Below are 144,179 nucleotides of genomic sequence, written 5' to 3'. Positions count from 1 at the left end.
TACTTACTTTAAAAACATTATTGTAGTAATTATCTTTTTTCAACGATGTGTCATTCGAATAAAGCTGGGATGGAGCACTGTGTGAAGAAGATTAGCGACAGGTCAGTGCTCAGAAAATTAGGAAGAAAAGATCACGCTGTGCCCTTTCCAAAGTCGTGTGCTGGAACACTAAATCCCCTAAGTCACGTGTATCCCATCTGCACCTTGCGATGTGTTTTGTGTTACTTTTCCCAACAAACCAGAGCCCTTGCTCAATGGCATCATACATTATCATGCAGAAACGTGACAGGCTTGGGAATACACTCTTCCCTCTAATCCCGCCCCTTGGGTAATGTTTGATTATTTAATATATTTAACATATTAATTGTGTTGAATATCAATGATAATATGTAGTTATTGAGTTATAAATGCCAGTGCTTCATATTTTCATAAATAAAACCATTCAATATATAATAATGAATGGTATGCATAATGCAATACCATCTAATTTCTATAAGGTAAAAAAAGGATTTTTTTCTTTCTTTTTCTATTGAACTATAGAAGAATCACATTATTATAATAATTGCTGGTGTATAGCATAGTGATTCAGTATTTTTACAGATTATACTCCATTAAAAATTCTTACAAGATAATGGCTACAATTCCCTGTGCTGTACAATATATCCTTGTTGTTTATCTATTTTATATATGGTAGTGTGTATCCGTTCATCCCATACTCCTAATTTATCCCACCCTCCCCCTTTCCCTTTTGGTTACCATTAGTTTGTTTTCTATGTCTGTAAGTCTGTTTCTGTTTTGTAAATAAGTTCATTTGTATCATATTTTAGATTCCACATATAAGTGATATCATGTTGTCTTCCTCTTTCTGACTTACTTCACTTAGTATGATAATCTCTAGGTCCATCCACATTGCTGGAAATCGCAGAATTTCTTTTTTTTTTTTATGTTTGAGTGATATTCCATTGTATATATATTCCATGTCTTCTTTACCTGTCCTCTGTTGATGGACACTTGGGTGGTTACCATATCTTGGCTATTTTAAGTAGTGCTGCTATGAACATTGGGGTTCATGTATCTTTTTGAATTAGTGTTTTCGTTTTTTCTAGATATATACCTATGAGTGGAATTGCTGGAATTTCATTAAAAAACAGAAAAGTAATTTTTAAAATAAATTTATTTTATTTATTTATTTTTGGCTGCATTGGGTCTTCGTTGCTGCACGTGGGCCTTCTCTAGTTGCAGTGAGTGGTGCGTGGGCTCCTCATTGCGGTGGCTTCTCTGTTGTGGAGCACGGGCTCTAGGTGCACGGGCTTCAGTAGTTGTGGTGCGTGGGCTCAGTTGTTGTGGCTCACGGGCTCTAGAGCACAGGCTCAGTAGTTGTGGTGCACAGGCTTAGTTGCCCCGTGGCATGTGGGATCTTCCCGGACTAGGGCTTGAACCCGTGTTCCCTGCATTGGCAGGGGGATTCTTAACCACTGCGCCACCAGGGAAGTCCCAAGAGTAAAATAATCTTAATGTATTGTCCTGATCATAGTCTAATTGATTTTTTCCTTCTCTTGGTGTGAAATCAGGAGAGATACCCTTGAATTAGGCAATATGAAACACATTTTAAGAATAAAAATGTTGAACAGATAATACAGCCAAAGTTCTGCATGTGAAATTTGGATTCAAATTATAAGTTCAGGAATATTTATTTTTGGAGTTATTTGGAATTTGTAATTGAGTCGGAAGTGATAAGTACAATCATTAATAATATAATTATTACAGTATTAGTAAGTACAAACTTTTTAGATCTTTTTATACATTTTAGTATATTTTAACATTCAATAGAGTTTATAAATTTGGCATTTAAATTAATAAGTACACCAGTGTTCATTTTCAGAGTTGTTTAGACATAGAAATTTGAAAGAAATTTTGATTAAAAATTATAACATTATTTTGAATATGGCCATACAAACACACCCATATCTATTAATAGAGTTATATATATTTTCTAATGTAAATGGGTCTATTAACCATAAGTATGTCAGTGTTATGGCTATTGAGACTAGTAAATGCCCTAGTGCTTATCTGGAGATATTTTGATATTTGAATTTGAACAAATAAATACACAGGTGTTATTTGAGCTAAATGCAGCAGAGCTTGTCATACGAGTAGTATTCTACTTGAATTGATATTGGAAAGAAATACATTTGTGTTTGTTGGAAATTAATCAAAGAAGAGCATGGGTATTATTTGGAAAAGTAAATGTGCATTTTAATTTCAATCAGTAAGTAAATCATTGTAATCTGGCATTCCAGCTATTAAGTTTACCAATACTTGTATATTTATTAAATTTTGAGATATTTAGTTTTAAAATTTTGAACAAATAAAAATAATTAGATAGAATTTCAAATAATAAGTTTACCAGTATTTGCTATCAAAGTTATTTGGGTTTTGGAAGGTGAATTATAATTTGAATTAATATGTAAGTCAGTGTTATTTAGGATTAGAATTGAAAGGTAAAATATTGCTATTTGAAAATTTGAGGAAGTTTATCAGTGTTATTTGGGATTCAAATTAATAAGTGCAGTAGAACTTTTTATCAGAGATATTTGTATAGGGGAACTTGATTTGAAGTATAAGCTAATAAGCCAACCAGTGTTTGGGATTGGAATTAATACATGTACTGATCTTTGTTATGGTCTTATCTGAATTTTTGAATTTTAATTAGGAATTCAGTGAATGAATGTACTAGTGTTATTTAGAAATGTGAATTTACATTTGATTTGGACTGAATTTAAATCACTAAGTGTACCAGTGTTATTTAGAATTTGAGCCAGTAAATGCCAAGTATGTGCTATCAGATTTATTTGGATTATGGAATTTGAATTTAAATTTGAGCTAATAATTCACCAGTGTTATTTGCATTTAGAAATAATTAGTGGACTGGTACATGTTAATGGTACGACTTGGATTTTAAAATTTCAACTGAAAATTTCAATTGGAAGTTTCAGACTCTTAAATTTAAAATTGACATTATAATTGAATCAACAAATATGCCAGTGTTATTTATAAATAATGTGAAAAAGTATACCTTAGGTTATAGGTCTTTGGGATATCAGTTGCAATTTCAAGGAAGTTTGTGCCAGTGTTAATTAGAATTTGAAATAATAGGTGCAACAGCCAGTGATTGTTGTCAAATTTTTTTAGATTTTAAAATTGTGTGTGGAATTGGAACCAATAAGTAAAACAGAGTTATTTGGAATTTGAGCTAATAAGTGCATTGGTGTTTTTTATTTTAATTACTTTTAATTTTTGGTTTGTGGAATTTGATTTAGAATTTGAAATAAAGCATAGTCATTTTTAATTTTAGCTAATTAATGCAGTAGTACATTTATCAAAATTAATAAGTAAACCACTGTCGTTTTGAATTTGATCTAACAAGTAAACTAATGTTATCTGAAATTTGAATATTTATGCACTAATGTTATTTGGAATTTGAAGAGATAAGTGGAATAATGCTTCTTACTGGAGAAATTTGTATATTGGAATTTTACTTGAAATGTGAACTGATAATTATAACAGTGTTACTTGCTATTGGACCTCAAAAGTGTGTCTCTTCTTGTCATGGGTATTATTTGAATTTGGGAATTTAAATTGGAATTTGATTTGATAAGACAAATGATGTTATGAGGAATTTTAAACTACTAAGCATATTAGTGATTATTGTCTGAGATTTCTGAAATTTGGAATTCTAAATGAAAATTAAACCAAAAGTTAAAATTTATATTAGGTACACCAGTGTTAATCAGAATATTAGCTAAAAGTCCACCAGTACTTGTTATCTATTTATTTGGGAATTTGAATTGGAATTTGGACTGATACCAGGGTTATTTGGAATTAGAACAAATCAGTTTACCAATAATTGTTACCACTGTGACCTGGGTTTGGGATAGTGAATTGGAATTTGAATTTATAAGACCTCTCATGTTATTTACCATTTGAGCCAATAATTATGCCTTTGCTTGGCATTAGAGATATTTGGATACTCCAACTGGAATATGAATTAATAAGCACACCAGTGTTAATTGAAATTTGAACCTGATCAGTGCACCTATGCTTGTGGTCAGATTTCTTAACCCTTTGGAGTTGAAACGGCATTTCTGTTTAAAGCGGACCTCAGGTTGTTATGGAAATGGCATTTCTGTTAAAAGTGAACCTCAGGTTATTATGTAAGTTACCTGCAGATGGACATAGGGCTGAATAAATACATCAGCGTTATTTGAAATTTGAAGAGATAAGCCCATTGAAGCTTGTTATCAGTTTTATTTGCATTTTAGAATTGGAGTTGAGATATGAATAAATAAGTAAATCGGCCTCATTTGGAATTTGAACTTAGAAGTAAACTTTTGTAATTTGGAATTTAAATATGTTAGCACATGTTGTTTGAAATTTGTATGAATTACAAGACCACCGTGTTACTAGTTATTTGAAATAATATGTGTACCAGTGATTGTTATAGGAGATATTGAAATACTAGAAATAGAGATGAAAGGTCACATAGTCATTTATCAGTGTTATTTTGAATTTGAGCTAATAAGTACAATGGTATGTGTTATGAGGTATTAGACTCTGGATTTTAATTGAAATAAGAAGTAATAATTATACCACTATTATTTAAAATTGGAACTAATAATAGTTGCAGTGCTTGATACCAGTACAATTTATATTTCAGAACTTGAATTGGAACTTGACTTAATAAGACCTGAAATACTATTTGCAATTCATGCTAATAAATGCATTAGTGTTTGTTATGGATAAATTAAGATAGAAATAGAAATTAGAATCAGAATATAAGTTAATAAGTACACCAGTGCTATTTGGAATTGAAAATAATAACTGTACCCATATTTATTCTCAGTGTTATTTGGATTTTGAAATTTGAATTGGAAATTGAAATAAACACACTAGTATTATTTGGAATATTTAATTAGCATTATTATTTAATCCAGTAAGTACACTGGTGTTATTTAGAATTGGGGTGAATAAGTGTATCACTGCTTGATTACTGGGTTACTCAGATTTTGAAATTTGAATTGAAATTTGAAATAAGTGTCCCACTTTTACTTGGAATTGGAACTAATAAGTCCACAAAAGCTGGGTTTTAGATATATCTGTCATTCGGACTTTGATTTGGAATTGTAATTACTTGTATATAGTGTTATTGGGAATTTGAATGAAAAGTATGCTTTTACATGTTATGTGAGATTTCTCATTTTGTGCAATAATTCCCTAGTGTACTGGCTGCTGAGAAATATGTTTTCCTACTGAAATTAATCATAATTTCTTTATTACATCAACTCAGACCATCCGTTTAACTGTTTCTATCAAGTGGCTTCTAAACATCGATATCATATTACAAATCAATCTCAAGCCTTGCCAAAGAAGTAGAATTCTATTAAGACGTTAAAAATGATACTAGATAATTATTTGAATCCTGTGCAAAATCATCAAAAAATGAGAAGTCTGGCAGTTCTCTTGACCAATTAATGATAGGAACTAGGAATGTGATCTAATGTTGGAAATTCAAATCGAAAGAATGAATCTCAAAGCGTTAAGAGAGATGCTGGGAAGACCATTAGAAAACCATTTTCATTTTGTGTTTCCACCAAACAGATTCTCCTGTTGCTTTGCAAATTCAAGCATAAACTGCAGCGTGTTTCACCATTCTAAATGACGTTTACATCAGGGAAAACTGCCAACCATGCAATCTCTCAGGTAAGCGTGTACACACAGTTAACGTGACTTAAATGATGTCAGTTATGAGGATAAACACATTTGTTTTCATCCATCCTTTTATTTTTTTTGGTTTAAATTTTTATTGCAATGTAGTTGATCTAAATTTTTATTGGAGTGTAGTTGATCTACAAATTTTTATTGGAGTGTAGTTGATCTACAATGTTGGGCTAGTTTCTACTGTACAGCAAAATGTATCAGTTATACATATACATATATCCACTCTTTTTTAGATTCTTTTCCCATATAGGTCATTACAGAGTATTGAGTAGAGTTCCCTGTGCTCTACAGTACGTTCTTATTAGTTATATATATAGATAGATAGATATAGATATAGATGTCAATCCTAATCTCCTAATTTATCCCCCCACACCAGGTAACCATAAGTTTGTTTTTTATTTTTGCAGGGAAATTCTCCATTTTTAAAAACATTTTACTTGTAGTTAGTAGGCTAACATTCTCAAAGGGTGCGGATTGAGTGGTCTTTGATTGTTACCAATTATACTAAGATAATGAGGAACAACTTGTACTAAATTCTTTCAGTCTTTTCCAGGTAACATTATCTATAAAAGGATAATTAGTGGAGAATAGATAGGGAGTAGCTTACCTAAGAATGATCACCCATGAGTGAATATCCAATTCTGTATATTACATGAGAAATGTGAAAATAAAGGACATCTGAAGAATCTCTCATTCTGCCTATTTCACAGGATATATATGGATGTGAAGAGCAATGAAACATTTCATGAACATTAGATTGCCACGGGCATATATAAATATACTAAATGCACACTGTGAATGCCATCTGGCAAAAACAGTATTCAAGATATTGTTCTGGACAGAATTATCCAGAGTTGTTTCTGGAGGATATTTGTGTACAAGACTAATAATACATGTCACCGAATTTCTAGTGAACAGCTCAGTCCAGGATGAAGTATCACTGAGAAAACAAAACATTGTTCACAGTATAAATAGACTGTTCACATTTATCTGGACTAAATTTCTTTTCTTTAAAAAAAATTTTTATTTATTTATTTTTGGCTGTGTTGGGTCTTTTGCTGAGCACAGGCTTTCTCTAGTTGTGGCGAGCGGCGGCTGCTCTTCATTGCGGTGCGCGGGCTTCTCGTTGCAGTGGCTTCTCTTGTTGCTAAGCACAGGCTCTAGGTGCGCCGGCTTCAGTAGTTGTGGCACATGGGCTCAGTAGTTGTGGCTCACGGGCTGTAGAGCTCAGGCTCAGTAGTTGTGGCGCACAGGCTTAGTTGCTCTGCGGCATGTGGGATCTTCCCGGACCACAGATCGAACCCGTGTCCCCTGCATTGGCAGGTGGATTCTTAACCACTGCACCACCAGGGAAGTCCCTGGACTAAATTTCAAAAGCTGGAAATGCATTCAGATAAGCATCTGGACAGTTTCTTGTATCACCAAGCTCGAAATTTATTTCCCTTTATGACATATTTCTGGATTTCTCAAATCTATGTACAGCACAGTTCCAGTTCCTTTAAAAATAGATTTTGAAAGGACAGGAGTAGTTTTGTTTACACATTCTCTCCCTCTGAAAAGAAGTCATTTCTGAATAGATTCAGTTATTTAATATGTTTTAAGAAAACCAACGAGACACAATGGGTCACGCCATAAAAAGCAAGTCACGCATTTGACCACCATGTTAATGACTGTTGCCACCTAAAATATTATCAACCTTGAACTTTTTTCTCAGGCTAAGAATCCATATTGCTTCAGAGAAGGAAAATATAATGAACAAAATGAAACACATTGTATAATTTTCTGTAGCAAACATCTTGATGTTAGAATACAAAAATATTAAATGAGACCAAAAGGATCTATAGCCACATTTATTTTTATCTTTATTTAAAAATTTTTAACTTAATTATCCTATTTTTTAAATTGAAGTATAGTTGATTTACACTGTTTCAGGTGTAGAACAAAGTGATTCAGTTTATATGTACATATATATGTGTATATATATATATATATTCTTTTACTGATTCTTTTCCATTATAGGTGAGTACAAGATATTGAATATACTTCCCTGTGCTATTCAGTAGGACCTTATTGTTTATCTGTTTTGTATCTAGTAGTGTGGGATCTCTTAATCCCAAATTCCTAATTTAGCCCTCTCCCCATTTCCCCTTTGGTAACCATAAGTTCGTTTTCTATGTCTCTGAGTCTGTTTCTGTTTTGTAAATAAGTTCATTTGAGTCGTATTTTAGATCCCACATATAACTGATATCATATGATGTTTGTCTTTCTCTTTCTGACGTATTTCACTTAGTATGATCATCTCTAGGTCTATCCATGTTGCTGCAAATGGCATTATTTCATTCCTTTTTATGGCTGAGTAGTTAGTATTCCATTGTATATATGTACCACATCTTTATCCATTCATCTGTCGATGGATGTTTAATCTTCTGTAGCAAACATCATGATGGTAGAACATAAAAAAATATTAAATGAGACCTAAAGGGCCTATAGCCACATGTAAATATAGATTACTTTCTATTTCCTCATTGGGCTCTATTCCTGTGGTTTATATGATCATAATTGATTATTTACTTAGTACACACTTGTTGGGTGTTCTAATAGGTGCCAGGTACTCAGCTAAACAAGAGGAAACCAAGATAGATAAGACATGCTACTTGCCATGAGTGAAGTTATAATCTACTAGGACAAAAAAGCATGGCAACCTGTAATCCCCATGGAACCATTCCTCTACCTTGGTATGTGTATGAAAACATTGTGTAGAATCTCTGAGGATGGGCTAAATGTATCTGAGGTTGGCACCTGGAATCAAGAAGAGACAAGATTATGACAGTACACAGTCACTTTTCTCTTTCAGGTGGCTGCAATTATTTGTGAAATTACATTGAGTCACTTGTCTGTGCAACTCAGCCATCAGAGATGGGTCCATACTCTTCCTTTTCTGAAGGGATGGAATAACATCCCTATGTAGATTTTTTAAGGAACCTCCATATTGTTCTCCATAGTGGCTGTACCTATTTACATTCCCACCAACAGTGCAAGAGGGTTCCCTTTTCTCCACACCCTCTCCATCATTTATTATTTATAGATTTTTTGACGACGGCCATTCTGATACCTCATTGTAAGTTTTGATTTGCATTTCTCTAATTATTAGTGACGTTGAGCATCTTTTCATGTGCCTCTTGGCCATCTGTATGTCTTCTTTGGAGAAATGTCTATTTAGGTCTTCCACCCATTTTTTGATTGGGTTGTTTGTTTTTTTTGATATTGAAGTTACCATATGACCCAGCAACCCCACTACACATTCTCCAGGATAGATCGTATCTTGGGTCACAAATCAAGCCTTGGTAAATTTAAGAAAATTGAAATTGTATCAAGTATCTTTCCGACTACAGCGCTATGAGACTAGATAGAAATTACAGGAAAAAACCTGTAAAAAATACCCAAAAAATGGAGACCAAACAATACACTACTAAATAACCAAGAGATCACTGAAGAAATCAAAGAGGAAATCAAAATATACCTAGAGACAAATGACAGTGAAAATACAAAAACCCACAACCTATGGGATGCAGCAAAAGTAGTTCTAAGAGGGAAGTTTATAGCAATACAATTCTACCTCAAGAAACAAGAAAAATATCAAATAAATAATCTAACCTCACACCTAAAGGAACTAGAGAAAGAACAAATAAAACCCAAAGTTAGTAGACGGAAAGAAATCATAAAGATCAGAGCAGAAATAAATGAAATAAATAGAGACAAAGAAAGTAGTAGAAAAGACCAATGAAACTAAAAGCTCGTTCTTTGAAAAGATAAACAAAATTGATAAACCATTAGCCAGACTCATCAAGAAAAAAAGGGAAAAGACTCAAATCAACAGAATTAGAAATGAAAAAGAAGTAACAACTGACACTGCCAAAATACAAAAGATCATGAGAGATTACTACAAGCAACTACATGCCAATAGAATGGGCAAAGTGGAAGAAATGGACAAATTCTTAGAAAAGCACAACGTTCCATGACTGAACGAGGAAGAAATAGAAAATGTAAAGAGACCAAATCACAAGCACTGAAATTGAAACTGTGATTAAAAATCTTCCAACAAACAAAAGCCCAGGACCAGATGGTTTCACAGGCGAATTCTATCAAACATTTAGAGAACAGCTAACACCCATCCTTCTCAAACTCTTCCAAAATATAGCAGAGGGAGGAACACTCCCAAACTCATTCTATGAGGCCACCATCACCTTGATACCAAAACCAGGCAGGGATGTCACAAAGAAAGAAAACTACAGGCCAGTATCACTGATGAACATAGATGCAAAAATCCTCCACAAAATACTAGCAAACAGAATCCAAGAGCACATTAAAAGGATCATACACCATGATCAAGTGGGGTTTATCCCAGGAATGCAAGGATTCTTCAATATATGCAAATCAATTAATGTGATACACCATATTAACAAATTGAAGGAGAAAAACCATATGATCATCTCAATAGATGCAGAAAAAGCTTTGGACAAAATTCAACACCCATTTATGTTAAAAAACCCTCCAGAAAGTAGGCATAGAGGGAACCTACCTCAACATAATAAAGACCATATATGACAAAACCACAGCCAACATCGTTCCCAATGGTGAAAAACTGAAACCATTTACACTAAGATCAGGAACGAGACAAAGTTGCCCATTCTCACCACTCTTATTCAACATAGTTTTGTAAGTTTGAGCCATGGCAATCAGAGAAGAAAAAGAAATAAAAGGAATACAAATCAGAAAAGAAGAAGTAAAACTGTCACTGTTTGCAGTTTGCAAACTGAAGAGAGGGGAGCTCCACGCAGGTCCTGGTTCTCTGCTGAGAGACCTGGGCTCCTTCCAGATGGTGGGAAGGCTCGGGCCCCGGTGACGGGAGCACAGGAGATGCGGATGCATCCTGCTCGCCGGAGAGCAGTCCTGGTCCTGGAGCTCAGCACCCTCCCCAAAGCCCGTGCTCTGCACTTGCGCTAAGGCTTGCCAGGTCAAGTGCTGGGCCTTGAACCCAGAAGAGCTGATGGACTGGGAAAGGGTCACAAAGCTGGAACCCCCAAAGCCCTAACCTGGTTTCACCCAAGCACATCTGATCACCTGGAAAAGACCCCTAAGTGGGACATACTCAGTATCTCTCCGCCGCATGAACCGAGTTGTTTTGTTTTGTGTTTGTTTTAATTCTCCAGGTGATTCTAAGGCTGAGTTTGGACTCTGTTGATTTCAAGTTTTCATAACTTCCACCACAGGCCATGCAGCTGCACACCTGGAGTGGGTGACGGGTCCCCTTTCCAGGGATTTCCACCAACCAGGATTTCTCCATTAGTCTTTTAATGTAAAACGGCTCATTTCATAAAGGGTATGGTGGTTATTCCCGCCAAATGTGTCCTTCTCAAGAAGCTTGGGGTGTTTTCTTGTTGTTGTTGTTGATTTTTCTTTTTGTTTTTTTGTAACAGAAAGTAATTGAGTGAGCACCTAGCAATAGATACTAGGGCTCCTCATGTTTCATTTCATTTGTCCCTCTGGGCACCAGATAGGATTGTATCAATATTTACCCATGAAAAAATTTTTTTCACCTTTATTTTTTTATTTTATTTTTTTACAACTTTATTGGAGTATAATTGCTTCACAGTGGTGTGTTAGTTTCTGCTTTATAACAAAGTGAATCAGTTATACATATACATCTGTTCCCATATCCCTTCCCTCTTGGGTCTCCCTCCCTCCCACCCTCCCTATCCCACCCCTCCAGGCGGTCACAAAGCACCGAGCTGATCTCCCTGTGCTCTGCGGCTGCTTCCCACTAGCTATCTACCTTACGTTTGGTAGTGTATATATGTCCATGCCTCTCTTTTGCTTTGTCACAGCTTACCATTCCCCCTCCCCATATCCTCAAGTCCATTCTCTAGTAGGTCTGAGTCTTTATTCCCGTCTTACCCCTAGGTTCTTCATGACATTTTTTTTCTTAAATTCCATATATATGTGTTAGCCTACGGTATTTGTCTTTCTCTTTCTGACTTACTTCACTCTGTATGACAGACTCTAGGTCATCCACCTCATTACAAATAGCTCAGTTTTGTTTCTTTTTATGGCTGAGTAATATTCCATTGTATATATGTGCCACATCTTCTTTATCCATTCATCCAGTGAAATTTTTTTTTAATTAACGGGCTTTATTTTTTTAGAGTCGTTTTAGATTCACAGCAAAATTGAGAGGAAGGTGCATAGATTTCCCATGCACACCCTGCTCCCACATATGGACAGCCTCTCCCGTGATCCATATCCCCGCCAGATGGTGCATCTGCCACAATCGATGAACCTACACTGGCACGTCATTATCACCCAAAGCCACAGTTTACATTAGGGTTCACTCTTGGTGTTGTACATTCCGTGGGTTTGGACAAGTGTATAGTGACCTGTGTCCATCATTATGACATCATACAGAGTCGTTTCACTGCCCTATAAATCCTCTTGTGTTCTGCCTGCTCATCCCTCCCTCCCCCAGTCCTTGGCATCCTTTTACTGTCTCCATAGTTTTATCTTTTCCAGAATGTCATAGAATTGGAATCACACAGGATGCAGCCTTTTTAGGTTGGCTTCTTTCCCTTACTAATACTCAGTTAAGGTTCCTCCGTATCTTTTCCTGGCTTGATACCGTGTTTCTTTTTAGTGCTGGATAATTTTCCATTGTTTGGATGGACCACCATCCATTTATTCATCACCTTCTGAAAGATGTCTTGGTTGCTTCCAAAGTTTGGCAATTATGAATAAAGCTGCTGTCCACACCCATGTGCAGGTTTTTGGTGAGGACATTACGTTTTCAACTCCCTTGCCTACCTACGAAGCAGTGCAACTGCTTGGCTTTATGGTAAGAATAGGTTTAGTCTGGTAAGAAACTGGTTAACTGTCTTCCAAAGTGGCTGCACCATTTTGGATCCCCAGCAGCAATAAGCGAGGGTTCCTGTTGTTTCATATCCTCAACCAGAGTTTGGTGCTGATTTCCGTACTTTTCACAGCAGACAAAAATCTCAGGTGGGTGCAATGTAAGAGGAATGGGAAACATTCAAGGTATGGTTAAGCTGACTCCTCTTTGTGGTCAGAAACCAACGTGGAAAAAGCCAGAGCGATGGAACACCTGCTTTAGAGAGCCACTTCTCAGCCTGCCCTGCGAGCCCATTTCAGAATCCGAGTCATTAAATCAAAGACCAACGGCTCTCCATCCTGACCCACAGAATCTTAGAGCCTCTGTGTTACAGCAGAGCATTCTTTATGGAAATTCTGAAAAGGACCCCAAACAGTGGAGGTGGGTGACAGGGGATTGAATCTACAAATTCATGCTGTGAACTTAATTTCTTCAGAGGAAGCTTATATTAAAATGACTTCTCAGGGTATATAGTTAATTACCTTTCCTGCTCATCTCCACTGGCCCCTGGAATAGTCATCTTGGAGTCAATGAAATGGTTTAAATGTTTGCTCTTGTTTTATTGGTCATTTCTGTTTAGAATAAGGGTGATAGAAGGAGCACAGTCATCAAGCACAGCCATTTACATAATTGCCACTTGCTAAGGTGAGCATTAAAATGCAAACCCAATATCCCTTAAAACTAAATAGCAAAATGTTGCTAAATAGAAAGAAGTCATTTGCTATTCCCTTGAATACAGTCCTTGCCAACTTGGTAACTAAACATTTCATCTCTTTTAGGGGCAAAGGGCCATGTGTTTGATTTAGCAGTGACCATTAGAACACTAGAGTTATTATCTTTGCAGTTATAATGTGGACATTACTTAATCTGTTTACACATTCTTCGAAATGTCGAATGAATGTCTCATGTGGTCTATTTCAAATGAGAGTGGCAGTCTTCAAATAGCTCTATTAATATTCTAATGATTAAAGAAAATACAATTTTTGAAAGATCGTGTTTTTCATCTCCTGTCCCATGTGGGTATCCTTTAAGAATGTGAGGCTACCTATATCCAATTATAATAAAATTAATTGGAAGTAATTTTATTAAATGATGTAATTTATGAAATAGACATGCTGATCTCCACTTGTTTAAATTACTATTACCCTTTAGCTATTCATATGTTTCGATTTTTTCCTTTTAATCACTGCTTGATCTAAATCTGTATATATTGTACATTCAGAGTTAAATGGTAATTATTTTGTCTTTCCCCCTCGGTTTACCCCCTTGAAGCTCTGGGAGAAAATGTGTTTGAATTTGTTAGTTCTCACCATTATTGTATTATTGGTCAATGCTAATTAAATGACATGGAAGTTAGATAATTTTTCTGTAAGATATTATTTCTTTGTTGGCTAACCTAGAGGTAGATTTTATTGAAAGGATATGTTTCTTTACAAAGAATATGTGTGCAGTTTCAATCTTAGTAAGTTTGTATGTGTGCACGTGTTTTACATACTTACCTATAAAACATAGACAACTTAATATCCTAACATAAAGGAATAATATACAGCTATCTGCATATACTACTATAATTTTATCTGTGTAAGAATAGAATGTCTGAGTCATAGGATATGCTTATTTTCAACTTTGTTGATACTGCTAAAAGAGTTTTAGGTGACTCTTCCAATTGCAATGTAAAGCATCAGCATGGGAGAGATTCCATTTATTCCATATCATTATTGCCAGTACTTGAGACGGTCAGTCTTTTTAATTTCAGTTACTCTGGGAGATGAAGCCTGTATATGGTTTTCATGTATATTACACAGATGACTAAGAATGGCATTTTAATATTTTACTAAGTGAAGTGCCTATTTTATTTTATTTTTTTTTTTGGCGGTACACAGGCCTCTCCCGTTGCAGAGCACAGGCTCTGGATGTGCAGGCTCAGCGGCCGTGGCTCACGGGCCCAGCCGCTCCGCGGCATGTGGGATCCTCCCGGACCGGGGCACAAACCCATGTCCTCTGCATCGGCAGGCGGACTCTCAACAACTGCGCCACCAGGGAAGCCCTTTATTTTTTATTAAGTAATCTGTCTTTTTATAATTTATACAAAACAATGTTTTACAAATGCTAGATATGAGCACTTTGTTGGGAATATCTGATATTAAATATTATTGCAAATATCTCTTTTTAGTAGCTGGTACTTTCATGATTTAATGGTGTGGATTGAAAACCAAACATTTTTTTCCTTTTTTTTTTATTGTAATATACATGATTTACAATGTTGTGTTTGTGGTGTACAGCAAAGTGATTCAGTTATATATATATATATTTGTATATATATATATTCATTGTATATATATTTTTCAGATTCTTCCCATTATGGTTTATTACAGGATATTGAATATAGTTCCATGTGTTATACAGTAGGTCCTTGTTGTTTACCTGTTTTATACATAACACTTTTTATCTGCTTATTCCAAAGTGCTAATTTATCCCTCCCCCATTCCCCTTTGGTAACAATAAGTTTGTTTTCTGTGCCTGTGAGTCTGTTTCTGTTTTGTAAATAAGTTCATTTGTATAATTTTTTTGATTCCACTTATAAGTGTTATCATATGATATTTGTCTTTCTCTGTCTGACTTCACTTAGTATGATCATCTCCAGGTCCATCCATGTGGCTGCAAATGGCATTATTTTCTTTCTTTTTTAAGTCTGAGTAATATTCCATTGTATATATGTACCACATCTTCCTTATCCATTCATCAGTCGATGGACGTTTAGGTTCCTTCCATGTCTTTTCTATTGTAAATAGTGCTGCTTGGAACACAGGGATGCGTGTATCTTTTCAAATTAGAGGAAACTCAAATATTTAAATGTTGAAAGTAGTGGTTCAGTTTATCACTCTTTTCCTTTTCTGTAAAAAAATAATAAAAAATAAAACAAAAAACATGAGATCTACCCTCTTCACAAAATTTTAAGTTCAGTATTCTTAACTACAAGCACCATGTTATATAGCAGATGTCTATAACTTTTTTTTCATCTCGCCCGATGAACTTACTCATCTGAATAGCAAAAAACTTTCTTGAGTGGGTTCCTTAAAAAAAAAAAAACAACTTTAATCCTTTTTCAAGAAAATATCATCCACGTTCAAGAATATATCATCCAAGTAATCATTGTTAAGCTTTCCTTTGTACATCTAAAATTCAGATCACTAGTGTTTAAAATTGATAACCCACAAGGACCTACTGTAGAGCACAGAGAACTCTGCTTAATATTCTATAATAACCTAAATGGGATAAGAATTTGAAAAAGAATAGATACTTGTCTATGTACCACTGAATCACTTTGCTGTATGCCTGAAACTGACATTGTAAATCAACTATACTCCAATATAGAATAAAAATTTTTTAAAAAAGAAAAGACATTACAACTGAACATAAAAGTTATAAAATGTTAAAAGAAATTCAGATCAATTACTTTTTTGGTGTGAGATGAAGTGGTTGGTTTTTGTTTGTTTCTGTGGAGGTACCCAAATCTCCTCTACTATTTATGCCATCATATGCTTTCCTTAGGATCTGTGGTCCAAATTCCATCATGTGTTCCTTATCTATAGATATTTTTCATTTTCTTCTTCCTATCTCTGAGTCAAAAATTCACAGTCTTATGGATAAATTAATGTAAGTCATTATTTTCTTTTAAAGGTGTCATTTGTTACTGCGATATCTTTTAGGTGTTCTTTGTCTTTTTTTTAAACCTGTTTTTTATTGTGTGTTTTTTTTATTTGTATTGAACTTTCCTGGGGTTCATATGGCTTCCTGGACTTGGACTTAATTCCGACTTAATTCCAGGGAATAGTGTGGAAAAATTCTTAGAGATTATCTTTTCAAATATTGATTCTCCCATCTTCTTTTTCTTCCATCCTAGACCTCCAGTTGCATGTGTGTGGCATCACTTTTCTGTGTCTTGTATGTCATTCTTTTTCCCTCGTTTCCTTTCTTTTGTCTTTCAGTGATTCTTTCCACTAATTAATTTTGTCTTCTACTCTAACTGATGTCCTGTCAATTTTATTCATTAGTTTTGTTTTCAGTTCTAGAATTTCTAACCCATATTTTATGTTTTCCTTTGCTCTGTTGATATTACTAACCATCTGAGTTTTTTTTTTTTTTTTTTTTGCTGTACGCGGGCCTCTCACTGTTGTGGCCTCTCCCGTTGCGGAGCACAGGCTCCGGACGCACAGGCTCAGCGGCCATGGCTCACGGGCCCAGCCGCTCCGTGGCATATGGGATCCTCCCAGACCGGGGCACGAACCCGCATCCCCTGCATCGGCAGGCGGACTCTCAACCACTGCGCCACCAGGGAGGCCCACCATCTGAGTTTTTGAACATACTAATCACAGATTTTTTTTTGATATACACTGTCATACTTACTTTTTTGACCAAGGTGTTAGGCTTTTTTTTTTTTAAGAAGATTTTGGGGTTAGGAGTTTAGTAATTTATTTATTTTTGCTGCGTTGGGTCTTCGTTTCTGTGCAAGGGCTTTCTCTAGTTGTGGCAAGCGGAGGCCACTCTTCATCGCGGTGTATGGGCCTCTCACGATCGCAGCCTCTCTTGTTGCGGAGCACAGGCTCCAGATGCGCAGGCTCAATGGTTGTGGCTCACGGGCCTAGTTGCTCCGCGGCATGTGGGATCCTCCCAGACCAGGGCTCGAACCCGTGTCCCCTGCATTAGCAGGCAGATTCTCAACCACTGTGCCACCAGGGAAGCCCTAGGCTTTTTATTTTAAAATTTTCAGTTATAAACCAATTTTAGCTTTACAGAAATACAAAAAAGAAAAGCTACAAAATATAGAGTTTCCATCTCTCTCTCATCCCACTTCCCTTAATTTGTTATGTAACTTTAGTACAATTATCAAGAACAAGAAATTAACCTTGTACAACACTATTAACTAAATTGCAAAATGTATTTGTATTTCACCAGTTTTTCCACTCATGTCCTTTTTCTATTCCAGACTCCTAACCAAGATCCCAAAATGCATTTAATTTTTATTTCTTTTCAGTCTCCTACAGTCTGTAATAATCTTCAGTCTTTCCTTGTTTTTTATGACCTTAACCATTTTTAGTAATATCGATCAGTTATTTTGTCAAATCTCCCTCAATTTTGGTTTGTCTGATATTCTCTTATGATTGTACAGACTGCAGGTATGCATTTTGGGCAAAAATACTCCAGAAATTATGTGGGATTCATCATGTTGATATGTATTATTATTGGTGATATTGACCTTAGTGAAGGCGGTAATGACAGGTGTTTAAAACTCCTATTCTGATGTGTATAATACCTGGATTGGTTGCAGTTTTTCATTTTTTTTTGTTTTTGTTTTTTGTCTCTCCACATTTATCTTGGTTTTCAGCCATTTGTTAGTGTTTCCTTGTATCTCTGGTACATTGTTTTAATGTTGGCATTGTTTAAAATAATTTTCAGAAACAAAATTTGCCTTGGGATGGTGTGATCTTCCTTCAAAGAGGGTTGATTTTTGCTTGATCTAATTGCATCGTATGGACAGATTTAAGGCTAGTTTTCATTCCTTACCAAGACCTGTTTTTTAATCTATTTCTGGTTCATCACTAGTCTTATGATACAGCTCATCAGGGTCCCAGAATGAAGCTTGGGATTTTTTTTTTTTTTTTTTTTTTTTTACCAGACCCCTGCTCCAAGGCAGGCTCTCCTGTCCAGTTTTTGTCCTCCAGCTTCACAGTAAATGTCACTGGCTATCCTCTGGTCCTCAGACTCAGGCAATGCTTATTTCAATGCCACTGATGCGTCATTAATACCTTGAGGGTTGCATTTTGTGTCAGAGGATGAGTTAACCTCTACGGGTCACTCAAATCCTCACCGTCTTGGGTCCTCTCAGATACTTTCAAACAGACGTCTTTGAAAATGTCTGTCTTCTTATGGTTGGTCAATAGAGAAAATTCTCACACCTCAAGGCTTAATGTAAAATAACAATGCTAATAACAAATAAGAATTTAAAAATCCCCATGCTCATGGGACAGGTTGCCTATACTCACTCTGCATGTACAGGTGAGGTCTCAGCTTCTACCTGTTAACACCTAATAATTGTCCATTTCTTCCATGGGTCTCTTGGCTTTAGCACACTGTTACAGGTCTGTCTTGGAGTTGTCAGAATGTCTAACAACTAAGGAATTTCCTTCCTTGATATTGAGTTCATGGCCTATATATTTTGTTATATTTTTTTCAGTATTTGTTTGTGTTTGAAATGAGAACAGAATACTCCCTATCATCTCAATCCATTATGCTGATCAGAAGTTACCGACATGATTATATTCAATTTTTTGGACTCAGGTGTATTTTCTTTCTTGTTTTAAAAAAAATTATTTATTTATTTATTTTGGCTGCACTGGGTCTTAGTTGCAGCATGTGGGATCTTTAGTTGCAGCATATGGTCTTCTTAGTTGCGGCATGCAGGCTCTTAATTGCAGCATGCCTGCAGGATCTAGTTCCCTGACCAGGGATCGAACCCGGGCCCTCTGCATTGGGAATGCAGAGTCTTATCCACCAGACCACCAGAGAAGTCCCCTCAACTGTATTTTCAATTCATTTAAATTTTGAACATAAATACTTTAAGCTTACTTCTCCACTGGAAAATTCAGTAATTAAGTTACACATTTTGAATCCTGAGCTAATTGGATTCGATACAGAAAAAGATATTGTGCACAAATGTTCTCAGCTGTAAACATCCCCATGGATTTCTAACAACTTTTATTTCATCACTCATTTCTCTTTAATTCTCTCTCTCCCTCTCAGACATACATGTACCTTTGTGTTTACAACTGGGTGAATCTATTTACAGAAAAGTTGGTCACAGAGGGAAGGCAAAGAATGCCACGAACAAAAATCTAGAAACAACAAAATATTTGAGGAATCACTAATTTATGTGAAAGTGACTTAAAAGTGTACCCAGCCATAGGCTAGTCTATGGACTTGTTCCTGTAGGTTGGATAGAATATCAATGTATTTCATGACCATGTTACAGAAGATAGCCGTGGTAGGACAGATTAGATGCAGATATCTTTGCTTTCAACATCAGAATGAATTACAATGTGTTCTCTATATTTGAATAGTTTTGTGAATTATTTCACTTCCTTTATCAAAGCTTATAAAAGATTAAAAAAGATTAATGGTTGGCATTATGCAATATAAAATGTACATCATTATTGTGTTTATTACTGTTTAGCCAACCTTCAATTTTTTGACTTGTTTGTTTTGGTTTCATGCCATAAAGTTTCTACAACTTGAAATGTTAAATGTTTGAATGTTCCTGCTTATGTGAGGATTTGAAACCACAGTTTAGATGATATATGTTTGCAGACATGCTCCTGCATATGGTTTTTTATCCCACTTCCACCGTCTTTATTTTTAACCAGCAAGTAAGAGATTTTTCTCAGTCACTTGAAAATTTAAAAACAAACAAATAGGAAAAATTAGATGCAGCATATGTACTCTCAGCGTAAGAGAGAACTTGAAATTTTTAGTTATATTATCTGTATGATAATAACAAAGCTACTGGACATGGCATGAATTTCTTTTCTTCCAGTTTTATTGAGATATAACTGACATACAGTACTGTACAAGTTTAAGGTGTACAGTGTAATGATACACATATTGTGAAAAAATTACTGCAATAAGTTTCGTTAACATCCATTATCTCCCAGAGATATAAGAAAAAGAAAAAAGTGGTTTTTTTCCTTGTGATGAGAACTTTTAGGATTTACTCTTAGCAACTCTCAAATAGGCCATACAGCTTTGTTATAGTCATCATGTTGTACATAATTTCTCCATTGCTTATTTATCTTATAACTGAAAATTTGTATCTTTTCACCACCTTTCTCCAATTCGCCAGCCACCCATCCTGTCTCTGCTAACCACAAATCTGATTTCTTTTTCCATGAGTTTGTTTGTTTGCTTTTTGATTGCATGTGTAAGTGCGACCCTACAGTATTTGTCTCTCTCTAACTTATGTCACTTTAGTATAAGACCCTCAGGATAAATCCATGTTGTCACGAATGGCAAGATTCACTTAGTTTCAATGGTTGAATAATATTCCAATTTTTTCTTTATCCATTCATCTGTAGGTGGAAACGTTGGTTGTTTCCACGTCTTGGCTATTGTGGGGAACAGTGCTGCGGTGAACATAGGGATGCAGATATCTCTTGGACATGATAATTTTGTTTTCTTCAGATAAATACCCAGAAGTAAACTGCTGTGCTATTTGGTAGCTGTTTCTTTTATATTTATTTATTTTTCCCTTTTTCCTTTTTTGGCGGTGTCAGGTCTTAGTTGTGGCACACAGGCTCTTTGTTGAGACATGTGGGATCTTTTCATTATGGCATGTGGTCTGCTCAGGTTTCTCTCTAGTTCCGGCATTCAGGCTTCTCTCTAGCTGTGGCACGTGGGCTCTGTACTTTGCAGCTTGCAGGCTCTCTCGTTGAGGTGCGTGAGCTCAATAGCTGTGGTGCACGGGCTTAGTTGCCCTGTGGCATGTAGGATTTTAGTTCCCTGACCAGGGATTGAACCTGCATCCTCTGCATTGGAAGATGGATTCTTTACCACTGGGCCACTAGGGAAGTCCCAGTAGTTCTATTTTTAATTTTTTTGAGGAGCCTCCATACTGTTTTCCAATGAGGAATTATACAGTGGGTGATGGAGGTGTGGACAATATAAAAGATCCTCATCCAAAAGAATGAATAAATCATGAGAAGGTGAAAGGGGAGTGGGGGCCAAACATTTGAATCTCTGAGAAGAAAAGGAAGGAGAGGGAAATATTTGAAGTTAAGAGGACTCTCATCTTGACCTAAAGAACAACATGGAGCCCAGGACTTTGTGTTCAGGAAACAAAACAGAGTTACTAGCTTTCAAGTTGGTGTCATTGACACAAGTTAACAAAAGACATTTTCACATTTCCTCCTTTTGTAAACTTTAAAGTCACTGCGTCCAAACAATTGCAACTTGCTGAGAATCTTGAACATTTCAATAGCCTTATTCTTAGAGGTGAGCACCTCTCTAGAGCAGAAAGTGAAGCCAGGCAAGCACATCCTCAAGGTTTCTAGAAAATGTAAGGAAAAAAATAAACTCAAAACCTTCAGTGGAAGTGATACTTCTGCTTTGGGGTTGCTCCAGAGATGAGCTTAAATATCTCTCTCTTTGGTGATCCAAGCTGTTTAATATTGTGTGTGTGTGTGTGTGTGTGTGTGTGTGTCTTCCCTGCACTTCAGTGAAAAACTCCTCATTTTGATTCCCTTCTTTTGTCCATAAGGGAAACAAAATTAATGCACGTATACTAGAAAAATTTACTGGGGCTTGGAGCTTGAAAATGTTTTTTAATTAATTTTTGGCTGCATTGGGTCTTTGTTGCTCTGCATGGCCTTTGTCTAGTTGCGGCGAGCGGGGGCTACTCTTCGTTGCGGCGTGCGGGCTTCTCATTGAGGTGGCTTCTCTTGTTGCAGAGCATGGACTCTAGGTGCGCGGGCTTCAGTAGCTGTGGCTCATGGGCTCTAGAGTGCAGACTCAGTAGTTGTGGTGCACAGGCTTAGTTGCTGTGCAGCATGTGAGATCTTCCCGGAGGAGGGCTTGAACCCGTGTCCTCTGCATTGGCAGGTGGATTCTTAACCACTGTGCCACCAGGGAAGTCACATGGTTTTCTTTTTTCACTATCTCCAAAATGATCTTCTCTGCTGAAAAAAAAAAACAACTGCAACTAATTTTTTAAAATTCCAAAGGATCTTTGAGCAATATTGTCTATTGGAGAATCCAGTTTGGATTCATGTGTAGTCTGATCATATTTTCTGCATGTCTTGAATATGCTACTTTCAGAGAGTCACAAAAGGTAAGGCTGTTATTACAATTCACTCCTCCTGGGCCTTTCATCCCACTAGAGCCAGCTGTTTATTTACTTGTCATGAATGCAAACCTGGAGACTTTATACTTTGAGAGATTAGGGATCCTGGAATTCTTTTCAGTGTGTGGAGCATTAATTAAAGTGAGTAGCATTCAGGTTGACAGTTGTAATGAAAAGAAATAGAGGGAGTTCATGAACTTAAAGGTAGTTATGGAAGATTGAAAAGCACATTTCCTTAAAAGCAAAAATAAACAAATGGGACCTAATCAAAACTTATAAGCTTTTGCATAGCAAAGGAAACTGTAAACAAAATAAAGACAACTTATGTACTGGGAGAAAATATTTGCAAATGATGTGACCAACAAGGGATTAATTTCCAAAATATAGAAACAACTCAGTAACCAAAAAACAAACAACTCAGTCCAAAAAATGGGCAGAAGACTTAAATAGACATTTCTCCAAAGAAGCCACACAGATGGCCAACAGGCACATGAAAAGATGCTCAGCATCGGGCCTCCCTGGTGGCGCAGTGGTTGAGAGTCCGCCTGCCGATGCAGGGGATACGGGTTTGTGCCCCGGTCTGGGAGGATCCCATATGCCGCGGAGCGGCTGGGCCCGTGAGCCATGGCCGCTGAGCCTGTGCGTCCGGAGCCTGTGCTCCGCAACGGGAGAGGCCACAACAGTGAGAGGCCCGCGTACAGCAAAAAAAAAAAAAAAAAGATGCTCAGCATCACTATAGAGAAATGCAAATCAAAACTACAGTGAGGTACCACCTCACACTAGTCAGGATGGCCATCATTAAAAAGTCTACAAAAAGGACTTCCCTGGTGGCACAGTGGTTGAGAGTCCACCTGCCGATGCAGGGGCGCGGGTTCGTGCCCCGGTCCGGGGGGATCCCCCATGCCATGGAGCGGCTGGGCCCATGAGCCGTGGCCGCTGGACCTGTGCGTCCGGAGTCTGTGCTCCGCAGCAGTAGAGGCCAAAACAGTGAGAGGCCCACATACTGCAAAAAAAAAAAAAAAAGTCTACAAAAAATAAATGCTGGAGAGGGTGTGGAGAAAAGGGAACACTCCTACACTGTTGGAGGGAATGTAAGTTGGTGCAGCCACTGTGGAAAACAGTATGGAGATTCCTTAAGAAACTAAAAATAGAGCTACCATATGATCTAGCAATCCTGTTCCTGGGCATATATCCAGAGAAAACCATGATTCAAAAAGATACATTTACCCCCAGTGTTCATTATAGCACTATTTACAATAGCCAGGACACAGAAGCAACCTAAATGTCCGTCGACAGATGAATGGATAAAGAAGATGTGGTCCATATATACAATGGAATATTACGCAGCCATAAAAAAGAATGAAGCAATGCCATTTACAGCAACATGGATGGTGCTAGAGATTGTCATACTAAGTGAAGTAAGCCAAACAGAGAAAGAAAAATATAATGTGATATCTCTTCTATGTGGAATCTGAAAAAAAAAATAATGCAAATGAACTTATTTACAAAACAGAAACAGACTCACAGGCATAAAAACAAACTTATGGTTACCAAAGGGGATGATGGGGGAGGGATAAATTAGGAGTTTGGGGTTAGCAGATACACACTCCTATATATAAAATAGATAAGCAACAAGGACCTACTGTAGGGCACAGGGAACTATTTTCAATATCTTGTAATAACCTATAATGGAAAAGAATCTGAAAAAGAATATATATGTGTATATATAACGGAATCACTTTGCTGTACACCTGAAACATTATAAATCAATTATACCTTACTTAATAAAAAAATAATAAAACAGGCATCTTCATACTAAAAACAAAACAAATGAAGAAAACAAAACCATGCCGTTATTCATCACCATTTCTGTCACACATTTCGTCCTGTGTTCAAGCAAGTGCTCCCTTCTTTTCTCTTCCTAGGACCACACACCTATTTCTCTTTTTTATCCTAATGACCCCATTTTTACCATTTATTCACTCATCATATGTCTCAGTAGATGGCACCACGTCTGACCCATGAGGTCACAGAGTCACTCAGTTTCCTCTTTAGGGACCCAGCCTTTCAGACAAGGTCTAGTCCAAGACTGAGAACAAGGACCAATGAGATAGATGTTGACATCGGTGAGCACTTTTATCCACGACGACCTCCAGCTTCTCGTTGTTGATCGTAAAATTTAACTCAGAGCCACCAAAATTTTGAAAACTCTTATGCTTATGGAGGGAATTCAATAACAGTAACTGGAAGCATTGTGTACAACCGTAACCATTTAGAAACACTGACACCCCCCCCCCGCCTTTGAATCCCTGTTGTGTATTTAATTCCAAGCAAGACACTTCTCTGCAGTGAGGACGCTGAGCAACAACATGCTTGGGTGTCTTCACAGCATAGAGTCCCTAGAACTACTATTGCTCACAGGGTGCAGTGCTTTCAGACATCAGGGGTACATTAGTGCAGTCAGCAAGGGTGAAATGTGCAGACTGAAAAAACCCACCTCTGCATTCACACTCATGCACCAACGTAAGTTTCTCTAACCCTAAAAGCCTCAGAGCCTGCTGCTCCCCTGCAAACCTTCGTTTTCATGTTTACGCATTGTGGTTTTAATTGTTACCAATGTCTACAAAATGGAATGATCTTCATTTGCAATCAATCCAGAAGAACATTTAGGCCCTAAAAAACTGTTCCTACACATGGCGGGGGGTCCTTAGAACAGAAGAAAAACTAAATCGAACATTCAGTGAATGATCTTTTTATTGTTGTTGTTTTGTTTTCAGTCCAACACCACCGAGCTGTTATTTTTATTTATTTATTTTAATTGAAGTATAGTTGCTGTATGGTATTATATAAGTTACATGTATATAGTATAGTGTTTCACAATCTTTAAAGGTTATACTTCACTTATAGTTATTATAAAATACTGGCTATATTCCCTGGGTTGTACAGTATATCCTTGTAGCTTATTTTATACCTAATGGTCTGTACCTCTTAATCCCCTACCCCTATATTACCCCTCCCCCTCCCCTCTCCCCTCTGGTAACCATTAGGTTGTTCTCTGTATGTATGAATCTGCTTCTTTTTTGTTATATTAATTAGTTTGTTGTGATTTTTAGATTCCACGGATAAGTGCTATCATACAGTATTTGTCTTTCTCTGCCTGACTTATTTCACTAAGCATAATGCCCTCCAAGTCTGTCCATGGTGCTGCAAATGGCATTATTTCATTCTTTTTCATGGCTGAGTAATATTCCATGGTATATATGTACCACATCTTCTTTATCCATTCACCTGTTGATGGGCACTTAGGTTGCTTCCATTTCTTGGCTATTGTAAATAGTGCTGCTATGAACATAGGGGTATATGTATCTTTTCAAAATTGTGTTTTTGGTTTTTTTGGATATATACCCAGGATTGGAATGTTCTTTGACAAGGACAGTGAGTAATGTAAACAATTCAATAATTATAAATGAAGATCATGCCAAGACTTTTGAAATGAGGCCAAAGAAATCAGAGAAGAGAAACACATGTCTTTAGAAATTACATACAATTACAATTTTCAAATTACAGTTTTCAAAATAGGGGTCTCTAATAGCCAATTAAACCAATATTTATAATTCCTCAAATCTTAAGTTCATTAAGCCCTTTATAGAAACTCATGAAAATAAATGCCATTATTATAATGGTGAAGAGAATGACATGGCAACTTTAGAAAGTAATCACAAAGGAACTTTTATTGGTGCTGAATTATGTGTATTTGTTTCTTTAACTGATTAACCTTTCTAATAGATACATGTTGTTTTATGAAAATGAGTTATCCTAGCTTTCTTTGGAATTTGATAGAAAGTTTTCCACTTTACTACCTTGAAATATTTTTTGAGAAAAAGAATGCTATACTTTGAATAATTTAGAAGGTAACTAATGAATTAGATTATAGGCTTCCTTAAAATTTAATTGAGCACCTATTCTGATTGGCTTAAAGAGATTAATAAAGCCTTATATATATGTAAACAAGAAGCATTTAGATTTCTAGAAGAGACATTTTATTCCTTACACTTTAAGTGTTTTGGCTTTTTAACAAATGTGTATGCATATATATACACATACTGTGTTATTTCATTCTTTGTTTTCTGAGTGAACCTGTAAGTCACAAAGAAAAATGATTCAAATATTAGTTTGTTTAATGGCCTTGGCTAGTAGTATATAAGAAGCAACTGAAAATTGTAGTTCAATATTTTTCTCTTTTTAAAAATACTTAGTGTGAATTATTATAGAAGTAAAAGCTTACATAATATATTTACCCAGATACTTTTTTTAAAAATTAGTTATATGTAATGATTCTGTTTTATAAATTGTTATTGACCATATTTTGATCTTATCATAATCTCATTTAAGCAAGTCTTCAGTTTATTTTTTCTGAAAACCTAAATAATTTGAGTTATCTATATATTGGTATATCTTGGAAATACACTAATATCACAGTCAGTAAAAGTTACAATTATAAAATAATAGAAGTCCTTCCTAAAACTAAATTATTATAGGCCATAGCTATATAGTAAGGGATTTATTTATCTCCAAAGAAAAATAACATAATGTAAAAAAAATAAGCAGACTTATGTGAAAAGTGTTTAAAATGAGACTTTCCAATAACAAAAGTTAATTTCTTTATTCTTCATAAGAAGTAGGAAAGAGATGTTATTTTATTTTTCATTTCAACAAATTGAGTACAATTTTGAATCTATAAACTAAGTAACTACTAAGTGAGCTGAAAGAGACTCAACCTGATAATTTAAAAAGCAAATAAAATTAAACGAAGAAAACAGAAAAGAGGAAAAAAGAGACAGATAAATAGCATAAGGATATAACGTAGGAGCACAAACCCTACTGTGACCTGCCCAAGCGAGGGATCTAGGTTGCGCGCTCCCAAGGAGAATCTAATGCCTGGGGATCTGAGGTGGAGCTGAGGCAGTGATGCTGGCGCTGGGGAGCGGCTGCAAATACAGATTCTCATTAGCAGAGAGGTTTGACTGCACAGAGACCATCATAAGTCAATGGCTTGCAGACTCACCTCAAAACCCTATCAGTGAGTGGCACGTGAAAACAAGCTCAGGGCTCCCAGTGATTCTGCATTATGGCGACTTGTAGAGTTATTTCATTATCTATTACTATGTAATAATAATAGAAATAAAGTGAACAATAAATGTAATGCACTTGAATCATCCTGAAACCATCCCCCCTCACCAGTCCATGGAAAAATTGTCTTCCACAAAACCGGTCCCTGGTGCCAAAAAGGATGGGGACCACTGATCTAAAGGGAAGGAGGGATAGAAGACGGAAAAGAGTTTAGTACTCGCAACTCAGAAGAAGAAAAATACGTCATTAAAACAAAGACAAACCCTTGAAAGCAAAAAAAATGTGGCGAAACCAATCTAACATACCACTTATAACAATAAATATCCATGGGGTAGAATCACTTATTAAGAGAGACATTGTCAGACCAGCTTTTTGCTGTCTCTGCAAGATGCAGATCTATGAAGTATTCTGGATAATAGATTTAAGGAGAGAGTTATGTGTCTGGTGTGTAGCACATAAGATTTCCAGAAAGGAAGGTTGTCCATTTTTAGATGATACTTGAAAGGATTGAATGGAACTGCCCAGTGAGACTGGGTTTAAAGAAACCAGTTCTAGGAAAAAAATGAAAGTTTAAGATCTGGCAAAGGGGGCATCCTACAGTGGGGTCCAAGAAGGACTATCCAGAAATGTCAGATAAAATCCAAAATTGTGTTACCTTGCGAAATCCAGTGTTTTAGCATATGGAGTACATCACTCATATTTTAAGAGTATTAGGTCATCTGAAATAGCGCCTTTTTTTCTTGGAACCAAGGTAGTCTAACTCAGTCCTGAAGACCATCTTCTCTCTCTCTGTCAAGTTCTTGTAAATCATCAGCAGAGCAGTTCTGCCTGATACATGTCATATAATCCCCAGGATTTTCATGACTTAAGTTTTCTTTTTTTCCTTACATTTTTGAGGAATGGCCAGAGTTGGGAAATCATTTCAGCAGTACCTACCAACACCTGTTACATTTGCTTTTTTCCAAACTGATTCATTTCTTCTGAATGAGCTTTCTGGGTTCTCCCCTCAGAATACTTCATGTTCCAGATTTCTCTCTTCTTTGCATGCTCATCAGGGCTCATCTGTGAAATTTTGGATGGAACAAGGTTAGATGCCAAGTTTTCTTGCTCCATAGAGGTGACTAAGATTTGATGTGCTCACAAATATTTTGCAAACTCATGAGGGACATAAAACCTATAGGCAAATATATTGCAAACGACTTTAATGCTATTCATGTGTAAACCATAAGGCGTGTGACAGAGACGTGTATACGAAACACAATCCTCTAAATTTATGTTGCGATTATTTTTTTTAAGATAGTGTTAAATACCACTCTGGAGTTGCAGAACCAAAACGAATTCCTCAACACTTAAACATTTAAAATAGAACTCTCGGGCTTCCCTGGTGGCGCAGTGGTTGGGAGTCCACCTGCCAATGCAGGGGACACGGGTTCGTGCCCTGGTCCGGGAAGATCCCACATGCCACAGAGTGGCTGGGCCCGTGAGCCATGGCCGCTGAGCCTGAGCGTCCGGAGCCTGTGCTCCTCAACGGGAGAGGCCACAACAGTGAGAGGCCTGCGTACCGCAAAAAAAAAAAAAAAAAAAAAAAAAAAAAATAGAACTCTCTGACAATGACGCCAATTACGTGTATTCAAAATACACGTTTTGGAAGAATTCATGGAATTCATGTGTAAAAACTAAACAATGCGACTTCCCCGTTGTGGTCTAGGGTTTTTTACTGGTGTTGAATTTTAGAAAAGACATATGTACAAGGCAGTGAGATAAGCTCCGTGACATAAAATCAGCATGGCTGACATCTACAGAGAGAAAACAAAGTGAGAGGGAGGGAGTTGGGAGCATCCCTTGAATATCTGTGAAGCTCTAAAGAGAAAGATGTGATTACTTTTCTCACTGACAAACAAGTAGCAACGTTCATGCAGATAGGACTTGGCATCCTGAAATTCTCCTCTGTTTTGTATATTGGCATAAATTCCTTAAGGATATTAACTCATATTTGTTGGGAAATTGACTTTCATTATCTAATCAAACTTCAGTTCTTAAGATAGGAGTTTAATCCATCTTTCAAATGACGCATTAACTAGAAAATTAGAACGTTTTAAAAAATTATTTAATATTTGGTAATACAGTAGCCCTCATGTTAAAAGGTCACCTAAATAAAATTTGTAGTTCTTAAACTGCCAGGAATACACATTTTTTAATGAAAACGGATGGCTTTTAAGTTACTGTAATTTTTTCGTTTGGTTGCGTGGACACTTGAATCTAGGGAGAAAGGGTTCTAGACATACAGATGTTATAAGTTTGCGATACTAACGTTGCTCGTTATTTACACAAAAGCATCTACTGTCTCTGGGAAATTACTAAACTGACAGGTCATTGATCTGGACAAATGGTTATCATGGGTAAGAGGTGAAGAATCTCAGAATACCATGGGTCCTTTTCATTATATGCCTAATTAATTCCAGGGCTAATAGGAATTTCTGCCAGTGGCTGAGCAACTCTGTAAAGTTACGTGAATTAAAATAGCGATTCAGAGTGCAGAGTATGTCATTCATGACCCAGTCAGAAAAACAGGAGCTACACCAGCTAGCTGAAGAGGAGAATTACATGTTGGAAGCTGTTTGCCAATGTATTGAGAGAGCTGGAAGGCTGCGCTGGGGATGGAGAGAGCCTTTCCAGGCTTGAGCCGCCTGAGGGAGTCTGGGTACTGGACCTAAGTGTCAGGCGCTGGGACTGTGCAGGGGCCAGAGCTGCAGATGGCATAGCTTCTTTTTTTTTTCTTTTTATAAATTTATTTATTTTATTTATTTATTTTTGGCTGCGTTGGGTCTTCGTTGCGGGGAGTGGGCTTCTCATTGCGGTGGCTTCTCCTGTTGCAGAGCACGGGCTCTAGGCAAGTAGGCTTCAGCAGTTGTGTCATGCGGGCTCAGTAGTTGTGGCTCACTGGCTCTAGAGCACAGGCTCAGTAATTGTGGCTCACGGGCTCAGTTGCTCCGTGGCATGTGGGACCCTCCCGGACCAGGGATCGAACCCATGTCCCCTGCATTGGCAGGCGGACTCTGAACCACTGCGCCACCAGGGAAGCCCTGGCATAGCTTCTTGAAAAGCAGATGCAAAGCAGTATCTGGGTTCTCACCTCCTTTCTCCTTCCCGTGCCCTATCTCAGCCTCCTGTTGGTGACAATAAGATGCCAGCTGGCAGGAGAGCCTGGCGCCTGCAGACAGAGCAAGCTGAGGGTGAGGATGGCTCTGAGCAAAGGGGCAAATGACCAGCGTGTGTGCGTACATACACACTCACACTGATTACACGTTTTAAATTCTATCCAGCCTCAAAAAAGAAGGAACTTCTGCCATATGTGACAACATGAATGATGCTGGAAGACATGATGCCCAGTGAAATAAGCTGATAAGAGAAGCACACGTACCGCACGATCTCCTTTATACATGGACTCTAAAAGGGTCACCCACAGAAGCAGAGAGTCCAGTAGTGGTTGCCCATGTCTGGGGGCTGCGGGCATGAGGAGTGGTCGGTCAAAGGGTGCAAAGCTTCAGTTACGCTGGATGAATACGTCCCACAGATCTTGGGTACAGCACACACCTCTAGTTCACAAGATGGTGGTGTGCACATCAGCATTTCTTACAAATGTACATCTCATGGGGAGTGTTCTTACCACAAAACTAAACCAAAGGGACACAAGGAAACTTGGCGATGTGTTGGTTGTGTCTGTTACCTGGATGGTGGCGATAGTATCACAGGCGTCTATATACAAACTCATTGAATTGTACACATTACATGTGTGCAGTTCTTTGTATAGCAATGATACCTCAATAATGCTGTTACAAAGGGTTACATTTAGAAGGTGGTAGAATAAACGGCAATTGTTTCAGTGCAATTAGATTATGGGTCAAATCTTAATTTCGTTCTGTTGACTTTTAAAGATTGACTTGATTAGAATCTTTGGTGCTTGATACACCAACCTGATGAAAACAAACACAGATGGTAGAATGAATAACAAATTCTCAACTCACAGGTGCAAAGAGAAAAAAACCATGCTAAATATTTTAAAGTAGAAACACAAGAATTAAGCATTCCATTCGCGTTCAACTAAAGTGCAGTACCCAGATCTGGAGAACTGAGGTTTTTTCATCTGTTGAAAGATCAAGGGAGAGATGATGAAATCCCAAGCTTAGTCAATGAAGAGTTTCCAATACAGAAGTCCCATACACTTGAGATTATAAAGGGTTTCACTGTGTGGGGAGGGTGAATTGGAAATGTATCATCTCCCCAAAGATAGCAAAGTAAGTTGTTTATCTATAATCTCGGCCCCAAATAGTGGAGAAGATGATGTACCCTAGAAAACTCTGAATCACCAGGCAGTGCATGGTTAGCCAGAATAGATACTTGCACTGTGATTCTAGAACTTTGAGATATAAATTACTGTAAAGCGATCCCCCAGTTGGTGTGTTCCCCCATACCTGGCAGGTACAAACGCATGTCTTCTCTGGTAGAATCTCCATTCATGACTGACATCGACACAATCCCACAAAAACAATTGCAAGACAGATGGTTGACACACTTGCCCAAAGTCATAAAGCACTTGCAGAGAAGAAAGCACCATGAACAAGAGCCTGTAGGCACAGGGGTCCAGTGCACAAGCCTCCAGGGATTGGAATTATCTTACACCGGTTTTTGAAATACCTGTACTGTGCAAAGACAAGAATCGCATTGATTTTTGGATTCACTCCTCATCTCCCCATGTGATTAATCAGTACTTAATCCCTGTTTCCTTACCATAGTTTTTATTACTAGAACCTTTTATGACACCTGGCACACAGTAGGGCAACTTCTGATCTCGTTCCTCCTCAGAAGGTAGTTTTCTGTTCTTGGCCTGTTAGTCTTCTATAGAAGCTTCAGGAGCCACCTCAACTAGTAAAGGAAGAAACATGTAGATTTGGGCATTTTTAATAACACAAAGACATGTACACAGTGTCTAGGAAGGAGCCAGTGTTCACTGTCTGAGACACATTTCCCTTTGAGCTTCACAAAGAAAACAGTGGGGAATTTGATTGCACCCATGTGGAGCTTATAAAGATGTTAATGACAGAGGGTCTTCTTATACATGCCAATTGTGTATTTATTGGCATATTTAATTTTTTCAATATTGTACAGTACAATGTCTTATTTTTCTTAAGTTATTTTGTCATGTGTTAGCTATGTATTATACACATATATAAAATATATATGCATATGTTCATATATACACATGCACATACGGGTATACCCACACATATACACTGTGTGTGAAGTTATGTATATTGATTCATAAGTATATATCATATATAAGGTCTATATTTGATACTAAAGTATGTCCTTTGAAAAATTAATACAAACTGTCTTTTTAAAATTACATATTGTAATTCTTTGTTGCTACTATAGAAGCTCTTTATTTTGTAAGATTCATTGCTTCTAACGGAATAAAAACTGTGTTGGCAAATAAAAACCTACCTCCAAAATCCCTGGAAAATTGACGAGAAATCAGGGGGCAGGGAAGTTGGCCATAGGCGTCTAAAAAAATACTTTGCCCTGATGTGGGCAATGAATACAAAATGAAATGCTTGGTCACAGTGTTGCCAGGAAATTAATAGTTGGATTGTAGTCATTTAAGTGGAAAAGGAAAAGTGAAGACAGAATTGAGTTCTGTGAAAAAGCATGAAGGTTGAGCTTGGAAGCCATCCAGAAATATTTTGCTTTCCCAGTAAACTTGTATTACATTCTAAGTTCATCTTTAGCTGGGCCACACGTGATTGAATACAATGCCACCAAAAACTAAGTTCATTTTTTATTCCCACTTAATTCAGTAATTTAGATTAGCAGAGTTAAAACTGTGTTATTCTGAGGACTGTTTTTATTAATGTCCTAAAGATCACTTAATTGGCTTATTTCTTGTCGTGAGTACATAACCGACAAATAGAAACCATGACATTACAGTGCGGTGGAAAAAGTGAATCTTTGGTTGGGAATGAAAATAAAAATATAAGCATTTTAATTTCACGGATATTAGTTCTGTAAGGGCAAATACTCCTGTGCAGCATGTGGAATCCACATTCTGAGTAGCTAATTTGGAAAATCACTTAGTCCTGTATTTCATGGAAAAAGATATATATATTCATATATATATGAATATATAGATATGAAACAGTTGGCCATTCGCTGTCATTCTGTTTGTGTAGAATTTAGCTGAGACTCTATCTATTTCTAAGGAAGAAGTATTTTGTTTTATTCTTACCTTTCCTAAATCATCTATAGGAGCTTTCTTTTTTTTTTTTTTTTTTTTTGCGGTACGCGGGCCTCTCCCATTGTGGAGCACAGGCTCTGGACGCTCAGGCTCAGTGGTCATGGCTCACCAGGGAAGCCCAGAGCTTTCTCTTTAGTTCAATAGTTAGGTTCCTAATTCTTGACTTGGAAATATTTTCTTTTTAAAAACATACAGTGATATACACATTTTGAAATAATTTTATGTTATTAATATCCTGATGCTGACATCCTTCATTTCTTCAACTGACCTTGAAACATCTAAACACTTGTCGTATTTTGGCTAATTTGCACTGGAACTGTGTCTCAGGCTGAAAACTATGTTTTTTCTTTCCATCCTTCCTAGGTGATGGGTTAAAAGATATATAACCAGAAATATTTTCTAATAAAGGTAACATTGACAACTTATTACCATAAGCTATTTTTTAAATTAATTAATTAATTTATTTATTTATGGCTGCGTTGGGTCTTCGTTGCTGCGTGGGCTTTCTCTAATTGCGGCGAGCGGGGGCTACTCTTCATTGCAGTGCGTGGGCTTCTCGTTGCAGTGGCTTCTCTTGTTTCAGAGCATGGGCTCTAGGCGCGCGAACTTCAGTACTTATGGCGCGTGGGCTCAGTAGCTGTGGCTCGTGGGCTCTAGAGCACAGGCTCAGTAGTTGTGGCGCACGGGCTTAGTTGCTCTGCAGCATGTGGGATCTTTCCATCCCAGGGCTCGAACCCATGTCCCCTGCATTGGCAGGTGGATTCTTAACCACTGCACCACCAGGGAAGTCCCACCATAAACTATTTTACATTAAGAGTATAGGATTTCGATAGTAAACACGAAACTTTATTTTTTCTGTAATGTTTTCACTTAATAGTTATTCAAACTGATTAACTTAATGTAATTTACCAAATTATTATTTGTGTTTTTAAATTTTAAGAGTACATTCTCCTATGTTACCTGACTTCTTCAACACGACTGTCTCTGAGAAACATTTTCTCCCAGAAACCAATAAGATAAGAGCATCCTTAGATTTGTAAAAACCTGTCAATTCTAAAGCAAGAAAAGAGAAGAAGAAATGCTGTCATTGATAAATAACGTTCCCTTATATTCTGTCAATGTTTCCTTCAAAATCTTACCTGGAATCTTTCTAAGTTCTTAGGTGTGCCTGCAGAGCGTTAGAACTGCCTAATGGTTTGGCAATTAATTAGCGTTTCTTGTATAAGCTTGAGATTTCCGCCTTTGCCGTGATGTATGACCTTTCCACAAAGAGGCAATTCTTACTCCTGTTGATTTAATTACAGAGATGAACTTTAATTGCTGAAGGGTATTTCTCCAGCCACGGGGTGCAAACATAGTTCCCTCTCTTATCCTTTATAATAAAAGGTCCTCTTAAGCGTCAAGCCTGGCAGAATGCACTTGAGTTCCTGCTGTTCTCCCTGATACTGTGCTAGAACTTTCTCCTCCTTTCCCTCCTTCTTCTTTCTTCCTACTATGGCTTTAGTTGTTATTTTATTTAGAATGACATGCTTGTTAGATTTAGACTTACCACTTTAGGTTTTGTAGAGCTATTTAAATCTATTTGAAAAGATGAAAACCATAACAGGCAGTGGACTTGTGTTTTTTTCTTTAATTATAATTTGTATATTTTATTGCCTCTAATGTAATCATTAATTTTAATGACCAAACCTATTTTACAAACAACTGAACAACTAAACCATGAGACAATCTCTTTTATCACATATTATTTGAGGTCTGCAAGACCTTTTTTCAACTTAATTAAATATGTAGTTACCATATAAGACTCTTGCATATACTTTAAAAAGGCAATATAAGCAAATTAAGTTGGTTAAGGTTTTCCTAAACCTCTGACCTTCAAAGGACCAATTTCTGAAAATCTTTTTAACTGATGGGCTTCATGTCCATACTTTTAAACAGTGTCATCCTGAATGCCATCTAGACCACTGTGATAAAGCATTTCTTTCTTCCTTTTTTTTTTTAACATCTTTTTTGGAGTATAATTGCTTTACAATGGTGTGTTAGTTTCTGCTGTATAACAAAGTGAATCAGCTGTACATATACATATATCCCCATATCCCCTCCCTCTTGCATCTCCCTCCCACCCTCCCTATCCCACCCCTCTAGGTGGTCACAAAGCACCGAGCTGATCTCCCTCTGCTATGTGGCTGCTTCCCACTAGCTATCTATCTATTTTACATTTGGTAATGTATATATGTCCATGCCACTCTCTCACTTCGTCCCAGCTTACCCTTCCACCTCTCCGAGTCCTCACAGGCAGTGGACTTTGATCTATGTAATATGAAATGCAAAATGTACTTCAGTGTTTTTGCCCTTTTGATTAACACTTGCTTTGTCTCTTGGAGCCAATTAAGCTATTTTTGTGTCATTTAAATTATCTTCCTATCAAAGAGAAAACACATCTAGAAAAAAGAGGGCAGATAATGGCTATCCTGAAAGATAAATCAGAAATAGTCAGCTTTCAACAAATCAGTCCTTTAATACTGTTGATCTTACTGGTGGCCTTTGGACATTTTGAATACATATAGTTGAGTCACTGTGACTTCAGAATGAGTGTAGGTATTTAAAATGCATGTGTTTACAGTTGGAGCATCATAACCAATGTTCTAGCATGAGATTCACAGCCCTCACTCATGTGTAGTGATAATATAAGAGACCACAGAATTTACAGAACAGCAATAGTTATTATTATTATTATTTTGGGCCATGCTGCACGGCATGTGGGATCTTAGTTCCCCGACTAGGGATCGCATCCACAACCCCTGCAGTGTAAGCACAGAGCCTTAACCACTGGACCGCCAGGGAAGTCTCAGAACAGCAATATTGTTTTGAATGTCACCCTCAGGGACTAAGGAATGCCTCTACCCTGAACTTGGACGTCACCCTCTTCAGTCTGCCAACCTCACTCTTGAGGACATTTGACTTCAACGAAACGAAGCATTCTATCCAGTGTAGAAAGAAGGGGATAAGGAAATACCGTGCCTCCCATCCAGGGGCAGCCGGCTCTTCTCTCTTGATTTTGGAAATGTGTTTCATTCTAAATCCTCATTATATGAAAGTCAGATAAGAGCTTGGTTCCATGTTCCTGGGAGTTTCTCTTTTCAGGTCTGTTCTGTACAATCATGGCACTTCTGCACGCTGTTTAGTCAATTGGGGGATTATTTGTGTGTGTGTGTGTGTGTGTGTGTGTGTGTGTGAAAGAGAGAGGTTGCAGAGGAGGGAAGGTAGACCAAGCCTTAATAGTCTGTTGAATTTATTGCCCAAATCATGTATTTTCACATTCAACAGAACTTCACCATTATTCACGTCACCACTTGAGACATCATCTGTGTGTGAAGGATTCTTGGCAATACACTCAGAAAATACAGAGAAGAGAGGAGTTGAAAGATCCTGCATACATTTGACTCTTAGATGCAAAAGTGCTCGGTTGTCTGTATGTCAAAGCTGTAGAGAGATTTTTGCAAAGACAATATTTCTAAAAATGGGGAGTCGTTGCTAGGCAGGCCCTGTTCGAGACGGGCAGGAACCAAGTAATACATATTCGGACAAAGCTTTCCAATAATAAGCTGAAGTGTAGACTCGATATGCTTACCTCTTGGTGCTCAGGCTGTTGGATAACTTTATAAGTAGAGTAAGATTTTAATTATAAATCATGGGGGAGATGTTACCCCAAACTGGCATATTGGACCCAAGATATGATGGATATCTGTAAGGGACAGAGAAAGGATTCACAAGAGGTGGATTGGAGCATAGGGGTAGACACACATTAAGTTCAAGATTCAGGGTAAGTCTCCTGCTGTTTATTTCATTCCTTAGCCCTTAAGAAGTTTACCAAGAAAATATCAGGTACTTGAGCTAAAGACACATTAATGAGCTCTTGTAGTGAAGAATAATTTCATAACATAATTACATCTTCCGTACTCAATTTCATTGTCTAATATGTGCCTTCTTTCTTTTTGTAAAGTCAGTTTTAGATTATGTTTAACCTGTACTCTGCTGCTTGGAAATAATGAAAAGCGAGGTTCCCAGGGAGAATTTCCTTGAGTCAGCTGCCCAGTTTACAAATCACATCCAGCCATATGCAAAAAGAACACAACATCATGACTAAGTGCCTTGTGTCCAGAAACGTCAGGTGGGTTTAACACATGAAAATGAATCCATCCATGTTTGTGTCTGTAATTCCGTTACCAGAATGAAGATGAGAAACCATATAATCAACTTAGGAGATGCAGAAAACGTATTGGAAAAAAAAAAAACTCAACAAAACTCACCAGGAGAATGAATAAGCAAATTGCAGTGTATTCATACCATGGGATATTATGCACTGGGAAAAAAAAGAAAAGAAAAATCAAATACTGATGTGTGAATAGTATGGGTGGCTCTTATTGACATTAGGTTGACTGAAAGAAATCAGATACAGATCAGTGCACATTTGTGTGTTGAACTTAGGTTTGTATGAAGTTCAACACCAAGCAGAAAAAACAAACCGTGGTAATACAGCACAGAGCCATGGCCTTCAATCCTGGAAGGAACGTGGGAGAATTTTTTCTAGTGATAAAAATACTCTCCATCTTAAGGTGGCCAATTCATGGAATTATCAAAATATCTAAGCACGTTTCCCATCTGTGCATTTCACAGTGTGCATTTTTTTTTTTTTTCGGTACGCGGGCCTCCCACTGTTGTGGCCTCTCCCATTGCGGAGCACAGGCTCCGGACGCGCAGGCTCAGCGGCCATGGCTCACGGGCCCAGCTGCTTCGCGGCATGTGGGATCTTCCCGGACCGGGGCACGAACCTGCGTCCCCTGCATCGGCAGGCGGACTCTCAACCACTGCGCCACTAGGGAAGCCCCACAGTGTGCAATTTGTATCTCAATAAATTGTGACACAAGCAAATGCAACTCACAATTATGGGCACAGTAGACATTAGGGGTATAAATGGAAGGAAAACCAGTAGCTATATCCCGAAGCTGCGCTCCTTAAGCAAAGCTCTTTGACATCCTATCTTTGTGCCTGTAAACTATCAACGCCCACACAGGGTGCTTCATCAATGCCAGTGGGAACCATTTAATTAGTTGGCCCTGTCGGATACACATCCTTTAGCAAATGAATCCCCTGTGGGACCAAAAGTTCTGTGCACTGGAGTTAGTTGTCACACAGACTTCTCATGCATCATGAGAAGCAGTATTGGAAAGGCCCAGGAGGACTCAGGATACTATCCTACTTCATGGTGACAACTCCCAGTTGATGGGGAAGGTCACCTCTTCTGAATAAAGCTGTGACATTGGAATGACGCCACCAAGCCCAACCTTCTGGGTGTCTTTTCTCCCTGCGTTGCCACAATCAAGTATTCACAGCTCCCTTGTTCGAATAGTCATTCCCACATCAGCATATAAAAAAGACTGGCAGAGATGAGACAGTTCCTCTCATGGATGTTTGGCTGTCCATTTGAGTGAATGCTTCGATGTATAATCTCCACTACAGAATATAATAATATGCTCAAAAATGTCATTTATGCTGCCACTTGGATGGACAGGGAAAATGACATTTATTTAGTCTGGAATCATCTGTGCTTTCTTCAAATCCCAACCTGCTAGTTAATAGAAAAAAAAAATCTACCTCTTTGACACAGTTTAACATCTTAGTTCCACTATATAATTTGAATAGTTTTTCTTATTATTAGCTAGAATGTCTTGGAGAGAAATCTCAAGACTCTCAGCCTTCTAGCCTCTGCTTCTCCCCCAAAGATGTGGAGGGAGGGACATCTTTGGAATCCTGGATGCAGGGGAGAGAGGGTCCGCTGGGCGCCATGTTGGGCCCTTCTGGTCATTGGCATTACCCTTCGTCCATCTGGGAATGACTTGCTCTGCTACCCTCCTTAATTTGTGATTCTAGCTGGTGCTGTTTATTGTCTTTTCTGTCTGGTGCACCTTGGCCATGGGTACCATTATGGTGGCCAACTCCAAGGGTCTCTCTTCCATTCATCTGATCTAGCAGCCCTCCTTTGCCTCTGTTCTGGAGTCCCGTGACCCTGCTTGGTCCTAGTGTGCTGGAAGATTCCTGGGCACCCCAGATGTTACAGGAGATAGCCTGAGGGCAGGGCTGCCTGTCTGTTGAGGACTTTCTTCTTTCAGCCAGGAGTGCCTGGTTGAAATCTATAGCTTTCCCCTGTTTGCTCATCTCTCCACACCCTGCTGTAGAGTTAGAACACAGATGCTTGTTTTCCAGTTCACACGCAAGTTCTTCAGAACGGCTGGGTCTTCCTCAAAAGGATGGTGTGTGATCATTAAGGGATGATGAGACCACAGTCAGAAGGAAACCTTTCCCACCCTTCAGTTTCCCTCCAGGACTCATATCAATAAGCCCCTTCCAGGCAACTTGTATTTAGCTGAATAGGTACGGATGGCCCTGATTTACGTAACAAGGGAAGGAAAGGAAGAAAGGAGGGTGTTGATGGGGTTCACGTTAGTTTAGGACTATTTGGAAATATATATAAATAAGCCCAACTGATAAAAATGAGTGTTACTCCTATTGCCCTGTGGAGTCTACTTTTTCTACATTGCTTAAAGAGTCTGGGTTGTTTATGAAATGCAGAAAGGTGGATACAATATATTGCATCTGAGCATTCACTAAGCTCTGTCGTGAATTTTGCTTAATTTTTGACTTTCTGTGAGCCTTGACTGGGTTACACGCAGCTACCATCGTCCTGGGTAAAGGACATGTGTTAGAAAACCTCTTAAGTTCTGTTCGAGTCCCTAAGGTTTTAACTCATCTCAACGTTTCATCTCCTCTAAGAATAATGAGTGGGGGGAAATGAGTATTATTTAGGGACTGCCATTGATTTCAAGTAAAGTTGAGGTTAGTTTACCTTTTTCTTTTTCTTTTGATTTTAGGCACATATTTTGCAACCACGATTTAATTTATTTTTGTTTTTCATATATTTTCCATAACATCTTAATGGAAAAACCCAAATGAGCTTTTTTGGCCAACCCAATAAAATGGGCACCTAAAAAGGTGGTTGTCTTATTTTTTTTGTATTTTGACTGTTATGCTCTACCTGAACACACACATTCATAGTAATGTATTTTGAGACTTTTTTTTTAATGTCTTTTACTTACTTATTTTTGGCTGTGCTGGGTCTCTGTTGCTGCATGCAGGCTTTCTCTAGTTGCGGTGAGCGGGGGCTACTCTTCATTTTGGTGCACGGGCTTCTCATTGCGGTGGCTTCTCTTGTTGCAGAGCACGGGCTCTAGGCGCGTGGGCTTCAGTAGTTGTGGCTCGTGGGCTTCAGTAGTTGTGGCACACGAGCTCAGTAGTTGTGGCTCGCTGGCTCTAGAGCACAGGCTCAGTAGTTGTGGTGCATGGGCTTAGTTGCTCCGTGGCATGTGGGATCTTCCTGGACCAGGGCTCAAACCCGTGTCCCCAGCATTGGCAGGTGGATCCTTAACCACTGCGCCACCAGGGAAGTCTGAGACATTTCTGAAAAATATTTGTTTTCTGTTTTTTACAATCATAACCTGTTGACAGGCTTTCAGTTTTGGAAGCAGATCTTAAAGTTTTTGTGAACAGAATACAGATGAATTTTCAGGGATTCCCAAGGACATACCTTGCTAGTGTATATTTTTTCTTTAAGGGGGAAAAAAGAAAAAGACAAAACAAGTCAGCATTAATCAGACTACATTTTCAGAACTTTGACTAGTTCCAATATACATGTCTCTTTTATTTTTCTTTTAAAATGTAATCAAAAAATGATCTCTATTAAAATATGTTAATTTGATTTTGGTTAACTTTTAGAATAAATTTTCTTTTCCTTGCTTTGCTTGACATATATTATTGACCTTGATGAAGCCTAAACTAGAAAGTTATTTTCAAAGATCAAAACATGAAATAATTTTTTAAAACCTGTATTTTTAGATTAGAAATTGTGACTTCAAATAAGATAACAAGAATATTTCAATCAAAATTATAACTTAACTAAATATTGGTGAAGATCAGTAGTTTTGCTCCAAGTAGAGATATTTATTCTATTTAGGAAAAATATTTTTGTTAGAATATTACAAAAAGAAATAGATTACTGTGTTCTTAATTACATTGATATTTACCCTATATATTCCAAGTTTTCCACAGTAACAGTATCATTTAATTAATCAGAAAAGAAATACAGCTTGTATGCTTCTTTGTTTTGAGAAAATGATAAAACTGTTACATATATTCATATGTATACAAATATATGTACACACAGGTATTTTTTAATAATTTGGCTTCATCTATCTGTAAGTAGAAGTGGCAACATTTATAGCATTGTAATTATAAAGTGATTATTACATCTTTCCTTTATTACATGCTTATATGAAATTATTCTTAGCAATTTTTGCAGTTGCTATGGAATTCTGTTTGTTATAAAGAATATGTGTCCATATCCCTTTAAAGGAAAGACACAAGTCCATAGAAAAATAGCCATTCCTTTACATCAATTTCTTTTTTAAAAAATTATTTATTTATTTATTTATTTATTTTGGCTGCATTGTGTCTTCATTGCTGTGTGCAGGCTTTCTCTAATTGCGGAGAGTGGGGGCTACTCTTTGTTGCAGTGCACAGGCTTCTCATTGCGGTGGCTTCTCTTGTTGTGGAGCACGGGCTCTAGGCATGCGGGCTTCAGTAGTTGTGGCACGTGGGCTCAGTAGTTGTGGCTCACAGGCTCTAAAGCACAGGGTCAGTAGTTGTGGTGCAAGGGCTTAGTTGCTCCACAGCACGTGGGATTTTCCTGGACCAGGGCTCGAACCCGTGTCCCCTGCATTGGCAGGCAGATTCTTAACCACTACGCCACCAGGGAAGTCCCCTAAATTTTTTAATAGATTAAAAAAAATAGTAATTCTACACAAATTGTCTCATAAGCTGAAAGAAAAAGGAGCATTTAAAATCTCATTCTGTAAGGCTAAACATACCCTAATACCAAAAACAGACCAACGTAGTATAATTAGGGTAAAAAAAAAACCTACAGAAAAATATCTCTCCTAATCATAATTGCAAAATTCTTTAAAAAATATTGTCCAAATGAACCCATACTGTATATATGCAAACACTGTGTATTATATGTATGTAGTACTATATGTTTGTAACATAATACTTCAGCACGATGAAGGGTATCTAAGGACCTGAAGTTAGGATCGTATTTCATTGTAAAGACTAAATTTTCCCTGATACGGTAGGGCCATAAAGTTGTTTTTTTTGTTTTTTTTTAGTGTTTCTTTATTTTGCTTTTAACATCTGCAGTAATTGTAGTGATAGGTGCCATTCTGTTTCTCAGATCAGCGTAGTGAGTCTTCTGTCGTAATTACTGTTGCCAGAAGTTTACCAATTTTACTGTTATTTTCAGAGAACCAGCTTTTGGTTTCATTTGTTTTGTGTATTGTTTCTGTTTTCTATTTCATTGACTTCCACTTTGATCTTTATTATTTTTCCCCTGCTTACGTTGTTCCTTTATTTCATCTTTTCATGTTGGAAGCTGAGGGCACTGATTTGAGATTTTTCTTCTTTTCAAATCCAGGAATTTGGTGCTTCCCTCTAGTAACTCCTGTCTGTGCATCTCACGCGTTTGTGTATGGTGTGCTTTTAAAGGCACTCAGTTCAAAACAAATATCTATTTCCGTTTTGATTTTTTTCTTTGACTCATAGGAGTGTGTTATTCATTTTCAAGTGGTTTGGGATTTTCCAGATGGCTTTCTGTTCATGGTTTCAAAATTGATTCTACTGTTCCGAGAATGTCCTATTTATGACTTAAATACTTTGGGCCCAGGATACAGTCAACGTTGGCAAATGCTGAGTTCCCCAGAATAAACTGTACATCCTGCTCTTGTTGGGTGACTCTTCTCTAAAGGTAGATTAGGTCTGGGCCTCCCTGGTGGCGCAGTGGTTGAGAGTCCGCCTGCCGATGCAGGGGATACGGGTTCGTGCCCCGGTCTGGGAGGATCCCATATGCCGCGGAGCGGCTGGGCCCGTGAGCCATGGCCGCTGAGCCTGTGCGTCCGGAGCCTGTGCTCCGCAACGGGAGAGGCCACAACAGTGAGAGGCCCGCGTACAGCAAAAAAAAAAAAAAAAAAAAAAAAGGTAGATTAGGTCTATTTGGTGGAGTCTGTGCTTTCTGCCCTTTTGTTTGTCCACTGTGTTTATGGATTTGTCTACCTCTCCCTGTAGTTCTTTAAGCTTTTCCTTCAAGTATTGTAAAGCCCTCTAATTAAGTGTATACATTTTGAGGATTGTTATACGCTATTGAGGAAAGGACCTGTATGTCATTACGAAATGACCTTCTTTATTCAGGATAATTTTCTTTGGCATACAACTTACTTTAATATTGATTTATCCATTATATATTTCTTTTGTTAACAGGATCAGGGCTTATGTATTTCCTTCGACTTTTAACCTATTAATGCTTTCATACTTCACATGGGTTTCTTTAGGAAGTATGTAATTGAATCTTAATTTTTTATGCAATATGACAATATCTGCCCTTTAGTTGGAAGCCTTGAGCTTATACACATTCAGTGTGGTCATTTATAGGGTTGAATGTAAACCTTCCTTCTTGAAGCGATGTGCACCACTTACATGTACTAGAAAAGATCACACACACTATCACGGCATTTCTGTCCTTCCGGCCTTCGCTTATTGTTACCGTAAATTTTGCTTCTGCACGTTATAAATACCACAATGCATTGCTGTTATCATTGCTTTTAAACGTTCTAAGAAAGAATCTTTATTTCTACACAGTTGTCACTGTCACTGCTCTCTCTTCCTTTGTAGAGACTGAAATTCCATAGTCTGTCGTCTCCCTTGACTTGAGCAATGTCTTCAGGTTTTCTTCTCTAACTTAAAGTCCGATGCTGATGATTGTCGTCAGCTTTTGTTAAGTCTGATAAAGCCTTTAGTTCACCCTCCCTTCTTCTATTTCAACTATAGTATTTTTCATTTCTGTAATTTACATCTGGTTCTTTTAAAATACCTTCTGATTTTTGCTTAGATTATATATATATATATATTTTTTTTTAATTTGTTGGTAGAATATAATTGCTTGCTGAAGACTTTTTATGTTTGGTGCTTTAAAATTCTTGTCTGATGATTCCCTCTCAGTGTTGGTGTCTGATGATCGTCTTTCTCTCCTTCCAGCTGTGGTTTCCAGGTTATTGCTGTAGCAAGCGACTGTTACATTGCCTCCTGGACATTTTGGTGTCGTGGTAGAAGATTTAAATGGGATTCAGAGGCTCCTGTTTTCACAGGTAATCATTGCTGCTTACACCTTAGCGTACAGATCCTGGCTTACTTTCCTGATCTGTAAATCTGGCCTTTGTTTGTGCTGCTACCCAATGGTTTCCCTGAAAAACTCTGGATAGTATGTCACACCGTCACCTGGTTCCCCATCATGCTTTATTTAAAACCAATACCAGTGTCCTGCTTGTAACACGTTTAAACCAGAAAAGTAAAAGTCCTCCTTCTATCTCAGCTTCATAATCTGCTCTCATCTCTTCCCACTGTACCTGTTGCCCTGCAACTTACTTTCCCCTTAACACAGTACCTTGGAGGACATTTCCCATCTGCACCTGTATGTTTCTGCGCGTTGTCTAAGCAGCAGGCATAGGCCAGGCAGCTCTTTGACCATCCATGACACTTCAGCACTTGGGGTGGCGGGGGGGGGCATCCCCTCATGTTTGTAACTGAAACTCTGCGATGATTTTCTACTTTACAGCTCATTCTCAGCATAAGAAATTGAAGTGTGTGTAGAGATAGATTTACACATGTGGCCCACTTGGCCACTGGCCTTAAGACGCTACCCATTGTGTGAAGAGATGTCGTAACTAATAGTAGAAGAACTATCACACCTGATCATACAAAATGCGGCTGCATTGGTCAAAGCTCGACTTAGAGCACTGCATAACTGAGTAGGGAGCACTTCACTCGCCCCAGTGATCGATCCCTCCCTCCCTCCCTCCCCCCCCCCTCTCTCTGTTTTCATGAACTTCCCGAGCTTCACCTTAGTTCTTCCACTGTGTTCCCTCTTGCAGACACCCCCTACCCACTCTCTTAGGTTGCTTCCATGTCCTGGCTATTGTAAATAGAGCTGCAATGAACATTGTGGTATATGACTCTTTTTGAATTATGGTTTTCTCAGGGTATATGCCCAGTAGTGGGATTGCTGGGTCATATGGTAGTTCTATTTGTAGTTTTTTAAGGAACCTCCATACTGTTCTCCACAGTGGCTGTACCAATTTACATTCCCGCCAACAGTGCAAGAGGGTTCCCTTTTCTCCACACCCTCTCCAGCATTTATTGTTTCTAGATTTTTTGATGATGGCCATTCTGACTGGTGTGAGATGATATCTCATTGTAGTTTTGATTTGCATTTCTCTAAAGATTAATGATGTTGAGCATCCTTTCATGTGTTTGCTGGCAATCTGTGTATCTTCTTTGGAGAAATGTCTATTTAGATCTTCTGCCCATTTTTGGATTGGGTTGTTTGTTTTTTTGTTATTGAGCTGCATGAGCTGCTTGTAAATCTTGGAGATTAATCCTTTGTCAGTTGCTTCATTTGCAAATATTTTCTCCCATTCTGAGGGTTGTCTTTTGGTCTTTTTTATGGTTTCCTTTGCTGTGCAAAAGCTTTGAAGTTTCATTAGGTCCCATTTGTTTTTTTTTGTTATTTCCATTTCTCTAGGAGGTGGGTCAAAAAAGAACTATACTTTTTGAATGAAAACTTTGGAGAAAACATCTCATACATGGGTTGAGACAGGTACAGAATATGGGGAGTTTATGGATTATCATAAGAAATCTTCGTCAGCGTTGACACTAGTTATATCGTAGAACTCCTACAAGACAAATTAACTGGCTGACTCTTTTTCGAGGTCTGCTCTGTATCACCCACGGAACCCTTGCCTTGGTAGAATTATCACACGTGAAGGAAAGATTGTTGACCAGATTCTCCAAACCATAACATTCCTACTTCCTTACTTACAAACCATTACATTCCTTACTTACATCCCTCTCTCACTACATAAAATTTCAGGCAGTACGTAGGTATCAACATCTTGGTCAGATCTCACTTCAGCTGGATAGAGAAAGAGCAACTTTTTACAGATATATCCTTGCTGTAGCTGGAAATAGGGGTTTATCACTTCTCACAATGCTACAAAAACTGCCATCAACAATTTTTTTTGATAATCTGAGTCTAATTATTTCCACTAGTCTGATAAATCCATTTTTCTTTCATATATGATAAAAATGTCAAAGGGAAAGCAAAGTAGGGTGAAAGCATGTGTATGATATTCAAATCATGTCACTGCAACATTGTTGAAGTTTTTCCCTTTAGAAGTAATTACTTTGCAAAGAATGCCTCAAGGGCCCTGTATTTTTCCATCATAAAACAAAACACAGGGCTTCTCTGGTGGCACAGTGGTTGAGAGTCTGCCTGCCGATGCAGGGGACGCGGGTTCGTGCCCTGGTCTGGGAAGATCCCACATGCCGCGGAGCGGCTGTGCCCGTGAGCCAGGGCCGCTGAGCCTGGGCGTCCGGAGCCTGTGCTCCGCAACAGGAGAGGCCACAACAGTGAGAGGCCCGCGTACCCCCCCCAAAAAAAAAAAAAAGCAAAACACAGATTTAATAAAAGGAGCCGGAAGACAGGCTTTTGGCACCATAATTAACTTTCAAATGGGTTGTTTGAATTTTTTGACTCATTAAACCCTATTTTGGATTCAATCTATTCTGTAATCAACACTTCACAGTTTTCTTTTTCGTGTGTGACATGTATTGAAACAGGGTTGTTGTTGTTTTTTTAATTCACACAGCATAAATAACACCATGATGTGTATTACAAATGTCGAGAATCTGGAAACTTCAGAATATGTCAGAGTGTAGAACTGACTCAAAGTGGATTGATGATTTCTTAGATGTGAAGAGGAAATAAGTAAAAGAAATACTGTTAATTTTGTTGGGGGGGAAATAACCAAAAACCAGCAAGCTCATTCCAAGAGAGAGCCATGCCTGTGTTTTCTTTTTCTTTTTTTTTATTGGAGTATAATTGCTTTACAATGGTGTGTTAGTTTCTGCTTTATAACAAAGTGAATCAGTTATACATATACATATGTTCCCATATCTCTTCCCTCGTGTGTCTCCCTTCCTCCCACCCTCTTTATCCCACCCCTCTAGGTGGTCACAAAGCACCGAGCTGATCTCCCTGTGCTATGCGGCTGCTTCCCACTAGCTATTTTCATGCCTGTGTTTTTACCCAAGACAAAAAACTGGACTTAGTAGATCTTATTCTATGATAAAACACTGCAGTTACTGAAGTTGAATTTTAACAGTTGCCCAGCATATATTTTTAGCATCTATTTTTCAACTTTTTTGTCTTACTGACTATGGTAATTGTCATTCTGTTTTATAAAATCACGGTTATAATGAAATGATTTGTATACCTGGCTAACTTGCCAATAATTATAACAGGTACCTTTATATGCACTTCATGCAGTCAGAATCCACACTGTTCCCAGCCCGCAATCCATGGTTCCTACCTCCTGAATTTCATGTCTTTCTGTCACCTCCTCACCTGGTGTGTGGACTGAAACTAGGGCCCTGATTCCAACCAGAAGAAGAAAGGAAAGGCAGGTAGGGGAAACGTAGATAGGGTAGCTCGCACATGATTGCAGGTAACTGAGTAGGAGAGTTTTTCAAGCGTCAGATTTGCATGTTTGTTTTTCTGGAGTCTCATTGTTTTTTTTGCCACCTTTGTAGAGGCAAGCTGCTATAACCCCGCATGTCAGGGAACTATGGAAGTGAGGGTGCATTTTCTTATGCAGTTTTCTCTCACGCAGTCTATGAATTGAACCATCTCATGTTGAAGGACCTTAAAATAGATGACACAGGAATGGGCAAAATTAATATGAAGACCTGGAAAAATTAAAGTCATAGTTTTAGGTTTAGCACACCTCTTTTTGTCATTTCAAATCAATAATTTAAAAAAGGAGTAAAGACATCAATTTAGGCTTTGAAAGAAACAACGTGTTTGATTTAATGGGTATATATATATTGGGTTGGCCCAAAAGTTCGTTCGGGTTTTCTGTAACATCTTACGGAAAAACCCAAACGGTCTTTTTGGCCAACCCAGTAGAAACCTATGCCTATCAATTAGAAGATACACATCATTTCAAGTACACATAAAACAAATATTAGAGTGTAGAGGATATACTTGATTAGGACTTTCTGGGCAAGTTTACTGGAACTTGTGTTCTGGGAGAAGATTTGGAAGTGAAGAGATGACGCATATACAGTGACCAGCAGGGAGAGATGTCCCTGCCTCAAGATATGTGTTCATATTTCAAAGGGGAGTTGTGGCAGGGGTCTCCAAGACCACCCCTTGGTTGGATGATGCGCTAGGAAGATTCAGCATAGATAGTCTAACTCATAGCTATGATTTATCACAGCAAAAGGATACGAAGCAAAATCAGCAAAGGGAGAAGACATTCCTGAAGTCCAGAGAACACCAGGTGCAAGTTTCCTAGAGTCCACTCCCATTGCCCATGCTTCATTCCACCAGTATCAAATTTTGAGAGCACACACATGACTTTGTCCAACAGGGAAGCTCATTAGAAATCAGTGCCTGAGGTTTTTGTTGGGGGCTGGTCACGTAAGCACCCTCTGCTTAGTATGTACCAAAATAGCAGACTCCCAGAAGGAAAGCTGGCTTTGAGCCCATGTTGTTGTACAAAGGATTTAGGCAAAGTGAGCCACCTTTATCAGTTAAGGGATGGAGGGAACCCACCTGAAACTCAAGTTCCCAGGTAGCAGCCAAAGACCAGCCTTGCCTGTAGAACTTTCTAAGGCCGGCAGTCTCAGAATTGCCCTGTTTAACTCTTGTCTACACAGAGATAGAACATTGGGTTGTAAAAATTATCTCCAATCTCACTCAATGAGGTGTCTATTTATATTCTAATAGGTAAGAAACCGGGCACTTCTCCTTCTTTTCTAAAAGGTTTTTGTTTTTTGTTTTCTGTTTTTAATATACATTAAGGAGATTAGGTTCTTTCCCTCCCTGCTTCCTGCAATGATAAAACAATATACATAATAAGGGAAGGATGTAGAAGGTAGCCCGTGTCATGAAGTGCTCAGAGCTTCTTCATGGGGTTGAAAGAAGTCTTCCCATAGGGCTTGGTTATAGAATTATATCATTTATCCATCATTAACTCACCCATTCAGCAAAGACACCAAATCATCAGTAAGGAACAGAACACAGCACAGAACAGTGGGTACTGAATGCTGGATGTAAAGAAGACACTTTTTAAAGTTTTCGAATCCTGAAATTCCTAAGCACCTTCTTTTTTTCTTCTTTCTTAACATATGTATGTATTTAAAAATATTCACCACTGCATTTTGACTCACTCAAATCATTAAACATAATATTTGTTGGTAGTATTTTTTTTTTGGAATTAAAATAAATTGTTTTCATTGGGGTATAGTTGCTAAGCACCTTTTGGAAAATTTTATATGGAAATGGTTTATACTGGGATTATGTGATTACATAAGATTATATATTCTTATGAATGCATGGTTACATATTCTTATGAATATGACTATATATTCTTATGAATATATGACTGAAATATTTTATATGGGATGTTTTATACTGAGATTATATGATTATATAAGATTATATAGGGACTTCCCTGTTGGCACACTGGTTAAGAATCTGCCCGCCGATGCAGGGGACACAGGTTTGAGCCCTGGTCTGGGAAGATCCCACATGCCGCGGAGCAACGAAGCCCGTGCGCCACAACTACTGAACCTGTGCTCTAGAGCCCATGAGCCACAACTGCTGAGCCCGTGCACCACAACAAGAGAAGCCACCACAATGAGAAGCCCGCGCACCACAACAAAGAGTAGCCCCTGCTCACCGCAACTTGAGAAAGCCCGCGCGCAGCAACGAAGACCCAACACAGCCAAAAATAAATAAATGAATACAATTTTTTAAAAGATTATATATTCTTAGGAGTATATGATTACACATTCTTATGAACATATGACTTACGATTATATAAGAACAGATTATATGACTAATATCAGGAATTCATGAATATTCATTAGAACTTCAGGACGATGGTATCCCATGGTAGTTGCCAGTGTTTATTGCATACTTACTACCGTCCACCCACCATTCTGAGCCCTTCACTGGTAGAGGCTGTAATTCTCAAAAAGGATGTGCGCACAGAGCGTGAAAGCAGATTTCCAAGACGGGCAAGTGATTCCACATCTGAGTGACGTAAATGAACCAGGGATGGTTGCATTCAGCCAGACATGGTGTCTTGATGTGTTTGCTTGGAATAATGCGTGTGCTGAGGTCCTGATGCCCAGATATCAAGAATGGCTCTTCTGTCAGGGCTACGGATCTCATAAACTGGTCTAGAAACACGCCCAGGAGGAGGGTGGGACATCCAGACTCCTGGCCAGCATGTTGCTGGGGTCAGCACCCATGTATTCATACCTGTGATGAGTTAAATTTAGTTATAGTGTGATGCTCAATTCCAGTTGTATAAAACTTTCACACATTGTAGGCGTTCCCTACCACGTGTAAATCCAAGGCACGTTTTCAAAGGGACTTGTCAAATCTCATCCAAACCTCCATAACAGCAGCACCCATAGACCTCGAAACAAAATCAAGTTCAACAACAACAAAAAAGCAAGACGTGTCAAACCCAGTGCGGAATTCAGCACTTCAATGAACTCATCCTTCAGGATGCTGTAATATTGAAAGATTGGCTCAGGGTGAGGCCAAAAAATGCCGTTTCTCTTTGACATCCATGTTTCCCCCAAACATAGTCTGTTGATAAAACAGGATGAGGGTGAATGGGTATTAACCCCAGAACTTTGGATCCAGCTCTGAAGGAAAATGAATTCCATCTTGGCAGGGAGGATCGCTTTCCATGGCCTTAGGTGCTGCCAGCTTTATCCATCAGTACTGTGCCCTCCTCCACCCCGTCCCCTCTCCCTTCAGACACTGGGAAAAAGCAAAAGTTTCACACTCAGAGGCTCAGACAAAGGCAGACTGTAAGAATGAAAAGGTGCGTGGCCCGTGTGGAATAGTTATCATCGCATTTCTATATTAATTACAGCTCCAATCAGGATAGCCATGGGAGTCCCATACATTCCTCCTTGAACTTGTGGCCCCCAGAGCACCCTAAACGATCTTGTGCCGAAGAGAAATGACTCTCCTTTGGTGTGGCAATCAATCAAGTGAATGGGACTTAGTCATTTCTATTAGTTATTTGGGGGAGGACTTCCATCTTGAAGTATGGAAATGAAGAAACCTGAAAACTGAATTAACTCAAAATGCTCACCCAAGGTGATCTTTTAACATAGCCCCTTTGAAAATCATCTCCTCAAGAGACTAAATAAAAATGTTGGAGCCTGAGAACTGCCACGTTGAGATTATTTCAAGTGTGAATCATCAGGTCATGTAAAGGAGAGTTTGATTCTTTTCCAGGTTTATCACATCTTATTGATACGGCTCATTCAGAATGTGATGGCTTGTCTTTGCATCATGATTTTCACAACATTCTAATGTACACGAACATGCACCATGAGATATTGAAATACATATTTACTCCTTAAAGTATTGTGAATTCACACACCAAATTCCTTACTCTAGTTTGTAATATGTATTTTACTCTTTGGAGTGTCATCCAATGATTTTAAGATGCCGAACTGGAAAATGTGACTATATTTGCAGTGGACGCATAGTTAAAGTATAGTGCAGTTGAATATTTTGAAATTTTGATTCATAATTTAGGATAATATTTAACCATACATTTCATTAATGCCTAGTTTTTATTAATATTTTGTTTAATATCTATGCTGTCTTCCATAATTGGTATCAAGCACTCTTTTGGATTTGAAGTAAAATATAGAATTCTTTACCAATGTTAGCTGTCAGTTCCTTAATGTTTCATACCAGAAGTAAGTGTAGGGTGTACTAAATACCTTTATAACTAGGATTTGAGAGAGGAAAAAAAATGTACTGTTTAGTGAATCCAGTGGGTTTGTTATTAGCATTGTGAAATACCAAGAATGTGGTATCAATTATAGCAATGATATTTCCCATGAAATCAATATTTTTCGATTTAACCCTGTGTTGAAGTATCTTTCAGGGAAACATCCTTTTTTGTTGTTGTTGTTTTTTAAGCATCCCCATTTTTCTGTTGAACCCAATATTGAAAGACAAATATTTCACATTTGTATATTGCATAGACTTTAGTTTTATAACACTGAATCATTTGAGTTGTAACATTTTGCTTTTAGACTTGGTGCTTTAGGATGGCTAATTGGCAAACAAGCAGTTGTAATAAAATTATAGATGTGTTACAAACACACTTTTTTTTTTTTTTTGTGGTATGCGGGCCTCTCACTGCTGTGGCCTCTCCCGTTGCGGAGCATAGGCTCCGGACGCGCAGGCTCAGCGGCCATGGCTCACGGGCCCAGCCACTCCGTGGCATGTGGGATCTTCCCAGACCGGGGCACGAACCCGTGTCCCCTGCATCGGCAGGCGGACTCTCAACCACTGCGCCACCAGGGAAGCCCTACAAACACACTTTTGATATGTGTGTTACAAAGTCTAGTTGCAATTACGACAAGACCCTGACCCTTACACATACCCTAAATAATGTATTTTTTTAGGGCTCTTTTAGCAAAAGCTCTGGTTGCCTTAAGCTTCAGTATGTATGGCAGTTAGAGCCCCGTAACATAGACTCTTTCTTGCATTGATTTGGTAACAGAAAGTCACAGATTTGCCTCTACTCATTAATTCAGGAACAAGTACAGCAATTTTGTGGTACCTTTGGTGTCCCTTGAAATAGATACAAGGGACAAAAACACTGAAAAGCTATGGTGATGTTCTTGGATACAGATAACCTTAAAAATTAAAATTAATCATTAGTTCCCCTTATTAATAAAAACAAACATGCAAGTAGTTACACATGGGGTTGTATACACACACACACACACACACACACACACAACATTAGGTATATAAACATCAAGGGTGAGGTATAGCCAACATTTTGTTATAAGAAGGGGTGTTGGGCTTCCCTGGTGGCGCAGTGGTTGAGAGTCCGCCTGCCGATGCAGGGGATACGGGTTCGTGCCCCGGTCTGGGAAGATCCCACATGCCGCAGAGCGGCTGGGCCCGTGAGCCGTGGCCGCTGAGCCTGCGCGTCCGGAGCCTGTGCTCCGCAACGGGAGAGGCCACAGCAGTGAGAGGCCCACGTACCGCAAAAAAAAAAAAAAAAAAAAAAAAAAAAAAAGGGGGCGTTTAAGTAGAATTGATCCAAATCTATTCATTGTAGTAGACTTAAAGAAGTCCTTTTATACCAGTCTTTGCGTGAATGTTGCTCAGAACTGAAATCCTCCTAACTTTAGGTAGATTCTTTTTAGTTGAGGAAGCTAATACCCTTTATTTTTCCACATTTGTATTTCTGATTTCCACAGCATCCTAGCTTGCGCATCTTTTGTATAGGTGAACATCACTACTTGAGTTGATTTGTCACCATTTTGTTGTATCTGTAAAAATACTCAAGATAATACCTCTTTTTGTATCACTGTAAGTCTAGTTCCACTCTGTCACTACACAAAGATATTATGTAAGTATTGGCTGTATTCCCCACACTGTGCATTTCATGTCACGGTGATGCATTTATTTTGCAACTGGAAGTCTGTACTTTGTTCCTGATTTCTTTTTGCCCGTGCTACTCACAAGCTTTAAGAGTAAAAGCAACAACATCCTAATTAATCTGTCACAGGAGCTAAAGAGAAAAAAGAAAGAGATCGCAAACAAGTAGGAAAGATCAAGGAAAACAACAGTCATCAGGCGTGTGTGTCATGATTTTGATTCTTGGATTTTCTAGCATCTATATCATGTTGTTTACTTGGTTTCTTGGTAAATAACCTGACTACAGTCCACAGAAATTCAGAAACCCCTGAGGACGTAAACTTGTAAAGCAACACTAAACCCTGTGTGATTTGTTTTGCTCCAATTACCTTAAATTGACGCTAAGACCATACTTTAGAGTTTGTCTGCATTGGAGAAATCTTTAAGCGCTGATATTTGCAAAGTGTTTAACATACAAATGAATGTACACTTTCAAATGGAGATTTGCATTTTCATCACGACACGCAGTTCTTATCATCCCCTGATTATGCAGTCTGACTTCACAACATAGCCTTTGCAGAAGCTGTTCCATTTCTGGAAACATTCTTCCTCTTCTGCTTTTTTTTTTTTTAATTGAAGTATAGTTGATTTACAGTGTTTCCCTGATTTCTTCTGTACAGCAAAGTGACTCATTTATACACATATATGCATTCTTTTTTATATTCTTTTCCATTACGGTTTATCCCAGGAGACGGGATATAGTTCCCTGTGCTCTACAGTAGGACCTTGTTGTTTATCCATTCTAAATGTAATCGTTTGCACCTACTAACCCCAAACTCCCAGTCCATCCCTCTCCCCTCCCCCTTGGCAACCACAAGTCTGTTCTCTATGTCTGTGAGTCTGTTTCTGTGTCACAGATAGATCATTTGTGCCATATTTTAGATGCCACATATAAGGGACATCATATGATATTTGTCTTTCTCTGAGTGACTTCACATAGTATGATTATCTCTAGGTCCATCCATGTGGCTGCAAATGGCATTAGTTCATTCTTTTTTAGGGCTGAGTAGTATCCCATTGTGTATATGTACCACATCTTCTTTCTCCATTTGTCTGTCGATGGACACCTAGGTTGCTTCCACGTCCTGGCTATTCTTCCTCTTCTCAACTAAGTTAATTTCAACTTCGCCCTGTGGGATCCAGCCTGTGTCTTTCTCTTCCTTAATGATGCTGTTCCAAGTCCCTTGGTCAACCGACTCCTTCTTCCAAGCACATAGCAAAGTGCACATTTGGAAACGGGACAGGTGGTGTTCAGTTTTGGAGGTGGGGGACATAGGTGCCCTCCTCAAGGCTTGATGATCTTCTAAATCACAATTGTGTCTTACTCATGTCCCTGTGTCTTCTTTTAACCCAAACACTGGTGCAAAGCTTACCTTGTTAATCACTTTTGACTTGTGTGTTCATGTTCTATTGATACGAGATGATCCCCTCATGTTCTTACTATTCCAGTAAGGAAGGAGTGTCATCTAATGAGATTAAAGAAAATTAGGACCATCTCCTTCCCAGTGTGTCCAATTCTGTATAGAAACTTAAATATAAAGTAATGTTTCCCTACCCAAATCATCCTCAATGTGTGAGCACTGCTTGGCTGTAATTTGAACCAAGTTTAAGAAATAGGCATGCATTGTTTCCAAGAGCCTTTTTTTTTTTTTTCTGTCGTTGATTTGATTATCCGGACCCATTTATTTTTGGTGTATTCCTTGGAAAGCAGACCACAAAAAGAAGAACACAAAAATGAAGGAGGGGCCTAAATTGCAAACAAATAAAAACAATGGCAGCTTCCATCATGCCAAGTCAGGAGCCCTGTTCATGGAAAAAGTCAGTTGAGTTCCTCTCTGTAGACCTGAAGCATCATAGACCAAATCTCAGCATATATTTAATTATGTTCACTTGGAAAAAAAATAATAAAGTAGGAAATTAAAGAAAAAAAACTATTATTCTCAAGTTAGACATATCAACATATGTAAACATTATTTTATCAGGAAAAAAAAAATCCCCCTGTTGCAACAACTGCTTGTCAGGGACCTGGGGCAAATGCTTCCTTGGTGTTGATTCCAAGGAACAGAGACAAGCCAGAGGATCATATCTACCTGAAGAGGTGCGGGGACTGGAAATCGAGACCGCTGCCATTCTCAGCTGCCTTGAAAAGGTCAGACAAACAAAACAAAATGAAATGAAGACAAACAGGCAAAATGGAAACTCTGGGCCACCTCCACACATGCTGGGAGGTTTAATCCTGTTTGGACACAGGAAAAAGGAGGAAATCTCACAAGCTAAGGGCAGACAGTGGTGTGGCAATATTGACACAGCAAAAATGTAGCACAGTTGGACGCAGGAAAGAGAGAAGCAACCATATGTTTGATGGACAAGTGGACTTACTCATGTTTCCTTCGGGTCCTGAAAGTTCTGCCTTACTTGCAAAGTTTTAAATGAACAAAAGTGCGTTTAAGCAACCAGATCCGGGAGGTGCCTCTCACACTCACAGGTGGTGTCTCATACAATCTGGTTCTTTTTCAGAATGAGTTTTATTGAGCTGAGTGTAGGGAGGAGAGACAAATAGAAATATTTTAAAACCAGCCTTATACCACGCAGCCTCAAGATTTTTATGTTTATGTTTGTTCTCTATGAAACATATTTAGCACATTCATTACTGGAAACTAAGTATTCGTTTATACCTAGAAACTCAGTATCATGTCTCATTGACATCTTGTTTAAATAGCTACAGCAATAACAAAAATCAGCTCACGCTATAGAAACATGATACATTCATTCCTAGTAACTAACTATTCTGTCTCATTGACACTTTGCAGAAATGAAAACAGCTATATACTGCAAGAAGCAGTGATGATAGTATTTGGATCAAGCCTGATGTCTCAAATGTGCTTTAAATATACACGTTAAGCCTCACATCACCAAAGAAGATGGGTCAGCTTTCACCAAAAATGTGTTATTACTCCAGGGTTTCCCGGTATTGACCCTGTTGACACTTGGGACCAGATCATTCTCTGTGGAGGGCTGTTCTTTGCACTGTAGGATGGCAAGCAGCATCCTTGGCCTCCACCCATTACATGCTGGGGCAGTCCCCCCATCCCCCCGTGGTGACGGTGAAAAACGTTCCCAGGCGTTGCCAGACTACCTGGGTAGACAAGCAAGAGTGCAGTGCCCCCAGCTGAGAACCCACCCCGTTCATCCAAGCACTCTTGGGTTTTAACATAGGGCATTTTCAAAATCCATTTTTCACGTTTGGGCAGAATAGATTGAGTCAGAGTCCTTCTTTTCTCTTTGCCCCGGATGTATGTATTTCTCTCTTCAATCTTACCTCCCTTCTTTTATCCCTCTCTCCACGCCCCACTTCCTTCTTTCAACAAATATTTTTATGCCTCCTGCAAAGCAAAATCTGTACCATTTCTGGGGTAAAGCAGTGCCCAGAATACAGACTAGAATCTTAAGTCTTCAGGAGAAAGTTCTGAAGATATTAATAATAAGCTACTGAACAAAATGTTTGCTTCAGGATCTACCAAAATAGGAACTTTTCCCTGTTCTCCTGGACGCACTTTCATTTTTAGTAGCATCCAGTTTGAAACAGCACTTCAGTTAGCCTATGAAATGCATCGACGATATCCACCAGATCTTGGCACTTCTCCACTCGATGGCTAAAGAAGGGTATTCTCAACTTTCAAAGCACTCCAGACCCCAGACCTCAAGTGTCTGATATTTCATGAAAGTAGACAAAAGAAAATTGTCCTTCATGTGTGCCAACTAATTTAATATACCACAGGAGAGGTGTTCTTAGGCGTTATACCGCTGTTCTCTGGGAGGTCCTCGTGGGACCATGCTGGCATCTGACCGTAATTATCTTACTGCCTTTGAGACACTGAGGGGCAGGTTTGTACCTGCCCTGTAGCAGACATGTAAACAAAAACAAAGATGCTTTTCAGGTGAGGTTTGTATACCTTACATGTTCTCCCTTCTGCACATACACTGTCTATCACCTTGCTTGGAGAATGACAGTCACAGAGTCTCATCAGCTGTATATAGCATGAAAATGGCTCAGGTGGTGCTCTCAGGAGCCTTGAGACCGTTATTAGGAATTTTCCTCAGGATTTCCCCCGGTAAGAAACATTCCCCGAAATGGGAACCCAAGAGGACTCTAAAGGATGACCACAGAGGAGTGATCACAAGGGAGGGAACTTGCAAAACTTGACACCTTGAGTGGGATCTGACGAATGAACCAGAATGAATAAACATCATTGTAAGGTGTGTGTGTAGCCAGGAAGGGTCATGGTAAAGAGAAAACAGATGTGAGCACTTCTGAGGTGGGGAGAAAGTAGTCAGTTGTCAGGGGTTTGCTTTTACTGGAGTAAAGACCATGATGTGTACCAGACAGAAACAACCCCTCAAGATGTCCACATCCTCATCTCTAGAACCATGGTTATGCCATGTCACAGGGCAAAGGAGAAACACGGTTGCAGGTGGAATTAGGGTTGATGATCAGCTGACTTGAGATGGAAAGATTGCAGGATGCATTCACTTCCCGAGGATTTAGGAGGTAATCTTTTTTCATTGTTCCCTAAGTGGGGACTCATTAAAGGTGACACATTACCTGTGGAAGAAGAAAAGTTGAATGCAGACACATGGACGGATTCGGAGCTGACTTTGGTTTATCAGATGGTGATGGATGTCTGTTGGGCAGGTGGGCCCATAGATCGAAATTTTAAAAAGAAAGGTGTCTTGGAGACCCAGGTAGGGCTGAACTTCAGCATGGAAATGCCCATGGAAACCATGGAGGGAAAGAACTTTCCCTAGAGAAACGTAAACCTGATACATAAGATAGAGCAGTGGAAGGTTGAGCGTCAGCATCTACTGATGTTGTGGGCAGAGGAGAATGGTGACATAAGGACACAGAATTCTGAAGAATCGAGAAGGGCGGACAGGAGGATATGATAGTGATCGCTGCAGGGGCATCACGGTGATGCAAGAATCCAGAGATTGTCAAAGGTAGAACATGCTATAGAAACCTCGAGAAATGAAATGATTGAATGTTTCTCTGTAGATGGTAAAATGGATAAGTCGTCCGTGACCCATTTTAGAAGAGATTCGCTGGTGTGCTTTCAGAGCAGTCAGCATCGTAGCCGAGGGAAAACACAGTGTTGGAGCCGCACAGCAGCCCTGCTCAGTCATCTTGGTCTTGACCCTTGGTTTGCGTAGCATAGTAGCAATGAATACACATCACCTAGACTGAAAACACTTTCTCAGAACAACTAGAAACTGTGCAAGTAAAAATGCTCTCTTGTATGCTAAGTAATCAGAAGAGTGCCACCTCAAAGGACATTCCTCAAGATAATGTTTATATAGGTGTCAACTTTTTATGGACTGTCGACAATTGACTGTAGTTCCATTTGAGAATATCTATTGTGCTTGATTACTTCACCTGCAAATCTCCTGGTGATGATTAATCATGGAATGATTAGGCACTCAGCTCCAAGCATATACAATACAAAATAAATCATCCTGCATCTATTAGTGAAGTGATTTACATACTTCTGGTGTCTAACTTTATTAGGGCTCAGACGCTCAAAAGATTCCAATATGCTGTATCTAATCATTTGATCACTTGTTCTGGTATGAACCTAATTTCCTAACAGAGGACTCTATTTCCCACTGGGAAATTGTGGAATTTGTTATGTTCTTTTGCAAAAAAAAAAAAAAAAAAAAGCCACAAATGTTGTATCTAATGTGTTTGTTGTTTTCTCAAGACTATGAGGAAAGTTTCCCTCCTGATGTGTCTTCTTCACTCTCATCCTGTGTGTGTATATATGTGTGTCTTCCTCTGTCACCAAGGAAATTTATGTATATATATATGTAAACTGCTTTTTTGGCAGATTTTATTGAGGTATAATTGACAGTATGTTAGTTTCAGGTGTACAACGCAATGAGTCTATAGTTTTCAAAATGATCTCACCACAGTAAGTCGAGGTAACATCCATCCGCATACATAGTACACATTTTTTTTCTTGGGATAAGGACTTTCAAGAATTCCTCTCTTAGCAGCTTTCAGATATGCTAACAGTATTATTAACTATGGTTGCCATGCTGTACATTACATCCCCATGACTTATTTATTTTATAACTAGAAATTTGGACCTTTTGATCCCCTTCAACCAATTCATCCCCCCGCCCCAGACTCCACCTCTGGAACCACTAATCTGTTCTCTGTATCTATGAAGTGTTTTTTTTTACCTTTATCATTAGTTTTTAATTTAGTTTTTATTTTATATTGGAGTACAGTTAATTTACAATGTTGTGTTAGTTTCAGTTGTACAGCAAAGGGATTCCGTTATACATATACATATATCTATTCTTTTTCAGATCCTTTTCCCATATAGGTTACTACAGAATATTGAGGAGAGTTCCCTGTGCTCTACAGGAGGTCCTTGTTGATTATCTATTTTGTATATAGTAGTGTGTATCTGTTAACCCCAAACTCCTAATTTATCCCTCCCACCTTTCCCCTTTGGTAACAAGTTTGTTTTCTATGTCTGTGAGTCTATTTCTCTTTTGTAAATAAGTTCATTTGTATCATTTTTTTAGATTACACCTATAAGTGATATCATATGATATTTGTCTTTCTCTGTCTGACTTACTTTACTTAGTATGATGATCTCTAGGTCCATCCATGTGGCTGCAAATGACATCATTTCATTCTTTTTTCCATTGTATGTATGTACCACATCTTCTGTATCCATTCATCTGTTGATGGATATTTCCGTTGCTTCCACACTTTGGCTATTGTAAATAGTGCTGCAGTGAACAGTGGGGTGCATGTGTCTTTTTTTTTTTTTTTTTTTTTTTCTTTTTGCGGTATGCGGGCCTCTCACCGTTGTGGCCTCCCCCGCTGCGGAGCACAGGCTCCGGACGCGCAGGCCCAGCGGCCATGGCTCACGGGCCCAGCCGCTCCGCGGCACATGGGATCCTCCCAGACCGGGGCACGAACCCGCATCCCCTGCATCGGCAGGCGGACCCCCAACCACTTGCGCCACCAGGGAGGCCCCATGTGTCTTTTTGAATTAGCTTTTTCTCTAGATATATGCCCAGGAGTGGGATTGCTGGGTCATATGGTAGCTCTCTTTTCAGTTTTTGAAGGAACTTCCATACTGTTCTCCATAGTGGCTGCACCAGTGTACCTTCCCACCAACAGTGTAGGAGGGTTTCCTTTTCTCTGCACCCTCTTCAGCATTTATTGTTTGTAGACTTGATGATGATGGCCATTCTGACAGGTATGCGGTGTTATCTAATTGTGGTTTGATTTACATTTCCCTTATGATTAGTGATGTTGAATATCTTTTCATGTACCTGTAGGCCATCTGTATATCTTCTTAGGAAAAAGGTCCATTCAGATCCTCTGACCATTTTTTAACTGGATTGTTTGGGTTTTGCTATTGAGTTGTATGAGTTCTTTATATGTTTTGGATATTAACCCATTATGAAATGTTTGATTTGCATATATTTTCTGCCATTCAGTAGGTTACCCTTTCATTTTGTTGACTGTGCCCTTTACTGTGCAGAAAATTTTTAGTTTGATGTAGTCCCAATTATTTATTTTTTGCTTTTGTTTCCTTTGCTTTTGGAGTCAGATCCAGAAGAATTGTCACCAAGTCTGATGTCAAGGAGCTTCCCATGTATGTTTTCCTCTCGGAGTTTTATGGTTTCAGGTCCTTAATCCATTTGAGTTAATGTTTGTGTATGGTGTAAGATAGGGGTCCAGTTTCATTCTTCTGCATGTGGCTGACCAGTTTTCTCAACACTGATTATGGAATAGAGGGTCCCTTCCTTATTGTATGTTCTTGACCTGTTTGTCATAAATTAATTGACCATACACAGGTGGATTTAAAGCACTTTATATGCATAAAAGATATTCCTTCTTTTAAAATTTAATTTTCATTGATTTTTATATCTGTATACCTCTGCACTAAACACACTTGCAAGATGGCATATTTATCTCTGAAAAGGAGCACCACTACATTTTTAAATGTGCAATAAAAATTTATACCACATGTAAATCCACACTTCTAAGAACTGTATTCCACAATTCCAAATAGGTCCATTCTGCAGTTTCTACTTTGAAAACCCAGCATAGTGGAATTCACCTAAAATGGTACTAAATTATTGATGTGGGTTGTTTTTTTTTTTTTTGGCATGCTTGTCTTAAGTGGCTCAGAATAGATCAAAAACTTCTCTGAGGGCAGTTTGGCCCCTGATCTCAGACCCCTTCAGCATAGCACACACTGGAAGGCTCTGGACCAGTGCAGCGTGCTGACAGTAATTGACTGCCTAATGGAAAAGCATTGACCCTCTGGAGTTCCTCTTTTCTGCAAACGCATCTTTCTCTCTTCTGCCAAGATATTTGTCTTCATCCACTTTTCTCCTAGAGTCAACAGAGCCAGCATGAGCAGAATATCAATGCACACTCATTACAGAAAGAACTCTCTGTTCATAACAAGCAAAGTAGACACCATTTTCTTTAGCTGAGAGCTGGACCGAATCTCCAGACATCCATTGGTCTTGTGTTACAGTGAAAAAAGGTAGAAGTAGATGGCTTCAGATTTGACCTTCCACTCTGGAATCACCCCTATTTATGTTCATCACACAGGTATCTGCAGGGCAACCACTGTGTGCTGGCTACATGTTCAGACCAAAGTGACACAGGTGGAAGGACATGGTCTGCATGCATATATTCTGATACTTTAATTTCTGGCAACAGAACGATTCCAAATGCACAAGAGCCTTGGCAGCCCAAATTCACTCTCTCTGCCTTGTTCAAATATGTGCTAGCATTTAGGTTAAAACAGTTAAGTCCTTAGCTATTATTATCGTCAGATTCCTGGGGTGCTAGCTGGTGTCCGTAATCCACTTTTATCATGAATTTCATATGGATCATATGCAAAATATAATTATGCTCAGTATATTTAAAGAAATGAAAGAATGAGGACATGAAAATATTTGGGTATTTCAAAAGTTACCCTGGTTATGACAAAGGATGGAAAACTAGAAAGTGAGGTTACAGAATATGGAGACTAGAATGAAAAGATCTAAGATATACCTTACCTATTCAAGGAGATAAAGTGAGAAACAAGGGGGAGGGGGAGGAACCTATCTTTGTAAAGATGTCACCTAAGAATTTTGCCAGATTGATTAAGGACACCACTTTTTAGTTTAAAAAACTGAACAAATGCAACCATGGTAAGTACAAACTAACTGAGATCTAGAAACTACAGATTTTAAATTCAGAATACCAAGGCAAAGAAAAGATCTAAAAAGTAGGAAAAGATTAAGAAAAAAAATGCACATAGGAATAACGATTAGTGTGACATCAGATTTCTGAGCAGTCATGTCAACCTAGATTTCTAAATTTGGAAAATATATCCTTCAATAGCAAGGGCAAAATAAAGATATCTTAAGTCAAAGAGATAGCCTTAGAATTTACGTTAACGATGACAGCAAGGTCTCAATGAGGCTTTTAATGTTATTTTAATAACAGTGGCAAATCTCAAGAGGAAGGAACATAATCTTAGATAAGGGCTGAGACACAAGCAGAAATGAAGACTTGGAAGTGGTAAAATGTGGAGCTACATTGAAACAAACGCTGTCTTTATGAGTTGAAAATAAGAATGTCTTACGGAAATGAAAGTACAAGATCTACCTAAATGTATATGAGAGCACCAGCTTATACATTGGAAAGAGGATGTCTGTACTTTACAATTCTAAGATCCTTGTGATGTCTAGCAAAAGGGGAAGTCTGTTGTTTACATTCAGACCTCAATGAAAGCATGTTTGGCCAAAAAAAAAAAAAAAAGCTATAGGATCATCTGTGATACAGAACAGATAACAGAGAGGAAAAATGGGAAAAGAAAAACTAATCCAAAAATCAAACAGCAAAATAGACCACATGGAAAGAACAGAAATACAAAATAAGTGTTTAGAAATAACAGAAAAATATAGGATATATTTTGCTTAGCATGAACCCTCCACTCTTGAAAACAAGGCAATTTCTCTGAAACGCTCAGGGGGAGCCTGCATAGGCAGTGAAGGAAAAAGTGCAGGGGTCATGGAATTGAGAAGACACAGTTTGCCATGAGTTGACCACATGGCCCTGGGTATGGCTTGGAGATGGTAGGTGGTCCCAGACCTGATGGTCTCCATGAAACTTGCAGAGATGTGAATGCTAAGGAAACAGGGCTTCTGTATTGCTTTGTATTTGTGATTTTCTCTGCATCAGTAAGAAAGAGGGAGAGCAGGGGTTGTAAGATACATTGGAGAACAATGGAAGATCTATTTGAAAAAGGAGCGTGTGCAGGGAAATCTGCTCCTCATGGGAGAACAGTTTCCTGAGTACAGCACAGGGGCTTGTGAAAGAAGACAAGACGGGAGGGAAGGGTTTTGGGTAGGAGATTAGAACCCAGACAATATGGAAATAAACATGCAGAAGGTCCTTAGTGTGTGATGCCAACACAAATGAGAATAAAGATACTATATCCACTAGAGTTTCTCCACTCAAGACACAACTTGATGATATGGCATCAACTTTCATGTCTTTTTTCTAGCTTCAACATGGCAGACTTTTAAATAGCTTGATGACCCAGCTAGATGAAATAACCAATTGTTGAATATGGTGAAAACAATAAAAAGGTCAATGCAGTTTAAAATTAGACTTTCTTCCACTAAGTTAAGTGTCAGTGCTGTGAATTAAGTAAATGTGTTTTTTAATCGGATAAATTAGCCAAAGGATTTGTTTTCCTTCATGATACTGCTGGCACCCAACAATGTGTAGGATATTTTGAGGGTCCCTGTGTCCTGAGGGGCAATTGAATTCCTCACTTGTGAGTATTGGTTGACCTGGAAGGGTTAATCCACATTTGGATCTCTGACTTAGTAGATGGTTTAGCTCACTACAGGCATCTTATTTTATTTATTTTTTTGGCTGCCTCGGGTCTTTGTTGAGGCATGCGGGATCTTTCTTCACGGCGCAGGCTCTTGGTTGCGGTGCACGGGCTTCTTTCTAGTTGTGGCGCGTGGGCTGCAGGGCGCATGGGCTCTGTAATTTGTGGGAGGCGGGCTCTCTAGTTGAGGCATGCGAGCTCAGTAGTTGTGGCACGCCGGCTTAGTTGCCCCGTGGCATGTGGGATCTTAGTTCTCCGACCAGGGAACGAACCCACAACCCCTGCATTGGAAGGTGGATTCTTTACCTCTGGACCACCAGGGAAGTCCCCAGGCATCTTATTTTAGCAAGGCTCTTGAAATTCCCTTTATGAAAACACACAAACGGCATCATTCTGAAGCAGGCAGTCATTCCATGCCTCCTATGGGAGTTTCGATGTCCCGCCCATCATGTTTCTCCTGGCTGTACGTTGCATTTAAGGCAAAAGGAAATGGAAGGATCATCGATGCCATGCTGAGGTGTCCTTTGTAGAACTGGCCACTTTGCTCTGTGATGTTTGCCACCCTGATAAGTCAATACATACTCTGCAGCTCACCTGCAAAAACCAGACACACACCTCAGCCTTCAGTAGAAAAATTCAGGGATACTGTCCAATAGTCCCTCACAGGACTGGAGCTCCAGCATTTAGGAACTTAGTGAATTAAATAATGGTGGTGAAATGCCAGTTTTCTACCCAAAGACTTCATCTCACAAGACCACTTTAGCAATATCCTCTGAAGGTGATTTCAGACGGTTTAAGTTTTAGACAGATACACTCTTAGTAGCAAAACATTGCTAATTCATTTCACACTTCTGATACCTTGATGGTATCAGTTTACCTTTTTGAGTGTCATTTATTTTGGCAGTTATACCTTCCAATACTGTTACTGGTGAAATTTGGTATTATTGTGTCTAATTATTTTACATGTGTTTTTTACCTGGTTCCTCTGGGGTAGAGACTAAAGGAATTTTATGTCTTGTCTATTATAAGCTTTAGTTTTTTTTTTTTTTCTTGTTGAACTCACTCAAGTGATGAGTAACTGTAATTAGTTGGTTTATGCTTTATTAAATGACTTTGAAGAGTCAGGAATGAATACAAAACTCCTGCTTTTATGTGATGTGTATGTGTGTCTATGTTTTTGTAGCAGTAGCAGTAGAAGTAAAAAGGGTGATTTCAGGGTATTCAAATCTCTCTAACCCAGTGGACTGGGCTAAAATGCAATTCAATTAAAGTTGATAGATTATTACAGTGAAAAACAATGATTTCCCAATATTCCCATGTCTAGTTCTTGTCTCTCCTTTTAATTATCAATATTAAATATTTGATAAAGCGTTCATTGAGCATTTACAGTCTATGAAGCATTATGGAAAGACAACAACAAAAATAAGACAGTTCCTGAATCTAAAATGTAAAAATACGAGAATAAAGACAATACACGAATACATGCACCATCTAGAAAGAAAAAAGCATGTAGCAATCAAAACAAACGATACTTTAAGTAAGAGTGTTTAGAGCTGAATAGGATTATTGGATGACAGTCTTTTCTTAGAGATCCAATGTAACCACATCTTTTAAAACATTGTAGCTACCAAAGAGAGAAAAGAAATCAAGAAGTCCTTTCCCACAGAATTGGAAGTCATCTTAGAGACTAGCACACAGGCAACAAAACTCAATTGCAAACCTATCACTCTTTCATTCCTCAGAGTCTAATGTAGCAATTGCACAATTCTTTTGATATTTCTCCAATGCTTACTAATAGAAGAAAATCTATTACAATGTTGATGTCTAGTTCTTAAGAAATAATTATTGCCCCAAATATTTCATATGTGTACGCCTGACTTAAGTATTGAAATTGAACTACCCTTGATAGAATCTGGCTTAAATGTTTATAGACTTCATAGCATAGGGCTATGTGCATTGCACATATTGGGACCTTATTGAACTTTTAAAGATCTTTTTAATCAGATGTAAGATCTATGCCCTAAGTCATATAATAATTACATATAATAATTACAATTACCTGTAAGAAGTTTCCTTTAATTTTCTAAGTAGTACTTAACTCATGTTTATTTTTAAGAAGGAGAAAAGAAAGGACAAGTGAAGATTTGGGGTAGAAGAGAAACACAAAAGTGAATTTAGCTTCTGAGAGGAATAACCACATCCAAAGAGGGGTGCCCACAATTTGTTAATGGCAGTGTGTTGGGGGGGCGGTTATAGGTACATGTCTGTGTTTGTGTGTGTGTGTGTCTGAGAGAGAGTATGAAGGTGAAGGCAGCATGTTGAGCCAGGGTACTTCCTGGGGATGAATATCTACAATTACACCGCCTCTGCGGGGGGAACGTGTGCTGTGGAGCTAAGCATGAAACACAGTTCAGCTTTTGTTCCAGTTGGGAAGAGTGTCCTTGCATATGGGGATAGTGGGTGTCTGTAATCACAGCCCACATGAGGGCAGCAGACCCTCTTTCCAGTTATTCTCTCAAATCATAAACGTACAAGAGTGGTATCTATTTTCGAGAAAGAAAATATGTCCTAAGTTTCATTCCAAGACTCTTTAGAAAGAATGCCAATAAACGTTTAGCACAGGCAATGCTTAAAGAACCGACACACTCAACTTTTAAATCTAGTATTAGCAGATGAGTAGATGTACGCTTTTCTGCACATTTTAAGAATTGTTGGGTGCAGTTTCGAAAACGTAATTCAATTCATTGTAGGAGTTTCTAATTTATAGCTAAAGAGAATGATGCACAGTCTAAGACTGTAGAATTTTATCTCATTTACATAAGAAAATTTCTGAAAATACTGATATTTTAAGTTTAAAAAAATATTGACCTTTGAAGTACTGATAGTCTTGAGAGAATTTGTAGTTTTTTAAAAAAAATTTTCCCAAGCATATCTCTCTAAATCCAAATGACATCGATGGTAATGTTCTACATATATATATATATTTTTTTTCTTGGTTCTTCTTCCTAAAGTCTGCCATACAATGTATATAAATTTAATACTTTTTAAGTCATCTTAACTTGTTGCCCAGTTGAAAAATTCAGATGCTGATTGTTCCTTTTCCTTACTTGCAAAAATCACTATGCTGTCTGTCACCTATGTTGTCAGCTGATGACCCATGGACACATTGACATGAATATGATAGTATTTCCATCTTAGCTCTGTCAATGATTTCTTGTATCAAATCTGTATCTGTCTGGAGTTGCATTTGCCCACCCCTGCAGTGGTCAAGTAGTCAACATTTAATGCAGTTTGCTCTTTCTCTCTTTTTTTTTTTCATATTTACAAATCCAGTAGATTTCTACCAATCAGAAAAGTAGCAGGACAGGCAAGACCTTCATTTACAGTGACTCTTTTCCATTTGGTAATAACCATTTTAAAATTTGCTCAGTGAATATTAATTTTTAAATGCAGATAGAATAGTTAACAGACATTCGTAAACGTATGACCAAGTGGCCTTTAGCTTTTTATGGACATAGAACCTAAATAATGAAAGGTATGAAAACCAAGTGACCAACTGGATAGGTTAACATAAAGAGAACATACCCATGGAGTCACCTTCCAGGTCAGTAGGTAGAATGTTAACAGGACTGCAGAAATGTGTTTCACACGCCTCTCTCGTGACTACCCACTTCATCGCCTACACACGTAATTGTCTGCAGTTAACATCTGCCTGTTCTCAGACCTTATAAAAATGGAGCAATACAGTTTGCTTTGCTTTTTGTTGCTCCTTTTTTTACTCAGTATTTCTCAGGATTATTCATGCTGTTGTTTGCAGCTCTGCATGATTTGTTTCACGGCTCTGTAATACTTCATTGGCTTCATGTCCTACGATGTACTGATGCATTCTATTCATAGAATCACTAGATATGTGGGTTGTTTCCAGCGTGAAACAATTATAAAGAGTGGCACTCTGGACTCAAATGCATGGACTTTATCCCTGGTCACTTAATATTTTCAGTGCTATTTTACATGCTAAGTATAATGAGTTATTAAATTAGTTTTTCCTATGGTAGATGGCAGAGAGTGATGTTTGTGTACTGCTCAGCATTCACCCTAAGTTTAGGATTTTGTGGATTCTCTGGCTTGTTGAATGTTGTAAGTCTGTCACCTATTAATAATTTTGTTTTCTAAAAACTCTCAGAACTTTGTAGTCTTTTCTGGGCAGGAGGTACATTCTCAAATATAATATTGAATAGATGCAGGGTTATCATTTTCTCTGAGTGCTTCTGATTCCTGTGGAATGTGTTGAGAAGTTAATCCTTTATGTAGTAAAAGAAGCCCCCTCATAGCGTTCATCTGGTAAAAACGTTCCTGTAAATTAATCAGGGACTGGTGTTCCTTTGGGGAGATTAATTTTAAAAATAGGTGGATTTGTAAGCATTTACCAAAGTAGACAGAAGAGTATAATGAATATACTTACAGCTGACCTTCAGTTATTACCAATTTAGAACCAGCGTGTTTCAACTACCCTCCCCTCTCCTGTCACCACCCTGGAAAGTGTCATACATTGTAGCTAATTATTGAGGGCCATTAATGAGTAGAGTTTCAGGACTCAAGTGTCGTCTTGTCTGTATTGGGCTGTTTCATTATTTATATAAATAGTCTGTGGGATGTAAAATGACACATTTTATTCCATTATGATTTTCTTCAATCTCTGAGATATTATCCCATGTTTCAATACACTGTTGACTGTTTACGCTTTTCTTTCTCTCTTCGTGACCAGCCTTGTCAGTGTTTTTCCCATATTGCTGTTCCCATACGCCAATATTTTAAATTTTATTTGCTATACTATTGATTTTCCCTAGCATTCCACTGCAGACCATGTGGTTATTTTCTTCTCTGCGTTTACTTCTCGGTCCTTCTTTCTGTTTTTCTTTGTGTTTAATGTGGGTTTTCCACTTTTAATTATTTGTGTCTTTTATATTTCCTCTTTAAAATGAGTCATAGCAAAATTAAAATTAGTAAAGTTAGTCCCCTTTACTCACACTTCACATGCCTTGGTATATGACGTTGTCGGTGTCTTTGGATTCTGCATATTTTCCAACTTCTATGATATTTTTCTTTTGAACCCCTGAATTGTTTAGAAGTGTGTGTTTCACGATGCAAGCATATGATCTGTTTTTCACTGGTGTTTTGTTATCAATTTACATTTATTTTGTTGCTGTGCGTTAGAGTGAGTGTACTGGTTAGTGCAGTAAGTTTGCACATTGTTCCAGGTATGCAATGTTCTGTAAAAGCACATCAGTACCATCCTTTTAACATTCTAAGTTGTATCTACATCTCTTTTCTAAATACTTTTCTGCTTGTCAAACCTTTTCAGAGAAAGATTTATTTAAATCTAAGATTTTGGATTTGCCAGTTTTTCTGTTTACTTTTGGCTGTGTCGTGTTGGGTGTGTGTGTGTGTGTGTGTGAGAGAGAGAGAGAGAGAGGGAGGGAGGGAGGGAGGGAGAGACAGATTTGCTATTTTGTTAGGTGAAAGCAAGATCAGAATTCTGGTGATGTTTTTTTCTGCCTTTTATTTATTACAAATGTCTGTGCGTTTTCTTGGTTGCCAGCTCTGCTACTCTGATAGGCCTTGCTGGAGAAATGGCACCCCTCGGGCCCTGAGACATCTGAGAGGAGGTTTAGTGTTTCATTATAAAAATAATAAGACTTCTCTGTCCAGAAGGCTTGCTACACGGTATCATAACTAACATATAGTGCAGTCTGTCGTCACAAAGTACCTGATTCTAGCTGGGTGCAGCCTCTTACTGGCTGCTCTCTCCCGGCACGGGTTCCTGAGTAATTTAGATGTAGACAGAGTTATCAGCGCAAACAAGTTATCCCTGCTTCAAGCAGATAAGTATAAGACTCTGGGGATTTAGGTAGATAAAAATTGCCACGTTTTTCTCCACAGAGGAGAACACACACCGACCCACACACACTTCCCCTAAATATGGTCTCTAATGTGCGTACGGACTTCACGCAACATACAGTACACACGCGTGCCAACACGTGCCCACGATTTCCTATGACACTATTATTTAGAGAACGATCTGTTCATGCTGATATTTACCATCCTCAAGTGTTTCTGCTTCAATGAACAAGGCTCAGCCATTAATCGTCACAGAAGCTAGGCAGTGACAAAAATCCACGCTTTTTCTCTGGCTTACGATAGTCCTCTCCGCTGGAGAGTCAAACTCGATTGTGGGGAAACCCCAGCTGTGGGCCCCTCACCAGGAGGAGCTGCTTCTCCAGGAAAGACTTGCTTCTCCTTTCTGTACACCTGCATTCCGTCCCCTGCCTCCGTATTTCATTGCTCTGAACCACTGCAGCATTCGTTCTAGGATTGCCTGGTTTCTCCAATAGCTGTCCAAGTGGTTAACGCATAATATGTGGGATGGATATGTATGCGTACGTTTATAGATATGTGGTGGGCAGGGAGAAGTGACCCTGGGTGAAAGGGGGCTCTATCCATTGACTGGCGTCCTTACAAGAGACGGGAGAGAAGCTGTAGATACAGACACACAGAGAAGCCCTGTGAAGACAGAGGCAGAGACGGGAGGGAGGCGACCACAAGCCCAGGGATGCCTGGAGCCCCTAGAAGCTGGAAGAGGCTGGAAGGACCGTCCCTGAGAGCCTCTGCAGGGAGCATGGCCCTGCCCACACCTTGATTTCTGACCTGTGTCCTCCAGAACCATGAGGGAGTACATCTCTGTTGTTTCAGACATTTCTCTAGTTTTAAGCCACCAACTTTGTGATAATATGTTGTAGTAGCCACAGGAAACTCATACAGGATACGTACATGGATATATACGTATGTTTATACACACACACATTTTTATTATATATTTATATATTTCAAATTTTATTGTCTATAATATATATATTCCTTTTGTTTACAGAATTACTTTGCCAACACCTATCCAGTGCTTAATTGATAGTCTGTGTGACGGATACATGTGTGTACACACACACGTGAACACGCATAGTGAAAATACATATTATTGGAATGGGATCTGGAAAAGGTCAGGAACCAAGGCGGTTACCAGACGTTGGTTACTTTCCAAAATGTCCGTAAGACATTTGTTTCACGCTAAACGATTCTTGATATTTGGTCCTGTCCAAAGCGTTCATGAGCATATTTGGTCCATGCCAAATGGTTTTAGACAGGACCAAAGGTCAAGGACCTTTTGGTGTGGACCAAATGTCTTATGGACGTTTTGGACAGGATGAAATATGACGAGGTATCAAGGACATTTTGGTGTGGCTCCAATGTCTTAGGGACCTTTTGGATGGGACCAAATACGACCAGATATGAAGGACATTTTGGTGTGGCTCCAATGTCTTAGGGACCTTTTGGATGGGACCAAATATGACCAGATATCAAGGATGTTTTGGTGTGGACCGAATGTCTTAGGGACCTTTTGGACGGGACCAAATATCCTAAAATAAGCAAGGCAGCCTTTTTCACATTCTTCAGCTTCTCTTTGCACATCAGATCCACTAGGCTTTCCCACTAGGCTTCTGCTCAGATCATGAACCACCCTTAGACGCATTAGTCACAGGTTAGGGTGACGTAATAAAAACCCGTCCCTTAGTGAGTGGCCGTCAACTCAAGCATCCCGTTGCCCCAGCCACTCTCTGCCCTCCCCGTGAGCAGTGACAATGGCCTCTCCGTTCTCTCCATCCCTTTGACGGGGTTTGCCTTCCTTAGACCATTGTCACAGAGAGACGGATTTTGTCGGCTGATTCCCCAGGGATTACGAGTACCACTTTCCCCCAGAGTCAGTGGGGAGGCGGCCGATGTGCTGTAGATGCTCACTGAAATGTTTACTGCAGAGATGCACTGCTCCTGAGGGTAGCTCCTCAGGGAACCATGTTCTGTATACATGGGCTTCTGCAAAATATTTCACCCCTAACTGCCCCTCACGCTATGCTGGGAGTCATGTAGACGAGACGCCCTGGCTTCTGCCCTCGGGAGTTTAAACGTTATTCAACTTATAGGAGGATGGGCAAAATGTAATAATAAGAAGGGTAATAGTGCTTGGTGCTATACAAGTACTTGTAAAAACATAATTATTAGACAAGGAAATGTATATTGGATGTGCTTAAGCAGATAGACGTAGAAAAATGACCGTAAAGAAGACTGGGTTTAGAGAATGGTACACTTAATCTGAAGCCATGTATTTAAGTAGGGCAGTTACCCTAGTGATGGGGATTCCAGAAAAGATGGGGGCATGTTCGCTGGAGGGGGTACAAGGCAAAGGTTGGAGAAACTGACTGCACTGAACTATAGGAGAAAAAACTTGGTGGTACACATCTATAGAAGGCTGAGGTGGGAGGAGTGTCAAGGAAGACCTGGTTACAATTCTGAATCTTCTCAGGGCTATTCGGAGGAAAGGTTCACTGAATGTCATGAACCCCAGGCCTTGCAGTCTCTGTATGAAGAGAGTTGCAGGTGACTTTTCATGAATGTGTACACCGTGCCATGCTGGGTGCCAGCAAGTTTACACACATTCATTCATTGGTAACACATCAGTTGTGCAAGACGGGTGACATTACTAAGCAGACTTGCTTGGGGGCGGCCCTTTCCCCCCAGCCCCATGGAGAAAGAATCTCGTTTCTTTCTTCTCATCTCACTGCGCTTCTTTCAAATATCAGAATCAGCAGCATTTATTTTATTTTATTTTATTTTATTTTTTTGCGGTACGCGGGCCTCTCACTGTTGTGGCCTCTCCCGTTGCGGAGCACAGGCTCCGGATGCACAGGCTCAGCGGCCATGGCTCACGGGCCCAGCCACTCTGCGGCATGTGGGATCTTCCCGGACCGGGGCACGAACCCGTGTCCCCTGCATCGGCAGGCGGACTCTCAACCACTGCGCCACCAGGGAAGCCCCAGCAGCATTCTTTATTCCTCAACAGCAGACGTTACTCAAGTTCTGAATTAACAAGTGCAGTTTGAAATTCCGCTGCAGAGACTCAAAGAAGAGAGGAATTCATGAACATGGCTGGAGATTTTAACAACCCTCTCTCGGTAAAGGAGAGACGCGATATCAGTAGGTTATAAATAGGTAAGATTGTAAAAGCCTGTTAACCCAATACTTTTCAGTCTCATTTCTAAAGCCTTACATCCACAACTCTAGAATACACGTCCTTTAGAAGGCACACGACATAGTCACCAAAATAGACCATATTCGGGGCTATCAAGCAAGATTCAGTAACTTTCAAAGGAATAAAATCATGCAGAGTTTTCTCCTGTGAACACACACGTGCACAGCTAAAACATCCTACATACTTGGTATTGAGAAAATTCACATTAACTCATTTATCAGACAGTGAGTAAACATGGACATTAGAAAATATTTTAACTGAAAAAGGATGAGAATGCAACATAGCGAATTTTTTTCAGAGGTAGTGAAAACAGTGCCGAGTGTAATCGTTTCAAAATACTATTAGGTTGGCCAAAAAGTTCGTTAGAGTTTTTCCATAACATTTTACGGAAAAACCTGAACGAACTTTTTGGGCAACCCAATATTTATTAGTTATGTGAGACTGGGCTTTGGAAGAGACGTTTGTAGCCGAGGAAACAAAAACTGAATCTGTGGTGTACAGGTGACACTCAGTGGCGTGACACTGTATGAGGTCACCCAAGGGGGATTGTCAGAGAGAGAGAGATGTCAGAAGACTGAGACTGAGAACCTGACAGTATTAAGAGGTCAGGGAACAGAGAAGGAAGTGACAAAGGACACTGAGAAATAGCAGTGGGCATGGGAGAAAAAATCAAAAGCAGCCAGAGCAGCCGTCACACGAAAATAAAGACACTGGTGTCCCGAAGGCCAAGTGGCAAAAGAGGTGAACCCTTGCGAGATGGAGACTGAGAATCGAAAACTGGATTCAGCTCCATGACGTTATCAGTGAAGTTTACGTGAATAACTTCCAGACAGTGGAAGCTGCAAAACTCTGCCTGGATTGTCTTTAGGACAGAACGGGCTGGTGCAGGTGTCACAGGCGTGTGAGTAGCAACAATTCCTTTGGAGGAATTTCGCAGTGCGTGGCAGCAAGAAGGAGTGGCTGTCAGCTGGTCGGGGAAGTGGGGTCCAGAACATGTTTTTCTAAGATGCGAAATAGGGCAGATTTTTTTGTGGATGGGAGGAATCCACTTGGGAATCGGTGCAGAATTTGTATCCTTCAGAGCACAAGGAGGGAGGGAATCCTTGCTCAGATGGAGCGATGGTGTTTGGATAGGAGGAGGGTGGCTAGCATCCGTCACCGTTCAGAGTGTGTAGTTTCAGATGTGGGTACCTTGGTGGCGATGCAGGCAGAAGCCCATGGGTGCTTTGGTCTCAATGCTTCCAGGTTCTTGAAGAAACGGAAAGCAAAATCTTCAGCTGATTGAGGGGGTAAGTCTTAGGATTCTAGGAGATCAAAGTACAAAATATCTATCAGAGGCAGTTGGAGGATTACTAGATGGTGAAAGTAAACTAGGGGCACCTGGACACCCCACTCGGCATTTACCATCACAAATGTAAAGTCACAGTGGTTGGTGTGGTTATGTTCATGGTGGCCAGCGGGGTGTAGGCGGAGCTGTATTTAATCAGACCTGGGGGTACAAGCTAGTGCAATAAAATGAGAGAGAGGCCAGGGATTCAGGGAGTAAGTTTAGGAGTGATGATGGTGTTTTATCACTGGATTTTAGTGGGGAAACGGGGTCAAGAAAGGTGAGTTTCAGTGAAAATTTAGTAGCTGCGATGGATTGGTGAAGCCAGTGAAGTGAATGGTTTTTGGAAACGGATTGGGGAGTTAGTGGTGAGCTGGAACAGTTGAGGTTCAAGATCAGAAAGAAGTTGTAGCCTTGAACTTATGGAGGACTGGTGCTTACTGGAAACCATCATGTGTAGGACTTAGGTTAGGTGGTGGAAAAGCATCATTGCAGGTAAGCTTTCAGAGAACCTAAGGGCAAGGGTAGTGAAAGGATCAGGTGAATGTATATATAAATATTAAGAATTAGCTCAGCAGAATTGGAGCCCATGACAATAAAACCAGAGGCAGAATGTTTAGAAATGAGAGGGTCAGATTTGGGTGTCAGGAAAAGAGGATAATATGATGAAATGGATTATAAGAGAATGAAAGTGTATGGGAACAAAATTGGCCACCCCAAAATGTGTGTCTGACGTGAGGATTATTTTAGAAAGATTATTTTAAAAAGCAGAAAACTCAGGACGTCTTTCTTTTTACCTCCCCTTAGTTGCCTAAAGAATTTAGATAGAGGGCTTGTTCCTGGAAGGGAGCATCACCAGACATGTCTGCAAAGAATATGGACCATGTGGGGTGGGGAAACAGCAGGGCCTGGAGATCAGAGTCCACTCCGTGTCCCCCTGTCTCTGTAGGCCCAGCAAACACTTGTTTACAAAGGTTTGCTTTTCCTTCTCCATGGGAACTGCTTTCCTCCCCTTTGAGGTCCCAAACCACTACCCCAAGAGCCTCTTTTGTCTACAGCTGAAGATGATATTTAAGTTGTGGGTTTTGGTCATTTTGGCACGTGACTCGGGGTCTCCGGGTCTCTCCTGTGGATACACATTTTTCAACTTTTGTTTGATTTTCACCTGTTCATCCGTCCCATGTCAATTTAATTCTTAGATTTTAATTTTAAGAACCTAGAAGGGTAGAGAAAAATGCCTTCCTTCCCCACAGAAGTGAGGTAATCAGATGAAGTGAGCTTTGAAGCTGGAGGATGGGCTGAGAGTGACCATGACAACAGGGCAGACACTGAATATTTCAGGGAACCGGATTGCAGGCGACTGGGAGGGCCGGCCTGAGGTCAGGCTCCTGCACCAGCTGAGACACCAGGATATGGAAAATTCGGGCCATGAGTGGAATCACGATTGCGTGCTGCTCACTAAGGAGGGCTGGGTGTCTGAGGTCCCTTTGTCACCCGCACCGACAGACCCAGGGGGCATGGGAAAAAGCCATGTCCTCTCCAGCACCTCAGCTCTGGATGGTTATGTGGCTCTGGATTGTCCTTAAATCTCTAAAATTGCTCCTATTTACATCTCTGTATTATTTTAAGTGTCCATGGATGGCAGTTAAGAATCTCCTGGAAACACAGTACAGCCAAGGCAAACAAAAATAACCAACATTCCCCACTTTGAATTCATGGAATTACTGCTATAGCAGGATCTTACTGCTTTAAGTCCACCGAAGATTTTCTTCAGTAACTTGTGATCTTTTTGTTCTCAGGACCTCCCCATAGCCCTGAATGATTATAGATCCCTCAAATTTGGTTGGAATACAAGAATTGCCTGATTTTTTTTTTTCCTTGGCATGTATCAAATCTCTTCCCATATTGTTTTTTTTAACTTTAGGATTCACAAAACTTTAATAAAAGATGTCAATATAGTTTTATTTTTGTGTTTCAAAAACCATCCAATTTATTATTTTTTTATTGAGATATAGTTAATTTATAATATTGTGTTAGTTTCAGGTGTACAGAAGTGATTCAGTTTATATATATATATATATATATATATTCTTTTTCAGATTTATTATCCCATATAGGTTATTACGGAATATTGAGTAGAGTTCCCTGTGCTGTACAGTAGGACCTGGTTGATCATCTAGTTTATCTATTGTAGTGGGTATATGCTAATCCCAAACTCCTAATTTCTCTTTCTCCTCCCACCTCTCCTGCTAGCCGTAAATTTGTTTTCTAGGTCTGTGAATCTATTTCTGAAAACCCATCCAGTTTACTTCTACATATAAGTAGATACACCACACAGCCAAGAAAAAAAAGTGCAGAATAGTTTTATAGGCAAAGATGCGAAGTATACATAGAGTGCCATGGAAAGTACGGCCTCCCTGTTTCTATACGTGTTGAAGGGAAAGTTAAATCCTGTACTGCATGGAATTTGGCATTCCGTAAGCTGATTTCCTCATCTTGCAGCAGAACTGAATACCAAGATGATGGGTAAAAACTCAAGACACGTTGGTGATGTTCTCGACAGAACACAGAACCCGCTCTCTGTGGGACAAAACTGGCCCGAAACACTATCCCTCAGAAATGTTGCACAGAGGTGAATTGCCACCTGCTGGCACCAGGAGCTGCTGATTTTGCTACAAAAGGCTTCCAGAAACTGTCCCAGGAGCTGCTAACAGGGAGCAGTCTGAAGCTCATCGGGGTGGTTCACCTTTGTCCCCTTGGCCCCAACACATCTCTTCCCTCCTGTGGTCCGTGCCGAAATCACTGTGATGGGCGTTAAAAGGACGCCTGGGATTTTAGGTCAAGAGTCTATGGTGATACATACCAGAGACACACAGTCTGATTCTATAAATAGTATAATTACCATTTTTATTACCAACCAAGAAGGCAGATTAAGAGAGGATGGTATGTCTTATGCCATATGCATACGTACACATATGACATATACATATGTGTGTGTGTATATATATACACATATTAATGTATGTTTATATGTGTGTATATACACACACGTATATATAGATATAATTTACACTTACTTGTAATCTACAATTCACATATCTTATCATGTACACTTAGATTTACAAAATTCTCCACCTCCTCCTCAGAAAAGATTTAAAACAGAAAGAGGAAATGATGCAATAAAAGTAGATCCCACTAAAGACCTCAGTTTGCAGATTTCCCTGAAATTTTCTCGTTGTCTGAGAATATTTTTTATCACATTATTTGCAGCATTTAATTATACTTCTGTGCATTAGACATAGGGTGGACTTGTGAAAATAAAGATTGTCTGTGGGCTGCACTTAGGTAAAGCTTTCACATTTTGCTAGGTTAGGTCTGTAGTAAAACTCATACACGTGTTCTGGTTTGGGGTTTTTCTAAAGATGGTTACTCTAAGTCTTGATTCCATTGTAAATTTAATACAGTTTCCAGATCAATCCATACCACTGTCTGTTAAAATATTCTTTTATTACTGCTGCTGAGATATGCACTTGAATATTGTTATTATGAACAATTAGCATAACCCGATACTAACCATTCAGGACACAGGAGAGAAGGACTCAAGGAAAAAATATGCTGAAACATGTCTTTGTATGTAGTGATAATATTAACCATTCTCATTCTAGACAAGGACTACACAGTGTTACAAATAATTAATGATGATCTAGTGGAAGAAACACAGTAACGTGGTACTGCATATAGACATGCCCACAAGTTTAGTTATGAACCTCACGCATCTCCTTTTTGTATTTTCTTATGACAGTAAATTATTAGACTGACTTTTCCCCTCTACCATATATTTGTATTACTATCCTTGCTCTCACAGTAAATTACCAAGTATTATAAACATAATCAGTTTTGTCCCACGGGTATTTACGGTAATAGTTTTCCTTATGAAAATGCCCTAATTTGACAGGTAAGAGTATGGTAGAGTTTCGAGTTGGATCGAGGCAAACATGTAAATGTAAGTGCATACAATTGTAATGAGGCATGCACACATATAAATGGGAATATTTCTAACAGTATTATATAGCTTGCTTCTTTGTTTTAATTTTGTTGAGATAATTGGTAAGTAGACTGAAGTCAGGTAACTTTCTCATGACAAGTCTGAAGATTTTTTGGTGGGTTTTTTTTGTTATTTATTTATTTTTGGCTGTGTTGGGTTTTCGTTGCTGCACGCGGGCTTTCTCTAGTTGTGGCGAGCAGGGGCGACTCTTCGTTGCCACGCATGGGCTTCTCATTGCAGTGGCTTCTCTTGTTGCACAGCACGGGTTCTAGGTGCACAGGCTTCAGTAGTTGTGGCACGCAGGCTCAGTAGTTGTGGCACACAGGCTCAGTAGTTGTGGCACACAGGCTCTAGAGCGCAGGCTCAGTAGTTGTGGCGCACAGGCTTAGTTGCTCTGCAGCATGTGGGATCTTCCCGGACTAGGGCTCAAACCCGTGTCCCCTGCATTGGCAGGTGGATTCTTAACCACTGTGCTACCAGGGAAGCCCCAGTCTGAAGTTTTTAAATTGGTTTATTACAATGTTCAGCAATCCAAGCACAGAGTGCTTCATTATGTATTTGCAGGTTGGCTCTGTTGTGTTTTCCCAGATACTGTTATGGCTTTCTCGTGTGTTGGCTTTATTGAATCGTTTTATGCCAGTTAATCTATAATACAGTTTGTGATTTAATATAAGGAGAATGTGTAGAATAATGCTAAAGTGTGGTGAATGACAGGGAAATAGATACTTTGCAACGTCCTCACAACTATGGACAGCTCCAAGCATGCATCATCATGGACCACTCCTCCTGGGATGACAATAGATGCATAAAGCAGTCATCCAGTGAATCTGACCCTTGATGATGACACAAATACTGCATTCAACCTATACAAAGAGAGAAACAGAAAATACATCTACTGAAAAAATTCCACTAAGTCACAAATTATTATTAATAGTAAAAAAAATTAGTAGATGCTACCCTTTGGCTCCTTACCGAATTCATTGTTCTGAACATTCTCTAAGCATTCTTGCCTACTTCTCTTATTAACCCTTTAAGCTAGGTATCATTGTTACCCCATTTCACAGATGAGGAAATTGAGGCTTTGAGTGATGAAAAAACATTACTTATTGTTAAACATTTAGTGATTTCCTGGGCCAGAGTGAAACTAGGAGTAAAAACTGGGGTTTAAAGGAGATTTAATATTGAGCTACTTTCCATTTGTGAAGAAAAGATTCCACTCTTTCTTAATATACTGGTTCCAGAACGGTTATTTTGATGACAAAACAGTGTAATAATTGTAAAGACCTTAGGATAATCATCGGTCCTTGGTAATCACCATTCATGTCTATCTTACCTTATTCATATCAGGGAAGAGGACTACCCTGTCTGGTAGCAAGTTAATACTTTGAAACAATGCTAGGTCTAAGGCATGTGCTTTTAAAAATAGCAACAATAATAACAAAAATAAATTTTCTTGTCCACTGGAACAGATTGCTTCTACTAGTGTACATGAGGAGACTAGATTAGTCCATTTAATTAAGAGATATCTAAGTGATAATATATGTTATTTTTGTCAAGTTCATGAAAGCTAATCCCATGTGAGATTTTGCTGTGGGCTAATTATTTTCTCTATTGCATTCAATATGTCTCTCATAATAGACAGAAAATAGAGGAAGCCAATTAGTCATGCAGCTTTAAATTGACGTTATTGCGAGAGACACTGAAAATTTAGAATATTGCTTAAAAATAAACAACAGAGAACACATAATTGTATAACATGCTAAAAGATGATTACTATCCCCTTCTGCCCACAATAACAATTTATTTTTATACCCACCTTCTATACCATCATGTTTAAAAAAAAACCTGATAAAATTTCTCCCATTAATTTCTTTTAGATTTCCCCATGAACTCTTACAGAAAACCTTTAACCAAAACAAACAAAAAAAAAAATCAGAGTATTGCATTGTAAGAAAAAAGTAGATAACATGGCTCTCATTAACATTGCAAGCATTCGGGACTTCCCTGGTGGCGCAGTGGTTAAGAATCCGCCTGCCAATACAGGGGACACGGGTTTGAGCCCTGGTCCGGGAAGATCCCACATGCCCTGGAGCAACTAAGCCTGTGTGCCCCAACTACTGAGCCTGTGCTCTAGAGCCCATGAGCCACAACTACTGAGCCCTTGTGCCACAACTACGGAAGCTCCTGCGCCTAGAGCCTGTGCTCCGCAACAAGAGAAGCCACTGCAACGAGAAGCCCGCACACCGCAAAGAAGAGTAGCCCCTACTCACTGCAACTAGAGAAAGCCCACGCACAGCAACAAAGACCCAACGCAGCCAAAAATAAATGAAATTTTAAAAGTACAGCAAGCATTCCATGAGCTCCAGGGTCACAGGAGACACCATCAGATATGCTGCTTTCCATGATCACTCTGAGTATTTGCAGCAATCCATATGAGCTCTTGTCTCAGATTTCTTGCCCTCACAGTTATCTGCATGGAACCTTTGCCCAAAATTTCTGTCCATCTGTTTTCACTCACTCACCCTTCTAGTCTTTCAGACAAGAATTTACCAATCACCACCTCCTAAAGCAGAATAAACCCCATCTCAACTGTCGTGCATCCCTTCTTGCAGACGTATTTGCTGAGAGGTCTGCCCTGTCCTCTGATTCATCACCATACACCCTTTACCCTATGCTCATTTTGTTTCTTTCATTCATTTAAAATTTCAAATTAACATAGAAAATATTTTAACCACATCAAAAATTAAAAATAATATAAAAGTGCTCCTCTGACCAGCAACTAGATAATGAGATGCTTTGTTATAAATTTTTCAAAGCATTTTTTTTGAGAAACAAAACGTAAATCAGGGCTTCCCTGGTGGCGCAGTGGTTGAGAGTCCGCCTGCCGATGCAGGGGACGTGGGTTCGTGCCCTGGTCCGGGAAGATCCCACATGCCGCGGAGCGGCTGGGCCTGTGAGCCATGGCCACTGAGCCTGCGCGTCCGGAGCCTGTGCTCCACAACGGGAGGGGCCGCAGCAGTGAGAGGCCCGTGTACCGCAAAAAAAACCCCATAAATCAAGTACCCTTCCTTCGCATATGTTTTCCATTGTTCCCAAAGGTAACCGCTTGCTGGCAGTCACTATATATTCATCTGTATTTTCATATACTGACTAAACCGGCATCCCCCATCATGATAGAATTCTGATCAGCATTATTTTACATTTTGCACTCAATTACACTGATACACACGGATCTGGTTCAGTGTCCTCAACGGTCGTAAAGCATTGCGTTATACTAAGAGCAATAATTTACACAATCCTTCATAAAAGTATCTTACTTCTTCTGCAATGTTTTCTCTTAAAAACAGTACAAAGATTATGATCCCCAAGCATCCTCCTTATACAGGCATGTTTATCTGGTGATTATACCTGAGATGGAATTTCTGTGTCATAGGATGTTCTTGCCTGAAACCTTGCTGTTTCCAAATTGCTTTCCTGAGTAGTGGTACTAATTTTCACATAACCATCCTTGTGTTTTTTTGGGTTTTTTTTTTTGTTGTTGTTGTTCTTGTTGTTTTTGCGGTATGTGGGCCTTTCACTGCCGTGGCCTCTCCCGTTCAAGGAGCACAGGCTCCGGACGTGCAGGCTCAGCGACCATGCTCTGCGGCATGTGGGATCTTCCCAGACTGGGGCACCAACCTGTGTCCCCTGCATCGACAGGCGGACCCTCAACCACTGCGCCACCAGGGAAGCCCCATCCTTGTGTTTTTGGTGTGTGTGGGTGTGCACTCTTCCTGAACTACACGTTGCTACAGGCATCCTGTCTATTTCTTGTCCCGCTCCCAGAGTCATCCGTCTCTCCCAGGAGCCCTGGTTCCTTTTACTGGAGGGTGGGATTAGAAGTCAATTTCTGGGCAGCAGATGGGCCTGTTGCTCCTAGAGTGTCATTTCTTCAGGAACTTGTCATCTAACAGAGCAAGGAAATATGCGGGGTTCCCTTGGTCTCTGTGGGGGACTGGTTCCAGGACTCCCAGGGATACGAACATTCATGGATGCTCAAACTCTATATAAAATAGTTTAGTGTACGCACAACCTCTTGTATACTTTAAGACATCTCGAGATTACTTATAATACCTAGTACCATATAAATAATTGTAAATGCAATGTAAATCGCTGCTGGCTTATGGCACATTCAGATTTTGCTTTTTGGAACTTTCTGGAAATTTTTTCACCCCCCCCCCCCGAATAGCTTTGATCTGTGGCTGGTTGAATCTGAGGATATGAACCCTCGGATACGGAGGGCCGACTGTGTGTGTGCAATGCTAACTCATGTTTCTGCACGTGTCTCTCAATATTGCTCTACGTGAGGATGTGTTTGTATATTAAGCAGAACCTGAGTGCATGGCGGTGTCTACAGCTCTGATCCATCACCACGTGGATCACTGTCACCTCCTTCATTGCTCATCTGCCACCTGGCTCCTGCAGTCCATATACCGATGGGTCAACCCCAGTGTACACGCAGGGCACTATCAGAATTGTTCAGCCATGCCCCTGTGGGAAACAGTTTTGTCGAGTAGAGTTCAGTGCTTATCTGCAAGTCCTTTTGTCTTTCATCTTACAGATCCACCAATACGTACAGAAATATTAGGTGAGCACCAGCCCCTAACCACACACCTCACCGAAGGTTATTCACCCATTGGTGACACCATTAAATTCTCGTGACACAGCATACGCGTTTCATCCTGGGAGCCCGTAAAATTCTCAATATTTTTGTTATTGTTGTTTTAATTTGCATACCTTGGTTTCGGTCTCTGTGCTCTAAAGTTCTGTGACTTTTGACAAATGGCCAGTGTCGCGTATCTGCCACTACTGTGTCATACAGAATAGTTTCGCCACCCTCAAAGTATCCCCCATGCTTCACCTATTCAAAACTCCTCCACCGCAAAACCCTGGTTCACGCGGACCTGTTTACCTTCTCTCTAGTTTTGCCTATTCCAGGATGTCATATAAATGGACTCATGCAATGTATAGTCTTTTCAGACTGCCTTTTTTTGTAATTGAAGTATAGTTGATTCACAATGTTTCAGGTGTACAGCAGAGTGCTTCAGTAATATGTATGTGTGTTTATAGACATATATACATATATATTAGTACATGCACCCACGTACATTCTTTTTCAGATTCTTTTCCATTATACAGAATGCCTTCTTTCACTTAGTAGTATGCACATAAGGTTCCTTTTTAAATGTCCTTGCCTTGTCTGGTCACTGAACAGGATCCCATTGTATGCCTGATCACCATTTCTTTGGTGAAGTAAATGGCTTCATGGAGTTACCTTCTCACTTTAACAGTAAAATCCACCAAATTGACAATGCTGGAATGGGACTACATCCCATCACAGCAAGTGATGTTTCCCAGTCCACCTCAACCCTGCCCTAGAATACTTCATCAGGATTCCCAGTGTGGAGAAGAAACCCTACTCTGGCATTAGGATGTTCTATGGATTCCGGGATCGCGGTTGATGTGGCGATGGCTCCGTTCTCTGGGCGGTTCTGAGGTCCTTGACCCTGTCCTACAGAAAGCCTGAGAGTCGCCTGCCTATCCAGACACATAGGGCTCCTCAGGCGTTGCTTCATTCTACTCTGTTGATCACTTGGAGACACTATGTTCTGATTGGTTGGTATGGGCTGTGCACCTCTTTTTCCAGTTGTATGAGTTCCCTATGGCTGCTGTAACAGAGTATTACCCTCCCAGGGGCTGAAACAACACACTGATACTCTCCTCTGGCTGTCAGGAGTCTCACGTGGGTCTCCGTGGGCTCAGTGCACGCTGACCCTTGGCCCCCGTTCATCTCTGAAGCCATCCATGGCTGGTCAAGTCTTTCTCACAAAGCTGTTTCTCACGGTCTGACTCATCTGCCTTCCTCCTTCTCCACAGTGTACAGGACCCCTGTGATGACACTGGGTCCACCTGGATAATCCAGAATGGTTTCACCATCTCAGGTCCTTAACCTCATCACATCTGCCAAACCCCTTTTGTCCTGTAAGGTACGGTGTCTGCAGAGTCCAGGGTGAGGATGGGGGGACATCTTTGGGAAGCGGAGTGGGTGGGGATCATTCTGCCTCTGACACAGGGTTATCCCTGGAATTTATAAGGTTTCAGCAAGTTGGCATAAGATTTTCCGGCCTCTATATTCTTATATGAAAAAGGAGATAATGGATGCACGTCTGCGGTTGAGGATTGCACGCACTCGTGTGTGGAGGCTTGGGGTACATTGTTCACAATGTACGAAAGACACCCTCCTTTGGCCCTCCCAGGTGGCTGCTGGCCAGATCCCAAAAAGGCACCCTTGCAGAGAAGCCAGAGTCATCCTCCTCATCAGTGTTTCTGTCCTGGACCACAGAGGCCCTGCTGACATGTAATAAAAATGTACACTTGCTGCCCTTTTGGTGAGTTCACCAGGAATAACGGAGAGAATTTAGCCTTTGCCCCTCAGTGGGTGAAGGGCCAGCAGCTGGGTAACTGTTTTCTTGTCTTTAGATGTGATCACATCCTTGACCTCTGGTGAAAAACATTTATCATGTTCAGAAATGCCCTGCTTCAAGGATCGTTGCTTTGGTTATTAAAAAAAAAAAAAAAAAAAGCCTAATGCTGAGAGAGTTACCATGGCAAATTCCCTAAGGGCTTGACCAAGCAAATTATATTTCCAACAATTTCATCGTGGATTCTTTGCAACTGTAGGCAGATATGTACACAGCAACATAGAATATGCACTTACTTAAAGCCTTTTTAATTTTTTTGCTTTTTACTTTTTATTGAAATGGTAACATCACTCCTGATAATTTTACAAAGTTATAATCAGTTAATCAGTGAAGAAAGAAAATGCCTTCTCTGTAACGTCCCAATCCTACTTTCAAAGGAAAACACGTTCTGCGGTCACCGTTACATGCTGTGGGCTTCTGCTTTGCAGGATGGTGGCACCAGGGTTTCATTGCACCTCGTGCCTCCTGTTCTCCAGGCACCCCTGATTTCTCCCGATTCTTTGTGTCGGTGTTAGGGTTAGAGAAAAGGAATCTCTGTTGGGCCTCATGCTTCCTCTAGGTCTTATCCTGTAAGGTATTGGCTTGGCCACCATCTGGACTTGGCCACTGTGTCTTACCACCAGACCTTTTTAACCCTTTTGGCTTGTAAACGTGCTTGTTCATTCCCCATGTGATTTTACCGATGAGTTCAGCCTTCAGGATGGCAAAACCCTAACGGGAAGTATCTTCTCAGGGCAGCATAAAGATCCCAGAAACCAGAGAAAAAGACAGAAAGCCTATCGGTGAAACACACAAGCAGCAGGAAATAGCTCAGCAAATTATTCTGCTGCACGTACAGATAGATAGACACTGTGTTCTAAGACACGGGGACCTGGTGTCATAGTAATGAAAGGAGTGACCTGTTATCACTTGAAAGGAGTAAACCATAATGGGGTCCCTTGGAAGGTTTGCTATATGTAGTTTGGTGTTTATTTAACCCAGATATGGCCTACTCATGGCTTTGCACTTTAGGTTTTTTAATTTTTTATTTAAGTAGAGTTGATTTACAATATTGTGCTAGTTTCAGGTATACACCAAAGTGATTCGGTATTTGTGAAGATGATCTTCCATTATAATTATTAGGTAATGGGTATAATTCCCTGTGCTGTACAATGAATCCTTGTTGCTTATCTGTTTTATGTGTGGTAGTTTGTATCTCTTAATCCCATACCCCTAATTTATCCCCACCCTTCCCTCTACTCACTGGTAACCACTAGTTTGTTTTCTACATTTGTGAGTCTGTTTTTGTTTTGCATGTACATTGATTTGTATTTTTCAGATTCCACATATAAGTGATATCATACAGTGTTTGTCTTTCTCTTACTTATTTTATGAAGCATAATATTCTTTAGGTCCATCCACGTTGCTGCAAATGGCACCGTCTCATTCGTTTTTTTAATGGCTGAGTAATATAATCCATACAATGTCTATCTAATGATACATGTCTTAGATGCAAATATGCCTGCCATTAGCATGGCCGGGCTTGTTCTAATTTTGTTTACGTGTATATTTCCATGAAGTCTTTGCCCTTTCTTTAGCAACTCTTCTGATTCAATTTACAAGTGTCTATTGAGTATATAAGAGTTGATTTGTTACAGACTTGGTTTGGTGATGCCATGGAAAGAAAGCTTTAATACAATCTTGATCTTATGATCTCCTCTTGTCCTCATCTGTGTTTTTCAGTGGATGGTACCTGCCTTATTTTATTGGCCAGCTCTACTCGGCATACTCTTTTGGTGTATGAGTGGTGGTGGTGTGTGCCCATATTGATTTCTCTTTCTATGACTGACTTGGTGATGAAGGTTTTGGTTCATCTGTTTCAGTATTTCTCAAAATGAGGTAAAGGACCCGTCCATCAAAACCATCTGAGGTGTTTGAACACCACCATTTCAGGAGACCCTCTTTCCAGACTCTCGTGGGAGGAAGGGCTTTGGAATCCTTCTCATGAGCAACTCACATGATTTTAATACACAGTGGTGTCTAAATAATACCCTCCTTGGGATTACCGTATGCCGAAATACTGTTGGTTGTTTTTTCACCATTAGAGATAGACTCTGTTGTACACCAGCTGAAAAAATAAAAAGGGATGGTGAACCACGTCACTAAGGTATGTTTATATATATATATGAGTTATATATATGTACATTTAGATATATATTTTATATATTATAGTATATAATTTATAAATCACATATATACAAATATATAGAATTTATAGATTATATAAAAGTATATATCACTGATAGGTTTAGCATCTGGTGTGTGTATATGTATGTATACCAGTTGTATATGTGGATATATGCATATATCTCTGAGATATGTTTAGTGCTTAATGGTGACTGAGATTGAGCTTTATTTTTTTCTTGAGAAATAATGTACCATCTTATATCTGTACTTTGGAAAAAATCCCTTGGTTTGTTTCATGATAGCGTTGAGGGTTATTAATTTTTCGTATTTCTTTCATCACAGGCTAGTCCTGCACTCATAACCTCCTTTTGTTTCTTTCCCATCCCTTCTTTTTCTAAATAACTTTAAAAATGTGCTATTTTACTCTAACAAAGTATTTTTCGCTCTAATTTTATCTTATGTATTACACTCACTGCAGAGAGCTTGTCTATATCATTCAGTGGCCTAGTTACCACTCTTGGCATTCCTTGTCCTGAAGTTCTCTCGAGGCAGAATCTTGTTTTCTTTCTCTCAGGGGATTTTTTTGTGTCTTGAGATGCAGGGTTTCATAGATTTTTCATCTGCTATTGTTGGTCGCATTGTTTCAGGTAGTGGGTAAATCAGGTTTCTGTAACTTCACGTTAAGGCCAAAGCACAGATAGTCTGGGTATCAAAACAAAGTGATAAAGCAGCTGGAATTCTGCTGGGCATCTTCTAAAACCCTTCCTGCCCAAATGGTGTGTGTGCATGAGGGCTAGGCAAAGAGTGGATGTGGAGAAAGCTCTCCTGTGCTGCTGAGTGAGCCGTATTGGAGGAGATGGACTCTTTCCCCAGGAATTATTGAAAGGGGAGGGGCTGTTGAACTGTGGGACAGAGACTGTTGCAGTAGGTACAACTCTAACCGCAAGACCTGTGTCTATGGGGATGTATGTATGGCTGATTCACTGTGTCATACAGCAGAAACTAACACAGCATTGTGAAGCAATTATAGTCCAATAAATGTGAATTAAAAAAATTTTTTTAAAAGGTGAGGTGGGAAGGAGAAACACTAAAACTTTAACAAGCATTTTGTTCAGTGCATTGTTTATGAGACAGACGGGAACCTGGAGAGTCTGTGTCTGGCCCTGTCACATAGGTAGACGAGGTGGGGGTAGTCTTACCAAGTCATGTGAGGAAGGAGTTTCCCAGAACACAAAAGGGTGAGCTATTTCTTAATCACTGCTGCTTTCCAGGGTAACAGGGCTTGGGGGAAATTCAGCTTTGTTCATTTCTAGAGGTGGCTGTACATTTTAGGTTGACAGAGCATTTCCATATGTCAGCCATCCAAAGAATGATGACTTTTTAATTTTGTTCAATAGGGTAAACCTGTATAGTACTCTGTTGCTGTTGATAATTTAATGGGGTTACAAAAAGAACAAAACTTTACTGAAGGCCATTTCTCTATCCTAATTACCCATCATTGGAATCCTAAGTACTGACTAATCTTAAAATGTCAAGACAACAGTTGCTCAGCGATCGCCTGCTATGGATTAAATATAAGCTTATTTACACTCTGTAGCTTTCCATGTTAGAGTCAGTAAGCCATAGACATTTGGGACACCAGAAAATCCTTTGAGTTGCCAAATAAATGTAGTCATCTATTTCTGGCACCTTCTTTTCACAAGAAATGAAAATTAAAACCTGACTGGTTGTTCCAATATATTCAAGTCTATCAGAGCCATCACCAAAGATCACCAATCAGTGATCTTTGGCCTCCTGTGTCCATGTTTATTTAGAATATTTTCCTACATGATTCTTCTCTTGTACAAGTGATTCTCCAAAAATAGGGGAGGGGGAGAAAATCTCATTAAAATACAGGGATGTAACTGTTCCTGTGTTTCTCAATGCACTAAACAAAAATCTTGGCAGTTGAACTTTGAAGATAGGTGTTGAAAACATATGGCCTATTGAGCCAGAGATCAAATTAATCCTTACAAAGGCACAGATTGAAGTGAAAGCAGTCGTTCAGTAAAAAAAAAAATGACCAAGGCCCAATTATTTAAGGGTGGTTTTTTTTTAAAGCAGTGCATTATAAAATTCAGTGTACTTTCAGCTTTCATCAATTCATGTATTAAGATGTTGGCATCATTTTATTGACCTAAAATATCAAACTACCTTCACTTCAGTAATTCAGTTTTCTGAGTGTTTTGACTTTTTTATGTTCAGAAAATAGGTTTCATCTGGGTTTTTCCATCATGTCTCAGAATTACAATAATTTTATCTTTAACGAAAACAGTCTTTATACTCTGAAATAATGGATGGGTAACGAAGGCATGTGTTCATTTGCCTCATGCTTCTTTCAGAAAATTAGTAAAATTACTGAAAATTGCTCTGTAATATATAGCCTAGACTTATGCTAAAAAAAGCCAACTCTTTGCTTTATAAATTCAGTGGAGGAGGGATATTACAGAACCTTCAGTAAAGGCATACGGCTGCACTTCTGTAAGCATTATGACCACTTGAAAATGATTTTTAAAAAACCCTGAATAATACTTGGTAGTAGATATATGGGATGGAACTGGGTAAATAAAATTATATAAGCTAAATTAGTGTAAAAGCTGAATTATAAGCTAAATAAGCTAAATTATTATATAATAAGCTAAATTAATTTAGCTTATTATATAATAATAAGCTTAGTGTCTGGCAAGCACAGCTGTACAAAATCTATTTCCCAGCCCTTTCTTTACAAAGCAAACCACAGCAAACACTCAATCTGCCCTGACTCACAGAGCCAGGTCACCCAGTTATGTTTAAAGATGTATAATTGGAAGTACTGGGGATGGAGTTTCTAGGGAAAAGACCTTGGATTTTCACTCTTTCTCCTCCCCTTTCACCTGGAAATCCCCAATCTCTGAACATTCAGAGATTGTGTGTATGTGAGTGAATATGTGTGTGTAAATGTTAGATGGATGGATGGAAGGACAGACGATAGAAAAGGAAGAGATACAGAAAAATGAGGGTTAGATGGAAATATCATCTATGAAAAAAGATGAGATGGATGGATGACAAGATACATGAATGATATAAAAGATAAGAGAGGTATAAACTTCTTTCCTTCTCTCTACATCCATCCACAAACAAGCATAGATTTACACACATCTGTACAAACACACACTTTCTTATTGTTACCTCATTTAATTAAATAAGATTGAGTCAAAGTTTGTATGCATTTGAAATACCTTTAGATCGTACTTTGTTACTTTCTGTAATGTAGCATTCAGCTTCCACCATCCGCTTATTTAAAGACCTCTGTTCCTGCATCATTACGACCTTCATACCTTTGGAGCCTGGCAACCTTCAGGAAGTCTAGGAGCAAAGCAGTGTCCTCTTGGTGCTGCAGTAGGTGACTGGGCCTGGCTGCAGCCCTGGGAAGATGTGAGGACCTGATCCAGGAATGGAGGGATTGCCACCAGGGACTGTAAGAGGAAAGGGGGAAAAGTAACTTGAAAGATCCCTAGCAAAGCAGGATCTCTCTTGATTAATGCATTGTTTGAGGATTTCTTTTTAAAGAGCATATATAGTAGAAATTTTCTTTTTGGCATTTTCCCAATAATTTTGCTTTAGGGTACCATTAACTCTGCGAGTCTTCTGTTTGCAAGCCTGGCTTCCTCCTCCACCCAGGGAGCAAGCTGTAACACTTGGCAGAGAATGGTAAAATAAACACCTGGAGGCTAAACAATATGCTACTAAGTAGCCAATGGGTCACTGAAGAAATCCAAGAGGAAATCAAAAAATACCTAGAGACAAATGACAACAAAAACACGATGATTCAAAACCTACTGGATGCAGCACAAAACCTATGGGTGACAGTAAAAGCTGATCTAAGAGGAAAGTTTATAACAATACAGTCCTACCTCAGGAACCAAGAAACATCTGAAACAACCTAAAGCAACTAGAGAAACAAAACCCAAACTTAATAGAAGGAAAGAAATCATAAAGATCAGAGCAGAAATAGAGATGAAGGAAATAATAGAAAAGATCAATGAAACCCAAACCTGGTTCTTTGAAAAGATAAACAAAATTGATAAATCTTTAGCCAGACTCATCAAGAAAAAAAGGGAGAGGCCTCAAATCAACAAAATTAGAAATGAAAAAGAAGTTACCACAGACACCAGCGCAGAAATACAGAGGCTCATAAGGGACTACTACAAGAAACTATATGCCAGTAAAATGGACAACCTAGAAGAAATGGACAAATTCTTAGAAAGGTACAACCTTCCACGACTAAGCCAGGACGAAATAGAAAATATGAACAGACCAATCACAAGTACTGAACTTGAAACTATGATTTAAAAACTCCCAACAAACAGAAGTCCAGGATCAGATGGCTTCACAGGCAAATTCTATCAAATATAGATAGGTTAACATCTATCCTTCTGAAACTCTTCCCAAAAATTGCAGAGGAAGGAACGCTCCTAAGCTCATTCTACAGGGCTACCATCAACCTGATACCAAAACCAGACAAAGATGATGGCACACAAAAAAGAAAATCACAGGCCAATATCACTGAACATAGATGCAAAAATCCTTAACAAAATACTAGCACACCAAATCCAGCAATACATTAAAAGGATTAGACACCATGATCAAGTGGGATTTATCCCAGGGATTTTTCAGTATCTGCAAGTCAATCAGTGTGATACATCACAATAACAAACTGAAGAATAAAAACCATATGATCATCTCCACACATGCACAAAAAGCTTTTGACAAAATTCAACACCCATTTATGATAAAAGCTCTCCAGAAAATGGGCATAGAGGGAACCTACCTCAACACAGTAAAGGCCATATAGAACAGGGCTTCCCTGGTGGCGCAGTGGTTGAGAGTCCGCCTGCCGATGCAGGGGACGCGGGTTCGTGCTCCGGTCCGGGAGGATCCCACATCCCGCGGAGCGGCTGGGCCTGTGGGCCATGGCCGCTGAGCCTGCGCGTCCGGAGCCTGTGCTCCGCAACGGGAGAGGCCACAAGAGTGAGAGGCCCGCTTACCGCAAAAAAAAAAAAAAAAAAGGCCATATAGAACAAACCCACAGCAAACATCATTCTCAAAGGTGAAAAACTGAAAACATTTGCTCTAAGATCAGGAACAAGACAAGTATGTCCCGTCTCACCACTATCATTCAAAATAGTTTTGGAAGTCCCAGCCCTGGCAATCAGAGGAGAAAAAGAAAAATCAAACTGGAAAAGAAGTAAAACTGTCACTGTTTGCAGATGACATGATACTACACATAAAAAATCCTAAAGGTGCTACCAGAAACTACTAGAGCTCATCAATGAATTTGGTAAAGTTGCAGGACAAAATTAATACACAGAAATCTCTTGTATTTCTATCCTCGAACAATGGAAGATCAGGAAAAAAAATTAAGGAAACAATCCCATTTACCATCAAATCAAAAAGAATAAAATACCTAGGAATAAACCTACCTAAGGAGGCAAAAGACCTGTATTCTGAAAACTGTAAGACACTGATGAAAGAAATTGAAGATGACACTAACAGATGGAAAGATATACCATGTTCCTGAATTGGAAGGCACAATATTGTCAAAATGACTATACTACCCAAGGCAATCTACAGATTCAAATTGCCAGTGACATTTTTTTTTTTTTTTTTTTACAGAACTAGAACAAAAAGTTTTACAATTTGTATGGAAACACAAAAGACCCCAAATTGCCAAAGCAATCTTGAGAAAGAAGAATGGAGCTTGTGGAATCAGGCTCCCTGACTTCATACTACAAAGCTACAGTAATCAAGACAGTATGGTACTGGCACAAAAACAGAAATACAGATCAATGAAACAGGATAGGAAGTCCAGAGATAAACCCATGCACCTATGGTCAGTTAATCTATGACTAAGGAGACAAGAATATACAATGGAGAAAAGACAGTCTCTTCAACAAGGGGTGCTGGGAAAACTGGACAGCTATATGTAAAAGAAATTAGAACATTCTCTAACACCATGTACAAAAGTAAACTCAAAATGTATCAAAGACCTAAATGTAAGACCAGAGACTATAAAACTCTTAGAGGAAAACATAGGCAGAACACACTTTGACATAAATCGCAGTAGTATCTTTTTGGATCCACCTCCTAGAGTAATGAAAATAAAAACAAAAATAAACAAATGGGACCTAATGAAACTTAAAAGATTTTGCACAGCAAAGGAAACCATCAACAAAATGAAAAGATAACACACAGAATGGGAGAAAATATGTGCAAACGATACAACTGATGGGATTAATCCACAAAATCAACAATATTCCATTAAAAAATTTAAAAAATGTTTGTAAACATCAAAAAAATATGGTACATATACACAATGGAATACAACTCAGCCATAAAAAAGAATGAAGTAATGTTATTTGCAGCAAGGTGGATGGACCTAGCGATTATCTTACTAAGTGAAGTAGGTCAGAGAAAGACAAAAAAACATCATCTGATATCACTTGTAGGTGGAATCTTAAAAAAATGATACAGATGAACTTGTTTACAAAACAGAAACAGATTCACAGACACAGAAGACAAAGTTATGGTTACCAAACGGAAAAGGTGTGGAGAAGGATAAATTAGGAGTGTGTGATTAACATATACACACTACTATATATAAAATAAACAAGAAGGACCTACTGTATATAGCACAGGGAACTATACTCAATATTTGTTACTTTTTCTTTTTGCGGTACACGGGCCTCTCACTGTTGTGGCCTTTCCCGTTGCAGAGCACAGGCTCAGCAGCCATGGCTCACGGGCCCAGCCACTCCATGGCATGTGGGATCTTCCCGGACCGGGGAACAAACCTGTGTCCCCTGCATCAGCAGGTGGACTCTCAACCACTGTGCCACCAGGGAAGCCCTATACTCAATATTTTGTAATAAGCTAAATGGGGAAAGAATCTGAAAAAGAAATGATATATATATACCTGAATCACTTTGCTGTACAACTGAAACTGACACATTATTAGTCAACTATATTCCAAAATTTTAAAAAATTTTAATAAAAAATAACAAGGATGAAAATTTGTCTTATAGGGAATTCACAGCCCTCAAATTTGTGTTCATTATTGTGGTTTATCCATTCTTTCTCAGTTCACCTCTTAATATGTGAGATGTACTGTACACGTACCACCTCTAAATAGTTTCCTTGTCCAATCTCTTCTTTACCTCTCTAGGCCTTTATGAAAGTTCCATTTATTCTGTCTTTGCACATCTAGTTTAACTACATTATAAGAGTTATTGTTCATTACCCATTTTGAAACCCTTATATTCCCCCACATTCCATCACTTTTAGACTTTTTTGTCAGTGAACATCCTCAAGAGATTTAAACAGGATAATTGAGTTGGTCCATGTTCAGAGTATTAGGCTGCACTGTTTTCTTTCACCTTCAAGGAAAAAAGTATCAAGGTTCCTGTATAATGCTAGCTATTGAACTTTCACCATTTTTTTAACATCTTTATTGGAGTATAATTGCTTTACATTGTTGTGTTACTTGCTGCTGTACAAAAAAGTGAATAAGCTATACGTATACATATATCCCCATATCCCCTCCCTCTTGCGTCTCTCTCCCACCTTCCCTATCCCACCCCTCCAGGTGGTCACAAAGCACCGAGCTGATCTCCCTGTGCTATGTGGCTGCTTCCCACTAGCTATCTATTTTACATTTGGTAGTGTATATAAGTCCATGCCACTCTCTCACTTCATCCAAGCTTACCCTTCCTCCTCCCTGTGTCCTCAAGTCCATTCTCTACATCTGTATCTTTATTCCTGTCCTTCCCCTACATTCTTCAGAACCTTTTTTTTTTAAGATTCCACATACATGCATTAGCATACAGTATTTTTCTGTTTGTGACTTACTTCACTCTGTATGACAGACTCTAGGTCTATCCACCTCACTACAAATAACTCAATTTCGTTCCTTATCATGGCTGAGTAATATTCCATTGTATATATGTGCCACATCTTCTTTATCCATTCATCTGTTGATGGACACTTAGGTTGCTTCCATGTCCTGGTTACTGTAAATAGAGCTGCAGTGAACACTGTGGTACATGTCTCTTTTTGAATTATGGTTTTCTCAGGGTATATGCCCAGTAGTGGGACTGCTGGGTCATATGGTAATTCTATTCTTTATTTTTTAAGGAACCTCCATACCTGTTCTCAATAGTGGCTGTATCCATTTACATTCCCACCAACAGTGCAAGAGAGTTTTCTTTTCTCCACACCCTCTCCAGCATTTATTGTTTGTAGATTTTTTGATGATGGCCATTCTGACAGGTGTGAGGTGATACCTCATTGTAGTTTTGATTTGCATTTCTCTAATGATGAGTGATGTTGAGCATCCTTTCATGATTTCACCATTTTTTAAGGAATTTGAATCATAATCTGTCTCAGCAGATTCTCAACAGAACTCTCATATTTAATAGTTTTAAGTGTTTTAGGTAAGTATGCTGCCATGATGATAGTCCTGGTGATCACAGTATTATTTCCCGAAATGCATAGGTTTCCAAAAAAACCTGTTTTTCACCAAAAACATAGGATTTTGTGTTTCAGTGGTGTCCAGAAATTTTAGTGAGATATGTCAAGGCCTGCGAATTATTTTTCCTCCCTCTTTACCTCTTTATTTGCCTAGATGGCTCTTTGTTATTCCTTTTCACGCCAAAAACTCCTCTTGGAAATGGCTTTGCGATGCTATTGGGCCCCCCAAAATTATAAATTCTGTGCAGGAAAAGGCACTTCACTGCCAACTTTTTTTTTTTTTTTTTTCAGTACACAAGCCTCTCACTGTTGTGGCCTCTCCCGTTGCAGAGCACAGACTCCGGACGCGCAGACTCAGCGGCCATGGCTCACGGGCCCAGCTGCTCCATGGCATGTGGGATCTTCCCGGACCAGGGCACGAACCTGTGTCCCCTGCATCGGCAGGCGGGCTCTCAACCACTGCGCCACCAGGGAAGCCCCACTGCCAACATTTTAATGCATTGCTTTGAGTTCTGCAAATGTGAGGCATGGACTGTTTCCCTTCACTTACTCAGGTAGAGTGGACCATCCTGGCAAGGTCACCTTGAGAGTCCACTGATTCTGTCCTTACAGAGATCGGCCCACATTTCTGTGCATTAAGCTCTACTCACTATGCAAGTAACAAAGTGATGCACTTTACTATTGCAAATACTTGTCTATTTATCATCTCCTGTTCACGTCACTTAAATATCAAACTACATGATATATATCCAAAGTGAGTTTCATACACTTCGTGTCAGTTTTCAAAGAACACTTACACTTTTTATCTGAAAAACAACCTTGTATGGTTGGTGACTTTATCTGTGTAGTGATTGAGGAAACTGAGATCTAGTGATTTTACACCTTTACTAAATTTAAAAATCCCAGAGGTGACAGGTAGTTAAGACTTGAGAATGTATTCTGTGGTTCCACTGGACTAATTATTTCATAAAGCCCATGTTTCAGGTTTGCGTGTTTGTTTTCACTATTCAAAATTGCTAGGGAATTGAAAAGAACACATTTTAAACCATTTAAGTATCTGACATAAGGAAACAAATTGCTGTTGTGACTACAAAATAAACCAGAATCACCAAATGAAGAGGAAAATCTACATATACATGTAAACATAAATTTTAAATTTATATATGTATACAAGTCTTCTTATATAAATGAAAGCTATGAGATTTCTGATGTACTCCACCAAAAATTTAATTTCAGTATGTTACATTGCTCTGCGCTCTGACACCTTTACATGGATGATGAATTATTGTGTGTATAGTCAGTTAATTCTGTAATTTAGTGAAAGGTTTTAAAATATTCTCTCTCTACATCCTGATGACTTTCTCATAAGTATTATTTTAGTTTCCTTAATTAAATGGCATGGTTTACTGTAGCTGAGCAGTGAGTCATAAGAATTAATATTAGTTGCCAGAAACTTCAGTGTGAGAAAGAGCCATGCGAATGCACAGGAAGGAAAATGAGAGAACGTAGGTTTTCTTGATTGTGTAAATACACATTTTCCCCTCCATGTAAAGCTGTGACAGACAGCAATTTATCAATCTTTGTATATTTTCTGCTGATGAAAATAAGAAACTATTTGGAGCATAATAAGTAATATACAATCATGCAGTCTCATTAATTTGGAAAGACCCAGAGTTCAATATCAAATCACACACAGAAATGTTCCCTCAGGATAGGAGAAAATATTTGGAAATGAATCAACGAACAAAGAATTAATCTCCAAAATATATAAACAGCTCATGCAGCTCAATATCAAACAACAAACAAACAACCCAATCAAAAAATGGGCAGAAGACCTAAATAGACATTTCTCCAAAGAAGACATACAGATGGCCAAGAAGCACATGAAAAGATGTTCAACATCACTAATTATTAGAGAAATGCAAATCAAAACTGCAATGAGGTATCATCTCACACCAGTCAGAATAGCCATCATCAAAAAATCCACAAACAATAAATGCTGGAGAGGGTGTGGAGAAAAGGGAACCCTCCTACACTGTTGGTGGGAATGTAAATTGATACAGCCACTATGGAGAACAGTATGGAGGTTCCTTAAAAAACTAAAAATAGAACCTACCATATGACCCAGCAATCCCACTACTGGGCATATACCCAGAGAAAATCATAATTCAAAAAGACACATGCACCCCAATATTCACTGCAGCACTGTTTACAATAGCCAGGGCATGGAAGCAACCTAAATGTCCATCGACAGATGAATGGATAAAGAAGATGGGACACATATATACAATGGAATATTACGCAGCCATAAAAAGGAAAGAAATTGGGTCATTTGTAGAGACATGGATGGACCTAGGGACTGTCATACAGAGTGAAGTAAGTCAGAAGGAGAAAAACAAATATCATATATTAACGCATATATATGGAATCTAGAAAAAGTGGTACAGGTGAACCAGTTTGCAAGGCAAAAATAGAGACTCAGACGTAGAGAACAAACATATGGACACCAAGGGGGGAAAGGAGGGGGTGGCATAAATTGGGAGATTGGGGTTGACATTATACACTACTAGGTATGAAATAGGTAACTAATGAGAGCATGCTGTACAGCACAGGGAACTTTACTTCACTTTGCCCTATAGTAGAAACCAACACAACATTGTAAAACAGCTATACCTCAATTTTAGAAAAATGGCATTAAAAAAAAAAGAAACGCTTTCTGTTCAATGCAGTTCAAAAAGATTATATGGAGTCTATCCTCTGCCTAAAACTACCCTACCAACTACAAGATAAACCACTTCCATCTATCCATCCAGACTCTGTAAGGATTACAACAGTACATATTAACTCTTCAAGAAGTAATCACTGAAGTAAAGGTTAACAAAAGCTCCGATACACCATATTTTTTAATAGAAAATCTTGTAAGTTTAGCTGAACATTGACCAACAGCCTACCTGTGTACTGTATCTTTAAACAAATAATATAAAGGGTTCTTTGAAGTATAGCTGAAGTTAACCAACCTGCACTGTTACATGTTTGGCATCAAAATGGATTTTTCAAAATGTATACATTAATTCAATAATGATAATAGCCATACATCCATTTGGATTTAAAAATATATCAAGAATCAGGGAAACTTAAGGTGAGGGAAATTATTAGAAATTATTTATTCTTTGGCACTGGTCCTTAGGATGGCAGTTGCTTTTAACGTCTGTCCCAGCTATGAGTTCTGAGAGGTTTTGCAATGCTGGATTGAGACAAGAATCTGTGAAATTCAGGATCACTTGGAAAGAGTGTGATCAAATGGCTTCTTCCAGACCACTCTCACTCATCAGGGTAGATGTAAAATTAACACACACATTGATTGTATAAAAATAATTTGCATGATAATCAATCGACGCCCATTTCAGGAAAGCACACTATCCCCCTTAATGCTGGAATATTTGTTAAAATATAGTAATTCACTCACAATTGGTAAATGCTCATCTGAATTGATGCTTTTATCAATAGAGGGGGCAAAAAATTAAATCCTACAAACATTTATGACAAAATCTCTTATAAAACTGGAATTCAAAGAAGCTCTCTTAACAAGGGAAAGGGCATTATGAAAACCTACAGATAATGATGTTCATATGATGTTTAGGATGGGAAAGGTACCCTGATGTCTTCTGTCACCACCTCTATTCCATACTGTGCTGCCTAAGAAAAGGTATCATATGTCAGTGATGTGCTAAGAGACAGACAAAACCCACAGAAGCCTACAGCTAGCTGGTCAAATCAATATGAGCATTTTAATGGTGGTGTTAGATATAGTATCAACTTACAAACGTCAGTTTCCTTTGCTGCAACAGTAATGATCACTTAGAAAATGTGGGATAAGCATATCATTTATAGTGTCAACAACAATTTCGTTGGCATAAATATGTATAAGACTCAGAGATGTCAGTTCTCTCCTATTTAACCCACTGATTCAGTTAAATTCAAATAAAACTGTGAAAAGCATGTTTTGTGGAACACGATAAGCTGTTTCTTAAATTTGTATAGAAAAATAGTGGTGTGAGCAGCCAAGGAGCTCTTCAAGGCAAAAATGAAGGTGGGTGATATGTCCTGTAAGATTTCATGCCTTAATGATAAACCCTTATTAGAAGAACGTGGTATGTTCTTAACACAGTTCAATGGAAAAACAAGAGTAAACCCACAGAGACATACAGACACATAATTTATGAATATTGAATAGAGAAGGTAAACTTTCAATTATGCTTGAACACTTAAAAAAATCAATTAAAAATTATAGGTTTGGGGCTTCCCTGGTGGCGCAGTGGTTGAGAGTCCGCCTGCCGATGCAGCGGACGTGGGTTCGTGCCCCGGTCTGGGAGGATCCCACATGCCACGGAGCGGCTGGGCCCGTGAGCCATGGCCGCTGAGCCTGTGCATCCGGAGCCTGTGCTCCACAATGGGAGAGGCCACAACAGTGAGAGGCCCGCGTACCGCAAAAAAAAAAAAAAAAAAAAAAAAAAAAAAAAAAATTATAGGTTAAGAACTTAAAACCAAGTATGAAAATTCTTAAACTTTTAGGAGAATGTTTGAAAATGACATGAAGTACGTAAATTAAAACCAAGAATAGAAAGTTCGATTAATTCAATTCCCTTAAAATTTAAAATTCTGTCTCTCTAATATTAAAGGGGGTAATAAGTGAAGCATCCATTTTGAAGGATATTTTTTCAATCTATGTATACAGCAAATATAAAAAACAATACACACACACATAAATACATAACCCCCAATATAAAAATGAGGGAAATTATAAACAGGTAGTTCACAGATAAGTTATCATTTACAACTCACAAACATACGGAAGGTATTTGCGTTCATCCATAGAATATAAACATAAATTTAACAATGAGACATCATGTCTTTACCCATAAAGTTGGGTAAGACTCCATACTTGAAAAATACTGATTGAAGCTGGAGCTGTGAATCTATGGGCATTCTCACCCACATCTTGGATTACAAACTGTCATCAAGGTTTCAGAATACAGTTTGGCTTACACTGGAAATCTACCTGAAGAATAACTCATGAAAAAAAAAAAGAATAACTCATGAACCAACAATTCTACTTGAAGGCACATATCATAGATATGTCACGAACATTTAGACCTTGAGGCACTTACAGGGACGTTCACACCAGCTTCTTTCATAAGAGCAAAACCCCAGATCACACATATGCTTGTCAAAAGTAGATTGTATTTATCCAAAGAAAAAAATCTGTGTTATATTATACAGCAATGAAGAATAATAAACGACATGTATTTAAATCACCCAGGGTGCCTCTCTGAACACAGAGTTCAAGGAAAGAGCCCAAGAAGGGCATTTACAATCTGATTCTCTTACATAATGTTGAAAATCAGGAAAAATTTAAGAATACATTCCCTAATAATAGAACACTAGAAAACCTAGGTCTAAACTCAGGATAGCAGTCTCCTCTGATTCAGAAGAAAAATAATTTGGTTGAAAAGAGGAATGAAGCGTCATTAATTTGTCCGATTTCCTAACTCCGAGTGCCCCTTGATGGGCGTATGACATGAGCAATGACAGAGTCCTGTTTCCAGAAGGGTCACCTACTTGCTTTAGTGCACTGCTGCTTCAGTCTTGACGTTCTGAGAAATTTAAGGTTGTGTTTCTAAGTCGAGTCCAACCGGAAAATAAAGCATTGCATGATCAGGGGGGCTTGTGCGCCATATGCATTTCTTCCAAGTTCCTTGCTACCCCATTAGAGTATACAGTGCTCTGTGAGCACAGACCTTGGCTGGACCCACACGGTGTGGGAATTCAGCAAGATTCAAAGTGAGGACAAAGTAAGTGTGACACCTGTGATGAAGTGCACCCTCTAGCAGTGCAGCTGGGTCATGCTTCTGGTGGGGACCAGAATTTGGCTCTAAGAAAGAAGAACAAAGATGGCCTAGGAAAGAAGTAGGCAATCCATAATTCCCTTCCATTTCACCCTTCCTCACTCCTCAGTAAGCTGAAGTTAGAGAGTGTTGCTACAACAGACACGTGTGTGTCAAGAAGTGAAATAAACTCCACCGAGTGAGTAATATACAGGGTCTCCGCTGTTCTCATAACAACGCCTTAGGGTACCTCCCAGAAAATCTGAATTGTGTAATTCCAGTGACTCTCAATACAAGCTAAATACTCTGATATTCAACTTTAAAACTAGCATGGCACAATAGAAATGTAAAGTATACCAATGACTATTTTATTTCTCTAATTAGAACATTAAATAACAGAATTTTTAAAGCTATGGCAAGTTGAGAGAGGATGGAAAAAATTTTATATTTTAGTACTGTTCACAGTGTGAAAAGGATTGTCAGATTTTTCCTGGAAAAGATCAAATACTATTTCCAGCTTTGAGTCATAAAGATCATGTTGCAATGAACTCAGCTCTCACTGCAGCACAAAAGCAGCCACAGACAATACAGAAATGAATGGGTGCCATAAACAAAACAAAACAAAACGACAACCTACACAATGGGAGAAAATATTTGCAAACAATGCAACAGATGAGGGATTAATTTTCAAAAAAAAAAAACCTAATCAAAAAATGGGCAGAAGACCTAAATAGACATTTCTCCAAAGAAGACATACAGATGGCCAAGAGGCACAAGAAAAGATGCTCAGCATCAATAATTGTTAGAGAAATGCAACTCAAAACTACAATGAGATACAACCTCACACGACTCAGAATGGCCATCATTAAAAACTCTACAAATAACAAATGCTGGAGAGGTGAGGAGAAAAGGGAACCCTCCTACACTGTTGGTGGAAAAGTAAATTGGTGCAGCCACTATGGAGAATAGTATGGAGGTTCCTTAAAAAACTAAAAATAGAACCTACCATATGACCCAGCAATCCCACTACTGGGAATTTATCCACAGAAAAGCGTCGTCCAAAAGGATACATGCACCCCAATGTTCATAGCAGCAGTATTCACAATAGCCAAGATATGGAAGCAACCTAAATGTCCATTAACAGATGAATGGATAAAGAAGATGTGGCACATATATACAATGGAATATTACTCAGCCATTAAAAATAATGAAATAATGTCATTTGCAGCAACATGGATGGACCTAGAGATTATCATACAACGTGAAACCAGACAAAGACAAATATCATGATTTGGAATATATGTGGAATCTAAAATATGACACAAATGAACTTATCTGTGAAATAGAAACAGATTCACAAACATAGAAAACAAACTTATGGTTACCAAAGGGGGAAGGAGGTGGGGGAGGGATAAATCAGGAGTTTGGCATTAACAGATCCAAACTACTATATACAAAGTAAACAACAGGACCTACTATATAGCACAGAGAACTATATTCAATATCTTGTAATAACCTTTAGTGGAAAAGAATCTGAAAAAGAATATCAGTATATATTGGGTTGGCCAAAATGTTCATTCGTTTTTCTCTGTAAGATGCCTCTAGTAGCACTTAGTTGTCTTTAACCTCATTCGAAACAATTTTGTTAGACTGTATGTGACAGCTACAATTGTATCAATTGTATGACCGTGCATTTAAAAAAAGATTTATCAAAGTTGGTGAATTTTTGTGTAGCCATCTTAATATTGAAAATGGAAGGGGAAAAAGCAACATTTTCAGCCTATTATGCTTTATTATTTTAAGAAAGGTAAAAACGCAACTGAAACGCAAAAAAAAGATTTCTGCAGCGTATGGAGAAGATGCTGTGACTGATAGAACATGTCAAAAGTGGTGTGTGAAGTTTCATGTTGGAGATTTCTCGCTGAATGGTGCTCCATGGTCAGGTAGACCAGTTGAAGTTGATAGAGATCAAATCGAGACATAGATTGAGAACAATCAACGTTATACCACGCGGAAGATAGCTGACATATACAAACTATCCAAATCAAGCACTGAAAGTCATTTGCCCCAGCTTAGTTATGTGAATTGCTTTGATGTTTGGGTTCCACATAAGTAGAAAAAAACCTTCTTGACCATATTTCCACATGCAATTCTCTACTTAAACATAATGAAAATGTTCCATTTTTAAAACAAATTGTGACGGGTGATGAAAAGTGGATATTGTATAATAATGTGGAATGGAAGAGATCGTGGGGCAAGTGAAATGAACCACCGCCAACCACACCAAAGGCCAGTCTTCATCCAAAGAAGGTGATGTTGTGTATATTGGTGGGACTGGAAGGGAGTCCTCTATTATGAGCTCCTTCTGGAAAACCAAACGATTAGTTGCAACAAGTACTGCTTCCAATTAGACCAACTGAAAGCAGCACTCTACAAAAAGCATCTGGAATTAGTCAACAGAAAATGCATAATAATCTTCCATCAGGATAACGCAAGACCGCATGTTTCTTTGATGAGCAGGCAAAAACTGTTACAGCTTGGCTGGAAAGTTCTGATTCATCCACCATATTCACAAGACATTGCACCTTCGATTTCCATTTATTTCGGTCTTTACAAAATTCTCTTCATGGAAAAAATTTCAATTTCCTGGAAGACTGTAAAAGGCACCTGCAACACTTCTTTGCTCAAAAAGATAAAAAGTTTTGGGAAGATGGAATTACGAAGTTGCCTAAAAAATGGCAGAAGGTAGTGGAACAAAAAGGTGACTACAATGTTCAATAAAGTTCTTGGTGAAAATGAAAAATGTGTCTTTTATTTTTACTTAAAAACCAAAGGCACTTTTTGGCCAACCCAATATATATAAACTGAATCACTTGGTGTACACCTGACAGATTGTCAATCAATGTTTATACTTCAATAAAAAACTAGTTCAAAAAGATACCTGCACCCCAATGTTCACAGCAGCACTATTTACAATAGCTAAGATGTGTAAACTACCTAAATGTTCATCAACAGATGAATGGATAAAGAAGATGTGGTGCATATATACAATGGGACATTACTCAACCATGAAAAAGAATGAAATAATGCCATTTGCAGCAACATGGATGGACTTAGAGAATATCATATTAAGTGAAGTAAGCCAGAGACAAATATCATATGATATTGCTTATATGTGGACTCTTTAAAAAAAAAAAAAGGTACAAAGAAATGAATGGGTATGATTGTGTTCCAATAAAACTTTACTGACAAAAACAAGTGATTTGGCCCCTGGACCCTAGTTATCCCATGGATATGCTTAGGTAAAGAATCCACTATCAGGAGTACTTATCAATTCCAAGTACACGAAAAGAACTTAGCATGTTTTACACATTTCTCAAAGCTTCCTGGTTCCTAAGTATTTCCACGTTTGACAATAATTTCAGATATAACCCTTAGGCCAGTGTTTTCTGAATCTGAGGGTCCCCGATGAAGAGGTGTTCTCGGGTAGCTCCACTGTGGATCCGTCTACCCTCATGCTCCTCATTGGGCAGGCAGGGGAAAAATGCCAGTCCTGGCGTGATGTGTCACTTCTGTTTCTAACAACTACAGGTTCTACTCTCCAAGAATTGTTATCCTTAAAACAGGCCTGAGAAAGCCACCCATTGTTACTGCCAGGGACACGAATGTTTCATGCCCTCCAACTGCAGAATCTGGCCATTTTCTACTTTTGTCACTTTGGCTCAGTAGAAATATTGCAGTGTTCTATGAATCCTTGATGCAGAGAGGAGCATTCAGGGTAATAAATCTATGCCAACTGCAGCATTTCCCTCTTGCTTCAGACGAGGGTAAAACATATGGAGGAGTAAAACTCAGTCCGTAGGGGGCATCAACTTTTTTTCTTTCCTTTAGGAGTTCAGACCTGATGAAAGTGTCAGTACAGGAATTATGTTCTGATTCCCTGCAGGATTACAGAACATTTCTTTGGACAGTACCTGCCAATTAGTTTTCTGGTTCTCCAAGGAAGTTTCTAGGTTAGCCAAAATTGTCTAAGCAGTATCCATCTCTTTCAAGAGAGGCTGGTGGGACAACTTACTAAGAAATGAGCTGAGCTGATCATGGGGAAGGGGATGTGATGGAGGACCATTCTAGACATTGGAAAACCTGGAGCAGAACAAGAATTCCAACACTCAGTAGAATGTTAGAAAAAGACACTGAAATTGCCAAAGGGCCCATAAATCAGCTTTTAATATACCATGTGATGGGTAGACGAGGTGTGCGTTTTCTGTGCAAAGGCCCTGTAACATGAATAAGATCAATAACACAGAAATGTATACGAACATCAGTTCTGTTAATATTCTCCAATTTTAAAATGTAAATTTAAAATGTCAACACATGAATCAAAATGGCGGAATAGAAGGATGTGGAGATGACCTCCTCCGATAAATACATCAAAGATACATCTCCATGTGGAACAGTTCTGACAGAATAGCTACTGAAGACTGGCAGAAGATCTCGCATAACCAAAGTTGCAAGAAAGATCACCATGTAACTGGGTAGGACAAAAGAAAAAAAAGGGACCAGGACAGGACCTGCCCCCCTAGGAGGGAGCTGTGAAAGAGGAAAGCTTCTCTCATCCTGGGAAGTCCCTTCACCGGCACGGAGATCAGCCGGGAAAGAAAGGGAGCTTCAGAGACTCAGAGGAGAGTGCAGCAGCCAGTTCGCAGTAGGCAGAACCAGCACAGCAGGTCTGTGCTACCTCCCTGCATGCTCCCCTGGCTGGGACAGGTCCAGCCTTAGCAGCTGTGGGCTTTGTGCATGCATGGAGACTGGGCCAGGGTCTGGGCTGCTTCTTTAGCTCCCACAGCGGGTCCAGGTGTGTGACGACTGCGGTCCTGGTACGTCACTTCAGTGGATCTGTGCCTATGGATCTGTGCTGGTGGCTTTGTGAACACAACACCTGAGGAAACCAGGGACGATTGCTGGCGTTGCCACAATTGAGGCGGGGCTGAGGGCAGTGCCAACAATAGTGTACTTTGTGAGCCCACACAGTGGGTGACAGGTGACACCACAGAGCACACGCCCTGGTGGGTGGACAGCTCTGGTGGGGGAATACTCAGTGGCTCCTCTCCCAGTGGAAATGCTCCAGTCCCACCTACCTCACACTGCAGCTCAGAAACAGATCTGGGGGCTTCTGCTCTAACACCTCGTGAGCAGACCCTACCCCCAACAGGGCAGTGGCAAGCACAGAGCAAAGAGGAAGTCCTGCTCAACATCGGGTGCAGGCTCTGGTCACCACAACACCACTCACACCCCCTATCAAGGGGATAATGGCCAGCACACAGTGAGAAAAGATGTGTCAGGCATCCATACTGAAAACAGCCCTTGCACCCAAAATATTAAACCCACGCAAGCAACGCAGGGATGCCCCCACATGAAAGCAGCCCTCTAAGACCACAGTAGATATTTGTTTCTCCTAAACTCATAGAGTGGAAGAAATAAGTAAAATGAAAGATGAGAGGAGCCACTCCCAATTAAAAGATCAAGAGAATTCCCCTGAAAGGACATACAATGAAATAGACTTCTTCCATCTAATAGACACCAAGTATAAAAAGCAGATAATGAAAATACTGAAGGAATTAAGAAACTATTGATAGAAATGCAAATTACTGTAAAAAGGAACTAGAGAGGAACCAAGAAAAATTAGAAAACACATTTACTGAGATGAAAGCTGAGCTAAGGCAATAAATAGCAAAATGAATGATGTAGAACAAACAAGTGATCTGGAAGATAAAATAATGGAAATCACCCAGTCAGAACAGCAGACAGCCAAATGAGGGGGAAAAAAAAAAACCAACATAAGAGACCCATAGGGTAATATAAAATGTGCCAATCTATGCATAATAGGAATTCCAGAGGGAGAAGGAAGAGGAAAGGGCATCAAAAATGTATTTGAAGAAATTATGGCTGAAAATTTCCCAAACCTAAAAAGGGAAACAGATATCCAGGTATAAGAAGTTCAGAGGGTCCCAAACAAGATGAACCCAAACAGACACACACTTAGACATACTGTAATTAAAATAGCAACAATTAAAGACAGAGTATTCTTAAGGCAGCAAGAGAAAAACAGAGTTAATTACAAGGGAGCCCCCATAAGCCTATCAACTGATTTCTCTACAGAGATGCTGCAGGCCAGAAGGAAATGGTAAGATATATTCAAAATCCTGAAAGGGAAAAATCTGCAGCCTAGGATTCTCTACGCAGCAAGATTATCATTTAGAATAGAAGGAGAGATAAAGAATTTCTCAGACCAGCAAAAACTAGAATACAGCAATACTAAACCTATCCTCAAATAAATGCTAAAAGTTTTTTTCTAAATACAAAAAAAGCAAGAAACTATAGGAAAGAGAAAATCACAATGGGAAAGTAAATCATTTAAATAAGCTAGTGCACAGATTAAAAAAATTTTTTTTCACTGAAAGCAATGATAACCACAATAAACAGCAAAAGGATAAATATGAAGATGTAAAAGAGGACATCAAAATCATATAAACTGTGGGGGAGGAGAGTAAGAGATGTAGATTTTTCTTTTCCAGAATGTGTTTGAGCCTATATGACTCTCAGTCTAAAGCAAGCAGATAGGCAGGTGTTAACATACTTGAAAATCAGGGAAACCACAAATCAAAAACATACAATAGATTCACAGAAACCAAAAAGAAGAGAACACAAGCATAACAGAAAAGAAAATCAACAAACCAGAAAAGGAAAAAGAACAAAGAAGAAATACAAACTCAATGGGAAAAACAAGGTTGAAAATGGCAATAAATACATATCTATCAATAATTACCTTAAATGTCAATGGACTAAATGCTCCAATAAAAAGACATAGAGTGGCAGATTGGATAAAAAATAAGAGCCTACAAGATGCTGCCTGCAAGAGACCCACTTTAGGTTAAAAGACACACAAGGATCGAAAGTGAGGGGATGGAAAAAGATATTTCATACGAACAGAAATGACAAGAAAGCAGGGGTATCAATACTTACAGCAGGCAAAATAGACTTTAAAACCAAGGCCATAAAGAAAGATAAAGGAGGACACTATATAATGATAAAAGGATCACCACAAGAAGAGGATTTTACACTTCTCAACATATATGCACCCAATATAGAAGCACCCAAATGCATAAAATAAATACTAACAGACGTAAAGGGAGAAATTGAGAGGAATACAATAGTAGTAGGAGACTTTAATACCCCACTCACATCAATGGACAGATTTAGACAGAAAAACAGTAAGGCAACAGAGATCGTAAAGGATACAATAGAACAGTTAGAATTAATTGGTATTTTCAGGAGGTTACATTCCCTCCCACCAAAGAAAAATCAGAATACACATTCTTTTCAAGTGCACATAAAACGTTTTCTAGGATTGACCACAGATTGTGGCACAAAGCAAGCCTCAACACATTTAAGAGTATAGAAATTATTTCAAGCATCTTTTATGACCACAAAGGCATGGTGGAACTAGACATCAACCACGGAAAAAGGAATGAGAAGAAACAGATTACATGGAAACTAAACAACATGCTACTAAAAAAAAACAGTGCGTCAATAATGAAATCAAAGAGGGAATTAAAACATACCTTGAGACAAATAACAATGAAAACACAACCATACAAAATCTGTGGGATGCAGCAAAAGCAGTTCTTAGAGGGAAGTTCAGAGTGATACAGGCCTTCTTCAAGAAACAAGAAAAATCCCAAACAACCTAACCTCCCACCTAAAAGAATAAGAAGAGTAAGGACAAATAACAGAAGGAAGGAGATAAAGATCAGAGAGGAAGTAAATAAAGATTAATAAAACAACAGAAAAAATCACTAAAATCAAGAACTGATTCTTTAAAAGGGTAAACAAAATGGACAAACTCCCGGCCAGGCTCTCCAAGAAGAGAGAGGATTCAAAAAAACAAAATAAGAAATGGAAGAGCAGAAATCATAACTGATACCACGGAAATACAAAAACCATAAGAGAATACTATGAACAAATTGGACAACCTAGAAGAAATGGACAAGCCCTAGAAACACTGCATCCCACCAAAACTGAATCAAGAAGATAAAGATATTTGAACACATGGATCACTAGAAGTGAAATAGAATCTGAAAAAAAGAAAAGAAAACAAAAAAAAAAACAAAAAACAACTCCCTACAAACAAAAATCCAGGACCAGAAGGCTTTACAAACAAATTCTACCAAACATACAAAGAATTTATACCAATCCTTCTCAAATGCTTCCAAAAGACTGAAGAGGAGGGAATACTTTCAAAGACATTCTAAGAAGCCACCATCACCCTGATACCAAAACCAAAGACATCACCAAGAAAGAAAATTACAGGCCAATATCTCAGATGAATATAGATGCAAAAATTCTCAACAAAATATTGTCAAACTGAATCCCACAACATATAAAAAGATTATACACCATTACCAAGTTGGAGGCATCCCAGGGTCACAAGGATGGTTCAACATATGCAAATCAATGTGATACACCACATCAATAAAAGAAAAGACAAAACACACATGATCTTCTCAATAGATGCAGAGAAAGCATTTGATAAAACTCAACATCCATTCATAATAAAACTTACCAAAATGGGTATAGAGGGAACATAACTCAGCATAATAAAAGCTATTTTTGATAAACCCACATCCAACATAATATTCAATGGTGAAAAGAGGAAACCCTTCTAACTAAAATTGGGAACAAGTGAAGGATGCCCACTCTCACCACTTCTATTCAACATAGTATTGGAAGTCCTAGCCACAGCAATCAGACCAGAAAAAGAAATAAATGGTATCCAAACTGCAAATGAAGAGGTAAAATTGTCATTATATGCAGATGATATGATAGTCTATATAGAAAACCCTAAAGACTACACAAAAACTACAATAAGTGATAAATTCAGCAAGGTAGCAGGATACAAGGTTAACATACAGAAATCAGTTACATTTGTTTACACTAGCAATGAAATATCAGAAATGTAATTTAAAAAACCAATCCCTTTTAAACTCACATCCAAAAAAAAACAAAAGAAAAATTACTGAGGAATAAACCTGACCAAGGAGGTGAAAGACTTACATGCTGAGAACTATAAAACATTAATAAAGGAAAGTGAAGATGATTCAAAGAAATGGAAAGATATCCCATGCTCTTGGATTGGAAGAATTAATATTTGTGAAAATGGCCATATTACCCAAAGTAATCTACAGATTTAATGTGATCCCTATCAAATTACCCATGACATTTTTCACAGAACTAGAAAAATCCTAAAATTTATATGAAACCATAAAACCATTTATGTGGAACCATAATCTTAAAATTTATATGGAGCCAGAATTACCAAAGCAATACTGAGGAAAAAGAACAAAGCAGGAGGCATAACCCTCCCAGACTTCACATTATACTACAAAGCTACCATAAGCAAAACAGCATAGAACTGGCACAAAAGCAGACATGTGCATCAACGGAACAGGATAGAGAGCCCATAAATAAACCCACAGACCTATGGTCAGTTAACCTTTGACAATGGAGGCAAGAATATATACAATGTGGAAAAGACAGTCTCTTCAGCAAGTGGTTTTGGGAAAGTTAAACAGCCTCATGGAAAGCAATGAAGTTAGAATACACCCTCATCCCATACACAAAAATAAACTCCAAATAGCTTAAAGACTTAAATATGACATGACACCATAAAACTCCTAGAAAAGAACATATGCAAAACATTCTCTGACATAAATAGTATTAATGTGTTCTTAGGTCAGTCTCCCAAGTCAATAGAAAGAAAAGCAAAAGTAAACAAATGGGACCTAATCAAACTTATAAGGTTTTGCACAGCAAAGGAAACCATAAACAAAACAAAAAGACGACCTATGGACTGGGAGAAAATATTTGCAAATGATGTGACTGACAAGGCTTAATTTCCAAAATATACAAACAGCTCATATAACTCAGTATCAGAAAAACAAACAACTCAATCAAAACATGGGCAGAAGACCTAAATAGACATTTCTCCAAAGAAGACATACAGATGGCCAACAGGCCCATGAAAAGACGCTCATCATCACTAATTATCAGAGAAACGGAAATCAAAACTACAATGAGGTACCACCTCACACCAGTCAGAATGGCCATCATTAAAAAGCCTACAGGGCTTCCCTGGTGGCGTAGTGGTTGGGAGTCCGCCTGCCGATGCAGGGGATGCGGGTTCGTGCCTCGGTCTGGGAGGGTCCCACGTGCAGCGGAGTGGCTGGGCCCGCGCGTCCGGAGCCTGTGCTCCACAACGGGAGACGCCGCGGCGGTGAGAGGCCCGCGTACCGCAAAAAAAAAAAAAAAAGTCTACAAACAGGGCTTCCCTGGTGGCGCAGTGGTTGAGAGTCTGCCTGCCGATGCAGGGGACACGGGGTCGTGCCCCGGTCCGGGAAGATCCCACATGCCGCGGAGCGGCTGGGCCCCTGAGCCATGGTCATTGAGCCTGCGTGTCCGGAGCCTGTGCTCCGCAATGGGAGAGGCCACAACAGTGAGAGGCCCGTGTAACGCAAAAAAAAAAAAAAAAAGTCTACAAACAATAAATGCTGGAGAGGGTGTGGAGAAAAGGAAACCCCCCTACACTGTTGGTGGGAATGTAAGTTGGTGCAGCCACTATGGAGACCAGTATGGAGGTTCCTCCAAAAACTAAAAGTAGTGTTGTTATATGATCCGGTAACCCCAGTCCTGGACATATATCTGGACAGAACTCTAATTTGAAAAGATACATGCACCCCAGTCAGTGTTCATAGCAGCACTATTTACAATAACCAGGACGTGGAAACAACCTAAATGTCTACTGACAGATGAATGGATAAAGAAGATGTGGTACATATACACAATGGAATACTACTCAGCCATAAAAAAAAGAATGAAATAATGCCATTTGCAGCAACGTGGATGGACCTAGAGATGATCATACTAAGTGAAGTAAGTCAGACAGAGAAAGACAAATACCCTATGATGTCCCTTATATGTAGAATCTACTATATGACCTAAATGAACTTATCTACAAAACAGCCTCATATACATAGAGAATAAACGTGTGGTTGCCAACGGGGAGAGGGTGGGGGAGAGAAGAATTGGGAGTTCGAGATTAGCAGATGCAAACTATTATATATAAAATGCATAAACAACAAGGTCCTACTGTAGAGCACAGGGAACTACATTCAATATCCTATAGTAAACCATAATGAAAAGAATGTATATGTGTGTGTATATATATATATATCCGAATCACTTTGTTGTACAGCAGAAATTGACACTATTGTAAATCAACTATACTTCAATAAAATAAATTTTTAAAAACAAGTGACATGGGGCCTCCCTGGTGGCGCAGTGGTTGAGAGTCTGCCTGCCGATGCAGGGGATACGGGTTCGTGCCCCGGTCCGGGAGGATCCCATATGCCGCGGAGCGGCTGGGCCCGTGAGCCATGGCCGCTGAGCCTGTGCATCCGGAGCCTGTGCTCCGCAACGGGAGAGGCCACAACAGTGAGAGGCCCGCGTACCGCAAAAAAAAAAAAAAAAAAAAAAAAAGAAGTGACATGAGTTAAGGCCTGAAATAAATATCAACACATGATCCATATATATACATATATGTTAAATATGGCATGCAGCCAGGTTTAGATTTTATCTGTGTTTGTACATAATTGTATTTAGTAAGATTAGTTGTGGTGCAGCTTTCATTCTCTTTTCATGTTAAATTTGCACGTCTCTCTTTCAGTGTCTGAAGGCTCAGCGGCCATGGCTCGCGGGCCCAGCCGCTCCGCGGCATGTGGGATCTTCCCGGACCGGGGCACGAACCCGTGTCCCCTGCATCCGCAGGCGGACTCTCAACCACTGCGCCACCAGGGAAGCCCCATAGTGGGTATTTTAAAATTATGTATTAGAAGTACATTCATGGATGCATATTTTGCAATTTTATTTTACTCTTTGTTATGCACATAGATCTAGCCAATTCTTTGAAACCGCAGTAGAGTACACACTGCATGAAAACACTGGAATTTACTTATTTACACCACTTGCTCGGTCTAAGTCATTTCCATTTTCAAGTCACATGGCCAGCGGGCAGAAAATTTGGGATCCAACTCAGACTCTGTCAAAACAAAAATATCCCCCAGGGATTAAATATTTCTTGCTTTCTCATTGAAAGGTTTTGCTGAGTAACATACAAAAGAGGTTTTACATTTTATTTATTTATTTATTTATTTATTTATTTATTTATTTTTGTGGTACACGGGCCTCTCACTGTTGTGGCCTCTCCCGTTGCGGAGCACAGGCTCCGGACGCGCAGGCTCAGCGGCCATGGCTCACGGGCCCAGCCCCTCCGTGGCATGTGGGACCTTCCCGGACCGGGGCACGAACCCGTGTCCCCTGCATCGGCAGGCGGACTCTCAACCACTGCGCCACCAGGGAAGCCCTACATTTTATTAAACGATACCAAATTGCTCCTCAAAAACTGTGTATAAAGTTCCCATTGCTACAATTTCTCAACAGTGCATCCAGTAGGTATTTAAATGTTTGCTAGCTTAATGGCTGTGAGATTCTATTTTAATGTTTTATTTCATTACTAGTAAATTAGACTCATGTTTATGGATCATTCAGATTTTCCTCACTAGTGGAAATTCAGGCTTGTTCTATTTTGCTTGCTTGTTTGAAGACCAAGAAGCAACTGTTCTTGTCACCCACCTTAATTTAGCGGGTTGTTAAAATGTAGTGATTGAATCAAAACTTGACGGCAATATACATTATTTTCTAATTAAACGTTCTTATTCCAGTAGGCACGCAGCTTGATTTACAGAAGAAATAGTTTTGTAAAAAAGTGGGAACAAGGCACTGCAAAATTTTTTTGCTTTGTTGAATGGTGACAAAAGATAGTACCTACTTTTAAATATAAGTTCCCTAATAGTTCTCATTTAAAAAAACAAGTTTCCTATGCTTGAAACATTCCTGGTTAGAAAATGTCATTTATAATGTTTAAGATTTGTTACAGGGTAGGTGACTCAGTGTTATACTGAATATTCACATCATAGGAGGAAAAGCTTGAGAAATGAGAAATGCCAATTTTACTCACCAACCATACTATTTGAATATCATACATGGAAATTATTTATATATATTTAAAAAATCTTCTCTCCCTTTAAAAAACGGATTTGCTCATTTTTCCTATAAATATAAATGCTGTCTAGGAATGTTTAGGTACAATTATGTATTTGAAAATGCATATGCTAAGAACAAAAAAACAGTTCTTAACATACTAGTAAGAAATACTTTTGCTACCTTATTTCATCTTCTCAGTTTTCACTTGAATTTGCCCTTGGGGTGTATTTTCCTGTTCTATTGCTGTGTAACTAATAACCCCTCATTTCGTCTTGTAAAACAGCAATCATTTTATTATGTGAATGGATTCTGTGGGTAAGGAATTTGGAGAGAATTTATTGAACATGGCTGGTCTCTGCTCATGATGTTCGGGGCCTTAACTGAGAAGTTATAAAGGCTGGGAGCTAGAATGAAGTTAAGGCTAGTCTCTTTCTATGTCTGTCCCTGAATGCTGTCAGCTAGGACCTCTCTGGAGCTCTCAGAATAGCTCTACATGGCACCTCCATGTAGCTGCTTGGGCTTTCCCACTGCATGATGACTGTTTCTCAAGAACAAACCACCTAAGGAAAGCAGGGTAGCATTGTGTAACCCTTTATGATCCAGCCTCAGCATTTACAAAGTATCACTTCCTCTCTGTTCGTAACTCTGCCCAAATTCAAGATGAGGATTATAGAGCCCTCTTCTATCTAGGAGGAGGCTTAAAGTGGTAAAGTCACATTCTGTGAAGGGGCCAGGGGATGGGAGAAATTGCTGTGGACATTCTGAACAAATACAGCTGGTCACAAGGTGTATGTGTGTGGAGTTTTGAAAACTTAATTCCCTTGAGATGTGCGAGTGATTTAAATATTCAGATATCCTTTTGTTATACCCTCACATTGTTTTGTTCACACACACACACACAAAATGCCTGAATAGATAAACCCTAAAGCTATGAAACAGTGGTAATTTTTCCTATTCTAGCAAAATTTATTCCAGTAAAGGACGGGATAGAAACCTTGGCCCTACCCAAGATTTAGTTTTTTAATTTATTATATATTTTTATGTAGCCACAAGTAAAACCTACCTGGAAGAAATGTCTACATTCCAAAGTTATCTTTGCCTTAGCCAATCCTTATATTAAACTCAGAGATCAATCTCTGTGAAACAGAATGAGGTATGAAATGTTATCTCAGGAAGAATACTGGTCAGTGACGTTTTCATAATGAAAACACGTAAGGAAGAAATGAGCATTGAACATGGCATTTAATAAGTGTCTTTTTTCACATAGGATGCATATGCCTAACAGAGAAACAGCATCAACATTTGTCCAAGAAAAAAATATATTGCTGATGCTCTCTGCCATATGGGCAAAAGTTTAAAACAATTTGCAGACCAATAGATTGCCTATCAAAAATATAAAATTGTTGGGAAAAACCGTGGACCAAGAATCCCATTTGGAAACTCATTTGAGGGTTTTGTAGTATTGAGATGATTAATTATATTAATCATTGTGGAAGCCACAGTTCTTATTGTAGAAAAAGGAAGACATAAATATGCAACGGTGCACAGACAGAAGCCAAAGAAAACAGTGCCCAAGATAGCGAAAACATGATCTTGTAGGCCTATCACATGCTGACATTCTTGGAGTGATTCAGTGCATGGGAAATGGGTTGGGTCTAAGCAAAATGGTGGTTAATTTGGTTATATCTGTTTTGTCCCTACTTTCTCTGTCTAGCCTAGTTTTCTTTGCCAAAACCAAACTCTGTGATGTCATCACCTCCTAATTCTCTTACCTGGGAAAGCTGTTCATGGATTTAGTATCCAGTTAATAGGCAGTGTGGTAACAGATCATTCAGGTGGGTGGTGAAACCTAAATACTGAGATCTATATCCAGCTGAACCCCCTTGTTACCTGGGTGGGGTTTGACCTGTCACAAACTGTCCATTTCATTTTGTCATTTATAGGTTGAGCTGAATATAAGTTTCTCCCTGATTGAATCAGAATCAAAAACTTCCCGAGAAAAGTTCAGGCCCAGATGGCTCCCTGGCTAATTCTACCAAACATTCAAAGAACTAATACCAATCCTACTAAAACTCTTCCAAAAAATGTAAGAGGAGGGAACACGTCCAAACTCATCTTACAAGGCCAGTATTACCCCGACACCAAAACCAGACATGGACACCACAAGAAAATAAAATTATGGGCCAATGTCCCTGATGAATTTAGATACAATAATCCTCAACAAGGCGGGGCGGAGTCAAAATGACGGACTAGGAGGATGGGGAATTCGGGTCTCTGCACAGCTAGGGAACCTACCAGGCACCAGTGGGGGACCACAGACACCTAAGGGGACAGGAGGAACCCCCAGGGACTGGGTAGGATGTGGGGGGGGGAGGGGGGAGGAGAAGTGGAGGTGGGATGGGACCAATGCCCTGGAGGGGTGGCTCGGGGAGGGGAGGGGTTCCCAAGCCCAGAGGGGCCCACCCACAGTTAGGGGATCAATGGGGACAGGGTCCAGATGCTCAGGAAAGCGGAGGATCAGAAGGGAACGTGGCCAGTGTTTCCCCTGCCCACTTGGGCCCCGTGGAGCCTGCTGAGGTCCCGAGCCTGATCCTCCGCCCTCTGGCTGTGCTGAGCCTAAGCCCTGCCCCTGCACCCCCACCCAGGGCCTAACCTCTGAACTCTGCATTCTGCTCCGTTTCCCAGCCACAGGGGGTCTGGAGTCTAAGCTCCGCCCCAGCCTAAGCTCCACCACCATAGCCAAGGCCTTTTCCAGCATTTTTTTTCTTCCTTTTTACGTTGTGGTTCTGTTTTACCTTGTTGTTTCATATATATATATATATTTTTTCTAATAAATCTTTTGTTTTATTAATTTTATTTTGTACTTTATACTTTGTTATTGTTGTGCTCCTTTTGGCTCATTCCCTCCGCCCCCCTTTTCTCTTTTCTTTTGCCATGCTGAGTGGCTTGCAGGATCTTGGTTCCCAGGCTGAGGGTCGGGTCTGAGCTCCTGTGGTGAGAGCTCCAAGTCCAAACCGCTGGAATAACAGAGAACCTCAGACCCCAGGGACTATGAAGTAGAGTGAGGTCTCCCGGAGGTCCTCATCTTGGCACCAAAACCCAGCGCTCTCCTACTGCCTGCAAACTCCAGTGCTGGACGCCTCAGGCCAAACAACCAGTAAGACAGGAATACATCCTGACCCATCAAAAAAAAAATGAGATGACAAAAAAAATATGTTACAGATGAAAGAGCAAGGCAAAAACCTACAAGACCAAATAAATGAAGAGGGAATAGGCAACCTACCTGAAAAAGAATTCAGAATAATGATAGTAAAGATGATCCAAAATCTTGGAAATAGAATGGACGCACGAATCAAGAAAATACAAGAAATGTTTAATGAAGATCTAGAAGAACTAAAGAACACACAAACAGAGATGAACAACACAATAACTGGAATGAAAAATACACTAGAAGGAATCAATAGCAGAATAACCGAGGCAGAAGAATGGATAAGTGACCTGGAAGATAAAATGGTGGAAATAACTGCCAAGGAGCAGAATAAAGAAAAATGAATGAAAAGAATTGAGGACAGTCTCAGAGGCCTCTGGGACAACATTAAATGCTCCAAATTCGAAGTATAGGGGTCCCAGAAGAAGAAGAGAAAGACAAAGGGTCTGAGAAAATATCTGAAGAGATTATAGTTGAAAACTTCCCTAACATGGGAAAGGAAATAGTCACCCAAGTCCAGGAAGTGCAGAGAGTCCCATACAGGATAAACCCAAGGAGAAACACACCAATATACATATTAATCAAGCTAACAAAAACTAAATTCGAAGAAATAATATTAAAAGCAGAAAGGGAAAGGAAACAAATAATATACAAGGGAATCCCCATAAGGTTATCAGCTGATTTTTCAGCAGAAACTCTGCAGGCCAGAAGGGATTGGCAAAATATATGTGTGTGTGTGTGTGTGTGTGTGTGTGTGTTTGTGTGTATTTATTTATTATCTTTATTGGAGTATAATTGCTTTACAATGGTGTGTTAGTTTCTGCTGTATAACAAAGTGAATCAGCTATACGTATACATATATCCCCATATCCCCTCCCTCTTGTGTCTCCCTCCCACCCTCCCTATCCCACCCCTCTAGGTGGTCACAAAGTACCGAGCTGATCTCCCTGTGCTGTGCAGCTGCTTCCCACTAGCTAGCTATTTTACATTTGATAGTGTATGTATGTCCATGCCACTCTCTCACTTTGTCCCAGCTTACCCTCCCCCCCCACATCCTCAAGTCCATTCTCTACGTCTGCATCTTTATTCCTGTCCTGCCGCTAAGTTCTTCAGAACCATATTTTTTTTAGATTCCATTTATATGTGTTAGCATACAGTATTTGCTTTTCTCTTTCTGACTTACTTCACTCTGTATGACAGACTCTGGGTCCATCCACCTCATTACAAATAACTCAGGTTTGTTCCTGTTTATGGTGAGTAATATTGGCAGGATATATTTAAAGTGATGAAAGGGAAAAACCTACAACCAAGGTTACTCTACCCAGCAAGGATCTCATTCAGATTCAGTGGGGAAATCAAAGGGTTTACAGACAAGCAAAAGCGAAGAGAATTCAGCACCACCAAACCAGCTTTACAACAATGCTAAAGGAACTTCTCTAGGTGGGAAATGCAAGAGAAGAAAAAGACCCACAAAAACGAACCCAAAACAATTAAGAAAATGGTAATGGGAACATACATATCAATAATCACCTTGAATGTAAATGGATTAAATGTTCCAACCAAAAGACATAGAATGGATACAAAAACAAGACCCATATATATGCTGTCTATAAGAAACCCACTTCAGACCTAGGGACACATACAGACTGAAAGCAAGGGGATGGAAAAAGGTTTTCCATAAAAATGGAAATCAAAAGAAAGCTGGAGCATCAATACTCACATCAGACAAAATAGACTTTAAAATACTGTTATATGAGACAAAGAAGGACACCACAGAATGATCAAGGGACCAATCCAAGAAGAAGATATAACAATTATAAATATAGATGCACCCAGCAGAGGAGCACCCCAGTATATCAGGCAAATGCTAACAGCCATAAACGGAGAAGTCAACAGTATCACAGTAACAGTGGGGACTTAAACACCCCACTTACATCAATGGACAGATCATCCAGACACAAGATCAGTAGGGAAGCACAGGCCTTGAGTGACACATTACACGAGATAAACTAAACTCATTTTATGAGGCCACCATCACCCTGATACCAAAACCAGACAACAATACCACCCAAAAAGAAAATTATGGGCCAATATCATGGATAAACATAGACGCAAAAATCCTCAACAAAATACCAGCAAACCGTATCCAACAATAAATTATTAGGATCATACACCATGATCAAGTGGGATTTATCCCAGGGATACAAGGATTTTTCAATATCCGCAAATCAATCAGTGTGATACACCACATTAACAAATTGAAGAATAAAATCCATATGATCATCTTAATTGATGCAGAAAAAGCTTCTGACAAAATTCAACACCCACTGATGATAAAAACTCTGCAGAAAGTGGACATGGAGGGAACCTACCTCAACATAATAAAGGCCATATAGGACAAACCCACAGCCAACATCATTCTCATCAGTGAAAAGCTATCAGCATTCCCTCTAAGATCAGGAGCAAGACAAGGGCATCCACTCCCACCACTTTTATTCAACATAATTTCGCAAATCCTAGCCATGGCAATCAGAGAATAAAAAGAAATGAAAGGAACCTAAAATAGAAAAGAAGAAGTAAAACTGTCACTGTTTGCAGATGATATGATACTATACATAGGAAATCCTGAAGAAGCTATTAGAAAAGTACTAGAGCTCATCAATGAATTTGGTAATATTTCAGGATACAAAATTAATACACAGGAATCTCTTGTATTTCTATATACTAATAAAGATCAGAAAGAGGAATTAAGAAAACAATCCCATTTACCACTGCATTAAAAAGAAAATAAATACCTAGGAATAAACCTACTTAAGGAGGCAAAGGACTTCTACTCCAAAAAGTATGACACTGATGAAAGAAATTGAAGATGACACAAAGAGTTGGAAAAATATACCATGTCCTTGGATTGGAAGAATCAATATTCTTAAAGTGACTGTACTACCCAAGACAGTCTAAAGATTCATTGAAATCCCTAACAAATTACCAATGGCATTTTTCACAAAACTCAAACGAAAAGTTTTAAAACATGAATGGAAACTCAAAAGACCCTGAAAAGCCAAAGCAATCCTGAGAAAGAAAACTGGAGCTGGAGGAATCAGGCTTCCTGTCTTCAGACTATACTACAAAGATAATAGTCATCAAGACCGTATGGTACTAGCACAAAAACAGAAATATAGATCAATGGTACAGGATAGGAAAGCTCGGAAATTAACCCATGCACCTCTGTTCAATTAATCTACAACACAGGAGGCAAGAATATACCATGGAGAGAAGACAGCCTCTTCAATAAGTGGGTGTTGGGAAAACTGGACAGCTACATGTAAAAGAATAAAATTACAACATTCTCTAACACCATATATAAAAATAATATCAAAATGGAATAAAGACCTAAATGTAATACCAGATACTATAAAACTCTTAGTGGAAAACATAGGCAGAAGACTCTGACATAAATCGCTGCAATCTTTTTGGATCCACCTCCTAGAGTAATGAAAATAAAAACAAAAACAAACAAATGGGACCTAATTAAACTTAAAAGCTTTTGCACAGCAAAGGAAACCACAGACAAAAGGAAAAGACAACCCACAGAATGGGAGAAAATATTTGCAAATGATGTGAGTGACGAGATTAATCTCCAATATGCAAACAGCTCATACAGCTCAATATCAAAAAGAGAAACACCCCAATCAAAAAATGAGCTGAAGATCTACATAGACATTTCTCCAAAGAAGAAATACAGATGGCCAAAAAGCACATGAAAAGGTGCTCAACGTTGCTAATTATTAGAGAAACGCAAATCAGAATTGCATGACAAAAAGACAACCTTCAGAATGGGAGAAAACATTTGCAAATGAAGCAACTGACAAAGGATTAATCTCCAAAATATATAAGCAGCTCATGCAGCTCAATATCAAAATCAAACAACCCAATCCAAAGATGGGTAGAAGATCTAAATAGATATTTCTCCAGAGAAGATACACAGATTGCCAACAAACACATGAAAGGATGCTCAACATCACTCATCATTAGAGAAATGCAAATCAAAAGTACAATGAGGGGCTTCCCTGGTGGCGCAGTGGTTGAGCGTCCGCTTGCCGATGCAGAGGACACAGGTTCGCGCCCCGGTCCGGGAAGATCCCACATGCCGCGGAATGGCTGGGCTGCTGAGCTATGGCCACTGAGCCTGAGTCATGGCCGCTGAGCCTGCGCGTCCGGAGCCTGTGCTCCACAACGGGAGAGGCCACAGCAGTGAGAGGCCCGCATACCGCAAAAAAAAAAAAAAAAAAGTACAATGAGGTATCACCTCACACTGGTCAAAATGGCCATCATCAAAAAATCTACAAACAATAAATGCTGGAGAGGGTGTGGAGAAAAGGGAACCCTCTTGCACTATTGGTGGGAATGTGAATTGGCACAGCCACTATGGAGAACAGTATGGAGGTTCCTTAAAAAACTACAAATAGAACTACCACATGAGCCAGCAATCCCACTACTGGGCATATACCCTGAGAAAACCATAATTCAAAAAGAGTCACGTACCACAATGTTCACTGCAGCTCTATTTACAATAGCCAGGACATGGAAGCAACCTAACTGTCTATCGACAGATGAATGGATAAAGAAGATGTGGCACACATATACAATGGAATATTACCGTGCCATAAAAAGAAACAAAATTGAGTTATCTGTTGTGAGGTGGATGGACCTAGAGTCTGTCATAAAGAGTGAAGTAAGTCAGAAAGAGAAAAACAAATACCGTACGCTAACACATATATATGGAATCTAAAACAAACAAAAAAATGGTTCTGAACAACCTAGGGGAAGGACAGGAATTAAGACGCAGACATAGAGAATGGACTTGAGGACATGGGGAAGGGGAAGGGACGAAGTGAGAGAGTGGCATGGACATATATACACTACCAAATGTAAAATAGATAGCTGGTGGGAAGCAGCCCCATAGCACAGGGAGATCAGCTCGGTGCTTTGTGACCACCTAGAGGGGTGGGATAGGGAGGATGGGAGGGAGACGCAAGAGGGAGGGGATATGGGGATATATGTATACGTATAGCTGATTCACTTTGTTATACAGCAGCAACTAACACAACAGTGTAAAGCAATTATACTCCAATAAAGATGTTAAAAAATAAAAAAATAAAAATAAAAAAATAAAAATGACCAGAGAATTTTATAGATGTTTTTCTTAAAGAGGACTTAGAGATGGCCAACAGGTACATTGAAAAGATGCTCAACATCAGTAATCATCAAGAATATGCAAATAAAAACCACAGTGAGATATCACCTCATACCTGTCAGAATGGCTGCCAACAAAACGACAACAAATCACAAGTGTTTTCCACAATGTAGAGAAATGGGAACCCTTGTGCACTCTTGGTGAGAGTGTAAACTGGTCCAGACACTATGGAAAACAGGAGGTTCCTCAAAAATTTAAAAATAGAACTAGCTTTTGATCAAAATTCCACTTCTGGGTATTTATCCAAAGAAAACAAAAACACTAACTTCAAAAGGTATACACACCTGTATGTTCACTGCAGCATTATTTACCATAGCCAAGAGAGGGAAGCAACCTAAATGTTCATCTATGGATGAACGGATACAGAAAATGTGGTGTGTGTGTGTGTGTATATGGGGGTGGGAAATATTTAGTCATAAAAAATAATGAAATCTTCCCATTTGTGACAACATGAATGAAAGAATTATGCTAAATAAAATAAGTCAGAGAAACATTGATACTGTATGATCTCACTCTGTGGAATCTAAAGAAAACAAACACACTCAACAAAAAACCCCAAGGTTATAGGTACAGAGAACAGATTGATGGTGGTCAAAGGCAGGGGACTGGGGGTGGGTGAAATGGATGAAGGGGGTGAAAAGGTACAATTTTTGGTCATGAAATGTCATGGGGGTGCAATGTACAGCATGGTCACTACTGTTAATACTGCACCGCGTATTTGAAAATTGCTAGGAAAGTAGGTTCTAAAATTTCTCATTGAAAAAAATTTTTGGAACCACATAATGGCGACAAATGTTAACTAGACTTATTCTTGTGATCATTTTGCAGTGCATACAAATATCAAATCCTTATATTGTACATATGAAACTAATACATCAGCTAACCTCAATAAAACTAACATGTAAAAAAGCGTACACCTGAAAGCTTCTCTGTCATTAGCTAATTGTGATGATGTGTCTGTCAGACACATAGCAAACTTTTAAACCATGTTGCCTATTAGTATCCATTATCTCTATTTTCAATTGTGTCAACAGCTGGATATGCTGAGTTGGAAAGAAATGAACTCAGAAGGTGAGGATCCAAGTCTGATGGGATCAAGTGACCCCCATGTAACTGAATGAGCCCATATAATCAAGTGACCACATGGGATCAAGTGAGCCCATGTAATCAACGTGAGAGAAAGAATACAAGTCTTACAGATGAAATTTCAAGTACCCAACCCCGGGAGGCCCAGCCAAAATCCCCTCCTGGCTGACCTCCAACTCCCCGCCTCTTGTTTGACCAGAATCTGGATATGCTGAGCGGAAAAGAAATGAACTCAGAATGTGAGGACCCAAGTCTGATTTCCCACTTTACCCCTCACCAGTGATCCTCAATGAATTATTGAGAAGCTCACTTAAATTATTGAAATGCCTATTTAAATATCTATTTGAAATAATAAAGCTTGTGGGGAAGCAGGTTATAAATCGCCACGGGTATGAAACAGCCTACAGATTTGAGCCTTGAGAGGATGCATGGCTTTAGGAGAATGAAACACGCAGGGGAGCTTTACTGCATTGGGGGAGCTAGAATTTTACCTCTGGGGACACATTTGACAATCACTGGTAGGGGCTAGGACTAGGGTGAGGGGAGAGGGGTCTTATTTGGGGTGGAAAATTTAAGGGGTTCTGAAAACTCAGTGGTCAGAATAATATTTTAAGGCAAGGTCTGTGAAGAGCAAAACGAATGCCAAGAAATCCATGAGGAGCAAAATATCAAATCTGTAATGAGGACAGGGCTTGACAGGGCTGGGGTTGGAGTGAGGACACCGGGACAGGTCACAGATGCAGGAACACCTGCTTCGTCCTGTCCTCTGGTGCTACTCCTTGTGTGGGGGATGGTCTGAGTGAGGGTGAGGTGATTCCCTCGAGGATCAGCCACACCACAGCCGACTCCAGTCACTGGTTCTAAGCTAGTGGGATCCTGAATCCTTTATACTCACTGCCATCCAGACTCAAGTGGGTGGTGTTATGGGTTGAATCGTGTCCTGCAAAAAGATATGTTAGGGTCCAAATCCCTGGTATCTAGGAATGTGAGCCTTTTTCAAAATAGGGTCTTTCCAAACTGATGTAATCTTATTGAGCAGATGTAATCGTCATGAACAGAGGTGAACGGGGGGGTGGGGGGGTAAGATCAATGTGAGATGAGCTCGCTAAGGTGGACCCTAATCCACTATAACCGGTGTCCACTGAGGGCCTGGGTTCGATTCCTGGTTGGGGAACTAAGAGCTCGCAAGCAGCGCGGTGGGGAAAAAAAAGAAAAAAAAAGGACACAGAGGGAAGACCACGTGAAGACGCAGGGGGAAGACTGCCTTGTGAAGTTGAAGGCAGAGGTTGGAGTGACGTGTGCATGAAAGCCAGGACTCCAGGGAACGCTGACAACCAGCTCAAGCTCAAAGAGGCAAAGATGGAGTCTCCTTTTCAGACTTCAGAAGGCAGGGTGGCCTGGCAACACCTTGATTTTGGACTTCCAGCCTCCAGAACTGGGAGAGGACGTGTGTGGTTTTAAATATGTTCAGCATATGGTAGTTGTTACAGCGTCCCCAGGAAACTAAGACATACTAAGCCTACCTCCATAGTTATGGTGGCTTTTCAAGAGGCTTCATGGGCTCTCTCTTCCACCGGTAAAATCTCCAAATGGAGAAACAGGCAACCCATGAAACTCTGCATGTGCCCCAACACTGAAGCTTAAACGTTACAGCACTCAACTAATGGGCTTTCCTTCTTTGTGCTGTAATACAAAAAGAAATGTTTTTATGTTCTTTCAAGCAGAGTTTCCGTAACATTTGTTTTAGGATAACTATCTAAGCAAGCAATGTTTTTTTTAGGTCAGTGGCCACAGGTTTGGTGGAACTTCAGCAAGTGAGACGATCTTAAATGCCATATAAGATTAAATATGCATATAATAACATGTGCTTATATAAATAAGCATATAAATAACTGCGCAAAAGCAATGGTGCAGCGGCCATGATCACCGGCATATAAGGAGTAAAATGCTAATGAGGCATTTTCGTTTTAAGTGTGACCTTTTTAGCACCTAAGGGAGACCAAAGCAGGAAGCTTTCATTTTTTAATAGAAATTCTTTTTTTAGATAACCTTCAATGTGAAAATATATCCTTTTCTTTCCCGGGTACCTATTTTTAAGTCTCATTATGTCTCCCACACCTTCTGGGGGTGTTTCATTGGAAGTCTAGCTATTTCTAATACATGCAGCCCCCGACAGAAGACTGCATGGGGTCTCAGCCTAGGACTTCTGGATCCCAAGGGGCAGCTCATTGTTTTTTTTTTTTTAATTGTGGTCAAAATATATATGTTTTTTATCACTTTAAACTGTTTGAACAGTCGTTCCCTGGACTTAAGTACATCACACTGTTGGGCACCTGTCACCACCATCCATCTCCAGAGCTCATCAGGCAAAACTGAAACCCTAGAGTCATTAGATATTCCGCCCATTCCCCCTCCCCCAGCCCCGCCCCCTGACTCTGCTTTCGTATTTACCTGCTCTAGGTACATGGTATACATGGTATCATACAACATTTCTCTTTGTGTCCGGTTTGTATCACTTACCATCATGTCCTCAAGGTTCATTCATATTGTAGCCTGTGTCAGAGCTTTTCCTTTTTAAGGCTGAGTCATATTCCACAGTACCGACACACCACACTCTTTATCCATTCATCCATGGATGGACAGTTATATTGTTGCCCTCTTCTAGCCATTGTATATCATGCTATGAACATTTGTGTACAAATACCTGCTAGGTCTGCAACTTCACTTAGTTTGGGTAAATACTTGGAGGGAAATTGCTGGATTATATGAAGATGCTGAATTTTTGAGGAAAGGTCATAAGGTAGCTCACTTTGCCCAGACTTTGGGCTTGAAGACATAGTGTGTTCTTTTTAAGTCAGTATTTAAATGTGATATTATTATTTAAGTTACAACAGATATTTGTGGAGTTTAAAGACTTTCATAACTGTTTTAGGCTCACAGCATAATTGAGAAGAAGGTGGAGAGATTTCCCAGACACCCACTGCCCCTACGTACGCACAGCTCCCCCCATTACCCTACACCCCTCCTGCCCCCAGGGTGGTACGTTTGTTAAAGTGACGGACCTACACGGACACATCATCACCACCCAAAGTCCACAGTTTACATTAGGGTTCACTTTTGGTGTTTTATGTTCTATGGGTTTGAATATGTAATGACATGCACCCACCAGTATAATATCAGTAGTTTCACTACGAACAATCCTATGCTTCATCTATTTATCCCTCTCCTACCCCAGGCAACTGCTGATCTTTTTACTGTCTCCACAGTTTCTCCCTTTTCAGAATTTCACCCAGAATCATACAGAATGTAGTTTTTGCAGACTAGCTTCTTTCACTTAGTAAAATGCATTTATGTTTCTTCCACGTCCTTTCATGGCTTGATGGTTCTTTTTCTTTTTCTTTTTTTTTTAGTGACAAATAATAGTCTGTTATCTGGATGTACCACATTTTATTAATCAATTCACCTACTGAAGGACATCTTGGTTGCTTGCAAGTTTGGGCAATTATGATTATAAAGATGCCACAAATATCCACATGCAAGTTTCTGTGTGCACATAAGTTTTCAACTCCTTTGGGGAAATACCAAGGAGTATTACTGCTGGATCGTATGGTAGGATTATGCTTACTTTGAAGAAACTGCCAAATTGTCCCCCAGAGGGGCTGTACCATTTTGCATTCCCACCAATGAGTTCCTATGTCTCAACATCCTCACCAGCATTTTGTGTTGTCAAATAGTAGTTAACTAGGCAAATATCCTTGGAAAGATAGGGCCGAACAGAACAGCCGTTATTACCTGCTTGTAAGACATCCAAACAGATGAGTGACAAGAGAGGAATCATCTGCTAACAACCTACAAAGAGTGGACTATGGAGAAAACACCCCCTTGAGGGGACCAGCAGTTGAAGGACCCTGCTAGCCCAGGCTGATCTTGCAAGCAGGGAGCTAGTGAACCAAATCCCTAACTTCAAACTCCCTTCACCCTTTAAACGCCTGTCCGATCTCCTCCGTTGAACCCACAGGGAACCCACAAGTCACAGGATCCCACTGATAAATCCAAGTCAGCTTCCTGGGCAGAGAAGAGGGTTGGGAAAGATGAAGGTCCATGGCACATCCTGTGATACACACCAGGATCCATCTCCACTTCTCCTGTTGAGTCTGCTTCCACACGGACCTTCCAAGAGTATTTAAGTTTAGCAGAAGCATGAGAATTGACAAGAACTGAGTGTCAGGAGACCTAACTTCTTCCTTTTGGTCTCGCAAGAAACAATTATTTGGTTGTTGCTTCTTACTATGCTGTGTACAAATAAAATCAGTCATGTACAGATACCTTCGTTCATACGAGCATCATTTCCCTTAGAGAGATTCCTGGAAAAGTCATTACTAAACAGGATGATTGCCAAATTACTTTCCACATATGTTGTTCTAGTTTATATTTCCACTTGTTCTGAAAATATATGGGAGGCTTCATTGAAGGCCCACATCTACCTGCCCAAGACTTCTTCCAATTTTAAGGAACAATAATGTATAGTTATTTGAGAGCATAAGATAGCTCTAACTTCCCTTTACTCTATCCCCCAGGATGGTCCTGGTCTTCACAGAACAGCTGAGAAGAGGGGCCACCGTGATGTTTTAAGTGTGAGGCAGATATCTGCCCTCCGTCCTGTGGTAGCCTACAGGGTGCTGTGGACATCGAACACAGCATTTAGGTAACAGTTATTGGATTCACTGTCTGGGGTGGAAGGTAGATACCCCAACCATGAGTATGACAGCATGGCCAGCAAGACAGAGGAGTAGAGGGCAGTGCTGGGCAACAATGCTGTGCTCTCAGATACTGGGGCTCCGAGAATATCCCCCTTGAGGGAGGGGCCGTAGGTAAATGAACAGCACGGAATGCAAACAGGTAGCTAAGCGTCAGACCATGGATCGAGAGTGGTGCTGACGAATGATACTAGTCAAAATCTATGGCTTGGTCATAGGAAAAGACTCCAGTTAGTTTGACTAGCAAAGCAGCAGGGATATTTTAGACTTCAACTAATTCATTGTATCTGACCAGCCAGCTGCAAGTGACATAGATTTCTTTGAACACGATATAGAACCTTCTAGTATGATAAGGGCCAGGTGATTTTAGTTAGGAAAGACATGTTTAAAAAGCCCTTAGAACCAAAATAATTGGAAGACGAGAATGACGGACCGTGACAGTTAAAGGATGCCTCGGCACAGCATAAAGTATACAATCTTAGAGAAACTATTCGTTTCTACTGAGTACCTGATGAGCTTGGACAGTAAGGGGAATCCAATACACTAAGTCCCCACTACACATGAACGAGTTCCATTCAGAGAGCGTGTTTGTAAGTGCACTTTGTTCGTAAGTCCAACAAAGTTAGCCTAGGTACCCCATTAACACAATCGGCTATAGAGTACTCTACGGTAATAGGTTTATAATAGCATATAAAAGACAAACACACAAAAAAAGTAAAGAAAACATTTTCAATCTTACACTACAGTACCTGGAAAAGCACAGCAGTCCAGTACAACAGCGGGCATCCAGGGGCTGACATCGAGGGAACAGGCAACAAGAGTTACTGACTGGAGGAGAGAGAGGAGGCGGGAGATGGTAGAGTGGATGCATCATCAGCAATAGGAGACGGAGGGCAAGCTGCAAGGTCACTCACTCCTGACATTGGTGGCGCAGGTTCTGGTTCCTTGCTGGATTCAATTCTGTCTATAAAGGTGCTGTACTGCTGTACTCTATACAGTACCGTAAAGCACACACAAGCACACGTACATGTAGACGATGCACGCACGTGACCATGCACGCCAGACACGTGAACTAACTTACGTGACTGGACGTGGGAATGCACACTCACAGCTTTGAAAGTTCGCAACGTGAAGGTTCGTATGTCAGGGACTTACTGTACCCCAGTGCAAGGATACACTAGCTCAGATGCCTGGGGAAGTGGTAAACGCTCAGAGAAGCCTGTGCTTGAGTGAGGATGCCTTTCGGAAGTGTATAGCTGTCACATGTAGTTATGGAATAGTCTAGGACAAGGCAGGCTCAAGGCCACCAGCTATCTTTCCAGATCGGACAGGCAATCCTGTATATCCCTTAACACCCAGCTACATGGCATTGGGACAGTAACAACATACAGATCCAGGTGGCCCCAGCCCAGATTTTCTTCTTGCTGGCTGCCAGGAGCCTGAAGTCCTTCCAAGTTTAGTCCTAGCCTCTCCTAGTCTGAAGTATTCGGCGAAATTTCTTAAATTGGGCTTTCTTAGAAAGTTTTCCATATTTTGTAAGTTTGGTGTGTTGAACACACAACAAAGAACATACAATATAGACCAGAAGAGTGAACGCCAGTAGTCAAAACATCTGGACATTTAGACTTGTTGAAATATTCATTGGCCCCTGAGTTCAAAAACACTTCAAATATGACCCACTTATGCTGACATGTGTGGTTTTTTTGGAGTTAAAGAGTCCTGAAAAGTAAGCAAGGATGCTTTCCAATGTTGAGTTAATAATTTACGAAGAGCTATTTGGCTTTATCTCGACTTTGCTGCGTAACCTGGAGACTTCCACGTTGAGTGTTTTCACCTTTCCGTGAACCTGCTTGTTTATCTTCTTTCCTCTCCAGGTTACAGAGTTCCACAGCAGTGGGAACGGGGTGGAGAGGGCATGATTTCCTTTCTTAAATATGTCTTCTATCCCACTGGTATTTGTCTTTTCCCATGTGCCTACCTTTTTCTTCTGCTCTAAGTGTTTTGGGAGGATGCTGCAACATGATCTTGGGAGAAAAATGGCATCTAAAATATAGAGTCACAGCAGTTCACTAGATTTACTCACTGCTGTTTGACCAGTGGTGTTCACTCTTCATTTCTCAGTCCTCAAATGTGAAATGTCAGACTTGTATTAATACCATAGGCCATTAATACCACTGGGTTGAAGTCTTTAAGGTAATTGTTGGAAAGGGAAAAAAGCAGGAAAGGACAAAACCCAGTAGAGAATACACACATCTAAATCCAATTCTGCACCAAACTTGGAACAGAACCCCAAGTCCTATTTTAGTGAATATTAAGACACCTGCTGTTGAATCTGTTACCTAATGCGTAAATAAACTCATGTGGGGAGGAAGTTCAAAAGCCACTGATACAAGATATATCTATATTGATAAAGGGTTATCAGTAGCCAAAAAGCTGAATTCCTTGCCCAATTTGCTGTAGCCTAGACGTCAGAATAGGGTATTGTGAGCCAGATTCAACCTAAGGAGGTGTCTGAAACATCTGACCACTTTTCGAGGTATGTGTTACCTCACGCGGGGTGAGGATGAATCGCTTAGAGTTCTGGCCTCTGAAAACTCAGCAGACCCAGCAGCACTAGGTGAGGTGCTTCCACGGTGACACTCAGCTGGATCCCCTGAGCTGCCGTCCTCTGAGACAAGCCACACGCTCGGTCACACACTACAGTCCTCACCCCTCCCTAGTGGCACCCCTGGCCCACTTCCCTTTTTTATATCACTTGTCACTGTAGGTATCTGAATTCGTCATGCACCTCAAGGTTTCTGCTGCTCCTATGCAAGGGGACCCTTAGCCCCGATCGGCCTGTGACCAAGGCAATGAGGCTAGACAAGAGTTACAGGACAGGGCTTCCCGGGTGGTGCAGTGGCTGGGAGTCCGCCTGCCGATGCAGGGGACGCGGGTTCGTGCCCTGGTCTGGGAAGATCCCACGTGCCTTGGAGCGGCTGGGCCCGTGAGCCATGGCCGCTGGGCCTGCGTGTCCGGAGCCTGTGCTCCGCAACGGGAGAGGCCACAGCAGTGAGAGGCCCGCGTACCGCAAAACAAACGAAAAAAGGTTACAGGACAGCCTGTATGCAGATCACCCTGCACTCCTTCTTCTACGACTTCAGTTGGAGCAAGTATCTCCTGTCTGTTTGGTTTAGACAAGCAGTCTAACGCCCAGGCCGAGAATTAGACCCTGATGTGCAGAGAAAAAGGGGCCAGAAAGAGAAAGAAACCAGTCCGGGTCAACATATTCAAAGCTGTGCCTGCTCTAAGACCCAGAAGTTTTGCTTTGGGAATCTGCTCAGAGGACCAAGTGACAGTGAGGAAACCTTCCTAGAAAAAATACTAGGCGTCTCTAGCGTGGCTGCTCCGTGGATTCATGGCTTAATCTTAAGACCATGTTCGTCACCAGGGAGTGTTCCGAACTCTTGCATCCCAGCCTACACGAGAGCTCTCACTAGGGCAGACCCAGTGCCCAGCAGGGTTAAGAAGCCAGCCATAAGAACAGTCTGAAAGACGGTGAAGTTCGACATTTGTCACTTTAGTATTTATGTTCGACTTTGGGTTCTAACAAAAGGATGGAGGAAGGGAACCACACGTCGAACAAACATCTGGTGACTGGGTTGCCTGTTGATGCTTTCAGCCAGCCTCCAGGATATGAGGAGAGGATCAATCTCTACCTAAAGAAACCTTTTTATTTTCCATGCTCAAAACTGCCTCATCCAGAAGGGCATCCAAGCCAGGGGGCCTTCAGAGTAAGGGATAAACCCACTCCAGGCTGGCAGGAGGGTCACCTTAGCCATTTCTTCCCTCACCTTAGGAGGAGAAGGAAGAGGAAGACCTATTTTGACTGACAAACACAGGATCCCAATGCGGACAAAGAATGTCACCTGCCACTTTAGTAAACAAAGGATGTTGGAACCATTAAGCCCTCAGCCACCCCACTGACTGTGCACCCTGAGGGGATTCAGGATGGGGAAAACAGGATGCTGGCCCCAGACAGCTGAGGTACAGATCGAAGGAATGACTTCAGTGAACCCAGACTCTTGCATCTTCACATACATAGAGAAGCACGAAAATCATTAACGTGAGATGTCTGTTTTTTTGTGTGATGAGCAGTGACCACCTCATGTTAAACTACATGTGTGTCCCCAGCCCCCAGCAAAAACTTCTGTATATCCCCGCTCCTTTCTTACCTTTTTGGCACAGAACCTCAGAGCTATCTGAGAGGCTGTCTCCTGAACTACAGTCCTCAGTAAGGGCCTCTGAATACAACATAGCTCTCAACTATTAGGTTGTGTGCACCCTCCACCCCCAACCCAGTCATACCACTGAAGCTGGAGAATTAGACTACAGAAAATGACATACTGCAAACGGCCTACTGCTGTGCCACTCAAACTGGGTCCACTGCCCAATATCTGAATGTCCTGGGAGCTTGCTGGAAATGCACATTCTCAGGCCTTACCCCAGGGCACAAAATCTGAGGATGGGGCCCAGGGGTTAAGTTTAGGAAGCACTCCACCATCAAGGTGATTCCTATGCACAACCTCAAGCATGAAAATCACTCATAACATCTCTATAGTGATTTAATGAGACCCCTATCAAATTACCCATGATATTTAAAAAAAAAAAAAATTTATTTATTTATTTAGGTTGCACCAGGTCTTAATTTTGGCAGGCATGCTGCTTAGTTTGGCTTATCAGCTCCTTAGTTGCGGTCTGCGGGATCCTTAGTTGTGGCTCATGGCTCCTTAGTTGTGGCACACGGTCTCCTTAGTTGTGACATGCAAACTCTCAGTTGCAGCATGCATGTGGGATCTAGTTCCCTGACCAGGGATGGAACCCGGGCCCCCTGCATTGGGAGTGCAGAGTCTTATTCACTGCTCCACCAGAGAAGTCCCCTTTCACAGACCTAAAATAATCCAAAATTTATATAGAATCATGAAAGACCCAGAATTGCCAAAGTGATCTGAGGGGTAAAAAAGCAGGAGGCCTCACTCTCCCAGACTCCAGGCAATACTACAAAGTTACAGTAAACAAAACAGTGTGGTTTTGGTACAAAAACAAACATACAGATCAATGGAACAGAACAGAGAGTCCAGAAATAAACCCACACACCTACGGTCAATTCATCTTTGACAAAGGAGGCAAGAATATACAATGGGAAAAAGAAAATCCCTTCAGCAAGTGATACTGGGAAAGTTGGACAGCTGCATGTACATCAATGAAGTTAGAACACACCCTCACAACATGCACAAAAATAAACTCAAAATGGATTAAAGACTTAAACAGAAGACATGATACCATAAAACTCCTAGAAGAGAACCATAGGCAAAACATTCTCTGACATAAATCATACCAATATTTTCTTAGGTCATTCCCCCAAGGCAATACAACTAAAAACAAAAATAAACAAATGGAACCTAATCAAACTTACAAGCTTCTGCACAGCAAAGGAAACCATAAACAAACAAAGAAAACATGAAAAGATAACCTACGGAATGGCAGAAAGTATTTGCAAATGACGTGACCAACAAGGGTTTAATCTCCAAATTACACACAGCTCATACAACTCAACAACAACAAAAAAAAACAATGCAATTGAAAAATGGGCAGAAGACCTAAATAGGCATTTCTCCAAAGAAGACAGATGGCCAGTAGGCACATGAAAAGATGCTCAACATCACTAATTATTAAGACAGATGGCCAGTAGGCACAGGAAAAGAGGCTCAATATCACTAATTATTAGAGAGATACAAATCAAAACTACAATGAGGTACCACCTTACACTGGTCAGATTAGCCACCATTAAAAAGACTACAAACAATATGTGCTGGAGAGGGTGTGGAGAAAAGGGAACCCTCCTACACTGTTGGTCGGAACATAAGTTGGTGCAGCCACTATAGAGAACAGTACAGAGATTCCTCAAACTAAAAACAGAATTACCATATGATCCAGCAATCCCAGTCCTGGGCAGATATTCAGAGAAAACTATGATTCAAAAAGATACATGCACCCCAATGTTCATAGTAGCACTATTCACAATAGCCAAGCCATGGAAACAACCTTAATACCCCTCAACAGATGAATGGATAAAGAAGATGTGGTATGTATATACAATGAAATACAATTCAGTCATAAAAAAGAATGAAAGAATGCCATTTGCATTAACATGGATGCAACTAGAGATTATCATACTAAGTGAACTCAGAAAGAGAAAGGCAAATACCACATGATATCGTTTATATGTGGAACCTAAAATATGGCACAAATGAACCTATCTTTGAAACAGAAACAGAACCATGAACATAGAGAACAGACTTGTGGTTACCAAGGGGGAGCCAGGGGAGAGAGAGGGATGGACTGGGAGCTTGGGGTTAGTAGATACAAACTATAAAATTTAGAATGGATACACGACAAGGTCCTACTGTAGAGCACAGGGAACTACATCCAGTCTCCTGAGATAAACCACAGTGGAAAAGAATATAAAAAAGAATGTATATATGCATATAACTGAGTCACTTTGCTATACAGCAGAAATTAGCACAACAGTGTAAATCAACTATACTTCAATAAAAAAAATTAAAACATCTGTGTAGCATCCACACTAAAACACAGGATTTCAGTAGGATGGAAGGGCCTCCACCTGGTCCTTGGGTGACACTTGGTTTTCTTTCCTTGGTATAGGATTCTTCTAATCACATAGGCAAGGCAACTTCAGTAGCAAGACAATATCTATATGTATATCTATATCTATATATCTCCTAAAGATGCTACCAAAAAATTACTAGAGCTCATAAATGAATTCATTAAAATTGTAGGATACAAAATTAAGAAGTAGAAATCTGTAGCATTTCTATACACCGAGAATGAACGATCAGAGAGAAAAATTAAGGAAACAGTCCCATTTACTATTCACATAAGAAAGAATAAAGTACCTAGGAATAAAACTACCTAAGGAGACAAACAAGCTGTATTGCAAAAACTATAAGGTGTTGATGAAAATAATTGAAGATGACACAAACAGATGGAAAGATATACCATGTTCTTGGATTGGAAGAATAAATATTGTTACAATCACCATGTTACCAAATGCAAACTACAGATTCAATGCAATCCCTATCAAATTACCAATGGAATTTTTCAAAGAACTGCAAGAAAAAATGTATGGAAACACAAAAAACCCGAAATAGCAAAAACAGTCTTGCAAAAGAAGAACTGAGCTGGAGGAATCATGATCCCTTACTTCACAATATACTACAAAGCTATAGCAATGAAAACAGTATGGTTCTGGCATAAAAACAGACACACAGGTCAATGGAACAGGATAGAAAGCCCAGAAATGAACCCACACACTTATGGTCAATTAATCTATGATAAAGGAAACAAGAATATACAATGGAGAAAAGACAGTCTTTTCAAAAAGGGATGCTAAGAAAACTGGACAGCTACATGAAAAGAATAAAATTAGAACATTTGCTAACACCATATACAAAAATAAACTCAAAATGCATTAAAGACTAAATGTAAGACCGGGTACTATAAAGCTTCTAGATGAAAACATAAGCAGAACACTGTCTGACATAAATTGCAGCAGTATTTATTTGGCTCCATCTCCTAGGGTAATGGAAAAAAAGCAAAAATAAACAAATGAGACCTAATTAAACTTAAAAGCTTTTGCATAGCAAAGGAAACCATAAAATAAAAAGACAGCATATGGAATGGGAGAAAATATTTGCAAACTATGGAACTGACCAGGGCTTAATTTCTAAAATATACAAACAACTCAAACAGCTGAATATCAAAAAAAAAAAAAAACAAAAAAACAAACCCAAAGAGCCCAATCAAAAAATGGGCAGAAGACCTAAACAGACATTTCTCCAAAGAAGACATACAAATGACCAACAGGCACATGAACAGACGGTCAACATCAATAATTATTAGAGAAATGCAAGTCAGAACTACAATCAGGAATCACCTCACACCAGTCAGAATGGCCATCATCAAAAAGTCTACAAACAATAAATGCTGGAGAGGGTGTGGAGAAAAGGGAACCCTCCTACACTGTTGGGGGGAATGTAAGTTGGTGCAGCCACTATGGAGAACAAGATGGAGTGTAGGTTCTTTAAAAAACTAAAAACAGCATTACCATATGATCCAGCAATCCCAGTCCTGGGCCTATATCCAGACCAAACTATAATTCAAAAAGATACATGCACCCCAGTGTTCATAGCAGCACTATTCACATTGGAAACAAATGTCCATCGACAGATGAATGGATAAAGAAAATGTGGTACATATATATAATGGAATATTACTTAGCCATAAAAAGAATGAAATAACGCCATTTGCAATAACATGGATGGACCTATAGATTATCCCTTACCAAGTGAAGTAAGCCAGACAGAGAAACACAAATATCATATGGTACCGCTTATATATGGATTCTAAAAAGTAATAAAAATGAACTTACTTACAAACCTCAAATAGACTCATAGACATAGAAAACAAACTTATAGTTACCAAAAGGGAAAAGGAGGGAGGGATAAATTAGGAATTTGGGATTAGCAGATACACAGTTCTGTATATAAAATTGATAACCAACACTGATCTACTGTATAGCACAGGGAACTCTGTTTAACATCTTGTAATAACCTATAATGGAAAAGAATCTGAAAAATATTATATATATATATATATACATATGTAAAAGTGAGTCACTTTGTTGAAACTAACCAACACTGTAAATTAACTATACTTCAATAATCATAAAAAAGGATGTTGTGATCCATCTAAGAACTGATGGTAAAAAAGACCGAACACTTCAGTCTGGATTTGGATTTAACTTTCATCTGTATGATTTCTGTTCAAAAAAAGTCAAGGTCCCTTTCAGTCCAGTTGCTACTAAAATCTGAGGGACCAGTTCCAGAATTTCAGGAGGTTGAAGAGCAGGGATGAGACTCCACTCTGACTTGCGGCCTCCGTCCGTCTCACTCATCACCATGGCTCCACCTCACTGACTGCCTAGAGACCTAAGGGTATAAGGGGGGCTGCCCTTGAATTTTATGTAAGTCTAAACAGCCACACTTACAGAGGCTACACACCATCACCAAAGTTACACTGCTTAATCTGGCAACACACAGAAATCCCACTATATTCCATATCAGGAAGATCACGTGGCAGAATGTGCATTGCCCGTTGTGTTCAGGGGCATCTATTTCAGTTCTCCTAGATACAGATGAAGAAGCTGAGGCACAGAGTAATAGCCGTACATGCCAAAAGCCACAGACCTCCACAGCAGCCTACGCATAGAATCCAGCCTTCCTATCACTGAAATATCACATTTCTCCCAGGGATATTTTAGTGCTGCCCAGTTGGCGTGAAAACACTCTGACCGCTTTCAACACTATACCTAGCCAAGCATGTGTGCTTTTTTCTTTTTTTTGGTATATAGGCCTCTCACTGTTGTGGCCTCTCCCGTTGCGGAGCACAGGTTCCGGACGCGCAGGCTCAGCGGCCATGGCTGACAGGCCCAGCCGCTCCACGGCATGTGGGATCTTCCCAGACCGGGGCACGAACCCGTGTCCCCTGCATCTGCACGCGGACTCTCAACCACTGCACCACCACGGAAGCCCAGCACGTGTGCTTGGAGCATGCATGCTTCCTTCTGCTCAGACGCTGAACAAGGTACTATACTAGCTACCCAGCCCTCCAACCAACTGGGTCAGAATTCAAAGAACCTGGAGCAGCCCTGAGGTCCAGAGACTCAGATAAGAATATGATTCCCTCTACAATAAACATAATAGTAACCACCACTGAATTAAGCACGTACTATGTGAGCTCTCTATGAGACTGTGGACGTGCATTTTCTTTCACCTAGGAAGACCATCGGAGGATAAAGTAACTCAGGGTCATGCAAACACAGCTTGGATTCTAGAACCCATATTTTTGCTATGACACTGCTTTTGAGTAAGGTCCTGTCCACCTGGGTTTCCAGGTTTATATGGAAGTTTCCTGCTTTGGGGGTGGTCGCCCTATCCTGAATGTGGGCAGCCTTGCCTGAGGCTCTAGCATAGGCCGTCTATGTCTTATGAACCCCCTGCCTGCAATAGTTGGACCTGAGTTGTGGACTCAGTCACTGCCTGCAGCACTGCTCCTTCAGGGCTGGGTTTCTGGCAACAAGGCCATTCACTGCTCACTGTCCAACCAGAAGCTCTGGGGTGGAGTTAGTTCACCCAGCCTTTTTTTTTTTTTTTTTTTGCGGTACGCGGGCGTCTCACTGTTGTGGCCTCTCCCTTTGCAGAGCACAGGCTACGGACGCTCAGGCTCAGCGGCCATGGCTCACGGGCCCAGCTGCTCCGCGAGACGTGGGTTCTTCCCAGACCAGGGCACGAACCCGTGTCCCCTGCATCGGCAGGTGGACTCTCAACCACTGCGCCAACTGGGAAGCCCTGCCCTACCTTCAGTACCTTCTCCTGCAAGAGCCATACCAAAGAAACAACAAATGTGAGATGTACACAGAGACTCCGGGTTGCTGCAGAATCACAGTACAGTTCACATTTTCAGTGGGAAACTCACCCAGCACAGGTTTGTAAAGTCATATCGGTGGTGATAAGGGAGTTGGAAAGGTAGTGATTGGTAAGGTGGAGAGTCACAATCAGTCTCAGGTGAGAGCAGTTCAGGGTACGGGCCGCTCTACGTACATCAGTTCTTTACAACGTGCATGAAAGTCACCTGGGCCTCGTGTTACAGCGTGTTTTTTAAACTCAGTACAGCTGAGGTGGGGCTTGCATTTCTAACAAGCCCCCCTAGCGTGCTGAAAGCCGCTGGGCCTCAGGCTACACTCTGCACAGCAAGCCCATCCACCTCCTTGACGCGAGTTTAAAAGGGAAGGAATGTAGTTGCCTTACTTGGATGTAAGTCATGCATGGAGGTGGCTTTAGAACTTCCAACTAAGCTGCATGATCTTATCAGAAAAGTAATCATTCAGAGAGGAAGGAAACCACGCCAGCACCGAGTCTCAGAGCCTGAGGGAGATGGAGCCTGGGGTTGAGGGGTCTGGAAACACAGATAGAAATCCAGAGAGGGAAGGAAAGGGCGGCCGTCAGAGAAACAGCAACAACTGTTAATTAACTGAGTAAACGATCATGTTTCAAGCGCAGAAGAAGGGAGCCGGGGGTCTCTGAAGTCGGGCCCAGACAGGCCAGAACCCCAACAGCGGACTCACTGGCGCAGAAAAGACAAACTTCAAAGTCTTAACAACAAGCAACGGGAAGGAATCAGCACAGGCAAACCAAAACGGCTAGAGTGGGCGCAGGGTCACACGTGGTCAGAAGGCCACCAGGGAAACTCCCAGATGTGGGAAGTGAACGTACCTGTTCGTCTTCAGCTTCCAGAAGCAGCAGAGCAAGGGAAATCCAGGCGTCCTCGTCTCAGAGGACATGGCGGGCCCAGCAAGGAGTCCAGGAAGGGATGGAGTACGGGAGATGGAAAACTCAGCCAAGCCTCAGGTCAGCTACCAAGGCCAAAGCTCCCATAAATTAAGGACATAAAGTTGGGTGGTACTGACCTAATGAAAGGCCCGTATTCCTTCCTAACTGCACGGGGCAGAATCAACACGCGCGAGTTAAGTGGCTCTAGCTGTGAAAACTGGCAAACAGTACGCAGCCCAAGGCATGCTGGTAGAGCCGCTTCTCAGAGTGGGGTCCCAGATCAGCCGCATCAGTGTCACCTGGGAACCTGTTAGGAAAGATAAGATCTCCGCCCTGTTCCAAAGCGACCAGGCAGACACTGCGGGGCTGGAGCCCTGCAGCCTGTGGTTCCGCAAGCCCTCCGGGTGATTCTGATGCTCACGTCACTGCAGCACAGTCTACTGACAGCATGGGGGAGACGCAAGGCCAGGTGTGGCAAAGGACAGTGGGTATAAGTGGGCTTGATGATGGCAGTTTTAAAGAGCGAGTGAACAGCAAAGCCTGTTTACAGGGAGAAGAAACCCCAGGATACATCATGTAAGATAATAATTAGTAAAACGGGGTCAGTGAACCACAAAGTTGGCCAGTAATAATTCTTTATCCATTCATCTCATGATGTATTTTTAAGAGAACCACCGAAAAGAAGTGCCATTTGTTGCCCAGGCTTGTAAAGAGATCTTCTCAAAGGGGGGAAACAAACTTGAGGAAAACAAACATGGTGGTCTAATGTGATGTGTCTGACAGAAATATTGAGTTTTATTTTAAATATAAGCACAAGTGTAAGACAAAAAAAACAACACGTGGAGGCTTTAATTACAGGCACACCTTTTCTTACTGTTTGCTTTATTATTCTTCACAGATACGGCATTTTTTTACAAATTGAGCGTTTGTGGCAACCCTGCATCGAACAAGTGTATTGGCGCCATTTTCCAAGAGCATTTGCTCTCTTTGTGTCTCTGTGTCTCATTTTGGTAATTCTCACAGTATTTCAAGCTTTTTTATTGTGATTCTATGTGTTATGGTGATCAGTTGTCTTTGATGTTCCCACTGAAAAAGATTGCCCCTCTCTGAAGGTTTAGATGTTGGTGAGCATTTTTCAGCAATAAAGTAATTTTTAGTTCAAGTCTGTGCATTATTTTTTTAGACATAACACTATTGTACACTTAATAGACTACAGTCTAGTGTAAACATAACGTTTATAGGCTCTGGGAAACCAAAATGTTCCTGGGACTCGCTTTACTGCCATATTCGCTTTATTGTGGAGCTCTGGAACCAAACCTGCAGTGTCTCCAAAGTCTGCCTGTGTACACATTAATTCAGGCAATATAAGCAAGATATCTACTCTATTCAGACCCTGAAGATGCAGATAAAACATAATGTCTTTCAACTTGCAGTGTAGCGGGAAGGGTGGGGCAGAGATCATGACAACACACGGAGTTGACACAGCTGTACCAGAAGTTCGCCCAAGGAGCTACAGAGCCGAGAGTTTCTCCAAAACGCATCCAAGAACTCTTCTCAACAGGGATTAATGCTTACTTTGACTCTGAAGAACAGAAGATTAAACAACATCCTAGCAGAGGGAATGAGCTGTGGGAAGAGGTGAAGACGTGAAATGCCTTCTGGGAAACGCTGGAAGCTTGGAACGGCTGAGGGGAGAGGGCACGAGGCCAGAGCACAAGTGGGCAGCTCATGGTGGCCCTGGGTGCCGTCCTGGTAATGCTGGTGAGCAAGGGAGGACCAGGAAGGGACGTCACCTTTAGAAGGACCACTCTGTCACACTCCAATGGGGAATGGATTGAAGAGAGGGCCAGGAAGGAGGCTGGCCAGATCAATAAGGAAAGCGTGGCCACAATTCAAGGGA

The 144,179-nt window shown here is 39.7% G+C and overlaps 2 long non-coding RNA genes across 2 annotated transcripts; both read right to left on the bottom strand.

The window, feature by feature from the left end:
* Positions 1–30,867: 30,867 nt before the first annotated feature.
* Positions 30,868–38,381, bottom strand: LOC309797176. Its single transcript, XR_014292557.1, has 3 exons — positions 37,664–38,381; positions 32,529–32,663; positions 30,868–32,440 (listed from the first exon to the last, which is right to left on the bottom strand). It is a non-coding gene; the product is annotated as an uncharacterized lncRNA (long non-coding RNA).
* A 17,157-nt stretch (positions 38,382–55,538) lies between these two features.
* On the bottom strand, positions 55,539–142,327 carry LOC309797175. The gene is made up of 3 exons (XR_014292556.1): positions 142,223–142,327; positions 92,291–92,428; positions 55,539–57,335 (listed from the first exon to the last, which is right to left on the bottom strand). It is a non-coding gene; the product is annotated as an uncharacterized lncRNA (long non-coding RNA).
* Positions 142,328–144,179: the final 1,852 nt, after the last annotated feature.

This window comes from Mesoplodon mirus, assembly GCF_964341445.2.
Source record: "Mesoplodon mirus genome assembly, chromosome: X".
In the NCBI taxonomy this organism is placed as follows: Eukaryota; Metazoa; Chordata; class Mammalia; order Artiodactyla; family Ziphiidae; genus Mesoplodon; species Mesoplodon mirus.
The sequence above is the reverse complement of the archived record's forward strand: the minus strand, read 5'-3'. Positions and strand labels throughout refer to the sequence as shown.